This window comes from Mustela lutreola, chromosome 10, assembly GCF_030435805.1.
Source record: "Mustela lutreola isolate mMusLut2 chromosome 10, mMusLut2.pri, whole genome shotgun sequence".
Classification (NCBI taxonomy): domain Eukaryota; kingdom Metazoa; phylum Chordata; class Mammalia; order Carnivora; family Mustelidae; genus Mustela; species Mustela lutreola.
The window spans coordinates 13,133,274-13,274,569 of NC_081299.1; the positions used below are offsets into that span (position 1 = coordinate 13,133,274).

A 141,296-nucleotide genomic window follows, 5' to 3' on the forward strand; every position below is an offset into this window, starting at 1 on the left:
GAGGATGAAGCTTGCAGACATCTGGGAAAGCGATTGTAAAAAACTCAGCTTCCTTTCCTCCATGAAGCATTTGCTCAATGAAATAATAGAGCCAAGCAGATTCACGAGGAAAGTAGAAATACAATTCTTAGTAGCAAATATATTGTAAAGCCGGGAACCCCTTGAGGACATGCCCTTCCCTGGGGCCCTCCCTAGGTGACGGCCGGCTGGGGAGGAGCTGGGCCCTGCCTCAGCCCCACATGAAGCCCCCACGCTTCTAGGCTTCCTTGTAAAAGGGGGTCACAAACTCCCAGTCCAACCTGGTAGAGGGTCTGGCCAGCCTCAACCAGACAGCCCTAGAAAGCCTTCACACCGTTCTGCTCCAGCCAAGCAGTCACCATTCACCAAGCAGCATTGCTGAGTGCCTACTGGATGCATTCCACGGTGCTCTCGATGGAGTTAGAACCTGGGGACCCCTTCACGTCCCAGGTCTCCGTGGTGCCCAGCCCTCGGCCAGCAGCCAGGGCCAGCCCAGGCTCGGCCCCTCGGCCGGCCCACGTCCCCAGGCAGGAAAGGGCATGCGTCCCCTTTAAGGCCCCAGCTGGGTCGCCTGGATATTGGAGCACGAGGAGATTAGGTGGTGGGAGGCTGGGGGCCCAGGCCAGATGCGCCTGAGCGGGGCCTTGTTATGTATTCATGAGCTGTGAGGGAAAGAAATAAAAGGATTCATTATCGCCCAAACTGTTACTAATGACATGTACCTGGAGCCCGAGCACCTCTGGAAATCTAATGCGACACACTCCGAGAGAAAATGCATTCCCGGGCTCTGCTGCGCGGCCGATGGAAAATGTCCCCTCCCTGCCCTTCCTCATTGCCATTCACTCAGGGCGACATTTACAATTCTTCTGCCATTATGTCCGACCAGGGCCTCTGAGCCTCTGTCACGACCTGCACATTAGCTGAAAATTGGAAATTCCACAGCGTGGCCGTGGCCATGGCCGTGGCCGTGGTGGGCTGGGACGCAGCAGGGTGCGGGAAGCAGAGGCACACGGGAGCGGGTGAGAGGGGTGCCCAGGGGCACGGGCGTAGGGACAGGAGAAGGGACAGTGCTGCTGGCCTTTAGGGACTTGCCCTCCCTAAACTGTCCCCAAGCTGGTCACCCAGTCACCCACCACACCAAGCGCAACCCTGGGGTGCCAGTCCCCTTGGCTGGCCAGGCTGATGACCAGCCCCTCTCACACCTTCACCTTGGCTCTCCCTCCGGTCCCCCTTCCCACCTCCTGTTCCCTTCAAAGTCTCCATAAAAACAGTGAGGACAACTCTGTAAGAGACCTGACTCCGAAGACATGATTTGCAAGATAAACACGGGCCAGGAGCACCACCGGAGCCCATGTCTGTCGGCCCGTCTTCACCACCACTCTGTGAAGTGGGTTCTATCTGGATCCCCATTTCACAGATAAGAAACCACAGGTTTGGAGAGGTGAGGGGATTTGCCCAGGATACCCCAGCTAGGAAGGAGCAGACTTGGGGTTTGAACGAGGGTTAGGGTGATTCCCAGACTTGGGCCCTGCTCTGGCGCAGGAGGGAAACTCCAAGTTCAAGGCTCAGCTCCTCTAAGAAGCCTTCTGAGGCGGGTGTTGGCACACTGTGACCGGACCCCAGGAATGGGCACCTCTAGGCTGTCCTAGGGCCAGCTGTCCCACGGGGCCAACCATGAGCAACTGTTTAATACACCTTCAGGGCCAAGAGGCAGCTGTCTGTCCCAACGGCCGTGCCCCAGGGAAGCAAGCACCCTGTCCCCTGCCTCCTTCTGCAACGATGAGCGCCAGCCCCCCCCACCAGCACACAGTGAAGTCTGGTGGCCCACTGTCCCGCGGTGGCTTTGGAGTAGCGGGAGGAAGCAGTAGGAAGACTAACCTAAGCCCCACCCAAGGAAGTTTGGAATGGGAATGACGGATAAAATACAGTATTTCAAATAAGCCATAAATAACTTTTTAGTAAAAACGTGCCCTAAATATTGTTTACCCGAAATTCTTTTTTTTTTAAAGGTTTTATTTATTTATTTGACAGAGAGAGAGATCACAAGTAGGCAGAGAGGCAGGCAGAGAGAGGAGGAAGTAGGCTCCCTGCTGAGCAGAAAGCCCAATGTGGGGCTCAATCCCTGGGATTATGACCTGAGTTGAAGGCAGAGGCTTTAACCCACCGAGCCACCCAGGTGCCCCTACCCGAAATTCTAATTGACAGGAGGCCCTGTATCTCCATTTGTTGAATCTGGCAGTCCTAGCTCTGAGGTACCCCAAGCTACCCAACAAGGGCTTGGCTCAGCTGGGGGCTGTCAAGTCATTGCCTCAAATCACTAGTTCCCAAGCTCTTAAAAAACTTCTGCTACAGGGGAGCTTCGGTGGCTCAGTCAGTTAAGCATCTGACTCTTGCTTTCGGCTCAGGTCATGATCTCAGGGTTGTGAGATCGAGCCCTGCCTTGGGCTCCAAGCTCACAGAGTCTGCTTAAGATTCTCTCTCGCTCTCCCTCTGCCCCTCCTCGCTGCTCTTGCTCGCTCTCTCTCTCTCTCTCTCTCAAAACAAAATAAAAACAAAAAGCAAACTTCAGCTAGAGATTCTATTTCCAGAACTTCTTGTGACTAGGTGTGGTCACATAAGTTCTGGTCAGTGAGATCTAAGTAAAAGTGATATTGGACCCTTTGAGGCCATGCCTTAAAGGCAAAGGACAGGGAGCGTAGTGGTTCAGTCAGTTAAGTGTCCGCCTTTGGTTCAAGTCATGATCCCAGGGTCCTGGGGTCGAGTCCTACAGGGAGCTTGCTTCTCCCTCTGCCTCTGCTCCGCTCTCTGTCTCTCATGAATAAATAAATAAAATCTTAAGAAAAAAAAAAGAAAAGGACAGAAAATTCTCTTACCCTTTCCCACTCCCTGCTTGCTGGGTTACAGATGAGATGGCAGGAGGTGCTGCAGTCATTTTGAACCCAGAAGTAGAAGCCACATTGAAAATGGCAGAGTTGCCCTAGGAGGGCTGACCCACTTTCTTCTGGAATGTTACAAGGTAAACAAACAAACAAACTCTTTAATTTGTTTAAGACACTGTATTGTTGGGTTTACTTATTCTTTATTTATTCATTCATTTATTTTTGAGAGTGAGAGAGCAGGGGGAGGGGCAGAGAGAGAAAGAGAATCTCAAGAAGACTCCAGGGACACCTGGTGGTGGCCCCTGGGTGGCTCAGTCATTAAGCGTCTGCTTTCACCTCAGGTCATGATCTCAGGGTCCTGGGATCGAGCCCCACGTCAGGCTCTCTGCTCAGCGGGAAGCCTGCTTCTCCCTCTCCATCTCCCCCTGCTTGTGTTCCCTACTTGCTGTCTCTCTCTGTCAAATAAATAAGTAAAAATCTTTAAAGAAAAAAAAAAGAAAGAAGGAAGAAGACTTTCATGGTATGTGTGAAGCCTGATGTGGGGCTCAATCTTACAAGCCCGAAGTCATGAACGGAGCCAAAAGTGAGAGTCGTGTGCTTAACGGACGGAGCCACCCAGGTACCCCTTGTGTTTACTTACGCTAGTCGCTTAGCCTGGGCCCCAACCAATACACTCTTCCATCAAAATGCCAGCCCCTGGGAAGAAGGGATGTGGTCTCATTCGCTATTAGAGCCCCAGTGTGTGTCACCACATAGATTCTGAATAAATATCTGTAAAATAAATGAATGGCTGATTTAGATTAATTCTAAGGACATAGTAGCAGTTCATTAATCACTTAATTATGATCATTAGCATTTCATTAAAGCTTACTAAAGTGCTTTATGTATGTTAACTCCTTTGATCCCCCACTCACACCCCCATTGCACAAAAGAAAAAACGAAGGCTGCTCGTCCTGGTTCAGAGCACAGCTAGGTGGGGGAACCAGGATGCAGGGTGGCTTTGGAACTGTCCCTCTGCTTCCATCCTGACCCTTATTACAGAGACATGAAGGGAAGGGAAATGCCATAGCTTTACCCACACGATTATTCATCAAATCTGCTGCAACTACGTGCCAGGCTCTGTTCTAGAAGCTAGGAATTCAGCAGCGAGCAAGACAAACAGAAACCTATGCCCACAGTGCTTATATTCTAGTCGAGGAGACAGATTATAAAGATAAAGGAGTGAAATATACAGTGTTACGGTAGGATTCCATTCATATGAAGCCCAAGAACTCACCTAGCATATGAAGATAGAACTCAGAACAGTGGCTGCCTTTGGAGAGGGTTTGCTGGAAGAGGCATGAGGGAGGCTTTCTTGGGGGTAATGGAAATGCATTTTTTAAAGATTTTACTTATTTGTTTGACACAGAGAGAGAGAGAGAGGGCACAAGCAGGGGGAGCAGTAAAAGAAGCGGGAGAAGCAGATTCCCCACCGAATAGGCACCCCAACACGGGGCTCAGTCCCAGGACCCCAGGATCATGACCTGAGCCAAAGGCAGACGCTTAACATGCTGAGCCACCCAGGTGTCCCCCCAAATGCACATCTTAACTGGGGAGGTGGTAACATGGGTATATACATCTGTCAAAACTCATCAAACTCTACATGTAAGGTCTGTACATTGTATTGTATATGAACTAAGACCTGGAAAAAAATAAATAAAATTTATATGTATGAAAGGGATATATAGTATCCGAATGTTCTCAGTGCTGAGGATAAAGTGAAGAGGGAAATCAGGGATGGGAGACTGGGATTTGAATAGTATGTCCACGGAAGGATGGAAGGGAGGAAGAAAGGAAAGAAGAAAGGAAGGGGAAGTAAGTGAACGAGTAGTAAGATCCATATTTTGTCCAGAAAGGGGCATTCACAGTACAGATTTATTCACCCAGAGCTTCAGAGTCTCAGGCAATCAGGCTTCCCCAGCGTGGGAGGGGCAGCGGCAGTTTCTACTTGAGAACAACCCCTTGCACGGGCTTCTGACAAGGACTACTTTGAAGACAAACCCTACATCCCAGGGTTTAGAGACAAATCATGCCCCAGAAAGACCAAGGTGATGGCTCTGCTCACTGGGGAGGAGAAGCTCCCCCCACCCCCCTCCTCCTGCTCCCCCAACCCTTATGTCTCTGCAAACACATCACCCCCCCCCCAACACACACACCCCATCCTCCCCAGCTAGAATGAACGGTACTGGGACAACTGGAAATCCATATGGGCAAAAATGGATCTTAAGCCCTTCCTCACACCATACCCAGTCAATTCCAGATGAACTGCAGGTCTAAACGTGGAAGGTAAAATAATAAAATTTTCACAAGAAAAGGAGAATTATCTTTGGGACCCTGAGGTAGGCTAAAATCTCGTCAAGTCACAGACCACTGAGAGGATGAAAATGCAGCCCTCAGAGAGAGAGAGACATTTGCATAGAGCTGACAAAGGACTCATATCCAGAACATCACAAAGTCTTTTTTCTTACAAATAAATGAGAAATAGAGAAAGTCGTGGCAAAATGATCAAGGGACTTGAACAGGTATATCACAAAAGAAAATACCCAAATGGCCAATAAACATGAAAAGGGGCTTGAGTTCATTCCTCATTGGGGAAACCTAAATCAGAACTACATTCCGGAATGAGCATGGGGGGAGACATTATGGTTCTTTAGGATGTAGCCCCACTGAGATCCTCACACTCTGCTGTTAGGGGTGTAAACTGGTGTAACCCCTTTGGGAAAGAGGCCACATCTAGAAAGCTGATCATGCACCTGTGCCAGGATCCCACAATCCCACTCCTACTCACGTGTCCAAGAGCGCTGACATCCACCGAGAGCCATTTACTGGCACGCCCATGACCGTGCTCTTCACAGTAGCCTGAAACTGGAAACTATCCTGATGTCCACGGACAATAGAACAAGTAAATAAATTGAGATACATTCTTGCAACAATAGAATGCCACATGGCCATGAGAAGGGAAGAATGAGGTTCAACTACACACAATCCAGTCCACACACTAAGTGCTGGAAGGCTTTGCTAATAGGAAGGTGGTTATCTTTGGAGGAGGGGGTGTAAGGGGGCTCCCCAGGAACTGGCTGGCCATGCTCTGCTTCTTCTGCTGCTTCTTCTTCTCCTTCTCCTTTTTCTTCTTTTTTAAAGATTTTATTTATTTGAGAGAGAGAAATAAAGCACGAGCACTGGGGGGAGAGAGGGAGAAACAGACCCCCCTCTGAGCAAGGACCCCACGTGAGGCATGATCTCAGGACCCCAAGATCACGACCTGAGCTGCAGGCAGAGGCTTAACCAACCGAGCCACCCAGGGCGCCCCCCCATGTTCTTTTTCTTGACTGGGGTACCAGCTACACAGGTGTGCTTACCCAGTGGAAAGTTTTCCAGCTCTATGCTTGCAATTTGTGCTCTCTTTTGTATTTATGTTACACTTCAATTTAAAAAAATTGGAGGGGCGCCTGGGTGGCTCAATGGGTTAAGCTTCTGCCTTCAGCTCAGGTCATGATCTCTGGGTCCTGGGATCGAGTCACGCATCAGGCTCTCTGTTCAGGGGAGAACCTGCTTCTCCCTCTCTCCCTGCCTGCCTCTCTGCCTACTTGTGATCTCTGCCTGTCAAATAAATAAATAAATAGAATCTTTAAAAAAAATCATTTTTTAACTTTAAGGTCAGAATCTGCCCACCTACAGCTGGGGTTCAGCTCGTGAGCTTGTTGGCATCTTGAAGTGATTTCTACTTATTCAAACATGTGGTAGCTAAGCTTCTAGTGAGAAGTGGCTTTCTTTGCTGGTAAGGGTAAGTTTTTGCAAGAGCGCCTCTCTTTTCTTCTGGCATTTGTGAGAGGGATGGGTTGAGAGGGAGAGATGGAGGGCTCCGTCAGAAATAACTTGTGAAACTAAGCAATAACTTTTGTAATAGCCCCAAAAGTCCAGGAGGCTATGGACGCTTCTGGCCAAGGAGGGGTAAGAGGGGTTCTCAGTACCCTGCTCTTTGGGAGCCACTGATCTGATGAAGTTTTCCACCCAGTGTGGCTCACCCTCCATCCTTAAAACCCATCTCAGTACCCAGCATGTAGAGATGTTCAGTAGGTGAATGAGTGCATTTTTTTTTTTTAAAGGTGAATGACTGGGGCGCTGGGTGGCTCAGTGGGTTAAGCCGCTGCCTTCGGCTCAGGTCATGATCTCAGGGTCCTGGGATCCAGCCCCGCATCGGGCTCTCTGCTCAGCAGGGAGCCTGCTTCCCCCTCTCTCTCTCTCTGCCTGCCTCTCTGCCTACTTGTGACCTCTCTCTGTCAAATAAATAAATAAAATCTTTAAAAAAAAAAAAAAAAACAGGTGAATGACTAAAACAAAAGCACCACACACAGCAGCTCTAATGCTGGTTACACACCCCCAGTGACCAGGAACTCATCCCTTCTGCAGGGACCCCCACCCTGGAGAGCTCCAGCTGTCAGAAGGTTGCCCGCGCACGGAGCGCCCCAACCTCCTCCTCCTCCTCTATCCTCAACCCCTTTCCAGAAAAAACCAGCCATGGGCTGGGGTCCCGGCCACTCCCCCCGCCCACACACAAACACACCAGCTGTCAGAACCAGGAAAGAGGAGGCTTGCTCAGGCCTGTGGGTGGGAGAAGGAGAGCAGAAGCTGTTCTAGCACGGCACCGGCCCCTCGTGCACTCACTCGTGCACTCCTTCATTCAGCAAACTTCCTCGGGGCTCCCACTCCTGTGCAGACTCTGAGCGATGCATTAAGAACGGAGATGAATACGCAACTGCTTTTGCCCCCTGTTCAGTAGGGATGAGGCTGGCGGGTCGGGACTGCCTGTTGTACTGACTGGGCGGCCCTGGGAGCCAGCGGCGGCTGAAGGGGTGGGGGTGGGACCTGCCCGTGACCGTCTAAAGGGGAAAGAGATTCGTAAACAAAACGATCCCCATCAGCTCTGATGCTCACTGGGGTGCTGGTAATAATAATGCTAATAAGGCTAAGAAGCAGCCAGTTGGAAGCCCTCTGGGTCAGCTCCTCTTCGCGATAGTACTATCATTACCTTCCGTTTTCTACATGAGGACACTGAGAGATGAAATCGTTTTGCTCAGAGGATACGCTGCTAAGGAGTGGGAAAAACGGGATTCAAACCCCGAAGAGTCTGAACTAAGAGCCACAAGACCTCCATGAGAGTGGAGGAATAGGGGAGCATGGAAGAAGGATGCTGTGCTGATCTTGGCGCAATCTAGGAAGGCTTCCTGGAGGAAGTGGCCCTGGCTCTTGTTCTTAAAGGATGTTGAGAGGCTGACCACACCCATGGACCTTATGTACAAGTTGACCAACCAGAATGTTGACCAAGTTAGAACGTTGGCAGCAACCTGCCCAGGAAATCAATCCCGTATCTGCAAACCAGCCAGCCAGTCTGCCTGCTACCAGTCAGACGTGCTGGAAGCCAGGATGCCGTCCCTAGTGATGCACTAGGAAGCTAAACGATGACTTTGTAAGATCCAGCCTCAGATGGCTGGGACCTGATTCACAACTGACAGCTTTCCTTACTTGTTGTCCCCACTGCCAACTTAGGACCCACCAGAGAGAGCTAGCTCTGTACCCTAACCAGTCACATAGGATGCTCTGCCTCCGGTTAGCCCTGCACGTCTGTATGCCAGCAGCCTCCCATTAGGGCACCCCCGAAGCACTCCCTTTCTCCCCACTCCAGAGCTTTCCCACTCCTCTGTCTGCCTTTGAGTCTCTGCCCGAACACAGGGGATGGTGGCTGATTCCTGTGCTACGGGTGAGCGCAGAATGAAAAGCCTTTGCTTCTCTCATTTGGCGGCTCTTGCATATTTCCACAGTGGGTCGGAGTTTACCAGGTGCCACAGCAGGGGAAGAGGAAGGTGGAGAGAACAGTATGTAAGAAGGCATGGAGGGCGCCAGTCCGTTAAGCATCTGTCTTCAGCTCAGGTCATGATCCCAGGGTCCTGGGATGGAGCCCCTCACCCCTCCCACATCAGGCTCCCCGCTGGACAGGGAGTCTGCTTCTCTTTCTCCCTCTGCCTGCCACTCTCCCTGCTTGTGTGCTCTCACTGTCTCCTTCTTCCAAATAAATAAATAAAATCTTAAAAAGGGGGAGGGGGCATGGAGGTCTAAGTTAGCCACCATGGGGAGAGGGGAGATAAGGAGAGGTGAGGGCCATGGGCAGGGGGGAGCCTAGATAACTCCTCTTCTGCTTACGATACCCAGTTCAGGAGGCGTCCTCGGCACCCACGCAGTACTGACTATTTCTGGGGTCTGCAGAGACCAAGCGAATCTGCTCAGCCAGCACCCAGCTGGGAGCCCCGGGAGCAGCTTGCATCACCAGGAGAGGAGGGCTGGGGTGAGCAGCACCACTGTCCAGATGGGGAACCCAAGACCAAAGAGGCCCCTCCGCTCCTGCCCTCTCTGGGCTGCTCAGACCCCTCTGCCTGGACCCTGGCTTCCCTTTCCCCCAGCGTGTCAGCCGCATCTCCGCCACTTGAGCCGCCCTCCTTGGCTGTCCTGACAGGCACGGACCGGCAGAACGCTTTGATTTAATCAGGGCTGCAGACGGGGTCCCCCCGCTGCCACGGCGTGTACTGCCCGAGGGCCAGGATGCTCAGATTAATTCGCAGGATGTCATAGACGCTGTTCTGCCATGTTTGTCATCTTCCCCAGCCAGGTGTGAGGTTTCCCATGGCCCTAGACACGAGGCCTCGCCGTCCGCACTCAGAGTGTCCACCCCCACCTCCCCACGGCCTTCACACAAATTGCCCCCAGGTCAGAAGAGGGGCCTGGGGTCAGACCCTACTTCAAATATCTGGATTTGCAATGGGAGAGAGAAAAGTGAGAGAGAGAGAGAGGCTGGCCTGGGGGGCAGAAGATTGAGATCAGAGGTAGAGTCTCCAGAGTCTGGGCTCCAGCCCAGGGGAACATTAAATTGCCCTAAGTCTCAGCCACATCCCCAGTCTTTTCCCTCCTCTTTCTACCTTCAGTTCGCAAAGTGGTCTCTGATCGCCTACTGTATGCCAAGGCCTAGGGACACGCAGGGAGTGAGGTGCGGTCCTACGTTCAGGCAAGGTTCTCTGGGACTCAGTCTCCTCATCTGCAGAATGGGGCACCCGTGTCTCCCTGGATGGCTTCACAGGGCAGTTCTGAGGGTGCTGGGATGTTGTTAATGTGGCCATAATGGGGAATCAGTGGAAAGAAGACCCAAAACAGAGTCAGGGGGTCTGGATTCAAGTCCCAGGCAGGCACCGCCCCTCCCAGAGCCTGTCTGCCCCGCTGAAAGATGGGGAAAGTATAGAGACTCCAATGATGTGCTCTTGTCAAGTTCAGCTACAAGCCAGGCAGGTACTGTGCTAAGCACTCTGCTTTACAGATATGGATTAAGTTAAGTTGCGTCCCATCACCTCCCGTTTCCCAGACGAAAGAAGCGAAAACACTAAAGGTCAAATATCATGTTCAAGGTCACCCAGTGAGGGTCCTGGAGCCAGGTATGAAGCCAGGTCGTCTAACTCTCTTAAGCCTTCATGTCCCACTGCCTCTCACCACGGCTCAAACCCAGCCCAAAGGAGCACCTGCCGCATTCGTGGAAAACAAACATCTCCAGTGCTCCCTTGGAGTCCTCCGCAACCAGGTCTGATTTCTTCCATAAATTTCTTGGTATGTGTTTTTATGTTTGTTGGTTTAAAATCAGACCGAGAACTGTCCCAGGGTAAATGCCTTACTTGCCTGGTCACGGTCCGCTATGTCTCTCTTGTCAGACAAGGGAGTTCCCCAAAGACAGGGTGTGTCTCTCCGCATCATTCTTGGAGTTCCTGGGGTGAGGACAGGAGGGGAGAACTGATTTCCCCCTCAGGTTTGTACCTGCCTGTCCTTTGAGGACCAACTGTTCCTAGAGACATCTGGTCTACCTCCTGAGGGGCCCCCACCCACTCATTGACCTTCTCCATCGCCCTGGGAGAAATGAAATGCCCTTTCCTAAATTGCTGCCAGGGTTGGCTGAATGTGAGAAACCTAGAGCTGGGGACCTGGGTTGCTAAAGTGCTAAGAGTTAATTCAATTAGTCAGGACGTGTGAAACCCAGACATCAGGCTTACCTGTAGCCAGAGCCCAGCAGGCTTCCGGCTGGACTTCCCACACCTTGGCCCAGGCTGCCCAGCACCTGGCTACCCCTCCTACCACCCCACTTTGTGGCCTTCACAGTTTTCACTTACACGAAGGTAAGTCTCGGAAGATAAGTCCAACCCCATCAGGATGGCGACGGCCTTATCCAAAGCCACTCAGCAAATCGCGCAGAGTCTGGCTTCAAACCCAGGATTTCCGACTCCAGCTCCAAGTTCTGCTTTTGCACGGGCCCTTGCCTCTGCCTGGAATGCTCTTCCCTTAGCTCTTTGCTTGGTTCCCTCTTTTCGATCCTTAAAGTCTCAGCTCAGGTCCTCAAGTCATCTTTCCTCAAGCCTAGTCCCAGCCTCTCTCCAGAAATTTCCACCTGCTTCCCTGCTTCACTGGCCAGGGGCACTTCTCACCAGTGGACATTGCCTTGGCTACCAGTTACCATCCGACTCTGCTTCTGGACTCTCGGCCCCGTGAAGGCAGGACATGGCTATTGGCTGCCCCATGTCCTCACCCAACGTGCAGCTGCCCCTGTGTATCTTTGTGGAATGAGTAAATGAAGGTCTGTGAAGACCCTAGTACCCTGCTACCTGGGACTCAGACCCTCCTCTGCGGCGGTGGCAGGAGAGATACCGGGGGGACCGGCTGCAGACTGCTGCCTTCCCACAGCCCAGCTGTGGCTTCAGCCACCTCCGATTAGGCCCCAATTAATAGGGAGGCCTTTCAGCCATCAGCTTCCATTAGTCGCTCAGCGTTCAGCTGTGAAGTCTGGCTAATGGCCAGTAGAGAAGGAAATCTGGGAGGTCTCAGCGGTGTGACTGAGCTCTGGCAGAAAGGCTGGGGGTGACGTGGGGAAGGGGTAGAGGAACAAAAGTCTAGATGGGGTCAACAACCTGGAGTGTTGTTTCAGTCTTCTCTCCCAGGGCTGGAAGCTCACTCAGGAAGGTTCTTTAATTTAGGAGTACATAGGAGGCAAGTGGGGCTCAGAGAGGTTAAGGAACTTACCCAAGGTCACACAGCAAGTGGATGGCAGAGGCAGGATTTAACCTCCAAAAGCCTGGCCCCAGGGTATGATCTTTTGAGAATGTTCTGTGCTCCCCTGTGCTCTAAAGCAGTCGTCGCAAGAGGTTATGGGGAAGTTGTCCTCCCACAGGAACGTTAGGTGGTGTGTTGCAAAGCCTAGAAAATGATCTGTATTCTTTTATCCAATCTTTGGATCTTTGATTCATTCTCTGATTCTCCTTCAGGAAATCTGCTCTAGGGGAGTGACGTGGTATGTGGACCATGATTTATGCACAGTGATGCTCATCACAGAATTATTTACAATAGGGAGAATAAGAGAATGGTGGAATTAAATCTGAGGAACTGTTACGCAGTCACCACGAATGATGTTTTGGAGAGTTTGCAAGAAGACAGGCAGCAAAAGCTAACGTTGGGTAAAATACCAGGATTTGGGATGGCAAGTATGCCCACGAAGGGCTGTTCAACATCCCCAGTCCCTGGGGAAATGCAAGCAAAGACCATGATGCGTTATCACTCCGTGCCTATTAAAACTGCTAAAATAAACAACAGGGACAATACCAAATGCTGGTGAAGATGATGAGAAACTGGATCTCTTGTACACAGCTGCTGGGAATGTAAAGTGGTACAGCCACTCCAGAAAATAGTTTGGCCGTCTCTTTAAAAACTAAATATACGCTTACCATACAACCCAGCAATTACCGTCCTGGGCATGTATCCCAGAGACATGAAAATTGACGCCCACACAAAAACCTGCACACAAACGTTCATAGCAGCTTTATTTGCAAATAGCCAAAGGTTTAAAACAGCCAAACCATCTTTCTGTAGGTGAATGGTTAAACAAAGAAGAGTACATCATGCTCCCCGGGGATAGAAAGGAATGAAGTATTGATAGAGGCAGCAACATGGGTGAATCTCTAGAGAACTATACTGAGTTTAAAAAAAAAAAAAAAAAGTCAAGCTCAAAAGGCCACATACTGCTTGATTCCATTTATATAACATTTTCAAAATAACCCCAAATTATAGAGATGGAGAACAGAGGAGTGTTCGCGAGGGGGTTAGGGCTAGTGGGTGCGAGAGAGGTGGGTGTAACACAAGGGAAATCTTTGTGTTCTGTACCTTGATTGCTGCGGTGGTTACGAGAACCGTACAATGGCTGAGAATCGTACAGCACAGTGCGCCCATGTCCGTTTCCTGGATTCGCTCTTCCGCCAGAGTTTACAGGTATAAGATATAACCAGTGCGGGGTATGGGGCAAAGGGTACACAGAACCTCTCTGTCCTATCTTTGCAATTTCCTATGGATCTATAATTATTTCCAGATAAATTTATTTTTTAATTTTTCAGAATAATCCCTACACCCAGGGTGGGGCTCAGACTTACAACCCCTCAGTCTAGAGTCACACGCTCTACCAACTGAGCCAGCCAGGTGCTCTAAGTTTTTTTCAAAGCAAGATTCAAAAGCACATACGGCATGATCTTCGTGTTGGAATGGTGGTTGTGGAGAACAGGGAGCCCCCCTTCTATAGTGACACCCCAGGAAACTTGGAGCTCGGACCACGCATCCTGTGGAAAGTGCTTTTCTTTCTTTTTTAATTTTTTTAATTTTTTAAAAAGATTTTATTTATTTATTTGACAGACAGCGATCACAAGTAGGCAAAGAGAGAGGAAGAGAAGCAGGCTCCCCACCGAGCAGAGCCCATACGGGGCTCGATCCCACGACCCTGAGATCATGACCTGAGCTGAAAGCAGAGGCTTTAACCCACTGAGCCATCCAGGTGCCCTCTTTCTTTCTTTCAAATCTTTTTTAAAAAGATTTTATTTATTTATTTGACAGAGAGAGAGCAAGGTCACAAGGAGGCAGAGGGGCAGGCAGAGAAAGACGGAGAACCAGGCTCCCTGCTGAGCAGAGAGCCCGATGCGGGGCTTGATCCCAGGACCCTGGGACCATGACCTGAGCTGAAGGCAGACGCTTAACCCACTGAGCCACCCCGGTGCCCCATGAAAAGTGCTTTTCAATCATCACCTCTTCTCCACAATCTTCCCATGATATTGAAAGGAATTATTATGGCCATCTCACAGAAGAGGAAACTGAGTCACAGAGAATTTGCTTGCCTGTCCCAGGGGCAGAACAAAGACATGGACTCAGAATATCTATCTCTCAACAGCTTCCCACTGCCTTCCCTTTGGCCCGTATGTGCCATTGGGTGGTGGTGTTTGTTTTCCTCTTTGTATGTCTCTATATTTTCTCTAATAAGCATGGCTTACTGTAATAATCAGAAGAAAAAATAAGCAAACACTAGAAAGTGTTCCTTGGTGGGTTGCCTGTTTGTTCTGGAGCCCGTGGCCCACGTCTACAGTTTCGGTCTCAAAGACACTGTATCCTGGCTGCTGGCACGATGAGACCCCCACGTCCCCCTTGTAGACAGTGGGCTCTGCAGTGAGAGATCCAGGTCTGCTCCACACCATCTCGGAGCCCTCGGGCAAGAGCTCGGTTTCCTCACCTACAAAATAGGAATTAGTAACACTTGCCACTTTTCAGGGCTGTTATAAAGACGGAGTACGACGCTGTATCCTACCAAAGCTTATCGCAGACCTACTACGTGAAGACACTCCATCATTCGCAAACTGAACCCAAATTTCAGGAGCCGGCTCATGTCCCTCCTGGAACACAGCGGGGCAGAAGTAGCTAAGCAAACAACATCGCGATTGCTACTGTGTTGTTGTCTCTGGCTGCCTGGCTGCAGCCGAGTCCATGCAGACGGGCGCGGTGCCTTGGGAACTGGGCGGCCCTGGGCGGCGGGGTGGGGGGTGTGTGTGTGGAAATGGAGCTTCCCTGGGAATGGCAGCCCCAAAGGACGGAGGGGAACGCGCTACAGCCGCAAGCCCCAAGGAGCCCAAAAGACCCCACTTCACCCGTCGGTTTGCCACACTAAGAATCGATTTTGAAGGGTGTTTCCCAGCAGCGGTCTGGCCTCCTGGTGTCCTTATTCATCTTACCCTGGCCGCCAGCCGCCTCCCGGCCAAACCCTCTCCACCCTCACCGCCTCCTGCATCTGGGAGCTCCATCAGGACTGAGATGGGAGGGCAGCTGGGCCAGGAAGCCGGTTCCCGTAAGCACCCCGACCCCCTCCACATCCCAGCATGGGTCTGGATGCCAGCACCCCACCCAGCCTCCACCAGCTGAGCCCCTTGGCAAGGCTGGGTCAGGAATGTCGCACCGAGGCCAGGGGACTCTTTCCCAGGCTGAGGCTTAGATGAGAGGGGTCCAGGCCAAGTGGCCAGAACTGGGGCTTCAGGGGGAGGAGAACTTCCTGCCCCCAAGGGGGAGACGAGACCACTGCCAGCTTCCCATGGCCGTCTCAGCTTTCACATGTTCTGAGGGAGTGTTCGGGAAGTGCAGGGATTAAGGCAGGGAATAGGGAGCTATGCCCAGGGAAGATGGGAGAGGTCCCAGGGGACAGGGGGAAGGGTATGGGACTGAGGACACAGGCCACCTCTATCACTGACATGCTGTGCAACAGGCCATGTCCCTCTCAGGGCCTCACTCTTCTGTCCACATCCCAAGAGGGCTGGCCGAGCTGGTGTTACCCCACAGTGTTCACCGAGCACCCTCCTCCACCCGGGAGCTAAGGGTCTGTGGGGAGGGCAGGCATCAAAGAATTCCAGTAAGAGCAGTGGGACCAGGAAGGGAACAGACCTGAGGGGAAGGTCCAGGTACCGTGGCTGGGAATGGCAGGGGGCAAGGGCCCCCCTGGGGAACCGGGGTAGGCTTCCCTGAATGAGCTGGGACTGGCCTGGTGGCCCAAAGGAGGGAGCGGTGCTGTGGGACAGAGCATGACTCCTTCGAGGACGCTGTGAGGGAGGGACAGCTGCTCTGTGGTGAGGATCAAAGGCTCCTGGGGCTGCCATGGGGCTGGTCCATCCCTGTAGGCGGTAACAGGGATTTTGATCGTTATCTTTAAACCAACCAGCAGCCATTGATGGTAAAGACAGGATAAGGTCTGCATTTTTGAAAAGTTCCCACCCAGAACCCACATGGATAAAGCAGACAAAAGAGGTGCTGCTGTGCCCGAGCCTGGTACCCCTCTCCTTCCCAGAAATGCCACTTGGGGTTCCCAGAGAACCCCAAGGCTCTGAGGAACCCAGTTTGGGAACAACCAGGCTGGACAACCTCTTGGTGCCCTTTCAGCACTACCATTCTAGGCTCTGTGAGGATTTTAAGACACCCCTAAGCAGCAACCTGCCCACAGGCAAGGCTTTGGCCAAACCCCCACCCCACCCCACTCTCCCAGGAAGGCAGCTCACCAGCCCTCCAGCCAATGACCTCTAGCAACAGTCTCAGGAAGAGGTGGGAGAAGTGAGGGCGGGCGGTACCAAGTCAGGGTTGCGCCTTCAACTATGGGGTGGTCCTTTACCAGTGCTCCCGTTAGCGATGTTTCCACCAACACCAACACCAGGGACAATGTTAGGACCAACACCAGTACTCCCATTAGCAATGTCTTCACCAACACCACCACCGGCAGTCCTTGTATCAGCCATTCTATTGTCCAGACCAACAGCACCAAAGCCAGTAACAATGTTAACATCACCATCATCAACATCCACACCAACACCCCAAGTACCAATGTTAATACCAACACTGATACCAGTAATCATGTTAACACCATCAGCATCAACACCATCAGTAACAATGTTAATACGAACACCAACACAGATACAAAGTCCAACACTATCACCAGTAATCACGTTAGCACCACCATCTTCAACCTCAATACCACCACCACCCGTAACCATGTTAACACTAACACCGACATAATGGCAACACCACCACCACTACCAGTAATCACGTTAGCACTGCCGTCATCAACCTCAATACCAACACGATCAGGAACAACGTTAACGCCAACACCGACAACAATATTGGTAATCGTTTTAGCACCAGTGTCAACACCAGCCTCACCAGCAACAATGTTCACACCACCAATAACACCAATACCACTAACAATATTGTCATCATCGACACCACTAACTCCACCAGCAATAATGTTAGCATCGCCGCTCACAACACCACCACCACCAGAAGTAATATTAGCACCAACAACACCAACATTAACGTCATGACCCCTGGTAATGACCCAAAGCACAATCTCATCACCAGCACCAGTCACTTTCACACCACCAATACTAACAATACGATCCCTAACAACAACACTAATCACAGTGTTAACAGCAACACCATCCCGTCTACACCATCAGTATCAACACCACCCATTCCGACACCAGTAACAAGAGCCTCGTCACTATCGACACTGCCCCTGTCACACCAGTAACACCATCTCCAACGCCCTATCACCATCACCAACAACAGCAAAAACTACTCCAACTACAGCCACTCCGACTACATCTGCCCACCACCACTATCTTCTACGCTAATAGAAAACCCAACAGTACCATTAACATCGACAGCACAAACCCCCACCAACACTCCCCAACCAGCGGCACTCCAGCTTTGTGCCAGATACGGTGCCAGGCGCTCTGCTCCCATGATTTCAGTGAAGGCTCATCCCAGCTCCATACAGAACCCATAGTAACACCTCTGCTTTAACAAAGAAGACGGAGGCTCCAAAAGCTTATCCTCAGTGTGTTAGAGCAAGGATGCCAGCTCCCAACTCCCAGTCCAGTGCTCTCCCCACTGTATCCTTGTCCATCTCCTTGACCCTGAGCCTGCTCTTGGCTCTGTGAGGTTGGCTGGAAATCTCTCCTCCCTGGCACTTATTGGCTGCAAGGACTTAGGTGAGTTTCTATGTATCTCAGGGACTTTCCTTCCTCACCTGTCAAAAGGGGACAGGAAATCACTATGTTTCAGATTGGTAGACAGACTCCCAAGATAGAGCAAGCCATCAGGCAGGGCACCCAGCACTCAGAAGTCACGGCAGGGGTAGCAGCTGTTACTGTTATTAGGGTTGGCAAGGAAAAAACGGATGTTCTCATTCTGTAGATCGGGGCCCAAAGTTGTCCTGTGCTGTTGGTAGCAACAATTGTAATAATAACCCCTGGTGCTCAGCGCATTGCCAGGCTATGTCCTAAGTGTGGCGCATCAGGAAATCAGGGTTCAGGAATGTTCGTGAATTAACGAGGAGGAAGTGGCAGAGGTGGGATTTGAACCCAGGCCGTCAGTCTGGGATCTGTGCTCCTGATCACTATCTATATCCCCTCCAGAAATGTAAGGACCAGCTAAAGTACCTACTGTGTGCTGGTGCTTCCCACAGCATCCCCGATCTTCACAACCCTGCAGAGCAGATAATACTGACCCTGAGATGAACTTGAACTTGGGCTCCCCACTTTGGCTGAAACCAAAGTGAGGCTCTTGTGGAGCCTCAGGCTCCCTGCCTCCCTGTCTCCCAGGCTGTGATACCCCAGCTAACCAGGAAGGGGTGGCAGATTCCAAGCCTGCCCTCTCGGCTTCCAGGGCTCCAAGAGGCCCCCCCCCATAAGACTGATGGCCCCCCGGGAACCCGGGAGGGGGCCAGGCCTGTTGGGTTCTTGGCATCCCCACGAGCAGCTGCCCGGGCAGAAAGGTTTCATCTTTCCAGACTGAATGGGGGACTCCTGCCCCCCTCCCAAGTTCTCGTTCCCAGCGAAAGACCTTGGCAAGACCCCTGATCCTCTCTCCTTCCCTGGGACGGATGGCTTCCAGCTGCCTGCCGCCCTGGCCTGGGAAAATTCCTAGGAGCTCTGCAGGTCCCAGGACCTCTGAAACCTGAGTGGTCCCTGCAGAACCCCAGGCCTCCCACACACCCCCCCCAGGGCTCCCTCAGGCACCAGTGTCCTTCAGTGCCCACCCCACCCCCCGGTTTTCCCACCAAGTCCCCAGGGAGAGCAATCACAAAAAGGGGGACCTTACAACCTGGGAGGGGCGTAAGCAGAGGAAAATTTCCATCATTGATCACCCGGTGAACGCCAGCTAGTGTGGGTCCTCTTACACGTGGGGAGTCACGGCCCCCGCACACCCTTGGAAGCTGGCATCTTACAAACAGGGAAGCAGGCCTGGGGGCATCAGATGCTCGTTCCCAACGCTGATGAACAGCACAGCTGTGGAGTCGCCTGGGTCGCTCTGAGGTCCTCTCTGCCTTGCCTGTCCATCGACCTCACTGCAACGGTGGGGAAACTGAGGCCAGAGCAGAGGCGGCTTGCTAGAGGGACACTGCCCGGAACAGCAAGGTTGGGCGTGCACCCAGGTGTATCTGCCCCTGGAGATGGCTCTCAGTCCGCTCCCCCTCCCTGCCTTCAAGTCAGGATGCATTTCTGGCTTCACCTATGCTGCCGAAGGCTCTGGCCCACTGGTCAACCTCAACTCCTCCCCCACGCGGATGGCAGAGAGGTCCCTGGTGGAATGCAGGTCTGGTTCAGGACCCGCAGTGACTCCCATCGCCTTCAAGACTAGTCTGAGTGCACGGCCCTGCCTCTGTGATCGCAGCCGCATCCCCGTCCCCTGCGAGATGCTCCCTCCCAACATCACACCCTGAGCTACGTTCCCCAGACATGACCCCCCGCTGTGCTTTGGGACACCGCTCCTTCAGCCTGGCTCGCTCTTGCCCTCACTGCCTGGGCTCAACACAGCACTGTGACCGCCACCCCCCCGCCTTGCCTGCCTCCCCTACCAGGCCCAGGCTGGCTCTGTCCCTCTCTGGGGACACTCTGTGGGACCTGCCACCTCTCCTGCGAGCAAGGCACAGCAGCCAGAAAGCCTGGGCCTCAGATAGACCCTCACTCTTATCGTAGCCTCGTCACCCCCCGGGCGGCATTGGTGGTTCTCCAGGTCTGCAGTGATGCCAGGGGTCCCCCCAGCTCCTTCCCCCATCACCGCCTCCACGAGGAACTAGAACGACCAGCTTAGGAAGAGTGAGAGCAACAGGTGCTGGACACCCCCCCTCGGCGGGGGCCTTTCCCACACACGGCCGCCAGCTGGGGAAGATGGATGGGGCCCTCCCCGGCCAGGGCCTAGGAACAGAGGGCTCATGTCACGGGAGGCTTCACGTCCTCGGCTGGAAAGGGCCATAAAACGTTCCAGAGCCAGACATGGGATTCAAGCCATTTTTCCAAGTCATGGGAGATGGGTTGGTTGTTGGAGATTTTTTTCTTTTCTTTTGAAGGAAAAGAAGAAAAAGAGAATAGGAGGGAAGATTTTCCGTAGCACTGTCCTCAACTCCAGCTGCCTGTCGCAGGCATGGCCAGGAGACACGAGCCAGCTCCGCGGTGGCTTCCCGCTCTGGCTTCGTCGGCAACCTGCCCTCCGTGTCCCCCCGGCCCGTCGAGCTCAGGCCGGGCTGCGGCTCTCCCCGTCCTCGCTCTGCCAGGTGGATGGATGGGCCGCAGACCTTTCAGAGAGGCCCCTCCAGCTCTCCTTCCTGCCAGCCCGGGGTTCTCACAAGCAGAGGCGGGGGTCCCCCGGGGTTTCTGAGCACCCTGGTCAAGAGCAGAGAAATGGGACAGAGTGGGCTTCTTCCCTGACACCCCCCTCCCCACCCCTGTGTGTGACTTAATGGGACACTCAATTCAATATTAAGTAAAGGCAGGACCTCTCTCTGGGACTCTGGGACTCCTCTGGGACTCACTGTTCCCTGCTGAGACATGGGTATGAATGTTCTTTCCATCGCGGAGACAAGGACTGCCGTGTGCTGACTACATGGCAGACACAAGCTCCCCCCGGAGCTGACTTTCCAGTGGGAGGGACCAGCACAGATAGAGTCACCAGAGATCACGGCACTGAGGGCCAGGAAGGCTGGCAGCTGGCCGTGACGAGGGAGTCAGGAAACTCGGGCGCTGCGGTGGTTGGAGGGGAGGGGCCTCTCTCTCGTGTTTAAACTGAGACCCAAAGCGTGAGGAGGAGCCAGCCCGGGAAATGAGGGAGATGTAGCCCAATTTCCTCTGCTTACAGATCAGGAAACTGAGGCCCAGAGAGCTCACCCAGCCAATTAGCAGCCGAGTTGGGACAAGGCACCAGATGGCTTGACGCCTGTCGAGGGCTTGGGCGCTCGTCCTGCCCAGGAGTCCAGGACAGAGACAGAGGCGGTGTCTCCAAGCTGGAGGCACAGCCTGGGGAAGGGGCAGGGGAGGTGACGGGGATCTGGAACTGCAGAGGGGTGGGGGCTGGGCTCCACCTGCTGGGCACAGAGCCCCTCCCCGAGCCAGCCCGAGCCTCCCCAAGGCCCGCCTGCCCGCCCCACTGACTGGGCTTCAGAAAATTGATTTTCTAACAGCCATCCATCAACCCAGCACACCCAGCTGTTGCTGTGACACCCGCGTCCCCAGAGCCTCGGCCACCTGAGGAAACCATTCCTGGAGCTGCCGTCTCCTCAGAATGACCTCTCTGATTCCAAGAGCTGGTAACTGGACACCAGAAAACGCCTCCCTTGCCACCCTTCCCCCACCCCCCCCCCCAGCACCCCTGAGAGGGACCTTTAGGGTCGTCTAGCTTCCCCTTTCCCAAGATGCTTCTCTCATCTGACAACCATGGGTCTGCTTGAATGCCCCTGAGCAACAGGGTGCTCAGCCCCTCCTGGGGTGGCCCTGGTGATGACCCGGGCTCCATGAGACAATGAGGCAAGTTCATATCATCCTTCTTGTTCCAGAAATGACAGTATTGGGCTCCGAGGTGACCTGGCCAAGTTTCCGCTCAAGGACCGTCTTGCCCCAAAGCTGGGGGTGTCAGTCCTGCTGCACCAGACCCTCCTTGTGGTGTCAACAAGCTCCTTCACCCACCAAAGTTTCTCCCACTAGCTGTGGCCATCCCGACCACACCTAGCAGCTTCCCCCTGAACTTGAGTCTGTTCTCTTTGGCACTGACAGCAATCCAGCCCCCAGGACGGCCCATTTCCAACAAGAGGAGAAAGGGAGAGGGGAAGAGAGGTCAGTCCAAGGGTCTGCAGCAAAGAACTAGAGCTCCAACTTGATTCGACAGCCATTTGCTGAGTGACTGGGGTCATGGAAACATCTGTCTGGGCTTCAGTTTCCCTGTCTGTAAAATGCAAACACCAATTCCTAGGAGAGGTAAGTCTCTTATTGTGGATCAACTATTTCCAGCGGAGAGGACCCAGTGACAAAGACAGAGGGACCCAAGGCCAGGAATCACATTTCACCCATGTTGAAGGCTCTAGGATGACCCCTAGGAAGATAAGCAGGGTGCTGTTAGGATTCCAGGGTTGGAGCAGAGGAGTCAAGCCCAGAGAGGGGAGGCAACCTACCTGAGGTCACACAGCCACAATGGGTAGACCTTGAGCCAAAGCCTACGTTTCCCAAGTGTTAGGCCAGAAGCATACTCTGAACCCTCCTGCAGGTCCCTGCGAGCAGAGAAGACCCCAGAACACAGGGCCTTGTGGGACAGATGAGCTGGGCCCACAGCTGGTAGGAACAGGGTCACAAGGAGTTAAGGCCCTGCCGGGTCTGCCTTGATCCTCCTAAGCAGGCAGGAGGAATGGGGGCTTGGGTTTCATGCCACCCCCCACCCCTGCCTGGCTATAAAATACGATCGTGTCTCACTGCTGATTGATGGTCTGGGGAGAACTTTGGGGAGGTGCGCTGGGGTGAGATCAGATTTTCAAGGGCTCAGCCACTGATATTCTATCCGAGGCCTCTGGATCCCACCACGGGCCCGTCTCCATGGACCCTGTGAGCCCCGGAGGAGGCTGGGTGGTGGAAAGGCAAGACAGATTGCCTCAAAGCACAGGGTTCCTGGGCCTGGCACCTGCCCTGAGAACGGCCCTCAGAGTCCCCTCCAGTACTCCCGGGAGCCCTGGCCTGGGCGGCCGCTCGCCCATTCATTCATTCATCTCCTGACTATCTACTAGATGCCGCAGAAGTGAACAGAATGAGACACAGTCCCCGGCCCCATGGATCTTTCAATCCAGCAGACCCACGAAAGAACAAGTCTAGAATTTCGTTCCCACCCATGGTGTCCAGGACTCAAAACCAGGTCGAGGGTTAAGTGCTGCCTGGGGCTGGGGCTGTCCCTCCAGGCTGACCTGGGCTTGAACCCCAGCTCTGCCACATATGACCCACCCTTCCGTGCCTCATCTGTCCAGCAGCCTGAGAACAGTGTTTCCCGTGTGGAGGTCCAGTGTGGAAGAACAGAGGTCGTGAACATAGAGCTCTCAGCATGGGGCATGGCATTGAGGAAGCCTGTTATGATCTCAGATCCTGGAAGAAGGCCTGGCATTCTGTGTGAGTGAGGGAAGCAGGTGTGCTACCCTCCCTTTTCCACGGGATAGTTCATCCAACTCCCACCGTGGTGCTGTGATGTGAGGAAACTGAGGCTCAGGCAGCAGCATTCCTGCCCTCCGGCGAGCCTCCCCTGGAGACTTACCACTTTTATCATCACTGACCTCCCAGCCTGACAAAGAGGGTCGGCGAGGGTCGGCAGCCACAGGACCTTTGCTGGAGGTGCAGCTCAGGGAGAAACAGTCTTCACAGACCAGTGCGGTTCCTCTTTTCACCCCCCGCCCCCCGCCGTCAGCCACAGACGTGCGGAATCCCGCCTGGGAACACCTGGGAGCTGGCCCCGCTCAGCAGAGAGGCCGGGTCAGGTCAGCCTCCAAGGAACCGAGCTGGGAGAGAGCTCTTTAGACACAAACCAGACTCCACCGAAGGCCCTTCAGGGCCCACCACTGCTCTCCAAAGCTCCCAAGGGCCCCAATGGGTGCCAGCTCCCATGGGAAGACACCCTGCCAGGCCCTTCTGACCAGAGCCCAGGCCATGCCCCCTTCGGTGTCCATCACTCTCAGGTTCTGCCCCCAATAAAGGTCATGTGACTGCACAGGTGTTAAAAATGTAGGCTTGAGTGCCAGGCTACCCAGATTCAAATCCCACCATCCTCTAACAGCCACATGTCCCTTCTCTAAGGCTCAGTTTCCCCCTCTGTTAAGTGGGGATGACAGTGTTGAGAGAGTGCAGACTATTGATTTCCCGTCTATCTTGGCACATAGTAGGTGCTCAGTTAACATCTGAGCAGTGCTGACTTCCAAGGCCCCATCTGATCCCACAAACAGACTCTGAATGGACAAGAACCCCCAGCTGGCAGCTGGCCCTCAACCCTGCCCCAATCTCCCCGCTTCTCATCACCCCCAAACCCCTGGCCCAGGGAACCCTAATGCACCCAGCAGCAAGTGCCCCAACCCAGCGCCCGCCTGGCACAAGGGGCTGGGGATCCTGTGGGCCGGGAGAAACCCATGCCCCGAGGCCCAGAGGAATGTCAACAGCAGATTAGACCTCATGCTATTCCCAGGACCAGAGCTCTCCCTCACCTTCTGCTCCAGGCCCCACCTCCAAAGCCAGGAAAGCCAGAACTGTTGATAGAGACCATTCCGTCCTGTCCTAGAGGCTCAGAGAGAGCAAGGGGCTGGCCCAGGGTCACACAGCAGCCCAGGCCAGATCCCTGGCTGTCATCTCCCAGGCCTCGCTGCTTCCGGAAACTTGTGCTGCCTGTGAGCTTGACCAGGTCAACAAAGCTGTTGTCCCTCCTTCACTTGTCGGTTAACACTCACCGCCTCCGACACCCAGGACTGACCCATCCCCCAACCCTCCCCACTCCACTCCCCGAAGCTCCCAACCCAACTCCCAGCAGGTCCTCCCAAATCACTTCAGCCTGAGGCTCTACAGAGGGTTTGCAAACTGGTGGGCTTGGACCTACGGCGATTTTATTCGGAGAGGAGGGGGCTGTTCACCCCATCGCTGTGGAAGATTTCACGTTAAAACCCGTATTTCTAGGGGCGCCTGGGTGGCTCAGTGGCTTAAGCCTTTGCCTTCGGTTCAGGTCATGATCTCAGGGTCCTGGATAGAGTCCCACATCAGGCTCTCTGCTCAGCAGGGAGCGCACTCCCCACCCCCTGCCTGCCTCTCTGCCTACTTGTGACCCCTTTCTGTCAAATAAATAAATAAAATCTTAAAAAAAAAAAAAAAAAAAAACACGTATTTTTAGGCTCTGTTGAGAACAGTGTTGCAGCAGTCTCCTTCCCCACGGCCCCCTAACAGGCTCAGTCCAGCCTCCCTGGGCAATTCAGTTTGCAAACCCTGAAGGTGGGGTTTCCCCTAGGGTGGGGAAGGGTTTGGCGGGACGAGTGTTTACTGAGTGTTCCCGCTGTGCTGACGGGCCCCGTTCTGGGTGCATCACAGACATGAACACTCCGGTCCGCTCCACGACGGGAGCTCCCGCGAGCCTGCCCGGGGAAGAATCCACACTCAGCCGGACGTCAGGCTTACGGAAGGTCGCAGTCCCGATCATGGACTTGGACCTCAAGCCCAGGTCCGGCAACCCCCCAAAACCCGGAGCTCCTGCCACTTTGCCTTCAAAGCAGACGGGCCCCGGCTTCCTGGACTTGCGAGCTCGAGTCTCAAAATGCAAAACCCTCCAACTCACACCATTTTCATATTGGATTCTCCTGTCCTCCCTAGTCCCTCCAAGCCGCTCAGGGAGACTCCCTCCCCACCCCGGGCATCCGGTCCTCTGGACCCATGGGCTGGAAAGTTTCTGAGGTTCGACTTCAACCCCCCACTTCCCTTTGTCGCCCCACACTGCCGTCATGATGCTAAAATAAATAACGAAGGGCTGGTCCAGGCCACTCTCCTTCCTCATCTCTCTCCCTCCTTCCCACTGCCCTGCGTGCCCCAGGAAAAACAAGCCACTTTTTTTTTTTAAGAATTTTTATTTATTCATCAGACATAGAGAGAGAGCACAAGCGGGGTGGGGGGTGGCAGGGAGAGGCAGAGGGACAAGCAGGCTCCCCGCTGAGCAAGGATCCCGACGTGGGGCTCCATCCCGGGACCCTGGGATCATGACCTGAGCCAAAAGCAGATGCTTAGCCAACTGAGCCACCCAGGCGCCCCCAACCCACTCTCTGATCCCATGACCAGCCCTCCTCCCTGCCTCCCGGCCTGAGCTCCCTGGACCCCCACCAAGAAGTCCCCATCCCCAGGGCCACATCTGAACTGACGTTTAGACTCAGCTCCATTGTGGCCCCCCAACACCAGGCACACTTGACCTCTGCGCTCTCACCGGCAAAGCATTCAGAGTCAGGCAGACCTGGGTTGGAACCCAGCTCTACTGCTCACCTGCAGGGCACAGTTGGGAGAGTCATTCTCCTCTGCACACTTTACCTTCCCCATCTATAGCACAGAAGCCAAGAGCCCCGCCTTGCTGGGACTGGGGGAGGTTTTATCTCACCCTCCACCTAACAGCTATTGATTCCCTGAGGATTCCAGATACAAACGTCTGCAGAGCACCCACCACACAGTAGGAGGTCAACGACGCTGCCTCGCCTGCATTTTTCTACCTCTCTTATCAGGCTCTACATTTCCAGCACCTGGATCTTACTTTTGCTCAATTTTTTTTTTTCCACTTCTGGGCCCAGAGGGTCACCTGCAACATCACAGGGAGTCCACGATTTGAATATTAAGTGAAGAAGCTTGAGTCCCAACGTGCTAGGGTTTGGGCCCGAGTCTCCTTTGCCCTCTGGCTGCAGCAGTGACACGGGGAGAGGGGTCCCAGTTTGGGAGCCAGTGTCAGACAGCAGGTGCACTGATTGGGAGGAAACATACTCCGTCTGAACTCACAACAGCCTGAGTCATGGCACGTAGTAGGTTGGCGCTTACATAGTGAGCACCTACTATGCGCTGGGTTTGTCCTAGGAAGTGGGGTCACAGCAGTAAACAAAACAGATGAAGTCCCCGCTCTCAGAACATCTCCATTTTAGCACGGAGAGACAGATCTCAAAGTCAGGAACAAAAGAAATTAGCGAGATGATTTCAGATGCTGGAAAGTGCTAGGGAGAAGGTCAAGCCCGGTGATGCCACCGCCAACCAGCTTTAGCCAGAGCAGTGAGCAAGTCAGTGAAACGGGCAAGAAGACAGCCATGCGTAGATGTGGGGGGAAGTGCACCAAGCAGAAGCGGGAGGCGCATGTGCAAAGGCCCTGCGGTGGGAAAAGGCTAGTGGGTTCAAGCAAGAGGAAAGATGATTGTGAGCAAAGTAGAGGGAGAGCCCTGGGAGATGAGATCAGGGCAGGGCCACAGTGGGGCCTTTGACCTTTCTGGGAAACCGGGAGCTTCTTCTAGGAAGGAGTGCTTCAGCTCCTTCACTGCTCTGGGCATGACTAATTAAGTCTCTTCAGCTCTCTGAGCCTCAGTGTCCACATCTGTGGAATGGGAGCCCACACACCTTACGTGCAGTACGGTGAGGACCTGATGACATAAAGGATACAGATGGCTCCGGAGGTGGAATAAATGATAAAATCAAAAGCTACAATGTACTGCCAGTGCCATCACCCCTGTACTTAGGGGCGTGGGCACGGGGCCCCGTGCGGGGACACCCACTGCCCAGTAGAACTTCTGCCGTGAGTCAGGATGGAGGGATGGATGGGGCACAACCCAGGCTGTCCACTCCTGGCTCAGCCACTGACTTCTGTGTGAGCACAAGCTGATGGCCACCCCCTCCGGGCCTCAGTTTCCCCTTCTGTAAAGCAAGGGGACTGAGCTTCCTGACCTTTGAGGACCCTTCCAGCTATGACCCTGTTAAAGACCTGTTCTTCCTCCTTTGTGAGGCTCGGGAGTGGAGGCTCTCGAGCCTCCCTGGGCGGGCCAGCTGGCCACACCTGGGGAAGGGCTCCCTGGAGCAGGCTCCCCCGCAGGCCAGTTTCACCCCCAGCCTTCCTCTCCCACCTCCTGGCTCTGGCCCTGCCAGGGTTAATCAGCCAGCAGCATCTCCCTCCACCCCCCTTGCAGGAGAAACAGAGAAGGGGGGTCCAGGTTCCCGGGGCCTCCTTCTACCCTGCCCCCAGCACACCCTGCACAGCTGTCTCCCCGCCCCAGGATTCCCAGGCCCCCCGGGGGCCCAGGAGGAAGTGGATTGCATTCTTGAGGGCGTGTGTCAGGCTCTCGGCTTCCCACTCCCTGCCCAGAGCCCCCACCCCGGCCAGTTCGCCAGACCCCCTCCTGCGTGTCCCCCTGCCAAGGCGACTTGGTGGGCATGGGGCCAGCCAGGGCTGGGCACAACCCCTGAGCCTCAGTTTCCCCCCCTGCAACAAGGACAATCCCTCCCTCAAGAAGGACATTCAAGAGGCAAGTCCGCAGACAGGAAGTGCGGGGTACCTGGGATTAGCCACCGATACCCCTGGCAGCCTTATCCCCGGGGTGAGGTACAAACCGACTTAATCCTCACAAGAACCCTGAGGGAGGGTTTCCTCCATTGTAGAGACAAGAAAACCAAAGCACAGAGAGCGTGAGTGGATTGCCTGAGGTCACACAGCTAGCACATGGGATTCAAAGCTGGGTTTCAAACCCAGGCCTTTCTGGCCCCAAAGTCCATAGGCTTAATTATCCCTAAAGCGTCTGCTAGGTAAGGGTCAGCTCGTTTGTCCCTCATGCTCTAGCCTTCACCTGCTGTCCACCTTTGCAGTCTCTTCAGTGTGAGGAGCCCTGAGTAAGGTGGGAGTCACAGCTCGGCTCGCCCCTGCACTCCTGGGGCTGCCACTCTGCCTCGCCTTGCTGTGCGTTGCTGGGCAAGGCACTGCCCTCTCTGGTCATGACTCACATCTTGGACCCTAACACCAGAAGGGGGTGCTGGGATGGAGAGGCAGGCAGATGGGCTTTTCTGAGCTCCCGTGCATGCGGGGGTCCCAGAGACATGGACAGAGCAAGGAAGGAAGCCGCTCCCCCAAGACACACCCGCAGGCACGTTTTAGACCCACAGGTAGAACAAAGCAGGAGGATGGAGTCCAGAGAAATTCTTCCTCACAAACTGACCCAACCCTGCGGGGGCACATACCAGCCTGACACCCCCTAGGCTGCCTTCTCCAAGGTCGCCCCTGCTCTGTCAAGTGAGAGTCCAAACCTACTCCGTGTGCCCATTGCACAGCTGGAGCTAAGTCAAGACCCTCGGAGTCACGGGGAACCCGGGGCCTATTTCGAGGGAAAGCGCGACCCCCAAGGTCACCCAGGGGAGCTGGGCTATGTGGCAGAGCTGGGACCAGAGCCAGGACCCCAGACTGGAGGTCAGAGTTCCTCATGGGGCACCGGGGACCTCATAGGGACACAGGGCACTATCACCCTTCACACCTGCCATGGCTCCTGTCTCTCTTGATGCTCTGCCTCTTCCTCTCCAGCACCTCTGCTCCCTGCCTCTCCGCTCCCCAGGCCCTTGGAGCATATCTGTGCTCACACCTTTCCTGGAATGCCCAGCCCCGAACCACCTCCCCTGACGTCCGGTCACCTACCATCTTGTTTTCTACCGTGTGTGTGTGTGTGTGTGTGTGGTGTGAAATTGCTCTTTTACCGGTGATTCCCGAAGATGAAAAACTGTATTTATTTTTGCACAAAACTTTGCTGACACAAAACCCATGCTGGTTGTTTAACGGACAGGTTCGCTCTCCCCCGCCACCCCTGCCCCTGCTTCACCACCGCCAGTCAGCCGCCGGCGGCAGGAAAGGCACCGGCCCCGCCCCTCCATCACCTTCACCAGAGATGCTTACCCATCATCATCCCAAGCCCTGAGGCCTTCCTCTGGTCCTCCTTCCAGACCTGTCTCCTCAGCACCTCAGCCGGACCGGACACTGTGCCGGGAGCTTTCCACACACCCTCTCATCATTTACCCCTCCTAGAGAGACAGCCTGCCCTGTGGAGGGAGCGTGCTTACCTGCTGTCCCCATTCGACAGATAAAGAAACTGAGACACTGAAGGGTTTCTTTCTTTACTTTTTTTTTTTTTGCTTTTTGTTTGTTTATTCATTTGCTTTGTTTTTTGTTTTTTGTTTTTTTTTAGAGTTCACATAGGAGTGAAACCAGACTTGTCTTTCTCAGGCTGACTGGCCTCACTTGGCACCCTGCCCGCTCCGTCCCTCTGTGTTGTCCCTAACGGCAGGCTCTCCTCCTTTGCACGGCTGCATTGTATTCCACCGTCCACGTATATGTACGGATATGTGTACATATACGTATACACAGCCCTTCTTCTTACCCACCCGTCTGCTGAGGGACACCCAGCATGCTTCCCTGATGGGTTTCTTGAATTCCTAAAGTGATGGAGTCAGGAGAGGAACCCAGGCCTGTCTGACTCACTTTCTGAAATGCTTTACATCATCTCCCCAAAACCCAGCAAAACGGTCATCACTCTGCATCATCATTCTTCAAAGCCGTCCCAGAGATGTTAGCCCCAGACGGAGGAGCGGGCCTGGGCGCTGGCCTCGGGCTCCCAGCCCCGCCTGCCACCACGGCCCCTCCTTCCTCTCCCCAAAGGCTGCCCAGGAAGGAAATCTTCCACCCCAAAGGTCAGGCCTCCGTGTGAGTGACTGCCTTCAATAAGCATTCATTCAATTCAATCTGCATTTATTGAGCACCACTGGCTGAGCCAAAGGGACACAGAAGGAAACAAAAGGGGAACAGAGGCTACTCAAATGGAATGTGGGGGACAGACTTCAAATCAATCATTCCAGGAGGGACAGAGCAACAAAGAGAGGGGCTGGTTGTAAAAGGAGAGTGGAACGGAACAACCTAACCTAGCTTGGGAAATCCAAGGGAACTTCCTGGAGGAAGACCCAAATGGCAAGTGGGAGTGAGCTTAGGCAAAAAGGAGAGTGAGTATGTTGGGGCTACCAGGCAGGAGTTCTGTTGGAGGACACAGGATCTGCAAAGGCCCTGAGGTAGGAAAGACACCTCCTCTTCGAGGAACCAAAGGGAACATCAGGTGATGGTGCAAGTGGACATGGGAAGGTGGGAACAACCAGGAAATTGAGGAAGTCCTACCAGCTTCATGGAGAGCGGAGGACAGGTGGTGGTGGGGACAGGGGGCAGCTCTCTCTGGCGCTGGGAAAGGGAGTGCCCAGTCCAAGAAGATAGGGTCCAGGCAAGACAGCGTGAGGCCCAGAGCAAGCAGCCGGAAGGGCCGATAGGGCGGAGGATGGCGCTTGGCGATTATGGATGGCGCTTGGCGATTATGCAGGGTGAATCAATTGCACAGGCTGTTGCCTGCCTGGCACAGGGACACGAACACCGAAATGTCAGGCCTGTGATCTGAGAGCATCGCCCAGCAGCCGGCGAGGGAGTGCACGGCCCCACGGGTGCAGGCAAAGATGGGGAAATGAAAAGAAACCCCAACACCCCCTCATAGAAACGGGGCATCCCAGATGGCGCTGGCGTGGAAGGGCCAGGAGCGTGTGCTTTCCCGAGCTCTTGGGCACGCACTTAGCTCTGTTCCTGGAGACGCAGGCAGGGAGAGAGGGAGGCTGGGCTGGGGACGCAGCATGAGTCTGCAAATACATTTTAAACAGGCAAATCAGGAGCAGGGAAGAGAGCGGAAAAACTGCCAGTCGTCGACTCCCTGGGGGCACACTGCAGGGAGAGGGAGGCCGCTGGAGGGAGGGCCCGACGGGCCTGCCGCACCCCTGTCTCTGCTGCGCTGACCCGGTGCCTGCCTCCTCTCCCTTCCTGACACGGGTGTGATGTGCAGGGGGAGACGCTGCAGTTGCGAGAGGGAAGCAGCCCACGCAGGCCATCTGGGTGTCGCAGGAATCACCACCATAGCCCACGGCGAGGGCTTCAGAGCCCCGACGCCAGGCCTGGCACCATCAGGAGCCCTCTCCGGGAGCCAGCACATCTCATCCTCACACCGTCTGGCGCTCCGAGAGGCATCAACATCCCCACTGCACAGACAGGGAAACAGGTTTGCAGGGAAGCAACGTGGCAGAGCCGAGGGTGCAAGTCTATGCCCCCGGATCCACAGCGGCCAAGGAAAGACACCAGGCCTAGGAGAACCGGCTCCAGAAAAGAGCTGGAAGCCCCGGACACACAGTCCTGAGAGGAAGAAATAGGCCAAGGGGAAGGCTTGTCCAGGATCCAGATTTCCGAGCCCAGCGGCCCTCGTCTCCTATATCCAAGACCCAGCAGGTTTTCAGGGAGCTCCTGCCTTCAGGGAGACTCTCCTTTTAGGTTTTCTGTCAGGGCTCTGCCTGCTTAGACCTTCCTGTGGGTTTCCCTGTGACCTGGGGATAAAATCCCCAGAGCTCGGTGTGGCCTGGGAGGCCCTGCCCCTCGGCCCTCCTGGGGCACTGGCTGCTCCCACTGCCCCGTTCCCAGCCCCTGGCTGCCCCCTGAGACCCCATCCTGACCCCGCCACTGTCATAATCCCAGTGCTCACCTCTGCCTGACGTGTCTCGTTCAGCTTTCTCTCTTCTCTTTGCTGTCTCTCCTGCATCCTGGAATGTCGGTTCCCGCATGCAGGGAACACGTGTGTCCTGCTCCCTTCTATGTCTCCAGCATCCAGAATCGTGCCTGGCGCATAGTAGGTGCTCAATAAACACCTGTTGAAGAACGGAGGTGGGCCGGGCCCAACCAAGTTTCCCGCGTGAGGTCAGGGCTCAGCACACAGGGAAACTGAGGCTCCCAGAGGCTGCCCCACGGTGGAGGACAGGGGCTTGGGGCAGGCTTGCCACAGAGCTGGGATCCTTCCATGCCCCACATGCCTCCTTTCCACGCCACGTGTCACAGCCTCCTCTCCCTCATCCCCTCATCTCGACCTGCCCTCCTCACCCACCCCTGCCTCGGCTGGGACACTCCAGAGCATCACGGCCTGCCGGCCACGCTTGCTTGGGGCGGAGGATCTCGTGACGAGGTTCAGTGCCGGACCTTTGTTCCAGACCCAGCTGCACCCCTTCCTTGCCGTCTGCTTCCAGGAAGTGCCTCGGCCGCCCTGAGCCTCCATGTCCTCCCCTGGAAGAGGCGGGCTCTGGGAGGTGGGCAGGTGAGAGCAGGAGTCCAGGGCCCAGCTCGGACAGAGCGCACTTCCCCTCGACTCAGAAGGACAATATGCCAGCTCTGCCCCTGTATCCCGGCTCTACATGACTCTTCCATCCCGCCAGGTCTGGGCCAGGGTCTCGGGGCTCTGGGTCTGCCTGCCTCAGCCCCTCTCTCCCAAGAGTCTCATTTGTCCTTCCAGCCTGCCCGTCCATACCCTCAGTGTGGCTCAGACCCCGGGTCATTCCTTCCGGGCTCCTTGTCCCTCAGCCCAGCCTGGGGCTTGTGGCCCCCACACTCGCACACGTGCACTCAAGTGCATGCATGGGCAGCCGCGGACACACACGTGCACACACACAGCTGCAGAGCTGTGCCCGGGGAGACGCAACGCTGGAGTGCTCACACACACACAACACCCACTCACACGTGTGCACACGCAGACACACCCGTGTGCCCACGCCCGCACACCACACCTCTCACAGGTGCACGCACACATGGACCACAGGCTTGAACGTCCACACACGCAAGCTCATCCACAGGAATGCACACACTGGGGCCCTCCTCTGAGGCCTCCTCTCCCCCACACACCACCAGCCCAGCAGACCCTCGTGCACGTCAGTTACAGGGAAGCACACGCGTGATTCGTGAACGCATTCGGCACCCCGCAGGTAGAGGTGAGCAGACGTGTGCCTTCCACGTACCCCTGCGGACGCGTGCCCAGGTGTGCGTCTGCACAACCATGTTCCCCACTCAGCTGTGTGTCCCACAAGGGCCTTCCCCAGCGTGGTGATGGGCCACAGAGGGTGTGCCCAGAGTCTGGGCTGGACTCTGACGAGAGGAAACCCCAAACCCTGCCAGGCCAGACAGCCAGACTGCCTGGAGCCAGGAGCCCCAGAGACCAGCAGCTGCTGTGAGGCCTTCCTTTGCCCAGGACTGGGGTCAACAGCACCATCTGCTGTCGGTTTCCGGAACTGTCCTTCAGGGGGCCTCAGGCTGACCGGCCCTCAGCTGGCTTTCCGGAAGGACCTGGGTCAGGGTCACGATCCTGAGAACAAGCTGGGGTTGAGGGGACATCCTGATACCAAGGTCTAGAATAAGGCTCATCATCAGAACCTTCCGGGAAGGTTCGTACCCAAGCTGGGCACCCCTCCACTTTTATGAATGAGGAAACTGGGGCCCTAAGTCAGGGAGTCACGAGATCACTGGTTATCCTGGGAAGAAAGGCACGGCACTGTCTTTCTTTTCTTTTTTTTTATTTTACAGAGAGAGAGAGAGAGGGAACACAAGAGGTAGAGGGAGAAGCAGGCTTCCTGATGAGTAGGGACCCAATGTGGGGCTCGATCCCATGACCCTGGGATCATGACCTGAGCTGAAGGCAGACGTTTAATGCCTGAGCCACCCGGGCGCCCCTAGACAATTTCACCAATGGAGTGCTTTCTCAAATTCCTCATTTTGTCTCCCATCTTAAGACTGGGTTCAACCGACTCCTTTGGGGGAGCCATGTGATGAAGCCAGCAGGCTGCGGTGAGGCAGCGGGGGACACACTGGGCCCTGCCCTCGCCAGGAAGGCCGACGGTGGTCTCACCCAAATGGTGCACACACACTTGACCCCTGTGAAAGGAGCCGCTGAGGTGGGGGGCCTGGGCAGGAAACCGCGGAGGGACGAGAGATGTGAAGAAGACCAGGCCACGGTCCCATGGCCCAGGACCCTGGCCCAGTGCAGGAGGCAATGTGGTCCCCCACTTGGCGGACGGGGAGCCTGAGACTCATACGGTGGAGTCGTTCCCAAGGTCACGGCAACCAATGGCCAGCTGGGAATTGGTCCAGTTCCTCTGACTCCCAGCCTAGAGCTCTTGCTCTCCACATGACTGGTCCCCTCCTTCCTTTGGGCTCAGAATCATCCATTCCAGGGATGGGCAGCTCTTTCCGCATCCCTGGCAGCCATGGCTGCATGAGGCCCTGGGAGGGTCTGGCCAGCCTCACTCCTAGACCAGAGGGCTTTAATGAGCCTCACGGTACAGAGGGCCTAGAGACACGGTGGCCTTGAGTAGGTTTCTAAGCCAAGCCCTAGGCCAACCCATATCCCTGTCCCTGGTGGCCTCCTATGAAGTGGTCAATGTCACGGACTCTCAGGGGCTCAGGGATTCTGAACATCAGTGGTTAGATCACGGTAGCTACTGGTTATCAGGGAGTGTGGGGTCATCTTCCCACATGTGCACCCTTCTATCCCACTTACAGACCAGGAAAGCAAGCCATGGGAGCTGCAGGAGCCCCCCACCTGCACCAGGACTCAGGGCCAGGACCCTCGCCCCAAGTCCAAGCCCCCCTCCCCGGCCCCCTGTGCCAGACCTAGGCCAGGGCCGTGCTTGCTTCTTTGAATCCATTCAGTGGTGTGGATGCCCCACTGCCACATGGGTATGCAAACACAGAGAAGTTCATTAACAAGTAGTTATTAAGCACCTGCTGTATACCCGGCACAGTCCCACATGCTACGGATACAGCAGAGAAGTAAACCAATGAAACTCTCTTCTACTGGGAGAAAGACATGCAAGATGAATCAGTGAAAGACATGCCCCATGGTGATACAGACCGTAGAGCAAAGCAGAGCATGGAGGCAGGATAGGGAGCACGTATATGGGGTATGGCTGTGACCTACACAGGAGGAGGCTCAGGGTGGTCCAACTGAGAAGGGACTGTTGGAGCAGGGACCCAAGGGAGGTGAAGGAACCAGCCAAGCAGACGTGACTTCCAGGCTGAGGGCCTAGCATGTGCAAAGGCCCTGAGGTGGGGGAGCATGTGTGGTTAATGTGCTCAAGAAACATCAAGGGGGCCAATGTGGCCAGAGCAGAGTGAACAGAGGGGAGAACAGGATGGAGTGAGAGCACGGGGAGCAGGTAGAGTCTTGTGGGCCCTCATCAGGACTCTGGCTTCCACCCTGAGGGGATGGGGAGCCATTCTGAGCAGGGCAAGGGCAAGATCTAACTTGGGTTTCAAAGGGCACTTTGATATTGTGTGCTTAACAGACTGTAGAGGGAACACAGGTAGAAACACAGGTAGAAGGAGACCAGTGAGGGGCCACCCAGAAATCCAGGGGAGAGACAAGATCATATTCTGAAGGTAGACACACACACACACAAACACACACACACACACACTCACACTCATAGGGGAAGGCATGAATGAAATCACCCTCAGCCCTAAAGGAACCAGCTATACCAAACCAGTCACTCTATCTCACATGGTCCTCATGTGATCAAACTGCACCAGGACAGAGACCCAGCCAGGCAAGCTGATGGCGAGGCCAGACGGGGTTACCAAGGGACCCCAATGTGGACTTCCTGGATCACTGTTGCCCCAGAGGCAACAGAAACAACTTAAACCTTCAGCTCTTGTCCCATCCCCTCATTACCTAAGTGGGGAAATAGGCACAGAACGGCAAAGGGATCTGCCAGTCATTCAGGGAATCAGAACCAGGACACAGTCTCCTGGCTCCTCGTCCAGTGCTCGCTCTCTCTCTCTCTGTGCTGTGAGCCCAAGGTCTGCCCCAAGGACTATGGTGACAGAGGTCAGGGTCTTGTTCAGGCCTGCCCATCCTTTTTCACAGAAGAAGATTGAGGTGAGGAGTGAAAAGGAACATAGCTTTGTCCACCAGAGTTCACCCCCATTCTATACCATCCATGGTTTTCGGCCCAGCCAGAATCTGGATGGATCTTCTAATGACCTAGATCTGACAAAGAGCGAAGTCTACTCCCTGCTGGTATAAGCAAAAACAAAGAAGTGACCTTGGACTTTGGCCCCTAAATCAAAGGCTTAATGAAGGCATTCAGCCAGAAAGAAAAGGATCAGCATTAACATAGTCTTCACTGTCACCACCACCACCACCACTGCCACCATCACCAACATCACCAGGTTAATCACTGACATCACCAATTCAACTAACCCATCACCACCACCATCACCAACATCACCAACACACCCAGCTGATCACCGTCACCAAGACCAACACAACCACCACCACCATCACCAATACAACCAGCCCATCATCATCATCACCAATACCAATAAAATCACCACCACTACTGTCACCGATATCAACATCACCAACAACCATCACCATCATCACCAACACCAATACAATCACCACCACCATTACCAACATCACCAAAACAACTAACCCATCACCATTACCATCACCACCACCAACATCAATACAACCAATACCAACACCACCAATACAACCAACCCATCACCATCCCCCAACACCAACCCCAATTACAACCACCACCACAACCACCACCACAACCGTCACCAATATCACCAGAACAATCACTGACGTCACCAATACAGCTAACCATCACCACCACTACCATCATCATCACCATCACCAATACAACCACGACCACCATCACCAACACAACCAGCTCCTCACCATCACCACACCAATACAACCACCACCACCACCAACATCACCAATACAACTAACCCATCACCATCACCACCACCATCACCAACATCACCAACACAACCAGCCCATTACCATCACTACCAATAGCACGACCACCAGCATAAACACTGTCAACACAGCCATCACTGCTACCACCACCTTCACCCCCAGCATAAACACCATCATGATAGTCATCTTCATCCTCATCACTATCCATACCTTCCCACCATCATTATTGAGTAGACCCGAGTTGGGTTGCACCATGGAGCTGAGGGAGCCCCCTGCAGGTGACATTGAACCCAGAAATCTAGCTGGAGAAGTGAGAGGGCTGAGATCCTGCCCCCGACCCCCAACCAGGGAGGGCCAGGTGGCCTGATTAGTGGGAAAGAAAATGGAGCTGGGAAAACTGGAAAAGCTTAGTGCTGGAACTGAAGAGTAGAAGAAGACAGAACCTCTCCAGTGCAGGTGTCAGGCTGACCACAAGGAGGAAGAACTAGGAGTCTGAGGTACTAGAAAGCAGGTGACAGTGGTTCAGATGGAGAGAGGAGACCAGCCCCCCTCCCCAGAGCCTGCTCACGAGGCAGGGACTCAGAGTGAATGGCTACTCAGTTAGGGTTCAGTGGGCAGGTAAGCCTATGCCAGGGGAGCAAATACCAACCTTGAATGATCGTGGCTTTTTACTCCTATCATGGCCATAACCAGCACCATCACAATAAGTGGCCTTGTGACAGCACGGCATATCTCATTACCCTGCTGTGAAGCCCTAAGCTGGTTGCTACTGCCTATCTGTGGCCGTTCTCCCTTCTTCCCTTAATGTACTGGAGGGATGCCTTTCCAGATTCTTCTCCCCAGAAGCAGAGCCTGAGATGCACATAAAAGGGCAGGTTTATTGGGCAAAGGAGTGGGGCTGTGCCCAAGGAGAGACCAGGCTACAATGCTGGCTCAACAAAGGTCTTGGCAGACCCCCACGAGGACCTCTTCACAGCAGTCCTGCATTGTACCTAGGAGACTTGGCCTTGATGTTCCTTGGTATTCCCACAGCATCTAGTCCCAGCATGCAAGCTGCTCTGTGGGGAGGCAGCTCTCCAGCCCGGAACCATTCTGGAGAGGGCTGACTATCGGCCAGCAGCCCTCGCAGCAGCTGCAGAAAGAAGTTCTTCAGTCCTTAAGGGGAATCTGGATGACGCATTATAATGTCCACCACAGATGCCCACTAAATATTACATTCCCACCTTCCCTCGCAGCTGGGTGTACTTAGATGAATAAACTCTAGTCAATGGCATGTGAGAGAAAATTCTGTGTGTCCCTTCTAGGTTGTGCTTGAAAGGGAATTGTCATGTACTGCCCTTCCTCCTCTCCTGCTCCCTGGCTGGGATGCAACTGTGAGGGTGAGAGCTAGAGCAGCCACTTTGGGCCCAGACAGTTGCTACATGTAGAGGGTGGCAGAGTCACCCATCAGTTCTCCACTGCACACCTCCACATTGTTACCTATAAGAGAAATAACTTCTGTTGTGTTTAAGCATTTGGGGGGGGGTGTCTCTTTGTTGTAGTCTGTTATAGTAGCCTCCCTTACCCTGTTTAAGCAGCCACCAGGTACATCATGATAGTATGACGTGTGTTACAATGTGGCCATAAGGATGAAACAAAATCGTAAACAGATGACAGGATCAGAAAGTGTTGCCCTCCCTCATTCCTCCCCACCCTGGGGTCCGCTGTCTCCTCTGTGGTAGCTGTTGCTGTGGGGACTTTATCACGTTGCGTGTTGCCACTGCATCACTAGGAGGGCCACTCCATGGGTATCCCCACCCTGGTAACTAGAAGGATCACTGCTTCTTTCATGTAGTCACACCTAGATCCATCACCCCACAGGGACCCAGGACATCCCTGAGCCTCAGTCGTCTCATCCGCAAAGGGGGGATAAGAACCCCCCAGTGGGAGGCTATGAGATTAAACGGGATGGTGTGGGCGAGATGCTAGATGCAGCCCTGGCTCTCGGGACACACTCATTAATGGCACCCACCACTATTGTCATGGCTCCTTCCCGCCCCAGAACACTTGCGTCGATCAACATGGGAAAGCCGTCCCTCAGCATCTCGCTGGGCCTTGGAAATGTGCCTGGGGAGGCGGAGCGGGGGCCCGAAGTCCCACAGCTGGAGCCCATGCCTTTGTGTCGTATGACACCCCCCCCGGGGGTCCCCCAGGGAGTGAGAACGGAGGTCCCCCCTCCACCACACCGAGAATCTTTCTGACTCTTGGATGTCCCAGCCACGGCCACGGCCACCAGGAAGCCGCCCGCCCGAGCACTCCTCCTTCCTTCCAAGTCAGAGCTCGTGTGGGGAGCGCCAGGCCCCCCTCGTTGGTGCAGGGGGCAGAGGCAGAGCCGCATCTGCCGGAGCTTCAAAGGTCTTTGACACTTGTTAATGTCTTCCCGCTTCCGTGCAAGAGGGTCTGGTTCGCATTAGCACCCCGGGCCCCGCGGTGGTCGGACGCAGGGCTTGGGCTCCGTCCAGAGAGTGTCAGACTCTGCGGGGGCTCCTCTGACTACTTATCTAACACGGAACATCGAATGGTTTGATCTGCCAATTAGGCTCACCCAGAGCTGCTAACTAGAAGCAGATGGGTCTATAAGTTACTGTATGGAAGCATCGCATCTCCCTCTCCCCTGCAGTAGCCCTTCTCCGCCCGCCCACCCTGCACACACCCCCGGACAGCAGCAGGTCTGAGGGCCTCCTGGGAGGGGGGGTGGTTTCTGGGGTGGGACATCTGACCAGGGAGGGTCGGCCTCGTCAGCTGGTCCCAGAGCTGGAGGATGCTGTGGTTGCTGGACGGGGAGTGAGCCGGGATGAGAACCCACCCACATGGCCCCCAATTCCCAGAAAGGCTACAAGCAGCTGCCGGTTCCCTCCTCCTAGGGCTTTAGGGAGCAGATCAGCCCTGACCACGGGGTTGGGCACTGACTGCAAAGAGGCAGCGGTGTTATGAATGAAGGGGACCCCCCCGTGGTCCAAACCCACCCCACAGACCACTTCTCCGGCTGCTCCTACCCACTCCAGGATCCCTCGAGGGCCCGCCTGTCACCAAGGAGCACTGACATCCCAAGTCCATGGCACCATGGGTCCAGGCCACCATCCTTGCTCAGCTGGACCTGGTGGCTGAGCCCCAAAGGGCCTCCTGCCTCCTGTCTCAGACCCATGCTCTTCAGTCGTTTCTCGTAGGATAAAGTCCAAGTTCCTGACAATGATTGGAGCTAACACGTGACGCTCGCTCTGGGCCAGGCATCTTGTGTTTCCGTGGGTCGCTTGTGTGCGACTTGGGGGGTGGGCACTGTGAGCATCACCCCATTCCACAGAGGAGAAAACTACAACCCAGGGCGGGGAGGGGTGTCCAGTGAACTCCAGAGTCATGCAGCCGGACGCCCCTCCCTCCCCCTTCTGTCTCTGTCTCTCTCTGCCCCCTCTGTCTCCTTCCCTCCCCCCCTCTCTCTTTTTCTCTTTCCCCCTCATATCCCTCCACCTCTTCCAATCTCTCCCTTCATCTCCCTCCTTTTGGTGTCCCAAGTCCTCCACTGGACACAGGGACCATCCTCTTGGGCGACACTGTATGCTCCACGCTGCAGGGGCCTAGTAGGGCTCATGACCCTAGTAGGGCTCATGAACCACTAGCTGAGTGAATGAACTAATGAGTGAGGGAATGAATGCACGAGGGAATGCCCCTTCCAGCACGCTTCCCTTGCTTGCGGACCTGGGCCACTCACCTTGACTGTGACCTCCCTGCCTTCCCGACCTATGCCTGGTTCTCCTGGCTTCTGTCCACACAATCTGTTAACAGTTCTGGCCCATTTGTTGATTCCTGTACTCAACCAGCATTTGCAGAGAGCCTTCTCGGTGCCGGGCACTTTTCTAGGTGCTCGGACTGCATCGGTGAACAAAACAGACAAAATTCCTCACCCTCAAGATGCTTATGGTCTACTAGGCAAGGAAAACAACACATAAGCCAAAGAAGTAAAATGTATAGCGTATTAGTGGTGAGAGTTAAGGGAAAAGGCTAAGCAGGAGGAACCAGCCCCGTGACAATCTGAGGAAGAGCATTTCAAGAAGAGGGAACAGCCAGTACAAAGGTCCTGGGGCATATACGTGGCACATTTGGGGATGGTGAGGAAGCCACCATGGCTGCAGAGGTGTGTGTGTGGGTGTGTCCATAGCAAAGTGGGAGAGGTGGCAGGGAGCCCCGTGGGTCTGATGCCAGCACAAGGACCACAGATCTTCATCTGAGACAGATGGGGAGCCTGGGCACTGGGCAAAGGAGGGATAAGAAGTGACTTAGGTTGTCAAAGGAACAGCCTGCATATTGTGGGGGCCAGGACAGAAGGGAGAGCAGCTAGGAGGCTGTTGCTGGAAGGCAGGCTTACCCTGGGATAGGGGTCTCCTCTGAAGGAAGTGCCAGCCATGTTGCTGACAGGCAGGACACAGGATGAGCGAGAGGAGTCAGGTGTGACTGAAGTTTCTGGTCGGAGCAGTGGAGAGGCTATCAAGTCTGTTACAAACCTGTCTTTGCCTGGAAGGCCCAGCTCCAGCTTTCTGCCTTCCCTTGGTCACCCTCTCCATTCCCCCAGCCACCAGGGAAAGCACATGTAGCCTGGCCCGGGAGCTGGGCCCCAGACCGTAGCCAGCTGCCATCAGCTCCTACCAGCTCCCACCAGCTCCCTCCAGCTTGGTGCCTGCAAACGGCCAGGCCACCAAGTACCCAGCACCTCAAGCAGCAAATACATTGGAGGGAACATGACTGGTGAAACAAAGGCCACACAGAGCACAGCCTGCCCCTGACTCAGGTGGCCCCAGACCAGAAAGGCACATCAGCAGGACGAACGGGAGTTAAATTCAAGCAGTTCCTGGAGTACCAAGGATTTCCTCTGCCCCAAGACAGGCAACCCTTCCTCGGGGAGGAAGCACTGAAACTGGGCGTTGAGGGACCCGAGTGAGGCCAGCAGAGAGAAGCGAGAAGGGACAGCTTGAGCACAGGGGTGAAGCCAGGCAGGAGCCACCGGGAGGAAGAGTCAGGCGCCCACCTGAGCCCCGGGCAGTGAGGCTGGAGAGGCCAGCATGAGCCGGGTTTCGAACCACCTAAGCGGCATGCAAAGTAGGCCCCGGGGTGTTGTGGCAATGGGAAGCCACGGAACGAGTCAGAGCTGGGAGAGCCTGTGGCTGGGCGGGGTTCAGGGGACATTGCTCTGCTGGCCTGGTGTGGGGAGAGGGTCAGGGGCCCAGGAGGGGGAAGCTCGAGAGAGGTTTACAGGTCAGAGTGTGCCTGTCACAGGACTAGGACGGCACCCCAAATCGGGTTCTAAGAGCAAGTGATGACCTTCAGACCGAAAAGAGATGATCTGAGAACACAAAACCATACCCCCCCCCCCCATTCTCCAATTCCCAGCTCCTGACTTACAAGCTGGGTGACCCTGAGCAAGGGCATCAGCCTCTCTGAGCTTCCGTTTCCTCCTCAGCGGGGTAAAGATGTGTTGGGCTGCCAGGGACAGAAGACCCAACTCCAACTACCAGAAGCAGTCACACACGGGAAGGGACCCAGGAAGACTTCAACGGGGTTGCTGGCTTCAGGCAGGATCCGTCAGCTCCAGAACTTCCAAGGACCCAGCTTCTCCACCGTCCCACTTTACCTTCTGCAGAGTCCAGCTCCCCTCCACGGCTGACTTGCCCTGTGGCCCCACAGGAGCTGCTGTGTCTCAGCCTCACTAGTTCCTACAGAAAGATTCCCCGTCCCAGAAGTCCTGAGACTCCCTCTGCTTAAAGCCAACCCCTGCCTGGGTCGTCTGCTGTACCCCCAGGAGCCAGGACAGAGTCAGCTTCCCCAGAACAATGTAGATCTCTTTTGGGAGGACAGGGGAGGTCACGTAGGATGGGAGAGAGGAGGGTGCATCAGCATTTGGCCACAGATGGGCCCAGGTACCCATCGGGCAGGGGCATCTCAGGGAATAGAGCTCGCGGTGCGAGGCACCTGTCACAGGGTCGGCAACCCTGGAGAGGCAATCATTCTTGTTGCCACTACGTACAAAAGACCATCATGGGAAAGAGGAATGAGATTGAATTTGTGGTCCCCAAAGATGAAACTAAGGTCCATAAATAGAAATCCCAAAGAGACGGGTTTGATTCCATCTAACAAAAATGTCAAGCAGCTGTCATTGTCCTCTGTGAGCCTCCCGTCACTGGAGGGGAACAAGGCGGATGAGGAGCTCAGCTCAGGGCAGCGGTAGAACGAGGCGTGGAGCCGTTCTCTGAGGTCGGCAGGATTCCGGGATTCTCGCTCTAAGGGCGGTCCGCAAGGCAGAACCAGGAAAAGGAGGTCATTATCTCTTAAAAAAAAAAAAAAAATTGTAACCAAGGCCTCAGAAGCATGTAAGAAAAGAGAATTAAGAGCTTAAAAGTCCCTGAGCCTGACAATCTGGTCCCGAGGGCGAGGGGGACGAGACACAGACACATCCAGGAGCAGACGGCAGAGCGGCTCGCTGCAAGCTTGGGGCTGGGTGAGGTCTCCTCCTGGGCCCCAGGAGCAGGGGACGGAGGAGGGATGGGCACACACCGCGGCCCATCCTAGGGGGCTTCCCCTGCAGTCTCTAGCCGGGAAGCCAGGCCAGAGCTCAGGACTGTAGGAAGAGGACAGAGGTGAGGGACAGCCAGGAACAGCCTCTCGGGGGACCCAGGACATCGTCCTGTGTGCACAGACGCTGGCGGTGGGCACCAGGAAGACAAGGTCAGATACCCATTCAGGGTCCCCAACATCTAGCCACAGTTAGCTTTCCAAGCCTGGTTCTCACACCGGCCACCCTCAGCCCCCAGGTCCTGGCACCCCTCCTTTGCCTCGCTGACTCCACGAGCTTTCCCCACACTCCGACTCCCTGCCTTCCGGCCACTTCTCTGCCCTTCATTGCTTTTTCCAGATGCCAGCTTCCCCCAGGGTCTTCCCCGGGCACCGCATCCACCAGCCGTCTCCCTAAAATCGGAGGCTCCCCAGCACACCATAACGCCTGGTGGAGAGACTGCGTCCCCCCCAAATGTGATTACGGCCCCCCGCCCCTGCACCCAACTCCCCAAGCGGGGTGTCTGGGTCATACTCCACAGCAGGTCATGGCTCCGGGAATGGGCTGGGAAGGGCTGGGGAAGTTACGTGACCTCCTGGAGGGCCCTTCTCTCCCCATCTACAAAACAAGGACTCTAACGGTACAGGATGGATGGAGTTTGGTGAGGAAAGAGAATGATGTAGCAAAGCCCGCAGGGAGGGTGATTCACGCTCACTGCTGTCCTCAGTGATGAGCACGAGTGTTTGTTCTGCATTTCTCAGAGCCACTCCGGCACCCAAGGCCGCGAGAGATGCATGGAATTTACGATGCCGTGGCTGGGGGGAGCGGTGGAGGAGAAGGGCAGGGAGACGAGTGATTTAGCTGCTCCGTCAATACTCACGGAGCCCCTGCTACGGGCCAGCTCTGGCGAGAGAAGCGGGGACTGTCCCCACCGTGATGGAGAAGCAGCCCCATAACGTGAAGGCGGTTCCCCCAAACTCCAAGGAGTTCAAACCAGGATCACACCACCCACCTCCTTGAAGCATGAGAGAGGTAAATTCAGGACAAGAAGAAGATAGTCCTGCCCTCCCGGCTGCAAATGAGCTTCCAGAAGTTGCTCCTGCCAGGGATGGTGTAGGGTCAGTCCAGAAACTGCACCCGGGGGAGTTCTGAGACAGTCTCAAGGTCACCCCAGTCACCGAGTCTTCAGGAAGCCTGAGGCTCTGACACTCCGGCTCCCACCTTCTGGCTGGCCGCCCCTGAGCCGGTCACTCAGCCTCTCTGGGCAGCAGCTTAGAAGCCTCAGCCCTGACATTCTGGCTCCCTGGGGAGCCTGGGAGGCAGAAAATTTGGGGCTCCTCCTGCCGTTGCGGGTGATGGGCATAGGCACAGCCACACCCAGAACGGCACCTTCTCCAAGCTTCGGCAGTGCCGAGATGCCACTGCCATGGCCCACCCTGGCTCCGGAGCACACGTGAGACCCAAGCACCCGCTAAACACCCAGAATTCGCTGGGGGCCAAGCTAGTTTCCAACAGAGGCTGGTACCATAGACTAGAGTGTATTCCATGGACATCTGTGTGTAAAAAGGAAACACAGCCTTCTTTTGACCCTGATTGTTCAAGGGACATGTGGATTTGCAGTGGTTGGCATTTATTGAGTACCTACTGTATGCACCCCACACCCATTCTCTCTGTTCCTGCAATGCCTCCACGAAGCCGCTATTGTCCCTATGATAGAGACGGGGAAGTGGAGGAAAGAATAAATAATGGGCCCAAAGGACACAGCTCAGAAGTGGCAATGCTGGGATAGAAACTGAAGGAAATCTTCTTTCTTGGAGGACCTCTGGAAACGAAAGGGAAACTCATTCACTTCACCCAAGTGCGTTTTATTCCCACACATTTATGAAGCAGCCCCAGTGTCCAGCCGTTACTCAGAGAAGCTGGGTCCCGAGCTCTGAGGGAGTCTGGGCGGTGAGGTACAGACCTGTGGGCAGCTAGTGACTGCCCTCCCCCTCATATCGGGGAAGACATCCCTCCACACCAGCCTCAGCCCAGCCCTCTCCAGGGCGTCCTTCCCTCACTATGCAAACAGGACTGAAGGGGAAGGAGCCTGAACCCGCAGATACCAACTGTGACCACCAGATGGCGACTGTCAGCTGCCTAAATCCATCTCTGCCTTGGAGACCAACAGGTCACCGGGGGTGGTTTTCCTAGAATGGGGAAGAGCTATAGGGAAAGCGGGTAAACGTGGCCAGGATGCAGAGAACCTGGGGGGAGGAGGTCAAATCAAAGCAGGGTGAAGAGGTGACTGTTAGAGACGGTGTCCCTGTGCCCAGCTGGGGTTGAATAAGCAAGCCCCCAAACCACAGGCTCCATCACCCGAAGCTAAAGCCTCCGGCCTCCTGGGCAGCTCCACAGTTGGAGCTAGTCCTTCCCCATGGTGTAGCCCTGAATCATGTTGCTGAAATAGACTTGTGTGTTGCGCTCCGGGTAGAAGAGGACCATGTAGCATTTGGGACCAAAGTAGCCCAAGCTGATGCCCAGAAGGTTGAGCACGGTGAACAAGAGGTCCAGGATGGTGACCAAGACCCCCTCGTAGACAGACATGAAGGTGCACAGGGAGATGGAGGAGGTGAAGTAGAAGGTCATGCAGAAAGTGATGAACTTGGCCTCGTTGTAGTTAGTGGGCAGCTCCTTGCCCATGTAGGCAAAGCTGAAGCCAGCCACGGACAGGAGCAGGTCCAGGCTGGTGTTGAACAGCAGCGCCTTGCGGTAGTTGCAGGACAGAACCATGATCTTGGGGTCATCGGGGTCGGGGCGGGCGGTAGGGTTGGCGCTCATGACCAACACGTTGCCCACCGTGATGACCACCTTGAGCGCCGTGAAGGACGCCACGAAGACATAGGGCCCGTGATAGCGCACCCAGGAGCTGTAGGCACGCGGGAGGCGCCGGGCCATCTTGAAAATGCAGACAATCTGGAATGAGCGCACGGTGATGCAGGAGATGCAGATGGTGAAGCAGAGGGTGAAGAAGGTCTGGCGGCAGAGACACGTGAAGAACGTGGGCCGCCCTACGTACGTGGGGACCATGGCGTAGGCCAGCAGCAGCGGCACCAACATCAGGAAGCACATGGGACCCCCGGCGGAGCGAACCATGGGTGTGTGCAGGTGTCTCCAGAAGACCACCATGATGGCCAGCGTGCTGAGGAAGCCCAGGAAGGACAGCATGGCCACAATGATGGTGGAGGCCTCATGCCATTCAAGGAAGGCCAGCCGCCGCTTGAAGCAGGACGTGTCATTCCTATGGGACCACTCGTGACTTGGGCAGGACTGGCAGTCATATTCATCTGCAAAAGCCCAGGGAAGCTTCCTTCAGCCACACCCACCTTGCTGACAGCCATGTCCTCTGCACCTGCACCAGGTCAGGCCTCAGGGATGGGGGCTCGGGGGTGGGCAAGCAAAAGGCAATGCCTACAGTCCTAGCCACCCCTCCCTGCGCCCCTTACATCCACTAGCCCATCCACTCCTCACTGCAAACCCATTCCACAGATGAGGAACCTGAGGCTCATCCAGGCAGCCACAAAAGCTGTAAGTTATAGCCGGTAAGTTACAGAGGCAAGATTTGAACTGAGGTTCCCTTGACTCCGATCATAACAAATGCAATTCCTTCCTTCCAGGACCGTACCCTATGGTGGGATAGACATTTGCACTTGGGCAAAGAATTCATTCAACCAATGCTTTCCCGAGCACGCTCCACGGTGATGAGCGCCTGAGGTAGGAGGCCACAGACGTGGGTAAAACCTAGCCTCCTGTCTTCAGGCTACTGGTCAACCAGGAGAGGAAAAGCCTGTGAAATCATCCAGCAAACTTTGGTTGAGCACCTACTCTGTGCCCTGGGTTCACTAGGTACATGATAAATCCTCTGGTCGATGTCTATATCCACTCAATTTACTAATCAGGGAAGTCATGAACAAAGTAATTGGAGCCCCAACTGTGAACCGTGCTCAACACTAATACGGACAGAGAGAAGACATTGTCCCCACCTTCCTGGACTTTATGGTCTATAGGGGGAACTATTAATTTGTCTAATCAAGGATGTAACTTAATAAATATTCACTGAGCCCACATTATATTCTCTGAACTATGCTAGGCACAGGGAGGTCAGAGAGATAAATCAGATCCTATCCCCACCTGCCGGAAACATTTCTTCTATGGACAGAGACATTCATTCATTCACTCATTCATCCATCCAGTGGACATTCTCTGGTCTGGCTCCCCTGGGTCCTTGGTTGGCTACATGTGTGTGGAGTGGGGATCAGTGGAAGCCTTGCCTGATTGAGGGCTGTTCCTTCTCCCACACTCCCTAACAGTGTGCACTGAGGGTTTTTCTCTACCCCAGCACGTAAGGAGATACCCTGGAATCAGACACGGTCCCTGGGTGAGACTCCAGAAACCCTGCCAAAGATGAAAGGCCCTGAGAGCCCAGGAGAGGGCGGGATGGGGTGGGGCCGGGGTGCAGGTCTGCAAGTCCTACCTGCAGTTCGGTTGAGGAAGGTGCCAGGAAGGCAGTCAAGACACTCGAAGCAGCAGGGATGGATGCCTATGGGCTTCTTCCTTTGCCCAGGATGGCAGTCTTTGGAGCACATGGACACTGGGATCTAGAGGGAGGAGGAAAGAGATCCTGAGCCCAACTAGTGGGATGCTCAGGGGAGGGAAGCCTGGCCCCTGTCTGGGATGCGGAAGGAGGAGGAACTGCCATTAGAACTGGACTTTGCAGGGACCCTCTTAGTTTGGCCTGCCTGACACCTAAGCTACCTTCTAACAGCAAGCACCCCACTGTTGAGATGGAGACTTCCTGAGGTTGCCAGGCATATAGGATGTGACTCTGGGGTTGCTGACAGTCGCCTGTCTCCACGGAGGGGGAGCACTCCAAAGGAAGGAAATGAGATCTGGAGAGAGACCCTGAATCCAGTCATGCCATGCCTGAAGTCCACACGGTCTACCCCTGGAGTTTTCAATGATGGGACGCAACGGCTTCACTCCCTGCTTCCATCAGCTTCTGCCATGTGTGTCCAAGAGTAGCGTGAACATGGCCTTTGTGGAGGGGCAGGGTTTTCAGATGAACAGAGAACAGAAATGTTCCCTACTTCTAGAGAACAGAGGAGCCCCCACTGATGGTTTGTGGAACACAGGAATGAATTACAAGCAGACGGGACAGTACGGGCAGGGGAATAGAAGGGAGTCAGAAGGTCCCAGGAGAAGGGTGGAGGGTGGGAGAGCCACATCTTGAAGTCTCGTGTGGGACACACTAAGAATGAAGGGGAGGTGGGAAGCAACAGTGGCTCCTGGAGGGGGGCAGCCTGTTTAGATCCAGGTGGGACAAAAATCATTCTGATGCACAAATAAGAGGGTGTTACAAGAATACGTGTGTGAAGGGCCAAGACCCAGACAAGGGGGGCTACAATAGGACCACTTGGCCTCCCTTCTTGCCTCTGACAGGTCACCTGCCTTCCTGCTCCTCCCTTGATGTCCCTCCTGCTCATGGCCATCAGATGACACCTCCAGACGTCTTGTTCTCCTGCCTGAAGCGCCTTCCTGGAAGAACCTCAGGGGCTCTCCATCAGCCAAAAATGAAACATCTGATTCCCTGCCAGCCTCTCCAGGTGGTCGGCAGTCTTCTCTGCCACCCACGGGACCACACACGTGCACCCCAACACACATGCGTGCCTTATCCAGAACTACGGCTTACCACCCCCTCACCATTATTGGTCCCCACCACCACCTTCCAAACCCATCTCTTCACTATTCCCTAAGTGAAGAGTCCACTTGTGGACTCTCAACCTGCCATTCACTCATTCCTTCATTCATTCATTCAAAAAGGTACCGAGCTCATACCAATGCCAGGTGTTGGGAATACAGCAGTGAACCCGGTGAGGCCAAGTCTCTGTTCTTAAGGAATGAATACTTTCATGCAGAAAAGACACTATATACATAGAAATGCTTAACTTGACAGGTGGTGATCAATACCGGGCGGGCAAGTAGAGCCATGCAGTGGGGATGGAAAGTGATAGAGGGGCTGAGTGCACATTTGAAGGGTGAGGGCAGGGCTGGCCTCTCTGAGAAGCTGACCCTGGAGCAGAAACCCAAAGGCTGTGAGGAACCAACCCACGAAGAGGTCTGTGCAGGCTGAGGGAACAGCATATGCAAAGGCCCTGTGGCAGGGGGCACGTGGCATGGTCGCTGAGCAGGAAGCCCCACAGAAGTTGAGTACAATGAACACGAAGGACAGGACAGATCGATTCAAAGAGGTGGCATCCATACTCAGGCTTTTACTCCAAATGAAGTGAGAAACTATGATAGGATTCCACGCAGAGGAGCGGCAGGACCCGACTTCCTTTCCACAGGACTGTCCTGGATTTCTTGTTGACCTTAAACTATGAGGGATGAGAGTGGAAGTGAGAGCGCAGGTAGGATACCGTCCCAATAGCCTGGGAGAGAAACGTTGGTGGTTCTAGATAAACAGGCAGCCACAGAACAGAGAAGGGGACAAAACACTTGCGAAAGAGATGAAGACCTGAGTCAATGGGAAGACATTCCACGTTCATGCCTTGGAAGACTTAACACATGTCAATACATGTCAGTACCACCCAAAGCAACCTGCAGATTGAGTGCACTCCCTATCAGAACCCCAGTGACTTTATGTATGTATGTATGTATGTATGTATTTATCTATTTATTTTTGCAGGAATAGAAAAGCCCATCCTGAAATTCAGATGGAATCTCAAGGGACCCTGAAGACCCAAAACACTTCCTGAGAAAGAACAAAGCTAGAGGACTCACATTTCCTGATTTCAACACCTACTATGATACTATAGTAAAATAATAAATATAAATAAATAAAAATATAGTATCAAAGCACTGGGGGGTATGGACATAAGGACAAACATACAGACCGATAAAATAGAACAGAGTCCTGACACGAACCCTCACCCATACGGTCAAGCGATTTCTGACAGGAGTTCTAAGACCATTCGTGGGGGAAAGATCATTTTTCCAATGAACGGTGCTGGGAAAACTGGATATCCACGTACAAAAGAATAAAGTTGGACTGAACGCTGTATACGATTACCTCAAAATGGATCCGTGACTTCAGTGGTAGACGTAAAACCACAGAAACAGTGAGAAGAAAACATAGGGAACAAGTTTCATGAAGCTAGATCTGGCAATGATGTCCTGGATAGGATTTTGTGAAAATTTAAAAACTTCTGTCCATCAAATGACACTACCGAGAGAGTAAAAAGGCAACCCACAGAATGGGAGACAACACTTGTAAATCATATGCTTGACAAGGGATTAATATCCAGAATATAAAGACAACTCCTAGAATGTAGTAACGCAATTCAAAATGGACAAAGCACTTGAATAGGAATCCCGCCAAAGAAGAGATAGAAATGACGAATGAGCACTTGAAAAGATGCTCAGTCATTAACCAGTAGAGAAATGCAAATCAAAACCACAGCGAGAGATGCCTCCCACCCATTAGGATGGCTACTTTGGAAAAAGCAAAAACCCAAAAGAAAACAAAACAAAACAAACAAACAAACAAACAAAAAACAGAACACAAGAGGTCTTGGCAAGGACGTGGAGGAACCAGAACCTCTTGTCCACAGCTGGGAATGTGAAATGGTGCAGCCATTATGGAAAGCAATATGGCGGCCCCTCAAAAATTAAGAAGAGAATTAACACATGATCCACTTTCCACTTCCGGGTCATGCTCAAAAGAATTGAAAGCAGGGTCTCAAAGAGATATTTGCACACCCAGGCTGACAGCGGCATTATTCACAATAGCTTAAAGGTAGGCGCGCCCCAAGTGTGCCCATTGATGGATGAACAGAGAAGCAAAATGTGGTATTTTTTATTGGATTATGATTATTCATAATCATATAATCATAATCCATTGATTGAATGGATTATTTGGTCTAAAAAGGAAGGGAATTCTGACACACACTACAAAATGGATGAACCTCGAGGACATGATACTGAGGGACATAAGCAGGTCACAAAAAGACAAATACCATGTGATTCCATTTACAGGAGGTTCTTAGTCACATTCACAGAAACACAAAGAAGACAGGTGGTTTCCAGGGCTGGGGAGAGGCGGGAATGGGGGCTTGGTGTTTAACAGGTATAAAGTGTCCATTCTGTAAATGACGAGGTCTGGATGTAAAGGCTGGTGGTCCTAGCACAACAATGTGAATGTACTCAAGACCACCGAACTGTGCCCTTCAAGATGGTGAAGATGTAAACTATTTATGTATATCTTGCTGCAATAAAAAAAAATTTTTAAAAACTTTGGAAAAAACTGGACAAGAAGGTGAATGTTATGTTATAGGTTTTTTTTTTTTTAACCATAATTTAAATTCGTTTAAATTAATATATACCAAAGCGAAGGGGCGCCGGGGTGGCTCAGTGGGTTCAAGCCTCTGCTTCGGCTCAGGTCATGATCCTAGGGTCCTGGGATTGAGCCCCACATGGGGCTCTCTGCTCAGCAGAGAGCCTGCTTCCCCGCTCCCCCGCATCGCCTGCCTCTCTCCCTACTTGTGATCTCTGTCTGTCAAATAAATAAAATCTTTAAAATATATATACACCAAAGTTTAAAGAACGCAGTGAACATAGCACTTAGAGGGATAGATAGAGCTCTAAATGCCTACTGAAAGCAGAAGAAAAGTCTCAGATCAGAGGGAGACACGAGAAGTAGGGGCTCCACCTGGGACCCCGCTGCAGCAAGCAGGGGCTGTGGGGGGTCCGCTCAGTTCCCACTGGAGGGACTGGGCTGGCTGCTGCCCTTCCACTGGGCTGGGGGAAGGACAGCTTCACGGTGAGCACAGCAAGGTGCAGATATCCCTGTGGGCTCCCTCACGTCTTCTCAAACCTCCTTTTAGTCCTGCCACAGCAACAGCGACAGCATCGTGTGGGAGCTGCCTATCGGCATCTCACCTAAGCAGCACTCAGTCTCTTTCGCTCTCTGCCCTGGGGCCAGGGTATGAGATGCTCGTGGGAAACTGCTGGGCACTCATGCATGTGTGACTCGGAAGCACAAGGGAGTTAATGCTCCATGGGGTGACCCTTGACCACAGCAGATGGGGGTGGGGTGGTACAGACCCATGGATCCATCCCATCCTCTTCCCTCTCTTGGGGACAATTCTAAAGTGGCAGTTCAGAAGGTTCTGGTAAGACTCAGCTCACAGCACAGCCAGAGAACTGTGTTCTCTTCTACTGATGTTCCCTGTGTCCCTAATGAACTCCCCCCCATCACCTACTCCTGGTCCCTCATATCTTGGAACAAAATGTCTGTGCATAAACCCTTGCCTCAGGCTCTGCTTTCCAGAAGAAACCCAGGCGAAGACACTGTTATTTGTTGAATTGCCTCCCCTCAAAATTCAAATGTGACCTTATTTGGAAATAAGATCATTGCAGATATAATTAGTCAGGATGAGGTCCTAGCAGAGTCAGGTGGGCCCCTACTCCAAAGCGACCAAAGTCTTTATAAAAAGGGACATTGGGAGACAGACACACCCACAAGGAGAAGGCCATATGGAGGTGATGGCAGAGGTCGGGGGAGTCAACCCCAGCCAAGGAAAGCTGGCAATGGCCAACCAACCACTAGGAGGTGGGAGAGAGAGGCCCAGAACATTCTTCCTCACGCCCTAGAAAACCAACTCTCCTGACATCTTGAGCTGAACTGCCAGCCCCCAGAACTGGGAGAGAGTACATCTTCATTGTTTCAGCCCTGCCCCCCGCCCCCCAACTGTGGTCTCTTGGGACCACAGACTCATAAATTAAGGGAGACACCAACCCAACTGACGGCATCAAAATCCACACGAAGTGCAGGAACCAGCAGCACCCAGCATCGCAGAAACAGGGTGGAGAGTGTGGCGGGGGGTAGGGAGGATGCCGATGAAGGCCCCTCAAGCTTTTATATCCCCACCCCCTCCACACCAGACTGGGTCTCCGACCCTCCCCACACCCCCGCCATCGCCATCCTGACAGCTTGTCTAAGAGGGTAAAACAAAGGAGCTTTCAAATCACAGATGGCAGGCACAGCGGAGGGTCCGGGGACCGCACCAAAAGCGTGAGCATTGGTTGATACGAGAAATGACATCCTTAGCACACGCGTGGCCAGCAAACGTTCACTTGGCACAGCTCCTGAGCCCCTGGGTCCAGAGAAGCCAGAAAGCCCTAGATGTCCCCAGCGCTTGGTCACTGGGAGGGGCGAGGCCCAGACACTCCCCATACATATAGAGCCCCCACTGGCTATTGATAAGAGATCTCCTGTCCAAAGGGCCCCGGCCACCCCAGCCCGAGCTGGCGCCCAGCCCCAGGCCTCGGCGCCCCCGCAGCCATCGGAGAGCTGACCGTGTTGTTGGCGGTGTGCCAGGAGACGTTGTGGCCCATCTTCAGCTGCCGCAGCGCGGGGTAGTAGGAGGCAATGCTCAGGAACGGGTTCTGGCTCAGGTCCCATTGCCATTGGATGACCTCCAGGCTCATGAGCAGGTCCCCTTGCTTGTCAAAAAAGATTTTGTGGCCCAGGAGGGTGAAGTTGACCTTCCAGATTTCCTGAAGTAGCTAAAGGGGCCAAAGGGACACAAAGGGAGCATGGCATCAGAGCCCGGGCCAGACCTGGGGTAAGTTCTCCCACCCCTCTAGCCTTGATTTCCACAGCTGCACATAGGACTGTGCAGGCGGCCTTCGAGGGCAGTGGCTGAGAGTGCCGGCTCTGGTCTCAGATACCTCTGGGTTTAGACACCAGCGTTGCCACCTGCTTGAGGCCTTGGACCTGCCGCTTGACCTTCATGAGCCCCAGTTTCCTCTTCAGCACAGTAGGACAACACAAACCATGTCTCCTGGGCTCTGAAGCCATCAGTGAGTTAACCTGTGTTGGGAACTTAGCACAGTGCCTGAAAACTAGTAAGTTCTAGTGGCTCAGTGGGTTAAGCCTCTGCCTTCAGCTCAGGTCATGGTCTCAGGGTCCTGGGATTGAGCCCCGCATCAGGCTCTCTGCTCAGCAGGGAGCCTACTTCCCCCTTTCTCTCTGCCTGCCTCTCTGCCTACTTGTGATCTCTGTCTATCAAATAAATAAATAAAATCTTAAAAACAAACAAACAAAAAAACTAGTGAGTACTCACCTCCCGCCCAGGTGTTGATAATATCCCTTCTCCCTGGAAGTCACCTCGGCCAACCCTCGGGGACCCAATATCTGGATCCCAGAGCCTGCTGCTTCTCTTACGCACAAGGGTCAGCAGCACCTGTCCCTGTCCCCTGGGTGCTTCCTGCCTCCCCACCATTTGAGGCCACTCTCCAATCTCTCTCTATACCGTCCCCCATCACGCTAAGTAGGCAAAAGCTGGTACAAACTGAAACATGCTTTGATTTGGGCATCCTGGGGCCTGAATTCCAATCTGAGCTCTTTCCTCAATTTGCTGTGTGACTTTGGGCAAGTCACTGAACCTCTCTGGGCTGACCCCAAAAGAACTTCCAGCTTAGATACTCCATCAGTCTGGCTCCTAGATTTTCCCTCCATAAATTAGAAAGTCTATTGAGCTATATCTCAGGAGTCCGGACCTCCCCTCCCCTCTAGGACCGACAGACAGATAGCCAAAGACTTCGGGGCCCTAGCCTTCTCCCCACCCTGCGCAGGGAGTGAGGTCCTGGCTCTGGAAGCTTCTCTGGAATTTGCTCATGTTGCTAGGACTGAGGGCAATGGTTTTGGGAGTTGAGAGGAGGGAGACTCCTCCCAAGTGGTCCTGCCTCTTTGGACCGGAGTCAGAATGATGGAGGCCCAAGGTTCTGGTGTCCAGGTCCTATCCCCACACGGCCCTGGCCAGGCTGGGCTGAGCAACCTGGGATTCCAGGGCTCCAAGGTAAGGGGTCGCAAAGGATCATCGCTGGGATGTCTGGGTGGCTCAGTTGGTTAAGCATCTGCCTTGGGCTCAGCTCATGACCCCAGGGTCCTGGGACGGAGTCTTGAATCAGGCTCCTGATGCTTCTCCTTTTGCCTGCCTCTCCCCCTGCTTCTGCTCTCTCTCTCCCCAACAAATAAATAAGTAAATCTTTTAAAAAGGAAGGAAGGGGGCGCCTGGGTGGCTCAGTGGTTAAGCCGCTGCCTTCGGCTCAGGTCATGATCTCAGGGTCCTGGGATTGAGTCCCGCATCGGGCTCTCTGCTCAGCGGGGAGCCTGCTTCCTCCTCTCTCTCTCTCTGCCTGCCTCTCTGCCTACTTGTGATTTCTCTCTGTCAAATAAATAAATAAATAAATATTTTAAAAAAAAAAAAAAGGAAGAAAGGCAGGCAGACGGGCTTTTTATAAAACAAAATGATTAGACCTGAAGAGTCTGAGAAGTACGTGCAAGTCCTACCTCTGTGATTCCATAAACGTCTCTGTGATTCCATAAACGTTGGAACGTTTTCCCTGGGACTGCCAAAGCCCCCCCCCCTCCCATTCACCAGCCAGGATTTCCCCAGCCTGCCCTGAGCACACCCCCACTCCCCAACGCCACCGGCAGTGCGTCCCCCCAGCTCCCTCCCCAAGTCTCCCCATCATCCAAGGCCTCTCCCTCTGCCTCATCCCCCCCACCTCAGGGCTGCCCTTCCCTCCAGCCCCCTGTCCCCACCCCTGTGCATTGCCACCCCACCCCCCCACCCCCACCCCATCGCTCCCTAGCGAGGTGATCATCACTTCTTTGAACCTATCTGTGGGAGAGCCATCAACGACTCACTGTGTCTACTCACAGCATGTCTGGGGATCCAAGGCAACTGACATAAAGGGGTTAGTTAGCACACAGTAAGTGCTCATTCACTCGTTCCTCAGTAAATATTCACCGAGAGTCAGCTCGGAGCCAGACCCAGTTCCAGCAGCTGCCGAGACCGCACTGAGCAGGACTGAAAGGTCCCTGCTCTCTCGGGACTACATGTGAGGGGAGGAAGGAGGCAGGGTAGGGAGTAGCCAATAAACACGAAAACAAGTAAATAAACTATTACAATAGAAACAATGTAGGGTACGTGTTAAGACAAAAATCAATCGGGTGGCTCTCCCAGCCATAGTGGAGGGTCTGGCACAAGAGGGTCCATTAAGGCAAAGCGGAGGGAAAGCTGGAGCCCAGCTCACACTCTTACCGAGCCACACCCCCTGTATGGCATCCAGGTCTAACGTGTCCGCACAAAGCGCATCATTTCCTAATTCCCACAGTGACACTGTCCATGCCCGTGAAAGGCCTGGGTGACATTCACACGGGCTGCGCTGGGCTCCCTGCTCCACCGGTAGGGGAGGAAAGACGTCGGCTGGTTCTTCATCACGGCTCTTGGCACTCACGGCTGGGAGAGCTGAAGAGTGCGGTGGGCAAACCATGGGGGGCGGAGGCCAAAGGGCCGATCAGCGTTCAAAGCCGTGGTCTGCCCCTTACCACTAAAACCATCCCTCATGGGTCACCTTGACTCCCTGCCTCAGCCTTCCTTTCTGTAGATTACCAACCTCCTGGGACGGCCACGAGTTAGGGCGATGTATACCAGGCGCTCGGCGCCTACTGAGGCTCAAAAAACGGTAAAGCACAAGACACGTGATAATTACGTATATTATTAACATAGCAGCACATATAATAAAATATAGTATTTCTCTGGCTGGCACTAGAATTTCTTTTTTTTTTTTAAGATTTTATTTATTCATTTGACAGAGAGAGACACAGCAAAAGAGGGAACCTAAGCATGGGGAGTGGGAGAGGGAGAAGCAGGTTCCCGCTGAGCAGAGAGCCCGATGCGGGGCTCAATCCCAGGATACTGAGGTCACGACCTGAGCTGAAGGCAGACACCTAACCGACTGAGCCATCCAGGCGCCCCTAGAACTCCTTTTAAAGAATACTTGCATTTTTTCAAAAAAATCAAGCACTTGGGGTTGCAAGGTTGGGCTCTGAGATTATGGGGTAGAAGGATACAAATAAAGACGTTAAGAGAAGGGAGAATATTTACAGAATTAACTAAGTTGCTCTGTGAAGGAAGTGAACAGATATTTGGGATCGGGGGATCCAGGAAAAGGGAGGAAGGGGAGAATACAGACAGAATATACGCAAAGTTTGGGGGAGCCTGAACGCCAAACTATGAAAAAGCCAAGGTACCATTCAAGCAGAGAGATGCTGGAGAGCAAGGTACGAAGTGAGTATCTCTGATGTAAAGCCCCTCCACTCCGACAGAGCCTCAAGAAAACCTTCTAGCCCCACGAAGACCTCCTGGTTTAGAGTGTGTGTGTGTGTGTGTGTGTGTGTGTGTGTGTATGTATGTGTGCGCGTGCACACACACACGCGCGCACATCAGAAAAACACAAATTGAAACTGCAAGTCTGAATCCAGACAACACGAACCTAGAACAAGAGAAGATACATAACCCTGATGGAGAGAATACACCAGTCGACCCCCAGGGTCTCCAGCCCGGCGGGAGAGAGAGAGACGCCGGCAAGGGACCTGGGACGCCTGTGGCCTCCCAGACTTCCTTCCAGGGAATCTCACCCAACTCTCCTCCCAGCACAAGCCGTCTTGGATGGCAATGATTACATAAATTGAAAAAAGGAGTTTTGTTACCATCAAGGACTTCTGTCCGGTTCTGTGCATCTGGACGCAGGGCGTGGTCCTATGGCCTCTCCCACCAATTTGCCCAGAACGCAGCAAGAGACGAGAAGGCTAGCGCAGAGCATGGGCACCAGCGGTTTCCATGGCAACCACTCCATACCTGCCCCAGGGTGGGGGGCCCTGACTACCCACGGGCGGGGCCTCACCTCCCAGGGGTATAGACCACCCTCTTGGAGCAGGTGGTCCGGGTGCAGCGGAGGAGACTGTGTAGAGCATGGGCCACGGCGTAGACAGCCGAGTACACGCTGTAGGCCACACGCTCGCCGGAGAGCGTGAGGATGGTGCTGAAGGACGCGGTGGTGTCCTGGCAGCTGTCGCACTCCTGGTTGCAGGTGGCCCCCAGGCTGGTCCGGGTGGGTGCAGGTGGCCCAGCCTGGGGGGGGCGCATGCGGAACTCGCTGAAGCCCGGGATGGGCACGCTCTGGGCGGTGACGCCCAGGAAGGTGCCCGTGTTGCGCAGCTCGGTCAGGTTGTGCAGGACCGGGTCGATGGCCCAGGACTCGGAAGCGATCCACACGGCGCCCGTGAAGTTCTGGCGGAGCACCTCGCGGAAGAAGTTGTGCAGGGCCAGGTCGGGCGAGAACAGGACCACGATGCGCGCCGAGCTCTGCTGTATCTTGTCCACGATGGCCTCCAGGCGCTGGCGCTCCCACGGCGTCACCTCCTGGTTGGGCTGCGGCATGGGCAGCGTCTCCTGGAAGGCGATGCAGATGTCGCGGGTGGCCAGGCGCGTGTTGAGCAGCTGGCCGTTGTAGCGGCCGTAGTCATCGCTGCTCACCAGCAGGATGATCCAGTTCCAGCGGAAGTAAAGCATGAGCTGCACCATGGCCTCGACCTGGTGGTCCGCGCCCGGCACCGTGCGCAGCAAGGAGGGGAAGCGGTTCTTGTCGCGCAGCTCGTCACTGATGGCGCTGTAGGTGATCTGCCCGACGGGACGGCCACCAGTGTGAGCGAGGGGCTCCCCAGGCCACTGTCGCCCCACCTGGGTCCCCACAGCATCGCCTCATCCTTCCCGCCGCGGTCTCTGATGACCGTGGCAGCCAGGGGACCCAGTGCACAGGGTCAGTCCCCTCACCTCTACGCTCAAAACCCTTCAACAGCTCCAAAAGTCACTCAGGGACAGCCAGAGTCCTCACGGGCCCCCAAGGGGCTCCATCACGGACCCCAGCCCTCACCTCTCTGACCTCATCTCCTCCTACTCTCCCTGGGGTCCCAGTTCTGCTCACGGGTTCTGTGAATGCACCAGGCACCAAACGGCCTCTCCATTCTCTGTCTCCTCGTCCCGGAGGGCTCTTCCTGACACCCACATAGCTCGCTCCCCCCTTCACCTCCCTTGGGTCTTTGTCCAACGGTCACTGAGACCCGCCTGACCACCCTGCTGGAAACTGCAGTGCCCCCTACCCTTTCTACCTGCTCACGGACCTGTCCAGCCTTCCTCACCTGCTTGCCTTTTGCTTCTGTGCACTGCCCTCCCCACTTCCCAGCAGCCTTATCATGTGGTTACTGACATGGCCTGTCTCCCCCAGGAGACGGGCTCTTATGTTTCATTCCTTGCTGTATCCCCAGCCCCACAACAGTACCTAACACAGGAGGTGCTCAGGAAATATTGGTCAAATGAATGAAAGAATGAGTTACATCCTGAACTAGATGCCTCACGTAAGTATACTAACATTTACTAAGCACCCACCATGGGTCAGACCCTTGGAGTTTACATAATAAAAATGACAGCAAAAATGATAGTATTTGTATCTATCTACCTTCTGTGAGCTATCTTCTTATGCTAGCTGTTCCTTAATGCATGAAAATCTCAGGCCAATGCTGGTCGCAGCATTTTCAATCATGAGGACAAAGACACCGTAACAATACCAATACGAATGGCCTTTTTTTGAGGACCTACTGTGTGGCAGACCCTATGCTAGGCAACCATATGGGATAATAGAACTTTCTGAGTCTTCGTTTTTGCGCAAGGTACTTTACATAATGACCATTGCATCATCGACAAGCCACTGTACCCCACAGACTCCAGAGAGGTTAGACACTTTAACCTTCAGATAATCCTGGGATGGAACTCTTAACTCTTATCATCCTATTGTACAATTGGGGAAGCTGAGACTCAGAAGGGTTAAGAGATTTGCTCAAGGCCTCACAATAGCCAAGACTCAGAGCCAAGGTGCACAACCCGAGCTCTTAACCAATCAGCCAGGCTGCATTCCCAGGGCTGGGGCTGACATCCCAACCCTGCTTCCTGCCTCCTCCTACCCCCATTACTATGGGGGGAAGTGAGCCCTCTGGACAACCACTCTTCCGCACCCTCCCCACCTCCTTCCCCCAGGAGCCAGGGGCCTCACCTGCGGAAGGAGGAAGAGGGATAGGAAGTGGGCCACGATTGTGGTGGACTCGGAGTTGTCGGGGCCAATGACGGCCACCACGCGGGGCACATAGTGGCTGTAGTCCTCCTGGATGGGCAGGGAATAGTCTTCCCGAGCCAAAAAGTAGAGTACGGGCTGGATGTTGTTGGAGATGTAGCAGACGTCCACCATCTCATAGCCCAGCAGCACACCCGGCAGCAGGCTGCTCTGATTGTTGATCTCCTCCACCGCAAAGCGCATGGCCTGCAGTAGGTTGTAGCCCAGCACCTTCATTTCATACCTGGGGGGGAGGGGCCACATGGGGTGGGGTGGGAAGCACGTGCAGAGTGAGAAGGGAAAGGGACGCGAGAGCCAGCTTGTTCCCTCTGCCTCCCATAGGAAAACCCAGGAGCTGTCCCAGAAGGAGCCGCTCCAGAAGATTCTGGCATTTTTATCACATCATGGTCCCCATACCATACCAAATCTCTAGAATCACCGTCATCCCTATGACCACCTCTGACACTGTGATCTTTGTGGCTACCATCAGTCACTACCATTGTCACCACTATGGCCTTCCCCATGATCTCTACCACCACTCAACCAATACCCACCAATGTGATCACCATTACCCACTACAATCTCTGTCATCACTAGAGTCGCCGTCATACCTACTATTCCTAGGAAAATATCATCACCTCTGCCATCACTAAAACCACGTGTCTGTGACCACCACTACGAATGCCACCATCACTGCCAGACCATCATCTTCATCATATCATCGCCATCATCATCTTCACCAACATCATTGTCATCAAGGGTATCACCGCCATCACCACCACCATCATTGTTATCATCTTCATCACCATCCCCCCCACTGTTACCACCATCATCATCTTCATCACCATCATTACCACCATCTTCCCCACCATCACCACCACCACCATACTCACCACCATCACTGTCACCACCATCACCACCACCACCATCATCACCATACTCTTCACCATTTGCATCATCACCAATATTACTGCTACCAACATCATCAACATCACCACTCTCACCACCGTCACTTCATTGGACTCCCCACCATTATCACAGGCATCAGAACGTTCAAGAATGTGCTCAGTACCATCCCTGGCACCATCACGCTCCCATTCTCAAACCAGCACATCACCTCCCCCACCATCACGTACAGGGTGCATTTCTTAGAGTCAGCCCTTTATCATCTCCTTTGCACACTCTTTCCTTCATCCCTCTCTCTCAGATTATTTTCGCCTTCTCTGCACCAGGTCACTAATTCAAATCTCATGCTTGCATGAAGGCGGCTCACCTAATCTGGAGCGGTGCCGCCACCCCCATGGGGCTCACAGGGGAAGGGCGAGCAAGGGAAATCCCTTGCAGTCCTGGAAACACCCCCCACCCACCACCACCACTGCCTAACCGCAGTCCTAGGGAAATGCAAACCTTCCCCTCCAGCCTGAGAACCTGCTACAGAAAAACCACATTCCTGCCTTCCAAAGGCATACCTGTTGGTTTCTAGACTGAACCTTGACACAGACTCCCTTGCCAAAGTGGGTGGGGGTGGTTTGGATTGTCTCTACAACCCCCCGCCCCCAGGCTCAAGTATCCTATAAGTCTTTACTAAGAGATGTGACACGGGACACCCAGGCCTCCGTGTTTCAGGACTCAATTGCCGAAGATCTTGGTAACGTGAACTGTGTGGGTTCCCCCTGCAGGCCAGTAGGGGTGATCCAGGACGAGGGATTGGCAATGAATGAGGAGGAGCATTTTGAGCCCTGGGTCACAGCCTGGTCCCCCAAGGACCATGGAACCAGCTCAGGCTTCCCACCCCATCCCCATCACCACGTCCAGCCTCACATGGGAGACTCACTCCTTGCACTGGGGCACTTGCAGGAAGTTGAGGTGGACGATGCCCTTCATGTTGGCATGGAGGGAGAAGAGACCACCCAGGAGGTAATCCCCAGCCAGGTAGAAGTCTGAGTTCTCAGCCGGCGCAGCCAGGACCCACAGCAGGATGAACAGGGAGCAGACCGCCCTGGCCTGGGGTCCCATGGCTGGGAAGTGGGGGTCCCCGGAGGTGGCCCTGCCTCATCAGAGAGCTGGCAGCTTGACACCAGGGGATTTGCACAGACATTTACATAGTGACCGCCCTGCCTTGGCCCTTGGGGCGGGGAAAGCACCTGGGACAAGTAGAGAGGTCTAAGAACTCAGGCAGGAAAAGGAGGAGGCTGGAACTAGGAGGACCGCCTCCCAGGACATGGTGGGACCTGGGTGGTCTGGGAGAACCCCATCTGGAAGTAGAGAAAGCACGTCCTGCTAACTTGGACACTCCCTAGCCTGCCACTTGTTGAAGACCGGTCTCGTGCCCCTAACGTTTCCAACATTTGGGAGTCAGGGACACAAATACTCACCCAGGAGACAGAGCAGGCTGACAAAAGGATCCCAAGCTTCAGACCCTGATCAAGTGGAGGCTGGCATGTGGTAATTCACATATGGCGTCTGACCCACAGCAGGTGTTCCGGAAGTAACAGCCGTTGTCAATAAGAACCAGGCGTCGCGCTGCGTGGTTGCCGTTCACCGTCTCGTTCAATGCTCATGATAACCAGGACCATTACCGGTCCCATTTCACAGATGAGGAAACTGAGGCACAGAGATGTTAAGAAACCCACCCTGGGTGGCACAGCCAGCAAAGCCGGGATTCAAATCCCACAGTCAGATTCTAGGGCCTGGCTCTTCATCTCCATCTTCACACCGTGAAGTTACTTCCTTTGAGAAAAAAACAGCAGCAGCAGCAAAGAGAATGGGGGGTGGGCAGCTTCCCTCTGCCAGCCCAACAATCAGTCAGTCAGCTCTGCTGAGTGAGCCCCCTCGGGGCACCCCCTTTGCACCCAGCTCCAAGAGGCAGGGTACGGTCCAAAAGGAAAGCTGAACATTTCCAAAGTCCAAGGTGACTACCCCAGTGGGATGGAAGGGGGAGGGTCCCAGCAAACCAGGCACCCGTTTGAATCAGAGACCCTGGCCATGTAATGCCGTGTTGGTCCTGGCCAGCCCAGACGATGCGTGGCCCGGCAGGAGCCTGGGGGCACCCGGAGGCTCAAAGCAGACAGGTCCCATCAGAGCCCCTGGGGTCCAGGGCTATGAGGAGAGGAGGCTTCAAGACACCAAAAGCTGACCCCAAACCCCACCGTCCTGCCCTGTCCCACTCCAGCCAAGCCCGGCTCCTCCTTCAAGGGCTTCATCATGGGGCAGGGGTCCCAGTCGTCACGGGCACGGCTCACAGCCTTACGTGGCTGACAGGTTCCCACCGACGGCTATGTCCTCATCGAGGCAGCTGGAGACGACATGACCCCGGCCAGCCTGGACTGAACTTCAGCTGTTTGCTGTGCGCTCCCAGGTGGTACTAGCATCTCTGAGCCTCTGTTCTCTCCCCTCCTGAAATGAGGATAATAATTCCAGCCTCGTGGGATGGGTGTGGGGGTTACGTAAAATGGCGCGTGGGAACCGCGCGTGCAGAGCAGACCCTAGAGAAAGGTAAATCGACCAAAGAGCAACATTTTCCTTTCCCGGAAAGGAAGAAACTGCCATGGGGTTGGCGCAGGGGCGGGCGCCACAGACGCAGTACCTTGCGGGAAGAGCCCAAAGCTTCACGAAGCTTCCCCGTAAGGTGCTCGGTATCTTTGGCAACTTCGGGGGGGCACCCCTCCCCACCCTGGCCCCTCCTGGGGTGGAGTCACCCCACAGACATTTAGAATGGCCGGAAAAGCCTCCTGGTGCTGTGGAAACGTGCAGATTTGCTGTGTGATCTTGGGCCTGTCCCTGCCCCTCTCTGGGCCGATGTCAACCAGCGCTCGGGAGGGGAGACCCAGCCCATAACACGAAAGGAAGAGCCGTGCCTGGCTCTCTGGAGGGGTGGGTTCTGGGCCTGGCTCCCAACTCTCCGGGCCTCAGTTTCCTCGTCTGTACAAGGGGAAGCCCTCTTTGGATTGTCCTTATCCTCCATACCCCGCCCCAAACCCCGCCGTCAGCAAGTCAAAAGCCCCAGCCTGATTTCATCCTCGGTGCCCCCCGACCCACGGGGTTCTCTCCAGACCCCTCCCCCTCTTGCCACACCCAAGTTCAGACCCACCTCACCTCCTTTCTAGACCTCTGTCACCCGACCCTGACAGTTCGGAACACAGTTCTACCCCAACTCACTCTACCACCTCCTGGATTCCCCATTGCCTGCACGATCACAGCTGGGCTCCTAGCCTTGGCATTGGAGGCCTCCCCAGCCTGGCCCCAGCCCAGCCATCCTCTGTGACCCTGTGTGTGCAGCCTGCCCCAAACCACAGCGGCCTCCTAGGAATGGGGTCCCCAGAGGCTGTTCCCAGAATGGCCTGCCGGAGCCTCCGAGACCAGTCACCTGCCGGCCGGACACTTGGGCAGTGGGGAGGGTAACAAAAGAGCACATTTCCAGGGTGTGGTATAGGCCAGGCATCGTGTCAAGCACTTTATGTACATTATATCATTTAATTCTCTCAAATACTCTGTGAAGCAAGCATTATTTTTTTTTAAAGATTTTATTTATTTATTTGACAGACAAAGATCGCAAGTAGGCAGAGAGGCAGGCAGACAGAGAGAGGAAGGGAAGCAGGCTCCCTGCTGAGCAGAAAGCCCGAGGCGGGGCTCGATCCCAGGACCCTGATCATGAACCGAGCTGAAGGCAGCAGCTTAACCCACCGAGCTACCCAGGCACCCCAAAGCAGCCATTATTAAATCCCACTTTAAAAACAAGGAAACTGGGGCACCTGGGTGGCTCAGTTGGTTAAGTGACTGCCTTCAGCTCGGGTCATGATCCTAGGGTCCTGGGATCGGGTCCCGCATCGGGCTCCCTGCTTCCCCGGCTGACCTCTCTCCTCTCATGCTCTCTCTCTCTTTCTCTCTCTCTCTCAAACAAATAAATAAAATCTTTAAAAAATAAAAAATAAAATAAAATAAACATAAAAACAAGGAAACTGAGGGGCACTTGGATGGCTCAGTGGGTTCTGCCTCTGCCTTTGGCTCAGGTCACAATCCCAGGGTCCCGGGCTGGAGCCTCACATCAGGTTCCCTGCTCAGTGGGGGAGTCGGCTTCTCTCTCTCCCTCTGCCCCTCTCCCTGTGCATGCTCTCTTTCTCTCTCAAATAAATAAATAAATAAAATCTTAAAACAAACAAACAAGGAAACTGAGGCTGAAAGGTTAACCAACTTGCCAAGAGTCACACAGCTAGTAGGATTTAGAGCCAGGCTGGCGCTGGAGAAGGATCAGTCAGTCAGTCATTCCAGGGCACAATGACGACACACGGCAGTTCTGAGGAGGGACAACCAAGATGCCGGTTGCTGAAAGACTCTGGAACATTCTGGAGACTTCCAGCAAAATCAGCCAGGCTGGGGGTAGGTTGGTGGGTGGGTAAGGAGATGGTAGAGAAAGAAAGCATCCCTGGGTGCAGGCCATTCACCCGGCCGGCACTGGCGAGCCCGCCATGTGGCAGGGCTGGGTGGGACCCAAGGGACGCAACAGGCACACACAGGGATATGGCTTCTGCAGGGGAGGCAGGGTCTGTACCACATGGCCTGGGAGGACAGTGGTGGCATGCGCACGGTCACCTCCTTTACTAACATGTTCTGCGGTCTCAAGGCATGCCGAGCACTGAGTGGAGCCCTCCCCATCTCCGTCATGCTTCCGATGTGCTACTGTTATGTCTCCACTTGGCAGATAAGGAGGATGAGGTTCAGAGAGGGACAGTAACTTATCCAAAGCCACACAGCGAATATGTGGCCTGGAGAAATCCGAGATCCTGGTGGGGGCTGCAGGGGGTGGTGGCACCTGAGGGGCTCCAATGAGAAAGGAATAAGGGGCCCCCTTGACAGGGATGATCTCTCTGAAGGCCGAAGTCTGAGGAAGGAGCACTGGACTGAGAGTCAGGAGTCTTGGCTTCCGGGCCCGCTCTGCCCAACTACCCCTAGGCAAGTCACCGCCACTCTTTGGGCTGCAGTCTCCCTCCCCGTAAAACGGATTCAGGGCTTCTTAGCATTGCAGGGGCGAGAATCCCTCTGAGATTCTGATGAAAGCCCCGGACACGGATGCATACAGAGGGGCAAGTGGGTGAGGCTGGGGTGCTGGCCGCCCTGAGGACAGGTGCCCGGGGACCCTGCACCACTGGCACTCTCATTCGGGGTGCACACACTCCGAGGTGGCCAGGGCCCAGCACGACTGAAGCCCTGATGGCCCAGTCCAGGTCCAGGTCCCCACGTTCACACCTGCGTGGCCATCGGTGGCCAGGGTGGCAGAGACCATGACCGGTTTATGCAAAGGATGTGGAGGAGAGGGGACAAAGACACAGGCGTCAGGAAAAGCTGCCCATTTGCTTTGCATCTGCTTCCCCCAGGGCTCGCAGAAAGAAACTGGCCCTATTTGCTTTGGGTTGGAAAGAGCTCCCTGAACCTCCCTCCTCCCCCCACCGTGGTGTCTGGAGGGGGGCTGGGGCACAGGGGCCTCCCCGAAGAGAGGCCTGACCCCCGTGACTGGGGCGCTGCCTCAGCTCCTCCCCTCCACCTGACCCTCCAACCTCTCTACAGATTTGCACGCGGTTCCCCTTGCTGCTCTGCACCCAACCCCCTCCCACCCCCTCTCCCAGCATTTTCCTTCTCTTTCTTTCCTGCCTATGCCGCCTCCTCCAGGACAAAATTGGGCAGCTGGAAACCTAGCTCAGCAGGGGACACGGGCGGCAGGACCTCTGCCCCTGGGAAGGTCTGGCGGACGTGCGGCCCCAGCCAGCCTGGTTCAGAGACAACCCGGGAGAGGGTCCCTGGGCAGGGGAGCTTTGGAGCCAGTTCCCAGGGACCCCAGCCTTAATCAGTCACGCCTCTGAGAGGCAAAAGTAGAGCGAGCAGATGGTGTGGCCCCTGGAGAGGCCCCTGGGTGGAGGAAGAAGCAGAAACCGCGTCCCGTCCCGTGGGAGCAGATGAAGGAATAAGGACGTTGAGACGTTGAGCCCAGGGAGGAAGCCTCAGGGAGCTCTGGCCAGGAGTGGGAAGGGCCGGATGGGGAAGGGGGCGGTCCTGTTCCTGCACCTGTAAGCCTAGCCCTGGGGGCCAGGGGTCAGGCGGCGCGACAAGCTCTGCCTCCTCTCTGCTTCCCTGCCTCTGAAGCGGCCACAGCCACCCTTGGTGAGGGCGAGTAAATAAGATGAACATGTCAGAAATCTGCCTGGTGCACGAGAGCAAACACCAGAACCACAGTGTCAGTGGCGTTCTTGATTTTAACCCGGATAGAAGGTTGGGCTCTAGGACTCTGTACGACCCTCCTAGGGCTCGGATCTGCCCAGCCTGGCTGCCGACCCTGGCTCTGCCTCTTACTGGCTGTGTGAACATCCCAGGCACGTCCCTCTCTGAGCCCCACTCTGTTCCTGATGCCTGCCTCGATGCGCACCATGGAGCGGGCACCCGACAGGTCCTCAGCTCCCTCGCCCTGCCCCGGCCCCTTGTGCCGAGTGCTCCGGGGATTGGAGTGTGACTGCCTGGGCACATGGGGCCTGGAGGGAGGACACGCCAGAGCCCTTGGGCAGAATTCCGATGTATGCTGGACACCTAGGAGTCATGTGGCTCCTGTTCCACCATCCAGGGAGGCTGCCGACACCCCGAGAGTGGAGGTGGGCCGCCTGAGCCTCATCCGTCCCTGCCCTGGATGGTTCCCACCTGGAAGCTGCTGGGTTCCTGCAAGGGACCAGGCCAAAGGGACCACGGGGTGCTGGTATGGTCACCAGGAAGAGTTCTGTCCCTGCCCCGAGCGGGTCTCCCTCCCCGGGGCAGTTTCCTCATCTGGGAAATGGCTAGAAGAACACTGCCTCCCTCATAGGCCCGTCTGGCTCCAGGTAACCGGTGGGAGCTGCTGACCGGGTGACAGGTGCTCGGTGGCGCCAGGGCACAGGAAACCAGGACAGAGGTGGGAGGCAGGAGTGGATAACGGGTACTTATTCACCCAGCGCCTCAGTCTGTAGGGAACGGGTCACGTGATCCTCAGCTCCCCGAGAAGTGCCAAGCCTCAGAGTGGGCGTGGGAGCCGAGGCTCGGGGAAGGGGCACTAAGACCTGACCCCAGGGCTGTGTGTGCTCCCAGGCGCCGCTGCGGCACTTAAGAGCAAAGCCCTGGCAGGCGGACACAGGGACCATGTCCTGCTGGTGTGTAGTTACTTCACCCACCCATGCCTCGGTCTCTCCGTCTGCAAAAGGGGAGTAGCACATAGACCTTCGGGGGCTGCAGTGAGGCTCTTTAGACGTGGCACAAGGCCCGGTGCACGGGCTGCAGCCACGTGACGTGGCTCTGGCTCTTTCCCGAGCCGGCTTGATAGACCACGTGCAAGGACCACGCCTGCGGCGGCTCCATGGAAACCAAGACACCAGCTGGTGAAGACGGTGGGTCTCCATCCTGCCTCTTCCTAGAGTGCCCCCACCGCCAGCCCAGGAGCTCGGGGTCAGCCTGGCAGCTGAGAGCCAGCACAGGTGGCTCATTTCCCTAGAGCACACGGCCGGCTGGCAGCCCTCGTGACAGCGGTGGCAGGGATATCCGGCCTCAGTCAAATGGTTCACGCTCCGAGCCCGCACTGGTGGCGGCCCCCTACCACCGCAGGGAAATGAAGAGGCTCCTCGGGTCACTGCGGACACGGGCACTGGCTGGGGTGGCCATGCCAGGAGGGTGGGCACCAGGTGTCAGGCCCCCGTCCCCATTAAAAGGAGGCAAAGGCACCCGGTAGGGGGGTGGGCAGTGGAAGAGGGGCCTGTGGGCACCCACCCACGGGCTCAAACCCCAGTCCCCTACGAACCAGACATGTGACCCCTACTAGTCCTTCCACAGAAGGCAGGTAACGGCCAGTAAGGTCAATGTCAGGCTAGATGAGACAGGCAGAGAATGCCAACTCGGCCGTGTCCGTGTGACCTTGAGCAAGTCAGTTCATTTGCTAGAAAACATTAACAGCTCTACCCTTCGTCTATAGATGCAGCTGCCTCCTCTGTCACCCAGGAGCCCCAGCCAGGGCCCTCTTGGGGCCACCCTATATCCCTGAGTGAAGCAGCCCCCTCTGGCACAAAGCCCCTGGGGAAGCCAGGTGGGGGCGCTGCCAAGGGCAGAGTCTCCATCCCTCCGCACAGCTCTGGGATCCTGCCCCCAACAGCCCCGATCAGTGGGTCCCGAGACAGGGTGGGGTCACGTGGCCAGGAGCTCTTCCTCTGTCCTTTGCAGGCAGCCCAGGACAGTTTCCCCTCCAAGTCAGCCGGCCCATGTGGACTTAGACCCACAGATTCTGGGCACAAGCTAGCTGGCCGTGGTTCCTTGCCGCTCCCCGCCCCACCCCAATTAGTCAGCTGAGGTCTTCCCAAGGCAGGTCAGTGCCATGTATGGACATCTGGGGGGAGGACAGGGAATGGGTTTGGGAATCAGAGTCCCCACGACAGGCCACAGCCTTGGCAAGTCCCTTTACCCCCCTGCACCCATTTCCTCTTCTGTGAAATGGGGGCACAGCAGCGTGCACTCCACCCAGCTGCTGTGAAAAAACAAAGTCCCCCAGAGAAAACGGAACAGAATATAGACTTATTGTAAGGAAACTGCTAACACAATCTTGGAGGCTTGGTAAGTACAAAATCGGCAGAGCTTCTGTGGGCTGAAGGCCCAGGGAAGAGTCACAGCTGAGTTCAAAGGCTGTCGGTTGGCAGAATTCCTTTTTGCTTGGAGGTCAGTCTTTGTTCTATGGAGGTCTTCAACTGATTATACGAGGCCCACCCACAGTACGGAAGACAATGGGCTTTAACCTGGGAGTCCATTGATTTAAATGTCAATCTCATCCAAAAACCACTTTCATAGAAATATTCAGAATAATGTTTAACTAAATACCTGGGCACCGTAGCCCAGCTCAGTTTTCACGTAAACTTAAACCATCAATCACAACATGGTAACGGTGGCTGTTACAATGTATACATGGCTGAATCATTCATTCTGTATTTAGCATTGTTCTAAACAATTACATGAATTAACTCACTCAGTCGTTGTGACAATCTGCGTGCATGTGTGCCCGTGTGTATGTGTATTATTACCCAGCTCACAGAGAAAGAGACAGATCAGAGGTCGAACAACAACAACTTTCTGGAGGCAGAGAGCAGGATTTGAACCCACCTGACTCCAGAGTTCTCATACCTCCAGCCCACATTCCCAAACCTCAGTGCCCGCCCTTCCCTCCACCACACCGAGGCCCCCACACTCCTGACACCAAGGACACAGAAGCAATATACACCCCACACATCAGCCTTTGTCTGAAGAAGCTGGCCTCCCAGCCCCCACCAGAAAGACCAGCAATCTAAGTAACAAGCATTCACGAGGGTGTCTGCAGAGAGAAGCCCACCGCCACCTCGCAATTTCACATCCGTGGAACCAGGACCACCTCCAGCACCTCCCCCCAGGTGATGGCCCTGGCCTCTCCCAGCAGCCATGAGGAACTTGGAAGGAAGCAGAACTACGCCCTGTCCCAGCAGCATGCCCACCAGACTGCAGGCCACAGTGTACAACCACGGTGCTTGGGGGACAGCCCTACAGGGGACCCATGCCAGCTGTCCTTGGCAAAGGACCCTTAAAAACTGTCCTCTGAAGTCACCCCTTATCGGTCCCCAGCCCCCTGCGATCCAATTCAAAGTCCCCCAATTCAATCCAATTCTGAGTGTCCCCCAGCTGGCTCTGTCGAAGATCGGGCCGCCTGGGGGCTAGTCCACACAGAGCTACTTCTGTGCCAGGGAGGGAAGGTTCTACGGGGCAATCCTCAGCCCGGGCTGGACGGGAACCCAAGGCTAGTTCTTGGGGCTGGGAGAAGGTGGGAGCAGTCTCCCCAGGCCTGTTCTACCATAGCTGGTGGGGACCGAGCTCCTGCTGGAAGTCCTGGGCCCACACAGGTGGGGAGCCATGAGCCAACGGCAAGCTGAGTTGGCATGAAGGCCCCCCTCCCCAGGGGTTTTACAAAACCACAGCCCAAACGGGAAGGCCCACCCAATCCTGTACCTCGACAGAGAGCCTCTGCTAGCCCCACAAGCCCACACAGAGAGACCACCAGGAGTCACATGGGCCTCTGGAGAACATGGGTGCCCTGGACAAAGGCACAGGGGTGTCTAAGGCACCAGACCAGGCCCAGGTACCCACTGGCCCAGGTGGGCATGGGTCAACTGCTGGGGAGGAAGGTGGGTAGCCCAGACCAGGGAGGGTCAGATGAGCTCGTGCGCCCATGCCCTACAGACACCCTGGGTCATTGCTCCTGGAGCCCTGGAGGAGCCAAGGCCAAGGCCAGGAGTCTCTGTGGATGCTCAGGTTCAACCAAGGGGTCCAGAGCTGCCCCCTGGTCCCTAAGGGATCTTGGAAGGCACTTTACTGCCATTCCCCAGGTGCCCGAGCCACTGGGCCACAGGGCACAGAGAAAGAAGACAGGCAGAGAACCTGCCAGACAGAATCTCCAGGACAGCCGTGGGAGAAGGGGTGGCAGCCCCATTCCCCTCCAGCAGGTCTCAAATCAGAGCTGGCACCTGCCCCTGAGGGGTGTGGGACAGGCCAGGATTTTAAAGCCCAGTTGGGGCAAGGGGGCAGCCCCATGGGGAGCAGGTCGAACGGGCCGGAGCGGGGCGAGGGCTCTGAGGTGGGTTGTCCAGACAGACAGGTGGACAGACAGCAGAGGCACCAGGTGAGGCTCACTGCATGTAGGCGTAGCGCCAATCCCCCAGGGGCTCGTGGGTCTCCTTGATGACCTGGGGCGACGTCCACCGCAGCACATAGTGAGGCCCCCCCGGCTTGTCATTGGTTCCTGTGGGAAAGACAGCTCTGCTTGCCTCCGAAAAGATACGGCAGCCCCGGGGCAGCCCCTGGCAACCCAGCCAAAGGAAAAGGGAGTGGGTAGAGCTGACCGACTAACCGGGCACCAGCAATGGCAATAAGCAGCTCAACAGAAACTAAATGTGTCCACGAGGCAGGGCTCCTGAGCGAGGCCAGGGGAGGCAGGACCCACGTTCCCCAGGGCCATTCGCCCTGCCTGCAAGGGGGTGTCCGGGAGCACCGTGAAGTACGCGTTCCACTGGGAGCCAGGAGCCCTGGGTCTGGCCCTGGCTCTGCGCCAAGGCACCTGGGACCTCAATTTACCTCTCTGTCAAATGGGAAGAACTACCTGCCTTCGCTCCGGCCCACAGTGTTGGCTATTACTCTTAACACTCCTGATGTGAGGGCTGAAGAGTCTTCTGACAGAACTTGCCCCCTGCCCTTGCAGAGGAGGAACCCACTCACCAGAGGCTCGGGCCCCCCCAAAGGGCTGCTGGCCCACCACCGAGCCAGTGGACTTGTCGTTGATGTAGAAGTTGCCAGCTGTGTTCCTCAACAACGCTGTGGCCTCCTGAACAACATCCCTGCACAGCAGGGCAGTGGTCAGAGGGGAGCCGGCTCGCCTGCCCCCCCGCCCCAGGTCTGACTGCCACCAACCAGCGCAGCCCGCAGTGGCTCCCAGATGATGGGGACCGGCCTAGCCCATACCAGCTGCCCAGCTGACCGGATCTGGCCACAGGGCTCTAGACCCCTTGGGCAGGGTCGGAAAGCCTCTGAGCCCCCCCATTCTGGGAAGTGGTGAGTACGCCTCCCTCGCAGGGCTGCCGCAGGAGCTGAATGGGTAGGGGAGGGTCCTGCCACGGGCACTCAGGGAGTGGCCCATCCTGGTCCCATTTTCCTGTCCTCTCCTCTGCCCTGGGGAGCTGGAGGAACCCCCCAAGACCCCCACCCCCCGCCCCCAAGTTCCAATCTCATCTCCACGATCTCGAGGCAGACGGGGCAGCAGCTAGTGCACGGAGGAAGGGAAAGCCAAGGGTTTAGCATTATGGCCTCCGGGCTCAAAGGCACCCTCGGCAGGTGCCTTCTGCGACCCCAGAATATGCATCTCAGTGAAGAGCCCAGGTGCCAGTGTCCCCGTGCTTGGGAAGCCTGCCTCCTTGCCGGCTGGGGTTGAAGTGAGGGGAATGGATGGCATTAGGACTAGGATCCTCATCCAGGAGGTTGGTTGCAGGACAGGATGGGGTGTCCTGACACCAGACCAAGAGCAGAAGGGCGGTGGCCACTCACTTATCCTTGGCGAACACTGCCCCCGTGAGGCCGTAGCTGGTGGTGCTGTCGACCAGCCGCAGCGTCTCCTTGTACTCTTCGTCCGGGTAGACATAGACGGTCAGCACGGGCCCGAAGATCTCCTGACACAAAAGCCCAGGGTCACACCCGCCCTGGACCTGAGCCCCAAGGCCTCCCAGTCCCCCTGCTCTGGTCTCCACTTCTCCCCCGTCTCCCCGGCCTCGGGCCACAGCTCAGCACCTGTAAGAAGGGCCAGGTGCCTCCCACTGCTGGGCTCCTTCCGGAGAGCAACACACGGGTTCCTGCCATGCCAACCCCATCCCAACCTGGCAGGAGGTCCCAGGATACTTTCTCCACGCCAGCCAAACCCCCACCCTGGCAGTACGCGGCACAGGAACAGCCCAGCAATATCACTGTCCTCTGGGCCCTGCACTGCCATCCTGGGCAAGTGCTTTCACCCCTGGAGCCTCAGTTTCTCATCCGCAGCGTCAAAGACAGAGCCCTGGATTGGGGGTCAGGAAGCCGGAAAGCCAGGCCTGGTGCTGTTCTCACTGGGAGGGAGGTACCCCCTTTCCGGAACCTCACAGTCCAGCTGTGGGTCTGGGTAGCACCGCAAGCGGGAAGCCACACACAAGGATCCCACGTGCGCTGGGCTCAGCGGAGAGTCTCGTCTGTGCCCCCAACCTGCCCGCCCCACTCACTTCCTTCATGATGGGCTCCTGAGGGTCCTGGCTCTCAACGATGCAGGGCTCCACAAAGTAGCCCACGGAGTCGTCACACTTGCCCCCCGCCAGGATGCTGAGGCTGGGGGAGGAGCGGGCGTGCTCCAGCCATTTCTTGATGCGGCTGAAGGACTGCAGTAGGAGGGGAGGAAGGAAGGTCCCAGACTGGCCGGGAGGCTGTGCCCGGCAGCAGGGCCCCCAACACGCTCACCGCAGCACATCTGTCCCCGAAGGGCCCAAATTCTGGCATGGGGGGATGGGGAGAGGGCCAAGCCAGGGTCCGGCCAAGGCACGGCAGAAACAAGGGCAGACAAGCATGCGTGTCTGTGTCTGTGTGTGTGGACCACAATTACACTTACAGAAACGCAACACACACAGGAATGTACACATGGGCATGTGCATGGCCACGAGCCTTCATGCTGACATACCTGTGTATGGGCACGCCTGTGTTAAACACACATACACGCACACGCACGCACACACACACATGAATGCAGGCGACGTCCATCTATATACATACGGACACATGTGAACACACATGTGCATGTATGTAGTATGTCATGTATGTGGGTGTGTCTGCTCCTGCCGCTGACCCAGGTGACTGCCTACGCACCAAGCCTGTCTGTGTTCATGGGCACACATGCACACAAGTGTGAGGGCGCGGGCTGTGGCCCCGCAGGCCTGTCTGAGCACGTGTGTAGACCCACACTTAGCAGGGGCTGGTCAAGCCTGGCCGCAGGGAGCAAGCTGTCTGCTTACGGATGTTTCTGCAGGTTTCAAAGCTCGGGGTTGGGGCGTCTGTGCGGCCGTCGGACTGCCTTGCCTGAGGCAGTGGGGCTGGGTGACCCCCATCAAGGCCCCCACATCTTCTCCTCCAACTCCCACCCGGGCCAGGGTCTGCCCCGCCCCCAGAACACCTGTTTCTTGCCCGTACCTTGGCATCAATCACGGCTGAGAAGAAGGTCCCAAAATCCTCTGCTGGCTGGAGGAGGGGAGGCCCCGAAAGAGCTCGAGTGAGTCAGAGTGAGTCACCATAGGCCCAAGACAAAGGGAGCCCCCCACCCCACCCACCCCCGCCGTGCACCCCAGCCCCGCCTCCCCACCCCCCCCACCAGCATCCAATCCCATCAACCTCCCACTGGGCTGTGGCAGGAGGACGCCACTCACATCGCCCACTTTGATCCTGCCATGCTCCTCCAGCAGCCGCCCTTTGATCTGCGGCCACAGTGACCTGGGCACGTAGAGGCGGGAGCAGGCGGAGCACTTCTGGCCGCCGTACTCGAAGGCAGAGCGCAGGGTCCCGCTCACCACGCTGTCCACGTCGGCAGAGCGGTGCACGAAGTGGAAGTTCTTCCCGCCACACTCTGCAGGGGAGGGGGGTGTGAGGGGAGCCCACCTGTGCACAGGTGCACGCAGCCCCAACCCCGGGTCACGGCTGGACAGCGCCCCGGAAGCCGGCGAGCCAGAACCATCTCCCACCCCATGGCTGGGGAAACCAAGGCTAGGGCAGGGGCGTGCCCACCATCAAGGCAGAAGGACCAGGATCCGAGCCTCACAGGAGCCAATCCATTCCCAGAAGCACACACCGCTTTCTCGGCCCCTTCCCGACCCCCAGGCGGGTGAGAGGAGAGGGCAGGGCTCCTCCACTCCACGCTGGCTTCCAGGGCTGGTCCCTCTTTCCTACTCATGGGAGCTAACCAACCCCCCCCCCACCCCTGTTTTCTCAGCCCCGGGGCCCTGGTTCCTCCCTCCCTGAAACACAAGTGACCAGCAGCTCCCAGTCACAAAGCACTAATCACCTGCCAAGCTCTGCTCAAAACACTTCCTGCTTTGTCTCAGGAAAGCCTCACACCAACCCTCTTATCCCCATTTTAAAGACAAAAAAATTGAGTGCCTGGCTGGCTCAGTCTGAAGAGTATGCAACTCTTTCTATCTCTGGGTCATGAGGTCGAGCCCCATGTTGGGCGCAGAAATTACTTAAATAAAAACTTAAGAAAAAAAAGAAAACGGCGCCTGGGTGGCTCAGTGGGTTAAGCCTCTGCCTTTGGTCCAGGTCATGATCCCAGCCAGGGTCCTGGATTCAAGGTCCACATCAGGATCTCTGCTCAGCAGGGAGCCTGCTTCCCCCTCTCTCTCTGCCTACCTCTCTGCCTACCTGTGATCTCTCTGTCAAATAAATCAATAAAATCTTAAAAAAAAAAAAAAACTGAGACACAGAGAGATTAAGTCTGGAGGCTGGGAGGTGTCAGAGAAGTGGTAGTCTCCCTTCCTTGGGGCACAGCAGGAAGGGGGAACAGAAACCCAGATCCAGCGCACTGTTCGCACCTTGTGAAGGGTGGATTGGGGTGGAGATGCCGCCCCTTCCTTGAACCCCCATCAGAGCGCCCACCAGCTCAGGATTGGGTCCACTTTCCCCGTGGGCCCCACTTCATCCATTAGAGCAGGAATGCTGAACCACCAGCCCCTGCTCTGTGGCTGCTGTGCTGTGCTGTGGGACCCGGGACAGCCCTCTCTCAGGGGCTCAGCCTTTTCCCCAAAAAAATCCTGATCCATGGGAGCCTCCACAAAAATGGGGTTCTGTGAGCCAGAGAGTCTGGGAAACACATATCACTCCTGACTCCTAAAGAAATGTCATACCTTTAAAAGCATTAAAGGCTCTGAGAAGTCCTGCAGCGAAGGACTCTGTTTTGCTTCTACACAGAAATCTCCTCAACCATGTGGGTGTTTCTTTGTGGGAACATTCATAGTATTGCTATAAGCCCCAGCCATGCTGAGCTCTCAGGCCTCTGTCCTGCTGCCCTCATAGCACCCCTGGTGTCCAGAATGCCTATGTAGTTCCTTAGTGTTTCATCTGCTGAATGACAAATGAATGAACTACACATTCAAGGGCACAGGCCCCAGGACCTAGCAGAGCTGAGGCTCCACCCCTAAGGCCCCTCCCTGCTCAGCTCCTCCAGGGCTGCCCCCCCAACCCCGCCGTGGGGGCATCACCGTCTTCCTCTTTCATGAGTCAGGGAGGGGTGCCCGGGAGCCACAGGGAGGGCACCAGGGAGAAGGGACCCTCACCTCCGGCCAGGCGTGGGAAAGTGCGGAACCGGTCCAGGTTCTGGGCCACCTGCTTCCACAGGTGTTTGAAGGTGCTGAAAGCAGAGGACAGGGCAAGGATTAGGAAGTGAGGCTCAGGCCCCTGGGACAGTGAGGGTCCTGGGGAGTGGGGAGAAGGCTCTACTAGAGGAAGGGGCCCCAAAGCCCAGCAGGTGGGGGCAGGGGTCAGAGCGAGGGTTGGACAAGAGAACGGAGTAGGCAGGGGCAGCTGGCAGAGTACATTCGGGACCCATGGTGGGGAGCAAAGGTAGGCTTGGCCGCAAGATGAGGCCGACAAGGCCAGGGGCCCCGATTCCGACACTCATGGCCACGGGACCTCACACTCATCACTCAACCTCAAATGGCGCTGCTCCTCGGGGACCTGGAGAGAACGTTCCCACCTGGCAGCGCTGCTCTGCAGTGGCTCCAGGGGGAGTCACGCACCTCGGTCAGTGCCAGACACGCTGCAGGTGCCCGGCGGGGAACAGACACGGCCACGGAGAGTAGCGCCCCCAGCCCAGCACCCCGGCTCCAGAGGCCAAACCAAGGAGGGTCCTGGGAGACGGAGCGCAGGCCCCCACCTCCTCCCCAAGCTCCAAGTGTGACCAACCTCAGCACCACAAAACAATAAAAATGCTAATCACCAGGCAGCCTGCGACACAGTAGCTAATACTAATTTATGACTTTCCTACCTTTACGCCCGCCGCTCATCAGAGCATGGCTAATGGGGGCCAGGCCTGCTCCGCCCGCTAACAGGCAGGGACCCGTGGGGCCCACGCTGGCAGAGGGGGCCTTTTTGGAAAACGGTCCTCCTCAGCAAATTTAATGCTGCCATCACGCCCGGCAAAGCCTGGGAAGGGGGGTAGGAGGGCCTGAGGCCGGGCAAGGGAGACAAAGCCACGGCAGGTGTCCCCAGGGTCACCAGGAAGGATCCCCTAGTGCAGACCCTGACATCTCCACTCAGATGACCCTCGGGCACCTCCCCACACTCAAAGTGACCAGCATGGGACTTGTCATGTCTACCCACGCCTTCCAGATGCCCCTCCACCCAGCCCCTGGACTTTCCCATGGACCCCCAGCCATCCACTGATCCAATCCCATGGACACACAATCGCGTCTCCCTGCCACCTGCTCACCTGAACCCAACCCCACCGTCTCTACCCGGGTTTGGTCCTCTGCTGTCCCCTCCTGGACAGGGGTGGCCTCCTCACTCTGGCCATTGGGGACTTATGCACAGAGAAGCCAGAACAATCATCTGGGACAGAGACTATAAAGGCAGGGCCCCAGCGGGGCCAGACTAGGAAAAAAATGACCATGTACGCAGAGGCCCTGGGCTCGCTGAGGCTGGCAGGGATTGGAGAGCACTAAACCCCTACCTCTGGCCAGGGGTGCCCCATGGACACACAGGCCCAGACGGGCAGGTTCTCAAAAGCAGCCTGAAATCTCAAAAAAAATTTCTGCATGAAACCGTCCCAACTGTACAAGGTTGGTCCATCTCAGTTAGGGGTCAGAGTAGACAAGGCCACTTGCCAGGTCCAACTAGAGAGCTACTACCACTGGCAGACTCTGCTTGAAAAGAAGCTGCTTCATGAACACCCTGGGTGAAAACCTTTGGTAGCCCCCAATCACCTTTGGGATAAGGTCTAGACATCTCTGTGGGCTCACAGGGCCTTACAGTCATGGGACTCAACCCTCCAAGAATCAGGACTTGCCCACATGTTCACTGGACCTACATACCTGCTCGTTACTGAATAAACGATTGAACCGTTTCCTGCGCCCACTCTTCCCGCGGCCCCGGCACCCCACACTCCAGCCCCACGGAACCACCACCGGCTCCCCAAGCACGGGAGCTTTAGCCTTGAGGTCTTGCACGTGCTGTTCCCTCTCCCACAGCACTCTCCTTACCCCCTCTTTGCTTGGCTATCACCTCTGCCTACATACCACCTCCTCCAAGAAGCCTTCCTGCTTCCTCCAATCCATTCCAAGCTCCCTTGTGCCTGTGGCATCAAAATCAGCACCACCAAACACCTGTAGGCTGCTTCCAGCCTGTGAAGTCCTTCCTCTTGGATCATTCACTGGAACCTCACAATCACCCTGCGAGGTAGGGACCCTGTTCCTCTTGAACAGGTCAAGAAATGAAGGCTCAGAGAGGTGAAGCGGGCCACCCAAGGCCACACAGCGAGTCCATAGGTATGATCTGTGACTGACCTCTGGCTCCCAGATCGCCATGCCCCCGGCCCACCATGCCCCGGGGACTCACGGCACGCTGCCTGTGAAGTTGATACCGCAGAGGTGCTCCGAGCTGGTGACCGTGTCGCCAAACGTAGGCCCATCAGCTGGCACAAACTGGATGATGTTGGGGGGCAGGCCTGCCTCCCGGAGGATGCGGTAGACGGCATAGCTGGCCAGCATGGCGGTGTCGCTGGGCTTCCACAGGACCACGTTGCCCTGCCCGGGAGGCACAGCAATGACACACAAAGCAGGGGTCACCACCCGACTGTCCCTCCACCCTGAAGCATGGCTATCCCTCAAGTGGAGCCACCAGGCCCTTCGGTAGGCCAGGATGTCCCATGGTTCCAGGTGTCGGGCACGGTGTTCCAAACACCCTCGCCAGTGAAACCACACCCTGCCCCCTCTGTTCCCTCGCTCGGGCTAAGGTCGCCTTCTTCTGGAAGCCTGTACTGACGGGTCCTGCCAGCGCGCATCCGGCAGGTCTGTTCTGGGTGTTTCCACGTCGCTGGGCGCTCATTGGGCATGGCAGGCAAGTGTTCATAGGGCTGTCTCTGCATGTGTCCTGGCTGAGGACACGGGGGCACCTGGGTGTGTGCATCTCTGTGCACAGATGCATGAGGACAGCCCTGGGCAGGAGCAGCCTTGAGACCAGCCAGCTGCCCCATGTGGGGCCCAGGCCCCTGCTACCTGCCAGCCCTCCTCCTTTGCCCCACGAGCCACCCAGACCCTCCAAGAGCATGACTGCATCACCCCCCCCCACTTTGGTGGGGGTTCACGAGGGCGACAGCCACCTTCTCCCTGACAAGGGCAGGGGAGCCAGGGACTTGGAAGCCAAGACCAAATCTTTACTGGGTAGTCACTTCCCAGCCTTGAGAGGTCACTTGTAGGGCACACAGTAAACACTAGAAAGGGATCTGCCAACACCGTCAACCTTCCCTGAAGCCCGTACCAGGCCAGACATGTCCCACGTGCGTGTCCCACACAGGTTCCCCACAACCCTGTACTCTGGACTCTCCTACTAGATTTCTACTTTAAGGAGGAAGAAACCACCTCAGGAAGTTCGGGGCCTTGCCTGGGGATTCCCCAGCATGGGGCAGAGCTGGGATCCAAATCAGTCTTGGACCCCAAAGCCTTTCTAGGGGCCCGCACGGCTTCCACCTTCTGGGTGTGTCCCCACAGCCGGGGCTGGGCCACTGCTGTCTGCGGAGGCAGGGAGGAGAGCCGCCCGCCCGCCCCATCGCACCATCCTGGTCATCGTCTCACCATCAAGGCCGGCGCCCCCGCCAGGTTGCCGCCGATCGCCGTGAAGTTAAAGGGGGAGATGGCCGCCACGAAGCCCTGGGGGAGGGAGAGGGGGTGAGGCCAAGCTCTTGGCTTCCTCCAGCAGGCTTCTGCCCACCCCACCACCTGTGGGTACCTCCAGGCCCCGGTACACGACGCTGTTGGTGCTGGGCGGCACGCTGAGGGGCTGCTGGCCCTCTAGCTCCATGGCAAACTTGGCATTGAACCGGAAGAAGTCAATGAGCTCGGCCGCGGCGTCGATCTCTGCCTGGATCACCGTCTTTCCCTGCGTGCAGGACCACCAGAGGGTCAGTGGTGACCGACGTGCCTCCCATCGGCCCTCTGCCAACACCGACTGTGCGCCCACGGTGCTGGCGGCTCTCTTCTCCCGGGGGGAGCAGGTGCCCTCACTGGGAGCACTTGGAACAAACAGCAGGAGGCCTGAAAGCGGCCAACATTTCCTTCACTGCCCGTTCCTCCCGACAGACAGGAGGGCCCAGGGAGGACCTCTGGGCTGCAAGAATGGGTTTTTTTCTGAATCAGGGCAGCCCCTGCTTGGCACAGGGTCACTGTCAACAGCTACCCTGCTCGGGACCTGCAGCCACAGCAGCTAAGACGCCCTGCCTGGCTCTGTGAGGTCACCACACTTCTGAGAAGCTCCTGAGACTTTAGTTCAATAAAGCACCTTAATCTGGCCGTCGAGTGTGTGTGTCACCGGGGACACTGAGGGGCCCACAACCACCAAAGGGGCTGCTGAGAACCAGGAGACAGACCCTTAGCCGGCAAGGAGCTGTCATACCACCTCCGTGCAGCAGAGGGGGCTCTCAGCACAGGACAGGGGTGGGGAGGGCGGGCGGCGGGGAGTGGGGGGTGTGCCAGGTAGGGTGGGGGGTAGGGTGGGGTGGTGGGGAGCTGGCCAGGACCAGGCGACCCAAGAGCCTAAGGCTTCCTCCTGGGGACAGGGAAATTAACCCTCTCCCCCCCAGGCTCCCTTCCCCACTTGGAGCTGCTGGTGCTCTTGGCTCCCCACGCACGCAGTCCGGAAACATCCCTCAGGACCTATGACTGCCGGAAGACCTGCTGTGAGCCCGGGAAGAGGGAGAACAGCTAACTCCATCTCTTCCCCCAAAAAAGCTTGTAAAGAGGTGATACGCACACAGGAACTCACTGTACTCAACAGGACCTGAGCTATAACAGACAAACGAACAGCATGCTATGGGAGCACAGAAGCGGGACGAATCCTTTCGGACAGAGAAGATTCTGGAAGGATCACAGAGGAGGTGATGTCCGGGCAGGAGCTCGAAGGGAAGAGTTCACAGGACAGAGAAGAGAGAGAGCATGCCAAGCAGGGCCACCAGGGAGAGGCAGGGAGAAGGGATGCCTGGGGTCCAGGATCTTGCTAAATCCAGACTGGTGACCTCACAGGCAGAGCAGCCGGCAAGCTGGGCATGGGCTGGAAACAGAGGGCCCTGAGCACAGGACTTGGACATGATTGTCACGGACAAAGAGACCCCGGCGGTTTGTGAGCCTCTGCTAGAGGTGTCAGAAGGGCCCCTTGGAGGGCTGCGGAGGGCTGTGAAGGGCTGCAGAGGGCTGACTAAGCCTAGAGGCTGGCACGGGGTCTCAGGACATCTCTTGGTCTCCAGCACAGAGCTCGTCTCGGCACCCAGAACAGCCCAGCTCAAGGCTACTGTATTGGGTGGTGCGTGACCACAGCCTTCCACCCCACCCCGACGGTGCCCATGGGCACCTCACCTGTCCCACCATGGTCTTGGCCAGGACCTCCGCCCGGCGCGGCCCGCTGAGCATGTCTGCCGCCTTCAGGAAGATCTGGGCCCGGTCTGCAACGGGCTTCAGGTCCCACTCTTTCCTGGCGGCCAACGCAGCCCCAATGGCTTTGTTGAGTACACCCTAATGAAGAGGAACAGGTTCAGGGCTGTCTCCCACTGCAGGAAGGGCCCCAGGGGAACAGGCAAGGGAGACTGGAGGTCACCCTCCACCCAGGGACCCGTGGCTCCCTTAGCCTCAGTGCTCCCCCCGCCCCCACATACACAGTAGCAAACACAGTGTCCCACCTGGCAGCTCACCCCAGGCTCTGGGCCTTTCCTGTGGCCATCTGGAGGTCTGAGGGACCTGCCAGGAAGGTCTGCATGCCAGGGACTTGGCAGCAAGTCCCCCAGCTGATAAGCTAGCTCTGCTTTCTCTTGTGGTCTCCTTGGGGCCTCACCTTCTTCCCAGGGCCCCCAAGCCCACCAGCCAGAGCCTCCAGCCCTCAAGGTCAGGTGCACAGAACCATAGCCTGAGACTTTCAACCTGACACCAGCATGCCCTCGCTGCCCCATGAGGCCAGCTCCTAGACCCCCTGCCACGGGGGCACCCCAACCCCTCCAACTGCCCCCCACGATGCTGACCCTCTACCTTCCCATCCTTGGTGTTTCCAGTGTCCCTGACTCAGCCTTACAGAATCTACACCCCTTGGAAACCAGGCTGCCTCATGGCCAGAGGCATGTCGGGGGGATGTCAGCCCTGGCCCGTGCAGCTCTCATCTGGCTTGAATGAACCCCCGGGCGGGCCGGGCTGTGAAAGACTCCGCCCACCACAGCCAGAGAGGGAAGCAGACACTGAAGCCCGCCTCCATGCCAGCAGCCAGAAGGCAACAGAGGGCCAGCAGCCCAACCCGAAGTCGCCAGGGCCTTACCTTGTCTGCATAGCAGAACTTGGCCACCTTGTGTCCGTGGTTGAAGGGCTGCCAGATGAGAAGAGAGCGAGATCACCGCCCAGCCGGGAGATGCCAGGACAGGTGGGCACGTGGCCGGCCACAGAGCTCACCTACCAGGCAACAGCCCTCAGCACCCTCGCCCTCTCCCCTCCGATTCCCACATCCGTCTCTCTGACTAAGGGTTACAAAGCACCTGCGGTTCGGTGAGTAAGTCCATCCCTGCTCTGGAAGGTTCACAGTCCCGGAGAAAGGCATGGACCACACAGTCTTTCAGGGCAAGTGTGGACTTTGTGGCCAGACAGACACGGGTTCACTTCCAGCTCTGCCGGCTGGAGGCCGGAGTAAAGTGAGTTCCCCTTTCCACGTTTCCCTCTGTGGGAAATGGGGACACTCCCCACCCCACCCCACCCCCGCCTCACCGCATGGGGAGTAGGGCCAAGTGGGTTCACAGGTGAAAATGCCGCCAGAGCGGGTGTGGCTCGCGGCTGGGGCTCAGGTGTGGGCACGGTCCCCTGCGAGGCCCCACACGATGCGTCGGAGTTGAGACCCGCTCGGGATTTCTGCGGTCCCCCCAGAATGCCTGGGGGACAGGCCAACAGCTTCTCTAGCCCCTGGCCCGGGACCCAGATACACTCATTGAAAAGACTCTCCACAAACATTTACAAACAGAACCCAACAGTGCCAGACGCTCGCGTGAGCAACAAGACAGGGAGAAATTTCCCTTCTTTCCACCATACTTCAACACTTTTGCCACCGAGCAGTCTGCCCATGGGCCGTTTGCGGCTTTCCTTTCTAACACGGCAGCCACAAGGCATGTGCCTGCTGACATTTCAACCCCATTCCTCAGCCACACCTGCCACATTCCACGGGCTGGACGGCCACGCACCGCCCATGGCCGTGGTAGTGGGACAGCATGCAGATACTGGTCACCAGTACTGCAGAAAGTTCTACTGGGTGGTGCTGGTCTAGGGCTCAAGACAAAGTGGCCCTTTGCCCCTCATTCCAACCACCAGCAGAGTCACCTGTATCCTGTCCGCCCCCGAGTCTGGCATGTCTTGTGATGCTCAGGGCCTGAGGTGGCAGCTCGGACCCTGGCCCTTTGACCCAGCACATCCCCATGGACCGCAGCTCCCTGACGCCAGCAGCCACGTGCCAGCCACTGCCTCCCATGCCTCGGCTCCCCCAGTTCCCATGTGGCCAGGTCAGTGAGGCACCACAGGCCATGAGAATGGAAGTGCCCGCCCAGAGGGTTATCGGAATCCTAGCTGGCAGGTGGCACAGCGCTGAGGGGCCGGGTGACCTGTGTGATGTGGGGCTGTGCTCCCAGGGCTCCGGGTGTGGTGCCCTCTGGTTGCTGACCCAGTAGTGGGCGCTCTGGCCTGCACGGAGTGACAGTGTGCAAAAGGCATCCTTTGAGCATGAGCTGAGACTCAGGCAGTTTGTCCTGATGCCCTCGGGAGCAATTTCTCTCCGGGCCCCCTATGGGGAAGGGCTGTACTTCTCCCAAGGTGCAGCTGGAATTTATTTCGAGAACACTCTGACTGGTGTAAGTGACGTGCTGGCTTCCCTGCGGTCACTAGGAGGCCTCAAGGCAAGCCCAGGCTGTCTCCTGCACCCAGGGCTCCACGGTTCTTTCTATGACCAGAGGCCGCAGCGAGATGACCCCACTGCACTTTGAATTACCATGCCCCTTCCAAATCCTCCCCAGAAAATGCACCAGAATCAACACCAACAGGGTGTGGTTCTGGAGAACAAGGATTAATCAGTCCTATTCCAGATCTAACTGTGCCACCCTAGCTGGGTCATTTAGTGTCTCTGAGCCTGACCCTTGATCTCCAAAATGGGCAGCTAACTCCCCTGCTCTTCCTCCCTCAAAGAGAAGTGGCAAGAGAGGAGCCCCTGCAGATGGGCAGACCTCTCAGATGTGTCTGTAGGAGTGTGGCTCCAGCTGGAGGACTTCTAGGAGGAGGGGACACCTGGCCGGACACCGGGCCCACGCCCTGGGGGCTCGTCTCGGAGGAGCTTATCTTCCCCGAGAGCAGCAGTTCCAAAATAGAGGGCAGGGCTTTGGAGACTGTCTGATTCTCTGGAAGGATTATCTTCAATCCTGCCATTCTGCCCTTCCTCTCTACCCTCTAGGTGGCCAATGGGTCCACCTTTCTAAAAAGACAGCAAAGCCGGTGGCCATCACCGTTTTAACTCCCTCTTGACTGGTGTGAAATCAGCATCTTTCATGACAAGACCCCCAAGACTATTTTTGGAGGTTTTATACTGGCGCACAGAATTCAAAATCAGGGAACGGACTATAAACTCTGCAGGCAAAGAGTCCCGTGTGATCTGCTGCCCGAGAGACGGGACCCCAGGTTCGGGGAGAAACTGAGCCCCACCACCCACAGGACTCACCGACACCTGGTACCGCACATCTGACGTCCACACCTCCTCGTCCCCCACCACACATGGAATGGCTTCCGTCCGGCCCTTCAGGTCCTTCAAGGCCTGCAGAGGGGACATCTGGGGGGTTGGGTATTTCCTCCCCGCTCTCTGCCCCACCTAAAAACCCCAGGGGCAGAGCGTGCTAACACAGATCCCCAGGCAGGAACAGAAATACTGAAGGGCCAGGTTCTGAGGCCAGAGAGCATCTGCTCTGCTCAGGGGGGGCAGCAGGACTCAGCCCCCCTCCACCGTCACTTCCTGTCCTGCTGGAGGGGAGGCCAGTGCTGTCAGGGCCTCGAATTATAAACAGAAGAGAAAACCCCGCATCTGAAACGTACATGACATCTCACGATTTTTAAAATGCTGACAATTAACGGGACAACGTTTGTAAGTAGAAAACAAACGTCTGTGGGCTTACCATCCCTAACCTGGAGGGAGCCCCAAAAGTGTCCAGACCCCAAAGTGGCCTGGCTTGCCACCCCCCGCCCCCCATGCTGCCTCCAGCCTCTCCCGTCCTCCAGACACATGGCCATCCCTGATCTGGTCTCCTTCCAAGGCTGGAGGCAGGCACATCAGCAGGTGAGGGCTGTAGGCACAGAGAGGCATCGTGGAGGTGCTGCTGGAGGCTGTCCTCACACCACCCCCTACTCCCACTGGGTGCCCCTGCCCCCACCGGCCATTACCTTTTGTAGCGCATCTCGCTCGGGGCTGCCCCGCGTGAATGCCAAGACCGGCTCGTTGGCCACCTTCGGTGGGGACGACGTGTGCTTCCACCACAGCCTGGGGTCCAAGGGCAGGGAACAGAGGCAGACAGGTCAGTGGTGGCCGCCACCAGACCCGGCCCCTCTATCTCCAGTGGGGAAGGGAGATGTTCTGGGTTGGCCCAGGATTCTGAAATCCAGAGCAAATATAGAACTGGGGGGCAAGAACTAGCCCTGGGGTCCAAAATCCAAGTTCCAGGCCCAGACCTGCCCCTGTGTGTCCTCGGGTGTGTGAGACCTGCCTCCTCTGGGCTGGTTTCTATATCTACTAAGTGAGAACCATCCTACGAACCCACAAGGCCGTTTGAAGCTTAAGTTCAGTCAACACAAAACTACTTCTAAGTGTTTTTTACATGGAGAGACGGTGGACTCTCCTGTTCCTTCCCCACAATGCAGCCCTTATCCCAAAGGGCCCCAAGTGACTGCTTTCTCTGGGCTGAAAAGGCAGCCTGTTCCAGAGCTCAGCCCCTCAGAATGGGACCCGGCTGGGATTCCCTTGGCACCAAGGGCTGAGCTCCCGTGGGCAGGAACATTCAATGTGGGCCAGGAACTTGGAGGAGTGCCCTGAGTTCAGCTCACAGCCCTGGGGAGGTGGCTATCGGGGTTCAGGGTCTGATGCCAGGGTCCTGAGTTTCAAGAGCTCTTCATCCCGGAAACCTTGCTCAGTCTTGAACCTTAGGACCTCACTGACGGATGGGTCCTCCTGGCCTCTGTGTCACTTGGGCAGTGACTGCTGCAGGGCACTTTTTATTCCTTCTCCCTGCGAAGGGGTCTGGAGGCTCACAGACCCAGTCTAGAAGGCCTGGAGGAAGGACAGGAAAGCAGGGGCCATCAGGACTGGCCCTTCATTCATTCTAGAAGGTTTCTGGGTATCTGCTATGCCTGACGCCGCTGAAGACACGGGGGACAGAGCAGTGACCATGATACCAAGGCCTCGGGCCGCATGGGCTGCACAATTTCTTTCCCCTTGGTGCCCCAGGCTTCGAAGAATGAGGAGGTGGACCAGCAGTGGTGGCAGCAAAGCAAGGTTAATGACATGATAGCAGAGATGGCACAAAGCTCCAGAGGAGGGAGGGGACTGAGAGGGTTACCAACAGTTTCTAAGTCCAGCGGTTTTTACCCTGCCTGCCGGTAGGGCGGCTGTTTTAATGTGATTAACACTCTCTGAGCCTATCATCCAATCAGTTTCTTGTCCTCTACCTATCACGGTGCCGAAAGGATGGAGGGCCCCCTCCGGGAGGTGTAAAATCCTTTTAAGGGTAGTTTCCTCCTAGGGTGGGAGGGCCCCTCCCATTCCTACCTGCCTTTCTTCCAACTACCCTGCATCCCAAGCAGCTGACTTCCAGGGCGGACCACGGCGAAGAACACGGTGAGGACAGGGGGTGAGAGAACAAGTAAGGGGAAGGGCAGGGCTGCTCCAGCCAAGGTGATCACGGAGGGCCTCTCAGGGGAGGTGTCCTCTCCGAGCACCATCTGGGATCTGAGAACTGGGAAGAGCATTCCAGGCACAAAGGAGAGCAAGTACAAAGGCCCAGAGCAGGAAACCAGACCGGAAGCACTGAGAGGTCCTGGGCGGTCCCGGAGGGAAGAGGGCAGGGCCAGGGCCGGGTTGCCCAAGATTTTGCCTAACGGCTCTAGGTGAGGTAGGCCTTCTCCCTCCTGCCCCACCCCACCTCCCAGGCAGCACCCACCCCACCCCAGGAGGCCAGTCACATTCCTCAGGCCCCACCCATCCCCTAACCAGGGCTAGAAATGTGGGGCTAGCCCAGCCTCCCACCAGCCCTTCCCTTGGGTTACTCTCAGGAGCCAGGGAGACAATCACACAAAGCTACCCCCATAAATTCAAGTCCACACCGACTACCCCCCCAACCTAGAGCTGGGGAGGAACAGAGCCTCCACACCAGTCAGGGAAGGGGGAGGGGCACGTACCCCCAGGGGCCCTCTGGAAGTTTCCAGCAGCCGCACATCACCTGCAAGCAGTCAATCAGCTATAGCCAGGAGGGGGCCCGCTGAGGAGGGGTGTGGGCTGGGAGCCTGGACCCCACTCGTGGGGCATGCAGAAAGCCCAGCTCCGTTAGCAGACAGTTATGGGACCAAAGCCCCCACGGGCTCCGAGACATCCGTCCACTATGAGAAACTCGGCAGGTCTCAGATTGCCCACCTGAAAAGTGGGGGCAGTCCGTGTGCCCTTCAGGGGTATTGTGAGGTTAAAAGTGCTCGCCTTTCCTCACCCCTCGGGCTTTGTGCTTCTAAGAATACTGTCTTCTTAGATGCGTCTCACAGATGTGTACGTACACACACCCAGAACGTTACCACACCGGGCCAGGTGTTCAAGGGCAAAATGGTTCTCAGACACCCCCCAGGTCACAACAATCGGGCCGGCCTGGGCACTCACTAGACAGTGCTGGAATAAACTTAGCACCGCATTCCACCCAGCCTAAAATGCAGCAGCTGCCAGGGAACCCCGTTCCCTCCCAGGCAGTGCCAGATGCAGAAGTCCTGCATTCTCTCTCTACCTTCCCTACGGCCGAGGCCCACTGTGACCTCAGGATCATCACACTCCCCGCTGGCTTCCCCTCTGCCTGGAAAGTCTCCAAGCCCCAGCCCAGCTGCTCATCAGTCCAAATGTGGGGAACAGAATTCAGAGATGAGCCTGAGTCAAATCTGAAGCCAAAAATAACCCGAGGACACCTGACAAAACCAACCCTCCCCCCCCAACCTTTTGTTTTGGCTCATGGGCCATGTGGGATGCGCACGAGCTCTTCCCTGGGCTCTGGAGAGGCAGAGAAGAATCGCTCACAGAACCTGGAGCCTCTGCGAGGGTCCGCTTGAGGCCCTTCCAGGCGGGACTCATTCCTTTCTCGTGCGCACACTTTCACCGCACATCTCAAGGGCACAGAGACAGCTTGGTTATCACCAGTGACACCTGCCTACTCGGTAGCTTCTCATCTCTTCTCCAACAAAAAAAAACTGGAATCCTTCCTGAGGCCTCCAGGCCTATTTCCCTCACCCCTCCCCAGTACCTACTTTGCCGCGATCCAACCACCCAGGCCTTTCTGGAGTCCCCTCCTCTGGGGACGCCACCCTCTGGCGCATGGAAGGGGCCGTGTATCAGGTCATCTCAGAGCCTACGCTCTGGTCACAGCACCACCAACACTGCTCTGCCTGTCCGTGGCTCCTGCCGGGCTGTCAGCCACCACCCCCCGACCCCGACGGCGCCACTCACCCACGGACACCCCACCTGGCCCTTGGGAGCACTAGAGAAAAACCTTTTAAAACAAAGAACACCCTGATAAACCTTTTATCAGACTCATCAAGAAAAAAAAAAAAGAGGGGGGCAGACAAAGAGAAAAACAAGGAACACCCAAAGTGTTGTTGGAACAACGATAGGCCCCCCCGGGACTGGACTCCCAGGCCAGTGCTCTTCTGCTAACACCTGGGGCTGGATGCAGGTCCCGAGTGCCTGGGGTCAGGGTGAGCAAGCACGAGGAGAGGAGGAGAAAGGAAACTACCCTTGCTTCATTCAGCTTCCAGACTTTCCCAGCTGTTATCTAGGACCTGATAAGGCCAATCCTCCTTATCGTAGAGATAAGGGCGGTGAGCAGAGAGAAAGTGCGGGGCCCAGGCAGATTCAGGCCAAGCTTTATTGCCCCAGAACTTTATTGCCCCAGAAATATCAAGGAATACAGATTAAGTGCTTACAACAGGCCTGGCGAGACACCAAGTGATTATCTCCTGAATCCAGCTCTGATTGCAGGAGAAAGAGGCCTGGATTACTATTACTATTACGGATGAGAAAACCGACTTCCGGGATACTGATGCTCGCGCTGGCTCCAGGGCACAGCTCCCCGCCCCACAGAGCGGCACCTGAACCCAGGGCCTCCTCCCTCACACGGCAGAAGCACCTGCTGCCTGTCAAAGAGACCCAAGCAGCGGGGCGCAGGGCATGGGCTCATCCTCCTCTTCACCCAGCTTGTGTCTCCTCCCTCCCAGCATTTCCCAGCTCACAAGAGAGTGGGGCGGTGGTTTGCTGTTCGTGGGCGCTGTCTACTCCGTGCCAGGAAAGGAAAGGTGGGGGCAGGGTAGGAAACCCCCAAGATGGACCGCTGTCTGCCCCCTCCCCAGGGTGGGTCAGCAGGGTCTACCCCAACAGAAAGAGTTCTGCCTCCGCGTCATTAGTGAGGACAACGGAAAGGCACCGAGGGCACCCGAGCTCCACACCTGCCTCCATCATCCCTGTGCTGGCTGGGACCCTCGTGTCTGAATCTTCCTGGTCCAGGGTGATCACTCGGGATAGCCCAGGACTGGGGAGAGGGATCAAAACTATAGAGTGACATTGTTGGGGCACCTGCATGGCTCTGTCCATTAAGCAACTGCCTTGGGCTCAGGTCATTACCTTAGGGTCCTGGGATAGAACCCCAAGTCGGGCTCTCTGCTCAGCAGGGAGCCTGCTTCTCCCTCTCCCTCTGCTCCCCCTGCTTGTGCTTTCGCCCTCTGTCCAATAAAGGAGTAAAATTAAAGGAAGAAAAAAAAAAAGCAACACTGTCCAGGAACAGATACTCTTCAAAGTGGTTTGTGTGTATGAACTCATCTCCTCTCAAGGCAATCCTAGGAGAGGGCTACTACTGTCTTTACCGCCTGGGAAAATGACGCAGGAGGGAGGCTGAAGAGCCTTCCCAGGACCACAGAGCTGCTAAGAGGTGGGGCCAGAATCCACCCCACGCTGTCCTCTGGGCCGTTCCAACTGCAAGCATCCAGCACCTACTATGTGCCGGGCCAGGGTGGGAGGTACCAGAGGAAGGTGCTCAGGGAGCACCAGGGACAACCGCAGCCCAAGTGGGTATTCCGTCAACCTCTGAAGCCAGTATTAGCATCACTTCGTGCTGCTAGTTACCTAGTGTGCGGCTAGTGACTTAGTGAGCCCCTGTCACACCATCTCGAACCCTTCTGCTCCGCGGCGGATGGGATACTCCCCATTATACAGACAGGACAATGAAGGGCCAAAGGAGAGCCACACCACTAATGCCACAAAGCGCTGGGTGTGGGCTCACCAAGGGGACAGGGGAGAACATTCCAGGCGAGAGGCACTGCCTGGGCTCTGCTAGGAGGACTGAGAGCAGAGATTATGTCCAGGAAGCAACGGGATGGGCCAGCCCCCTGCCCAGCACAGCCTGGGATGGGCCAGCCCCCTGCCCAGCCCAGCCTGTGCCCATTCCAGGGACAGGCAGGCTGGGACATGTGTTGGGGAGATCTGAAATGCTGCAAACTAAGCAGGTAGGTGGGCTGCGAGGAGTGACCCAGGACTCTTGCAGGGGACAGGATGGTAGCCAATTCCAGCCCACCCACCCCTGATGGTGGGAGGACCCCTGGCACCTAGCAGCATCTGGTACAAAAATAATAGAGAAAAATTCACCATTGGTATAAACCTATGATGTGCCTAGGCTACTTTTTTTTTACTTATTAAATCTATACCTAAATATAAATCTATATTTAATATCTATATTAAATCTATACATAAATATAAAATATACATATACATAAATATAAATGTATCTTGGTTCTTTCCAACAAGAATGTGCAGAGACCTAATTGAGGATAACCCCCTGATAAAGTCAACAAAATAGAGAAAAAACCAGGTCAGGGCCCAGGGAGACAGGAGGCAGTCAACTGGGAGCCTGGTGTTTACTAGATTAAAGCCTTAGACAAGCTTTCCTTAATTTTCAAGGGCTTTAGGTGTTTAATCCGCGAAATGGGGAATAGTAATGCCTATAAAACTATCACAGGCTGCTAAGAAGCTCAGTAAAATAATCCACGTCATTAAAAGGTACGAGGTCACGGAGATAGTAAAATGGACAAGTCTATGAAATAAAAATAAACTACAAAAAAGTGTTTGCAGATGAGCCCACCATTATACTGTTGGGATTGTTTTTATTTTAAGTGTATATATTTATGGAAAGTTAAAAGGATATTCATTGAAGGGAGGGCAGTGGTTACTTCCATGTGGTGAGATTCTAGGTCATTTTCATGTTTTTTTGCTTTATCTGCACTTTTTCCAAAGGACACACGTTAATTTAAAAAAAAAAAAAGAGAGAACGCATGAGGGTGCCTGGGTGGCTCCGTCGGTTAAGCACCAAACTCTTGATCTCAGCATTGTGAGATCGAGCCCCACACTGGGCACGGAGCCTGCTTGGGATTCTCTCACTCCCTCCCCACCAATCATGCATGTGCACCTGTATGCTCTCTCTAAATAAATAAATCTTTAAAAAAAAAAAAAAAAAGGCGGGGGGAATGCATGATTAGGAGTATTTTTAGAGGGGGGATGCCTGGGTGGCTCAGTTGGTTAAGCGGCTGCCTTCGGCTCAGGTCGTGATCCCAGAGTCTTGAGATCAAGTCCCACATCGGGTTCCTTGCTTGGCGGGGAGCCTGCTTCTCCCTTGGCCTCTGCCTGCCATTCCACCTGACTGTGCTCACTCTTTCGCTCTGTCGCTCTCTCTCACAAATAAATAAATAAAATCTTTAAAAAAAAAAAAAGAGTATTTTTAGGGGTGCCTGGGTAGCTCCGGCTAGGTGAAGTGTCCAACTCTTGATTTCAGCCTAGGTCATGATCTCAGGGTAATTAAGGTGGAGCCTGCTTAAGGTTCTCACTTCCTGGGACGCCTGGCCGGCTCCAATCGGTTAAGCTTTTTGGCTTAGGTCATGATCTCCGGGCTAATAAATAAAATCTTAAAAAAAAAATTTCTCTCTCCCTCTGTATCTCCCCGACGCCTTTAATAAATAAATAAATAAATAAAGTTTGGGGGCAAAAGTTTTTGTGTGTGTTTTTTTTTTAAAGATTTTATTTGACAGAGGGAGAGAGGGAACACAGGCAGGAGGAGCGGGAGAGGGAGAAAGCAGGCTTCCCACTGAGCAGGGAGCCCCACACGGGGCTCAAGATCAAGACCCCGGGATCATGACCTGGAGGAAGGCAGATGTTTAATGACTGAGTTACTCAGGCACCACCCCCAACAAAAAAAAAAAAAAAAAAAAAAAATGTTTTTTTAAAAATTCAGTTGAGATTCCTGGCACTCCAGGCTAAAAGGGAAACACTATGAACATCATCACCCACACCAGGTTCCTCAAAAGAGGTGATTTTCCTCAGCATTAGTTCTATGAACAGGACACGGAGAGATACTATTAAACATGTTCTAAACGGTTTCTCCATAAATGGCCCAGGAGCATCCTAAATATTAGTTGAATAAACAAAAAAATGGCCCAACATCAGACCTGTTTTTCTAGCACAACGGCTATCTGCTAGGAGCAATTTTGGCCTCAGAGATGTTGGACAGTGTCTGACATTCCTATATGGACGGTGCCAACTGTGGAGTGCTCGTGGTGTCTTGTGGGCAGAGGCCAGGAAAGCTGCCGAACATTCTCCAAGGCCCAGGACAGCCCCTAACACACAGGGTTACCCAGCTCAAAATGTTAACAGTGCCAAGGTTGAGAAACCCTGTCTGGGGCTCTGGGCCAGCTGCTCTATCGAAAGAGGTAACCTGAGCCTTCAGATCTGGTTGCAAAAAATGCTTTAGCTCCACTCGGGAGGCTCTGAAATTAAGAGCAGGAAGCGGGAGCCTGACTGCGATTTTAGCTCTCCATTGTTTTTAACTGGCAGATCAGTTTCCCATCTGTAAAAATAGGGATAATACAGTGCTTACCAGCACACTGCCAGGTCTATGGTTCTTGATCGCTTGATAGAGATTACTGCTATTGTAAGCTTTTTTTTTTTTTTTTTCCCTAGAATATGGATAGCTTTCTACCAGGTATTATAGGTTTTTATGGCTAAGCCTTCTCCCCCGCACCATTAAACTGAAAACTCACCGAAGTCCCCATCCACGTATAAGTCCCCTGGGTACCCCTCTCTTCCAGGGTTTAGCACATGGCACATGGTAGGTGCTCAGTAAATACATGAACTTATGGTCTTCCTCCCCCATGGTCAGGAGTGGGGGTGGGGGCGGAGGTTGGTGTCCGAGTCCAGGGAGAAGCTTGCAAAAGAGATTGCACTTAAGGTATGGCAAGTGACCCCAACCTTGGCTTGGGAGAGAAGTCCTCCCCCATGTGCTCTTCCTGTGACCTTACCTATGAAGCCCCCACCCACAAAGGACACCCAGAAGTGTTGAAACTGACCCATGCCCAGGGTGCGCCCCCCCATCCCTTGGGAAACTGATTAACTCAGAAAAGGCATAGCTCAGCAGGGAGACAGAGTTGGTCACAGTCCTAGGGGTCAGGCAAACAAAACTCAAACTGGGGGCAGGGGCTGCCCAGCCCTGAAAGAGAGGCCCACAGAAGTACCTGCCTGTCAGACTGAGCCTCTCTGGGACAGGGTCTGTGCTCTGCCGACCTCCCTCCACCCTCCACCTAGGGCAGAGGGGGTCTAAGAACATGTCACTGAGAGGCACCTGGTGGCTCAGTGGGTTACGCCTCTGCCTTCGGCTCAGGTCGTGATCTCAGGGTCCTGGGACTGAGGCCCACATCGGGTTCCCTGCTCACTGGGGACCCCGCTTCCCTTTCTCTGTCTGCCTGCCTCTCTGCCCACTTGTGATCTCTCTCTCTGTGTCTGTCAAATAAATAAATAAATAATCTTTTTTAAAAAGAAAAAACATGTCACTGAGTGGGCACGGGTCCAGGAACCCAACTCCACCGCTGGGGCATTTCCAGGGCTGATCTACCCCAAAACTGCACCTTGCTTTCCTCACCTGTAATTCGGAGTATCTCCCGCACAGCTTAAAAGAGAGTGATAAACGACTCTCTGCGTAATAATAACTGGGCCTTAGGTGCCAGGCACTGTTCGATGCACTTTCCGTGCAGTGTCTCTCTCTCAGCAATCACAGTGCGGCATGCATGGAGCCCCTCGCCCAGCGTCTGGCCCATTACAAGCACTCCCAAGTATTACTCTTCCACCTACCGGGAGGAAGGGTCCCTTTTCTGCCCAGGACTTAATTTGGAAAAGGGAGAAGAGGAAAGAGCAGTCCCGGTAGAAAGGGGACAGGAGACTCAGGGACTCCCAGAGGCGAGTCTTTAATGTGAGACCGTGGGAGGGGGGCTGAGAAGCGCTGGGCAAAAAATCGAGATGCACTCTGTCGGTGGGTTCCCTGGGAGGAGGAAGACGCGCGCGAAGAAGGTGACTTTCCGAGCGTGGGAGCCAGGAGGGGTCCACCTCGCGGAGGAGACCGGGGAGTGGGTCGCAGCGGGAGGAAGGCCTGGGTGAGGGGCAGCAGGCCAGAGGAGGCGACCCCCGGCGTCGGGAGCCCTCGCGATCGCCGCGGGCATCTGGCAGGGAGGGGCCCCCAGGCCCGCCGCAGACCCGGGGCGCACTCACCCGGGTTCCCTCCAGGGGCGGGCCAGCAGGGCACGGCGGAGCGCAGGCTGGAGCGACTGCATCTCGAGCTCGCAGCGGAACTGTTCGCACACGGTGAGCCCCGGAGTTGCTCACAGACCTTGAGCCCCGGGCGCGGCCAGAAGGCGGAGCCCCGCCCGGAGCGTACGACCTTGGCGGGAGGGGGGAAAGCGGATCACGGGGCAGTCTTCCGCGTCAGACTCACCCGAAAAGCCTCCGTGCTTCCTCTTAGTAATGCGATCACTCTGATTAGAAGGCACTGGAGTTGCAAGTAGGCGAACTAGGACAAGGCATCCCAAAAGGGAAGCTTTGGTATTTACACGTTTCCCCCTCGTCTTTTATGGTATGGCCCAGCCGCCCTGCGGGGGGCGGGGAGTGGAGGGGCGTGAGCCCCCTTGACCAATCAGAATGACACACCGAAGACTGTGAGCCAATCGGATGGGCGGTCCTCCTGTAGCCCTCTCCGGGCGTGGCGGAAAGAGCCAATGAGAGAACCGGAATGGGACAAGTGTCAGGAGCCGCGGAAGGACCGCGGGTCGGTGAGTCAGGTGTGGTGAGCGTCCCGGACTGACGGTTCGGTCTCCCGTTGGCCGAGTGGCCATCAGACTCTTGGACCCCGTGGGGCCACACCGCGGCCAGCCCCGTGCCTCCACCCGGGGGGCAGCAGCCCCTGGGATGAGCCCACAGACCCTGCCTCTCCAGCCTCCGCCTGGTGGGCACCCACCCACCCTGCACCTCCGGTCCTGGCGCTTAGGTAAATCGGCCTGCTTCCTGGCCAACTAGGATCAGTGAGAGAGAAAACCCAGCCGGTCCATGCTTAGCTTTTCCTTCAAAGCCCCTGACCTCGTGATGAAGAAGAAAGGCAGGTCAGGGCTGATCAGAGTAAAACAGCCGGCCAACCAGCCCATAAAGCCCCTAGATTTAAATGCCAAATTGGCCACCCTATCGGGTCCCCCTCCCCGCCCTTTGGGAGCTTTGTACTCTATCATCCAATAAACTTTACGATCGTTCAATAAACCTTGCTTTGCTGCCCACCACTCTGTGTGGTCTACCTCTTCCTTCTTCCAAGCGGCCTGACCAAGAACCAGGGGCACTGGAGGAAAAGAAATCCTGTAACACTCAGAACTGGTTGTCCCTGCGCTCCATCCCACCACTCCCCACCCCCAACCCGAGTCAGATTTTTGGTTTTCTCTTGGAGAAGTTGTTTGCTTGAACACTTTATTTAAAATTGGGATTCTGGGAATGTCTGGGTGGCTCAGTGGGTTAAGCGACCTACTTGTGATTTCAGATCCTGATCTTACAGTGGTGAGCTCGAGCCCCACATCAGGCTCTGCACTTAGCCGAGAGTCCATTTGAGGCTCTTTCTCTCTGCCCTTCCCCCCCGCCCTACCCCACCCTACCCCACCCACCCACTAGTGCCAGCTCTCGGTCTCTCAAATAAATAAATACTTAAAAAAAAAAAAAAAAACGGATTCCTGATGGCTGACTCTTCAGGATTCATTTCCATTTTTCCTAAATTAGTTGAAGCTTTTAGAGCTCTCTTCCGAATTACCCGTTAATATTTTCTCCAAAGGCAATGGAGAACCTGGTGAGGAGTGAGAGTGCTATTACTGACTGTGGTTCCTCCTTAGGACATTGGCAAAATACCTTATTTCCCTGGGACTCGGTTTCTATAGTTGGGGGGGTTATTGCCCGCATTATTTCATGTTACTCCTCTTTCTCCAAGTCACACCCTTTAAGACACTTTGGGAAATTTAAAGAGTGAGGAGAAAAGGAAGCTCTGTTAAGCGTAAGGTTTTTTTTTGTTTGTTTGTTTGTTTGTTTTAAGATTTTATTCATTTATTCATGAGAGACACAGAAAGAGGGAGGCAGAGGGAGAGGGAGAAGCAGGCTCCCACAGAGAAGGGAGCCCGACACAGGGCTTGATCCCAAAACCCTGGGATCATAACCCAAACCAAAGGCAGATGCTTAACGGACCCAGCAACCAGGTGCCCCTAAGCGCAAGTCTTAAAGATGGTAAAGACTGGAATTGGCGTCTGTCCCTCTGAATCCTTGGAGAAAACCCTAGTGGGGAGCAGGGCAGCTCACAAGAGGCAGGGTCTCCCTAAATTTGGCCATTAATAGGAAGAAACTAGAACACTGGACAAGGTCAAATCTAGAGTCCCAGAAGGTGGCCCTTCGTGGGCACCATAAAAGGAGGTTAAACAAAGGGGTAGGGGTTATGATTAGCAGGACCTCAACTGAAACCAGGCGATGCCAGTTACTCAGCCTGCGATCGCTCTGGCTCGCTCTTCCCCTTCTGTAAAGTGTGTATGGTAATAAAGTCTGCTCTATCACCCTCCAAAGATTTCACCGTGAGGTGCCCATATAACAAGGGATGTGAATTTTCCCTATTTTATCACCAGCTGGCTAATGGCTTTGTTTTGGTGTTTATGCAACCCTCAGGCCTCTTGCCCTTTGCCCATCACTATTTTATCCTCAATTTAAAAAAAAAGAAAAAGAAAAGAAAAGAAAAAGCACCATCAATTCTAAGACATTTCACTTTATTTAAAAGAAGCCAATATACAGGATATAAAGGGCATGATATTTACAACAGTACAGTAAACAGGTTGGTTTCCGGTAGGATCAGTAGTCTTTCAATGAGTATAAACCCCCCCTTTCCCCTTGACACTAGACCCAACTGGCAGACAAAGAGCAACAGTGGGGTGGGATAGGACTGAGGGATACAAAGTTTCCCTGGATGGAGCTAAAAATCAGGTAGATGCTAAAACGTCCACAAAGGGGTCTTGCTGGGGGTGGGGATGATGCCTTGCCTCATTTCTCTAGAGGGCCCGGCGGTGGGAATGGCGAGGGATTTGCCCAAGACTCATACACAGCCCAGGGCCAGTCCCGAACCTGGAAATCCTCCAATCAAAGAAAATTCCCCTTCCGAGAGAATCAGCCTTTACCCATACCCACCCAGCTGCCTCCAGACTCCCCATGTCAGGAGGATTGCTCGGGCTCTCAAGATGGTGGAACCCAGGTCTGAGGAAGTCCCAGCATCCAGGTTCCTGCCCCAGACCCTCGGCCTAGAGTGGGCACCGCTGGGGCTGGGTGGTGGGCAACTCCCAGCCCTTCCATTCCTGCTCCAGTTCCCGGACCACCCGGGACTCACTAGGGTCCAGGCCCCAAGGAAACTGAGCGCCCCCTGAACCAACAGTCCCATAGTCACCCACGGTCCGCTGCTTCTCAACCTCTCCCAAATACAGCTGACCTGGCAATGGACCTTGGCACACCAGACCCATGTCGCCGAACAGAGCCCACCCTCTGAGGCAGAGCTTGTCCCCTACCCGGTGCCCCCTCTCCCCTCCTCCCCACCCACCTCCATTCTGAATTCCCCGCTGCCCACCCACTCCCACAGGTGCCCCCCACCCCGAGACTTTCAAGGACCGAGGAGCTGGAGGGTGTGTCAAGGAACAGGGAAATGGGGGTGAGGTGGGACGTACATAGGCTCTGCTAAAGCTGCTCACAGATGCAGGGGTGGAGGGTGGGGAGGCCCAGGAGACGGGAGGGGCACTGATCAAATTCAGACCAGCAGTGACACGCGTCTTGTTCACGGGAGAACACCGGGCTACCAGAACTGCCTACCCTAGATTTAAAAACCCTTTCCTTTCATAAAAATAGATGAGAATCTCTTACTTTATAAATAGATTACATTTAGCTTAAGTTACACCTTATTACCCCTGCCCCACACCCTCTCCCCTCTTCCAAGCCCAAGTGGTTTGCTTCTCTGAAGGTCAGAGCTAAGTCCACGATGGACTGGCCCTTCAGAGACCTCAAGATATATTGCTACAAGAAAACAAAATGTGTTTACTTGCCAATGTTTTGTGGGTTTTTTCCCCATTTGGAGTCTCAGAGGAGCATGTGTGTGTGTATGTGCGTGCGTGCACGTGTGTCTTCCACAACCAGGGAGCCAAAAGGAAGCTACTCTCCCTGTCCCTCCCCAATCCTCTCTTTTTATAAAACCCCCAAAAATAGGAGAGTGAGAGAGGGCGGCACAGGAGAGCCCATCTGAGAACAACTTTAAGATACCAATGTCAATATGACACTGGGCTTAGAAATAGAAATTTGAGTATTTACAGCTTTACAAAGGACGGAGCAGTTCGTCCCAACCAGACTGGGGGCTGCCCCAGTGTGCGTTGGGGTCTCTCTTGGCAAGCTGTGGGCTCATGGCAGGGGCACGAGCAAGGGCCCGCTGGCAACAAACTCAAAAAAGAACTTGGTGGGGAGAGAGGCAGCCGGGCTGGTCAGCCACATTCTTGCCGCCCCCAACACCCCGCGTCCACCTGCCCCAGATCCGAGCTCCCCAGGGCAGAGCAGCTCTGGAAAACCAGCAGGAAAAAGCTGCCTGGCCAGCGTCCATGTCTGGCTATTGCCATTCCCACACTCCCTGGCACCCTAGTTCCAGAGGCAAACGTCCTATGTACATGAGCATAAATAACACCACTGGATACCGACAGCCACGGTCCCCTTCGGTACCCCCGAATACTTACACTGCTGCCTTGTCTTAACACTACAGACAGCTCTGTCGCCCTCCCCACCACCTTGAGGAGCAACCCAAGCCTGGCCTCTGCTCTGCTTCCCAAACCAGGTCATTCCATGACCCCCCTCAGCCCCAGACAGAGGAGGCCTGGGGATGCGGGGGCGGGGGGGGGGGGGTTCCTCCCGGAAACGGAAAATCTTTCCAGCAGCTGAGGTCCACACCCGACTTTGGTTAAAATAAAACTAAAACTAAAACTACAACACTAAGTACAATAATAATCAGGTATGTTTGAACCCTGTAACCTTTAGAACAAGGGTCAGTGAGGAGGAGGGCCAGGGGCTGTCTCTCCTCTGAAACCACTGTCCCTCTGCGTACCTACCCAGGGGCTGTCTAGATGGGAACGGAAGCCTCTGGGCCAGACTGCCACAGGGGACCAGCAGGTTCCCTCGACAACCACAAAAGAAAAAGAAAAAAAAGAGAGAGAGAGAGAGAGAAACTCACAATAAAGGCCACCAAGTTCTGATAAATAAAAATTACATATGGTCACTAACACACATGCTCTCTCTCTCATACATATATGTATATGTATATATATATAATATGAATATTATGTACAATGGTTTTAAGACCGCAAAACAGGTGGAGAAACGGAAGAGAGAGAAGGCCCTTACAGTCGCTGGTACCCTGAGGAAGAAAGACAGGGGGCTGCCACCCGATTTACAGTCAGAGGCCCTCCTCCGCCTCCATAGGAGAGAGGTAGGTGGGGAGTTCTGGGCCTCCGGCGCATTTTGCTTCTTGGACCTCCAGGGGGAGCTCCTGGGCCAATTAAAAAAATTTTTTTTAATTAAAAAAAAAAACAAAAACACAAAAATCGGCAATCATGCCCCCAGGAGTGGGTACAGAAAGAAATTTAAAAAAAAAAAAAAAAGCAAAACCTGCTCATCTGGCTCTACACTGAGATTTGGCAGGTGGCCTCCACAAGGGGCCTTCTGACCCAAGCATTGGGGAGATACTGGCTCAGGTTAACTCCCCACACTGGTCAGTCAATCAAGTCAGGTATGGAAACAGGCTTGCACATGGCCATGAGCAGAACAAAGGATGGTTCTCACACTCCAGCTCCACTCCTGCCTCCTCCGATTTGCTCGCAGCCCTTGCTGCCTCTCCCCCATCCCTTTCCAGTGCCCGCCAGTGGCCGAACAGCCCGCAACTAGGGGCGGTAGAGAACCAAGCAAGACAGCGGCAGGTGGGGCCAGCCCAGCCCCACGGCGGAGGGCTGGATACCAGGCCTCACCCCCTCCAGGCTTTCTCACAGAGAAATTACAAATCTGTAGCCCCTTATCACTGGCTGGGAAGGGAGAGAGAAACATCAAGTCATCAGGGCAATAAAAGACCCCTCCCACTCCCACAAAGGTCCCAAGAAAGCAAGCAGTCAGGTGGGCCGATGGCCTTGCAGCCCTCCCCGGCCCCCGGCCCCCGGCCCCGACCTCACTACCAACCTTGACAGAACCCCTACTCCCAAGTCAGTGCTCACCCTCAGAGGCTGCGAGACAGATCGCCCTAGCCTCCGCCTCCCTGCCAGCTCCAGCGGAAAACCAGGAGTCTGGGCAACGGCCTACCTTCCACAATGATATAAGGCAAGCTGCTTTTTGTTTTGTTTTGTTTTGTTTTGTTTTTGCATAGTAGTTTAAACACAGTGAGACTCCACTTTCCCGCACAGTGCCTTGTCCCTCCGCTGCGCCACTCGATCCAGAAAGAAAATAAAATTTTGTCTGCTCTCCCTCCTCCTATCTTTTCTCTCTTGTCAGTAAGTAAAAACCCCCACCCAGGCCTGGAAAGGTTGCAGAGGCAAACAGCTCCTTCCTAGGGATGGGGAAGTGGACCACCCCTAGGCCAACTCAGGTCAGGCAGAGGAGGGGGGGGGGCAGAGCTCAGGGCCAATCAGAGAAGCAGGTGGGAGGGGAGAAATCCACATTAGATCAGGCCAGGGGCCCCCCTGTCCCCACCTTAGAGTTTTGTATAAAAACACCTGCTAGGAAGAATTCTTTGGAGCTCAAAGTGGCTCAGCTTAAGGGAAAAGGCACAGTTAACACTGCATCGTCCGGACAGAAGTCTGCATTTGTAATGTGGAGAACAATAGAAATTGACAGCACCATTCCTTGGGTGGGTGGATGGAGGCGGGGCACTGGTTGGTGGTGGGTTGAAGGAAGGAAGCAGCGGTCCCCCGGGGCCTCCAGAGAAGGGAGGGCAGAGGGAGTCTGTGTGGTGAGGACTGGAGCCCCACTCCAAGAAGCCTTCCTGGCCCCATGGGGAGAGGGGCAGAGGCGCCATCACCAAGACCAGCAGGCACAGGGGGCCTCCGTCATCAGCTGACCATGGGTTCCACATCCGCCTCCCGCTCAAACTCATCCTGGATCTCGTCTGTACTTCCTGAGTCACTGCTGGCCACGGAGCTGGGAGATGGTGAATTCCTGGAAGGCACAAGAGAACAGGGGTCATGCAGAGGGCAGCCTGGGGACTCCTGAAGGGATCCAAGGGGCAGGAAGGACTGAGCTGCCCCTTGCATAAAATCTAATCATTGGTGATCCCGCCCTGAGACCCCGCCTTCACTCTGCTCTCCTTAGAATCTTCTAAGCTCACGGAGTTGATTGTGGCCCTCAAGACCTCTCAGGTTCCCCTGCATGGCCTCTAAGTGCTCTGGGCACGGACAGTTCCCTGGGAGCAGGAACCATGGATCGAGCTCTGGTCCTACTCTCTAACCACCTAACACAGGTCCAGGCACACAGTAGGTGCTCAGTAAACCCTAATTAACTCGCAGGAGGCCACATGGGACAGTGGCTAGTAGTACTGGGTCCGGATCCTGGCCCTATCCTGGATGAGCAGGGGGGGCCAGGAGCAAGCTATTTAACCTGTTCCTCCATCAGAACACGGAGGTGACGACCGTGGATTCCAGGGACAACAATGAGCTAAAGGTATGACATCCTGAGCCCAGCCCCTTCCCCCACTGAGCTGCCCCTCCCTCTTTTATAACCTGAACGATGGTCATAATAATAAGAACGAGTACAATGAACACATCTGTGCTTCCTGCCCAGCATCTCTCATGTACCATCTCATATTATTACTGGCGTATCTGTTTCCCCTAAAAGGCTGTGTTCCTTGAAGGCAAGAGCTGTGTCTTTGTTTTGGCATTCCCTGGCAAACACAAGGGGCCTGAGGCATGTCAGTGTCCTGGGGACAGACCCAGTGGCCCTTGGTGGGAGAACAGGAAAGGAAGGGAAATTGCTTCCCACGGACACCAGGAGCCCCATCAGCAGTGATGCTGAGAAGTGCCCTGCGTCCCTCTTCTACCCGGCGACTGGGCAGAAGGTGGGGCATGAGCCCCAAGAGGGCGGGGGCTGCAGCTGTTCTGTTCATCACTGTCCCCGCGGCCTGGCACAGAGCAGGCCTTGGAAATGACAAGCTGCTGAGTCAGTGGGGGCAGGGCTGCTGCGGGAGGTGCGCGGGATCAGATGCCCAAGTCCTCCCTCACACAGCAGGTGGCTAATACTGGATGCGTGAATGGATGGATGGATGGGCTGGGCAGACAAAATGGACCAGGCAATAAGACGCAGCCCCACAAATCCCCGCCAAGGACGCCGCCACTGCACCCGCAGGGAGAAGGGGCCAGGCACCTGTCCGCAGAGCCTTTGATGAGCCGGCGGCAGGTCTCCATCTGCACGTCCAGCCCGCGTTTCATGCTGCACATCTCCATGTACTCGTGCAAGTGCCGGTTCATGTCGCTCTTGGCCGTGGCCAGCTCCAGCTGAAAGGCCGCAAAGCAGGAGAAAGGTGAGGTCAAGTCCCCCACACTCAGGAACCCTCAGCCACTTCTTCCTCACATCCTTGGTGGCTCTGAGGCCACCCTGGGACACCACACCACACCCTGCACTCTCTCCAGGCTGGACCCCAGCCTCAGAACTGCTTGCAGGGAACAGGGAACAGCTGCTTAGTGACTCGAGGGGCAGCCTGCATGGGGTCCCCCAACTCCACCTCGCCCAGCTTCCTGCCCTGCTTTATACAGACTTGCTTAGGACAGTTCTCAGGTCTCCGTTGTGTTTCTGACCCTTTTCCTCTACCAATGACAGAGCCCCCAGGGAAGGCTTGGCCTTCTCCCTCTCCAGCAGTCACTCTCACTGAAAGATGTGGCCAAGCACAGGCTCCACGGTGCAGACAGCCAGCCTGCAGGGTGCTTCCCGACAGGAGACCCTGGGCCAGCCAGGGTCTCAGTCAGTCTCCTCTCCTCTGCTGCTCTAACAGGGTACAGTACCCACTGGGCAGGCCGGAGACACCCAACCACCCCTAGGCACGTACAGGGGCCTGTGAGTACTAGCGAGGCTTCCTGAGGGCCTAGCGTCCCTTGATGTCACTCAAACGTCTTCTCTCGTTGTTTGGGATCACCCTCTCTGTTGCATAACATAAAAAACTCTCTGGGACAGACACGGATCACCACCCCCATGGGTTCTATCTTATACCAGGGAAAACTGAGGCCCTAGGAGGGGTAGGACCCGCAGGGAAACACAGGCCTCCAACTTGTGAACTTGTGCCCACACCACCCTACCAGCCCCGCACCCCCATCCCCCTCCACTGCCATCAAGACCTCACATCCCAGGAACCTCACCAGGGGCTCGAGAGCCCGAGCCCTCACCTCGATCTGGCCAATCGTTTCCTGGTACTCCTTGTCTCTCGTCTTGAAGAAGGATTCTGTCTCGTGGATCAAGTTGCCCAAATTTTCCTCTTGCTGAGGACACAGAACAAAGGGGACCAATGAGTTGGGTGGCGCAGGCTGCCGGAACGAGTGGGGACAGGGCGGGCTGGCCGGCGTCTGAGCAGCCGGGCTGGGGGCTCACCTCGCCTTGCAGGTCGATGCTTGGGTTGCAGTTGGTGAAGTCTTCCCAGAGCAGCAGCGTGTCTTCGTTCTCCTCCCACGTCAGGCTGTCACAGTCATCGTCAAAGTCAAAGGTCTCCCGCCTATGGGATCACAGCAGAGGGCACCGCTGACCAGGAGCCCGGCTGCAGAGGCCAGGACCGGGGAAGAAAGGGCGCCGCCCCGATGGGTACGCTCATGCCGGGGGGCCGTCCCACACAGATAGGGGTGCCAGCCAAAGAGGACACATGCCCTATCCAGCAGGGGTTGGGGTGGGGGGCTGGTCAGCCCTTTTAAAACAAAAAAGCATTGCTATATTACTTATACCATTTAAAATGTCTCTTTGTAAAGATGCCAGTCTTTAATCAGCGAAGACTAAAGATATTTTCCCCCCAAATCCAATCCGGTGACAGTTTCATTCACAGTTTCATTCCAGCTCATTTCTGGAGCCCCTACTTTCTAAGAGGCGATTTCTATAGCCTTCTCCGTAACTCAGGTTGATAATATGCCCATTTTACAGATGAGGAAATTGCAGCTCAGAAGAATAACCCACTTGTCCAATGTCACACTGCTAGCCTGTCACAGAAACTGGGGTGGAAAACCAGACATCTCCTACCGCCTTTTCTCCCCTGAGTAGGACACACCAAGCACCCATTATGTGCTGGGTGTGGGACCGGCCGCCAAGCATATGTTACACTGCGCTTTGTTCCCTCCTCCCAACATGCCTATGAGACAAGCATGATTCTTGGACCCATTTTACAGATGAGGAAACTGAAGGCTGCAGGGATTAGGTGGACTTCTGGACCAATGCATGATGGAAATCGGGCCTGGATTCAAAGCCTGAGTAACTTCGGGGCTTCCCGATTCACTGGAACTGGAAGCAGGGTAACGGACCATACGGGCTTGCCTGGGATGGAGGGTTTTCTGCCCTTCTTCCCCCAGCTGAAGGGAAAACTCGATCGGATGAGATGGGTGATGTCTGCAGGGCTTACTTAAATCATTTGATCGATCGAATCAGCCACAGAGGAGAATGGGGGTCCCAGGGCTCTCAGCCGATGTCTCCCCACCCCAATGCTCCAGGCCACTGCTCCCTTCCTTCCCATGATGGATCAGGCTTGGGGGCCACGGGGCAGGGCCCAAGAAAAATTTCTGGTTAAAAGCTGCCTAGAGGGGCGCCTGGGTGGCTCAGTAGGTTAAGCCTCTGCCTTAGGCTCGAGTCATGATCTCAGGGTCCTGGGATCGAACCCCATACCGGGCTCTCTGCTCAGCGGGGAGCATGCTTCCCCCCTCCCCTGCCTGCCTCTGCCTACTTGTGATCTCTCTCTCTGTATCTTTTAAAAAATAAAATAAAAAAATAATAAAAATAAATAAAAGCTGCCTAGAGCACCTCCTGGAGGCTGGTCCCCCACCGAAAAGCAGTTTCTGCTGGAGCCTGTAGGTGGCTCCGTGAGCCCGGGGACCAGAGCCGGGCCAGGGCTGCTGAGGAAGGCGCTGCTGGCCTGGACTCGTTCCAGATTAGCCCCTGGGGTCCACCGTCTCCGCAACACATACTCGACCGCTGACTTCACTTCCTTTCTAGCGTCTGGGATCTGAAGGAAACCCCAGCTGAGGAATGGGGAGCCAGAAAGGACAGGAAGACAGGCCAGAGAAAGGGGTCGCGAGATGGGGAGGGCGGGGCTGAGGAGCTGGCCGTGGTGCAGGGAGAGTAGTGAATTCCTCCCCTTCTCCTTGGTCTGAAGCCGAAGCAACAGATTTTGATCAAAACAAAACAGCCCTGACACGGGGCACATTATTCAAAGACTTCAGTGGAACTGGCCAGGGGCAGCCTCTGGCTTGGGTCTCAGCCTGGCCAGTAGCCGATGGAGATGCTGGGGGTGGGGCCAGCACCCTGAGGGGGGGTGGCGGCAGGGGTCAGCATGGCCTTGGCCAGCCCTTCAGGGGTGGAGGGGCAATCAGAGGATATATATAGAATGTATATTTATTATTATTATTATTATTATTATATATATAGTTTAACCCAGGCCATGTCACAACCCAATAAATCCCATTGGATACTGAACCCAATTCAGGCCGGTCAACCCCAGGCACCCCGACTTTGCATCAGACCTCCTCTGTACAGCAGTAGCCCAGCTGGTGGAGGCCCCAGACCCAGCTCTTGCGACTGTCCCTTTCAGCCCACCCCATTCCCAGGCAGCCTAACTATCCCTTGGGGATTTTCTGCACATGGGGACCATTTCTTCAGTGAAGCCCTTTAATTCACCCGAATGAACCCAGCCTGGGTGTGTGGGCTGGTCAATTCTGCCTCAGGCTCAGGAATGCCCAATGCCCGCTACCACGTTTAGAAAACCTGGATCCCACCAAGGGCTCCCTTCCAAAGGCCCTGTCATCACCAAAAGATTGAGAATATGACATTTGGACAGGATGTCAGAAGACAGAATCAGGAGTCCGGGAATCTCTTTGTGACACTCTAACAGCAAGCCCGCAAGACACAGCGTCACCTCAGTTCTGTTCCCAGGGAATGACAAGTACCAGGAAGTGTCACACAAACCCACCCCAGCCCTGGTCAGACTCCTGCCTCCCTAAGTCACCTGGCTCAGCGGCAAAGAGACCAGGCCAGGGAGGATGGTTGCCGATAGGGCCGAGGGGGACTCTCTTCCGAGAGCAAAGACAGCTAGCTGGGGACAGAGGACTCCACCGTGGGTCAGGGGCCCAGCTCTATTCCAACTCCTGGCACGCCCCTTTGAACTTGACTTTCCCCATTGGAATGTGAAGGGGCTGGGCTGAGCGGCCTTTGGACTCTGTCATGCTAAGCCAGCCCCATGGCTCTGCAGGAAGCAGGAGGGAGACCCAAGACCTGGCTTCTGAACCAAGCATGAGGTCAGAGGCAACTGCCTTAAAAACAGGAGCTCCTAGGGAGGGGTTCTGTGGGGTTTTGTGACGGCTCCTTAGAGCCCAGGGCTCAATCGTAGCTCTGCTGTTGGAAACCCAGAGTCCTAGGGCAGGGAAAGTGTGAGTTCTCAGGGCCCAGGGGCCCAACCACAAGGGGCTGCAGACAGGGAACAGGTAAGAGCAGTCGGAGGGGCAGGAGGAAATAAATGTAGGCCCCAGAGACCCTGTCCCAGCCCAACCCACCAAGTCCATGCCCTCAGACAAGCCCCTAATGCCCGCAGGTGCACCCTCCTCTTCCCTCCCGCAGCCCAAGTCAGGGGACCTTGTGGATTAGCGTCAAAGGTGGGTCTGGATGGAGAACACAGACTGGACAGACCGAGGACGTTTGGTGCATGTCCAGAGCCGGCCTCAGCCCGCCTGGTGGGCCCTGGTACGGGGGTCGACCCAGCGATCCCACCTCGGGGACAACCAGTGGGAGAGTAAGGCTCGAGCCAACAGGACCCAGCACTACCATTAAGCCTCTTCTGAAAATGTGAAAGTCCCCCAATTATGACCATTGAGGATAAATCCAAATTCTTTCAGAACCCCATGCTGGCCAGTCAAAGCACTGCCAGAGCAAGCCACCAGTGGGCAAGCTGGTGGAGTGGAGTGGAGCCCTGGGGGGCTGGGGCTGCAGAGATACTCACAGCTGGTTGAACATGCGTTTCATCTCATCTGTGATGTTCATGGAGCCGACCTCGTCATCCGAGAACCGGTTCACCTCCCCGTCCTGCTCGGAGATATCGTCATCCGAAGCCACCTTACGCTCTTTCTTTTTGGGGACCACCTGGCAGGGGAAGGAAGAGATGCAGGTTAAGTGGGAGGCTCTGCTGGGAGGGAGGGGAGGCTGGGAAAGGAGTCGGCATCCCACAGGGATGGATGGAGCGTGGCCGGGGCAGCCACTGCTGGCAAAGATGCAGAGCTCCTCTAAGAAGCAGGTGGCATTAGCAGGAAGCGTGAGGCGGGACACATGCAGGAAGGACAGACAGCCTGGACCCTTCCCTCCCCCGGTGGGCGGGCTGGCTCAGCTCGGCCCTTCACCAGAGCGGCAGCCCCACAATCTGGGGAGAGGAGTGGGCCAGACCCGGGGCAGAGTCCCCGGGGATGTCTCAGCGCCAGCCAGAGAGACAGGGAACCCCTCACAGAGGCCCGGAGGGCTCCACGCTTTCAGAGCCCTCCTGCCCACATGCAAAGGCAAAGGGCAGGCAGTCCGAGGGTCCCCAAGCTTCCTCCATTCCAAGCAGACAAGACACAAGCACACCAAACAAAGCCTGGAATGGTCACCCCTGCTTCCCAGCAGAGGGGCGGCAAGAAGGCACGGAGGTGGACGAGCCCAGATTGCTCACGCTACACCCAAAGTCACACACTTAAAGCGACAACACGCTGGTCTGCCCTGGGTTCAAGCAAAAGCCAAACCACAACCCAGAATTCAAGAAGCAGCCTTTGGAGAATGACACGTGCCCTTCGGGCCGCTGGACTAGCCCCTCCCTAGAGGACAGCCCACCAGGACTAACTGCCCCACCGCCCTCTCTCGGGACACAGCCTTGCTCCTTGAGGGCTAGGGGTAAGCCCTGAGGGATTCTTCGGTGGGAACGCAAACCAGAGGCCACCAGATCCTCTTGGGAATTCTGAGACTCATCTGCCCGGTGCTCCCACAGCCCAACCAGGACTCTCAACCTTGGCGACGGCGCCCCGCAGGCCTGTGGACCAAGCCCCAGAAGGTCAGGAGACCTGAGTGCCAGCCCCAGCTGGGCCTGTCCCTTCCTGAGCCCGTCACCTCACGGGCTCCTCAGCCACAGGATGAAGCATTAAGCCTGACGAGCCTACGAGTCGCCACGTCCCTGACTCTGTGTCATCCTGGGAGGCCAGAGCGGGGGCCAACACTAACTCTGGGGGCAGGGGAGTGGACAGAACTGGAGGGGAGGAGGGCCTGGCCATGCAGGGTGGAGGCCGGGCACTCGGGGAGGGGGCGGTGGCAGGGGCGCGGGGGGAGTGGCGGTCGGTGAGCAGGGTGACCCTATTCACCTGGAAGATCTTGGACACGTCTTCCGAGTTCCGCTGCTGTGCGACATCGCACAGCTTGGCCGTGATATCGATCCGGCGACAGATGTCCATGTCCACCTTCATGGCCTTTTCTTGGATCTTTGTGTCCAGGTCTGTCATGGGCTGCAGGGAGGACAGCAGGGGGTTATGTGAGCGAGGGCTGGAGCGAGCATAGGGGAGGGCATGGGGCGGGGGCGTCGCTCCCAGGCTCCTGCTGGCAGAGGGGAGCACAGCTCCAAGTCCAAGGGGGAGCCTGGACAGGGAGGGCGGGGCCAGCGCTGCTCAGGTTGGGGGAGGGGGTGGAGAGGTCACAGGAGCTAAAGGCTTTGACTCCGAGGGGACAAGGTGAGACCATGTTTGCCGGCCTCCCTAAGCGCTGGAAGGCGTTCTCTCAACAGACACAGTGCTAGTGTTTATTTTGTCAGAGCAAGGAGAAAAGAAAGACACCTCCCACTCTTGAAAGACTTCCCTTCTCTCCCACCCTGTGTGCCCTGCCTGTCCCCCCACACAGAGGGGGGCCAAGGTGCCGAGGTGGCGCGCTCTCCCCAGGATTCCTCCCATGGTTGACCGCGGGGCCTCACCGAAGACGAGGGGCTCCCTTAGGAGCCCGGCGAGGGGAAGCCAGGTAGGCTCCCCCTGCAGCAACCCCCCCCTCCCCCTGCCAGAGGTTTCTGCCAGCCACACCCAGCTCCACAGCCCCCAGGACCAGAAGCCACATCAGGCTGAGTCACCCGCCATCGGGCTCCTTCTCCTTTCTGGCTGCCCTCCCTACGTGCTGCCACTGCTTGAAGGTGGCCGGAAACCCGGGTCCCCAGCAGGAAGGAGGCTTTGCCAACAGCCCTCCGCACCTACAGTCACTCAGAGAGGTTCCAGTCTTCAAAAGAATGCTGATGCTGGGGTTCCCCAACTTTACAAAGCAGCCCTACTGCAGACCGCAGGCCGGGGGAGCCCCCACAGCTGACACAGACCAGACCCGGGGGCCTCCACGGTGCCCAGACATCGAGGCCACGGCCACCCCCTGCCCTCAGCGTGGTGAGCCGGGACCAGTTGGAGCAAACACACAGACCGTCAGAGGAGCCCGGGGAAGGGCGGGATGGGTTAAGCAGCAGATTGATTAATGCATCTCTACTCAGACCAAGGGAAGCGGAAGTGGGGGGGGGGGGGCTGGTCTCCGATGCATCCGTCATCCTCACGGGGCAAACGCAGCCAGCCAGGACTCTAACTAGAAGCCGAGCTCTGGAGCCTCGGAGTGAATGAAGCATTTTGCATGATGGGTGTTGGGGGGAGGGGGCGTCATGATGCCAGGGCGGCTGCCGGTGGCACTTACGTCACTCATGAGCCCCTTAAACACCACGAGCTCGGCCTTGAGCCGCTCAATCTTCTCGTTCATCTCCTCCTGGATGGCTTCGGCCTCCTGCGCCGCCTAGGGAGGACAGAGATGGGGAAGGGTGATTTAGGGGACCGGGCACCCTGAGGGCTGGGAAGGGCTGGACACCTGCCGTCCAACCGGGCCAGGCACATGCCTGCCAGCAAAGGGGTGCTGAGGACCTCCCCTCAGCCCGGCTTCCTGCAGAGCCCAGTTCACTGGCAGGGTACCACTCAGCGTGAAACACTTCTCCAAGGACTATTTATCCTATGGAAAAATCCCCAGTAGATATTAAGGGAAAAAAAGAACCAGTTAATATAATAAGTGATTCCAGTAGGTTAAAATGTGAGGTGGGTCCCTGTGAAATTGCCGATATTTGACCATCTCCCACCCCCAAAATGGCAACGCCACACGTGCCCACCTAACCAAACAAAGATACGTGGAATACACGTGTGTTTGTACAGAAAAGACAGGTCACCCGGCAATCTGTCAATTGGGTATGTGGGGGGGGGGGGTAGAACTGGAAGGGAGTTTTATTCTTTTCTCTACGTTTCTGAGTTTTCCAAATATTTGACCGCGAACATGTCATATTTGTAAACAGAAAGACTTCTGTTATAAAACAAACGAAGGGCAGACATTCATCCTTTTCTGTCTGTGTCTTGACATTACTTGATTCTATCTCTTAGAAGATCTGTGCCTTAAATATTGGAAAGCAATGTTTAGAAACGTTTTAAAGAACTTTTCTTCTCTCCTCATGGGGTCGCTATTCAGAGGCGGAGAAGGTGAAGTTTGCCGCCCAGTGCACCCAGCAGGTGGGTGTGAAGCAGAGCCCAGACCCAGAGCTCCCACGCCAGAACCACAAGAGAATATTCGCACCGGGAGCCCCCCCACTCCAAGGCACAAGGCATTCGGCCCCCAGTCAGTTCTTGCAAGCTGGGATTGGGCAGCTCAAGAGACCATCCAGTCCTGAACTCAGGTGGGGAGGTGAGGGTCCGAAAGAGTCACAGGACCATCGCCCAGCAAGCAGGGGTCAGTGCTGGGACTTAGACAGACTTGCCTATTCCCGTCCCTGAGCTTTTCTACAACACTATGCCAGGCCCTTCCTAGGTCCGAAGCAGGGGACAAGGAAGACGCCTCGTGGCTCCACTTAGGAGCGACTGAGAGAGCAGGGGCGGCACAGTGCGGGGGCTCAGCGCGGACTGGCCTCCGACTTCACCTCTCGGAGACTGTGCCCCTGGGCCACACGGTTCCCGCAAGCCTCTCGTGGTCAGGACCTCCAGGGGCACTCACCTCCTGCAGCGTGTCCACCATGGTCTGCAAGTTCATGCGTTTGGCGAGCTCCTCCTCCCACCTGCAAGAGCCAAGAAGGACAGGTGGTCAGACGGTGGCCTCCCCGTGCCAGTCCAGCCCTCAGACACCATGCCAGCAGCCACCATGGGCCTGTCTCCAGGCTGGGCAAGCAAGGTGCTGCCGTGAATCCCTCCCTGCCTGCCCTCCGGGAGCTCCCAGTCACCAGGAAGGGGACAGCCAGGTCAACACATAACCATAATTTCAGGCAGGGGTGACAGCCGCCAGGTTCCCAGCATGAGCACTGCACCCCGGGGAGACGAAGGCGGGAGGGACCACCATCTCCCCTTCACACAAACTATAAAGTGCCCTGCAAATGCCATTGCTCCTGCCCTTGCTAAATGATCCCGTACAGCAGTGGGCGCTCAGGAGCCGGGCTGTAGCCAGCGCCACAAGAAAGAAGCTTCTATTGTACCAATGATCATCACGGTCCGCAGAAGTCTTTCTGTCCAGCAGCAATCCTCACCAGCCAAGAAATCCCCTACCCAGCTACATATCCATGTCTCACCGAGAAGGAAACTGAGGCTCAGAGAGGTTACGTGTCTTACCCAAAGACACTCAGCTGGCTAGCACATGGGGCTGGAATCCAAACCCGGGCCTTTTTTATTACATTAAAACAAAAACAATAAATATAGCTCGCACTTAGTCAGCGCCTCTGCCAGGCCCCGTTCCAGAGCTTTCTGTGTATTGTCTCATTCCAGCACACGCTGGTTAAAGCCGGACAGGAAAGAATAAAGGGCAGGAGGCACCCAGGGGCTCACAGGGTACCCCCAACATGAACTGGAGGTAGAATGAAATGTTAATAATCATAATCACTGGGGGCGGCTGGGTGGCTCAGTCAGTTAAGTGTCCGAGTCTTGATTTCAGCTCAGGTCATGGTCTCAGGGTCATAAGATCGAGGCCCACATGGGGCTCTGTGTTCAGCCAGGAGTCTGCTTGAGGTTCTCTCTCTCCTTCTGTCCCTTTCCCCCATCGCCTCTCTCTCACACAAATAAATAAGGCTTAAAAAAAAAAATCATAATTAGCATCCCAGCACCAGCTCACCCCAACTGAGAGCTTACTTTGTACCAGGAACCATTCCACGTGATATCATTCAATCTTCCTGACAACCCTCCAGCACAGCTGTACAGCTGGCCCATGTCACGGATGCAGAAAGCCGGGCATGGGTCAGGGGCCCAAGGTCAGGGTGAGGACAGGTGGAGTCAGGACTCGAACCCAGGCTCGAGGCTCCAGACTAAGCATAGGCAGCCTCGCCAAGCTCCCCAGAGACCCAGGATCCATCAGAGCCCCCCCCCCCCCGCCCCACCTGCGCCCCACCCCCCCAGCTCCCTTCTTTCCCCACAGGGAGCCTGGGACAGGTTCCTTCCCTCCCCGCATCCTGGGACAGACAGATGAGCTCCACGCTCTGCTCACCCTCTGTCCACCTCCCTACATGGCCTCCAAGCAGGCAAGTCTGGAAGCCTTTTAGGATGCTGTCGGGGCCAGCTAAAAATAGGCCAGAAGGGAGGAAGGGTGCGTTACGTCACTGGCTTTTAGAAACAAGAGAAAATGGACACTGTTTGCACACACAGAGGAAAATTCCTCCTCTCCCCCGCACGCTCCCCTTCCTCCCATTTCCTCTCTAACAGCCCCCCCGGCACTGGCAGCCAAGCCTAGACCTGCCATGGGCTCCGGGGTCCAACACCTGGCAGGCACGAGGCCGGGGCACCTGCCAGGGATGAAGGACACAGAGGAAGCTGAGGAGTGGCAGTGAGAGAGTGTGAGGGTGGAATGCAGGTGAGACCATCTCACGGAGCACCCCCCCTGTACAAACAGGGAAACTGAGATCCAGAGCGTACAGGCAATTTGCCCGAGGTCACCAGGTACGTCCCAGGCCCACCATGGGAGAGAGGGGTCCCAGGTGGGGAGAGAGAGGTTCACAGGTCGCCCTCCACCTGCCCGGCAGCACGGGGCTCCCGGGCCTTCTGTCAAGGGAGGCCAAGGCCCAGAGCACGGGTCCGAGCTGAATCATCTCTCCGGGCCCTGCTGCTCTGAGGGGGGCAGGGGACTCAGCTCCAAGCCGCCGAGATGAGCAGGTGCAGGAAGGGCTGTGACCTGCCTTCCGCAAACAGCAGGAGCCACAGAGGAGGGGGCAGCGAGGGGCAAAGGTGGGGCACCCAGGGGCCCCTCACCCCTGCACACCTGCTTCCCAGACAGGCTCCTGGAGATGCAGCCCGGCCGCTCTCACTTTTCCTTCAATCAGGCTTCTAATGAGGTGCCTCGGGCTCCACAGACCCTTGGTACAGAGAGGGAACATGAGGCCCAGAGAAGGAAAGGGACTTGCCCCCAGTCAGCCCCGAGAGAAAACACGAACCAGGCCTTGGGATCTCCAGACAGCAGCAGGAGTACCCACCCCAGATGGGCCAGGCCGGTCTGTGCCCCGTGCCCTGCGCCCCAAGCTCAGTGCCTCACACACATCGGTTCTCATGAGATGTATTATTAACCTGCTCGGGTAGAGAATTTTCCCCAACTCCATCCTGCAGGTGTCAGAGCTGAGGTTCAGAGAGGCGAGGCAACTAGCCTCGGGTCACACAGCTAGCGAGCAGGGACAGGATGCACGCGCTGCCCGTGCTCTCAAGCAGCAGTGAGTCTCGGGCTGTCTGGGCACAGCAATCCCCTGGGGGTCGGGTCCGGGTTCGGCAGGCCCGGGGTGGGACAGACATGCCGCATTCCTGATGAGCTGCCCCTGACACACGCCCCACATCTCACTGGTGTTTCTAAGCTGCACCCCGACAGATGAGCTTTGCACCAGTGATTTCACGGGCCTTTGTATTTCCAAAGCCGGGCTGGGTGGGCAGCCGGCGGGCCTGCTCCCAGAAGACCTCGTGCAGAGCCCTGCGTGCCCGCGGCAGCTGGCTGGCGGGCCCCGTCCGAGGCCCACAGTGCCGCGCCTCCTGGCCGTGGTGGAGAAAGCTGGCTCTGCCCGCACCAGCGTTGACGGTGCAGAACAGCGGTGCCCTTCAGCTGCTCCGGCTGACTGCGGCGGAAGGACAGCAGTGACAGACTGCTTCAGGGATCCCAGACGCCCCACGCTCGCTGCAGCCCAGCCCCGGAGGGAGCAGGCGGCTTAACCGAAAACTGGTCAACCAAGCTGCGGCCGCTTCGATTTCAACACCTGTCCCAGGGACGGCCCCCTCCCCCGCCCTGGGTCTGCCCCGGGAATGCGGTTTCAGTAAGGACGGGTGTTTGGGGCAGAGGCGCCCACATAAGCGAAGATGGGCAGCACAGAGGCCAGGGAGCAGCCACTGCCACGGAGAAGGGGACACACCCACTGCAGGCCAGGGCTGGGTCGACATCGTGCCCTTTGCGGCTCTCCCAACCGGCCCCTGCTGAGCAAAGGTGCTCACACTGTCGGCTGTGAGGGTACGGGGAACCCCCAGCCCCGTTTTACAGGTGGGAAAATGAAGGCCCAGAGCATGGAGATAACTCCAGCCAGGGCCGAGGTGGCCTGAATCACTCGGAGCCACCCCTGCCCCCCACCCGACCCACTGGCTCATGAAACTTCCAACTTCCCACATCCCAGGCCGCATGGCCATGGGACCTCATCCCACACGCTCTCACCCAAAGAGCCAGCCACGATGAGGGGGACAGGGACAGACGGCCCTCCATCTTTTCCACCTCCAGAAAGTGCTCAGGGCCCCACCCCGGCATGCGTCCGCTGTGCCCCAGCCACACCACGGGGACCTGCTCTCGCCCCCCCCCCCCGCAGCCTCTCCCTTCCCCCCCTGCAGACACCCTCAGACAGCGGTCTCCAAGGCCAGCTCCTCCGACGGCTCTCCGTCCACAGCCATGCACGGCGGCATCTGCAGCTGGCAGGCAGACGACAATGGAGGAGGAGGAGGGGGAGAACGCAAACAGAGCAGTTAACCCGAACCAAGCATGCACCCCTGCCACGCAGCCTTCCTAGGGCAAAGCTCACTTAAACGAAACTCACGATCGCCTCTAGGCCCCATTATTATTTCCATGTTACTCATGAAGAAGCTGCAGACCAAGACCATTACCCCAGATCCCACAGCTAGGAAGGTGGGGTCGTGTCTATGTCATCCCTTTACTCAGAGCATCTCCAAAAGTGAAGGCTGGAAGGGGCCAGAGTTCACCTAGTCAACAACTCTGAGGGTAGAGTTAGGGAAACTGAGGCCCAGGGTCACACAGGGAGTAGATGGCTTTGTGCCCTCCATTCCCTTAGCCCGGGCCATAGCTCACAAGGAGGGAGGAGGAGGGATGTGAGAATGAACACAGACTCAGCCTCTCCGAGCACCTGCCTCCATCTCTCAGAGCCTGGGTCTCTCCACCTGCACATGGGGACAGAATGTGGCCCCAGCACATACCAGGGCCACTCAAGAAAAACCCATCCAGTTCCCACACTCTCTGAAGGTCACGTGACCGGCCCTCAGCTCTGGCTGCACTGGACCTCAGGGCCCATCTCCCAGCCCCAGCCCAGGTTCCTGCCCCCCTGCAGCTCACTGCCCCAATCTCTCCACTGGCCTGTGCTCAAAGCTTCCCACTGCCTTGGAGTGAACAGGAAATCAAGACCCCAGCAAGGAAGGGGCTGATGCATGGCACCCCCGGAGCTCCTGGAGTGCGGCCCAGCGTGACCCACGGCTCAGCGGCCGGACAGAGTAGCGTGCAAGGGCCGCCCTGGTGAGGGTCTCTGCACCAGGGCAGCGGGTAAGCAGGGGTTCAGACCTGGGAGTCCACAAATCGGGAACTTGGACGTGTGTGCAGCAGCAGAGAGAGGCCCTCCAGCTCCCATCACAGAAGTTTTAAGACCCTTGTGCCCTGGCCAGATGGGGCATGAAGGAAACAGGAGTGAGAGGCCTGTTCCGGTGGGCGGAGAGGCTCAGAGGAGGGACGCCATCATACAAATCCTCCGAGGAGTTGGGCCTAAGCCTGGGGGTCCGGCCCTTCTGCCAGGGCCAAGGACTGGCTATAATTACCAGTGCTGCGCCCACTGCCGTACTCCTGCTCCTAAAACCAGCCGGCGCTTGATAAGGAGCCTAACGGTTGTATGGATTTATTGAATGAATGAATGAATCCGAACCACATCACTCCTCAGCCCTCCTGCTCACTTCTGTCTGGAACATGCTCTGCCTACACACCACACGGACCTAGGGGCTCCCAGGAGCTGAGTTCCCAGCACTGGGCTTCCGCTCAGCTCTGTCCACTGCAGGGAGAGGAAGGCCGGGGGAGGGGCCACCAGGGCAGGAAGGGGGCAGGGAGAAGAAGAAAGCTTCCCTCCCCCACTTCCCACCGCCCTAGGGGCTGAAGAGGCAGGGACTTGGGACAAAGAGGGCCAGGAGAGGAAACGACCCTACAAAGTGACTCGGAGACTGAGGTCTGGGACCTCGGCACCTACCTTAGCAGAAGGAGAACACGTGTGAGGCCAGGGGCAGGGACTAGGGTAGCGGCACCCGCCCCGCCCAGATGTGGTCTCCCCGCATTCCAGAGGAGCCAGCAGCAACCATAGGATGGACGAGTAGTCCAGCAGGCCACTGGCGGAGGTGGGGTGAAGTTTCACCACCAGTCTCCCCACCCCCACCTCCCATCCCCCAGCCAGGGTCTCCCCCCACCATCAACCCCGATGACACACAGAGCCTCAGGAAAGGGGCTGACAAAGCCTGGCCTGCTGGGGGGGTGGGGCGGAAAGCCAGGCTGAAGTCACTGGCAGAGGGACTGACTCACAGATTTTTCACTTCCTGTGCCGTCAGAGAATGGAGGTCTGGGGCCCCCGGCTCCAGAGGAAAGTGGGTACAGCCCCAGAAAAACAATGAAGGCTTCAGGGAGAGTCCGGGGTGCTGCTGGGGAGAAAGTCCTGGAGATGCCTAGGCACCAAAGTGCTCAGTTTGAATCCTTCCCCCCTCCACTTCCCAGCGGTGTGATCTCAGGCAAAACAATCACCCTCTCTGGGCCTCAGTTTCCTTATCTCTGGCATAAGAAGCACTCTACCCCTTTGCAGGGTGGTTGTGAGGACTACATAAGGTGGGCAGTGGGGGCGAAAACACCCAGTCCCGCCCCCGGCGAAGAGCAGACTAAATGTCTGGCAGCTCAGTGTGAACAACGATGGAACGCCACAGCTGGCTCCAGCGCCCAGACCTCAGAGAGCAAGGAGGGTGGCCCAGGAATGGTCCACACCTTTCCACGGAAGGTAAGTGGCAGGCACACCCTGGCTGACTCACTCAGGTGAGGCTAGGTTAGAGCCCGCAGTGGAAAACTTCGTTCTGGGCCAAGCAGGAGTCTTGGCCGGTGGAGGACCGGTGGCAGAGAACAATTTCCACCCAGAAGGACGGGGAGCTCACCCCTTTGCAGCACAGCTGGGGGCAGAATGCCGTGACAGCCAGGGGCATGCCCGGGCCATCCTCCTGCCCACCTGTCTCCCTGGGCTCCGCCTCGCTTCTGTGTAAGCCTCACTCAGATGGACCGTGTCCCACCCCTGGCCACACTGCAGAGCCGGGGTCCAGACTAGCATGGGGGACAAGCCCATAGACAGACCAGGGTACCCTTTCTTCAAATCCAGCCTCCCCAAAGCCCACGGGCAGGAGATCAGAGTGGGCCAATGGAGCCCAACTTATAGATGAAGATCCGGAGCCCCCCACCCTCTTAGCTTCCGCTGAGCACCCCCCGGAGAGCTTCAATGTCACACTGAGTCAGCTTCCCATGCCCCAGCACCCCCTTGTCTCATATCACAAACAATTCCCACTTGTGGCAGAAAAGAAACACAGATGAGCAGGAAAGGCAGTGGGGGTGGGCAGGGCTGAGAAGACAGCCCTCCCCCCAGGCCACTAACAGCTCAAATTCCCCTCTCCATCCTGACTTCTTCCTCTCCTGTGGCTCCCTCCAGGAGAAGGAGGGCTGGGTGCTCCCCTCTATGAGCAGAGAGCCCCCCCCACTTCCCCGAGCCCCGGGCTCACAGGTACCTCCTTGGCATGGCTCCCCTGAGGCTCACTGCCCTCCCCCTGCCTGTGCTCAGCCCCGGACCCCAGGGAAGGGACCCTGCACACATGTGCCCATCAGCATCCTGTCTGCCCAGCTGTACTCCGCCACTCGGAAGGAAACACAAATTAAATGCCAACTGATTGTCTCCACGGAGGAGGTATTAAATTAATGTGCGCACTTACCCAGGGCAGCCGATTCCATTACGGACGGGCAGTAATGGCCCGGAGAAGGCCCCCGCGTAGGCTGTGAGCTGCTGGTGGGCCATGGAGCAGCGACCATGCCACGTGTGCACCCCTGCACACACACGCGCACTCATGTACATGTGCACACGTGCACACACAGGGCAGCTTTCAACTGGAAAGGGCGGTCCCGTCCAGGGAGCCCAGCGGACAGGGCTTGCCAAGAGCAGCCTGGGCCTTCCAGAATCAAGGATGACAGGAGTCTCTGTGGACCGCACTAAGAAGGGCAGGTAAATTGAGGACGCCGGCTGCTACTCTGTGATTCCTGGGGGCCTGCTAACCACTACCTAGGAACCTCAGGTGCCCCGTCTATGAAATGGGGGTGGCGGTCCCACCTTGTGGGGTACATGGGCAGACTCAGTAAGCTCAAGGGAAGGGACACAGGCATGCTTGACGGACGATGGCCATTCTTACAACTCTTGTCACCCCTGCCTGCACCTGCCTCGGGGAGGGAAACACAGGGTGGCACGACCCAGGCCGTAGGAGCAGGGGCACTTCCCCCCACCCACCGACTCTGGGGATCTGGAAGCCCTGTAGTTCAGCTGCCCATAGTTCTGCCAGCAAGCTGGTGAAAGCAGACCCTTCCCATGGACTGGGAGGTGAGCTGCATGAACTTGTGCACACTCTCCCTCCCTGTTCCCAGTCCCCAGGGGCACCCTGTGCGGGGCAGCTGGCTGACTTCTGGGGCTCTGCCTGGGAGCCACCAGGCCTTGAGACAGCTGGGAGGGAGAGGCTGGCAAGTCCTTGACTGGACCCCATTCCCCAGGCCCACATGTCCTTGGGCAACACAGCAGTCACCGTTGTGCAGGAAGCTCTGAATCAGATCCTGTCTCTGTCCCTAACCTGCTGAGTGACCCTGGGTGAGTCCCTTCCCTCCTGAAGCATCACTTGCCCACTATTAAAGCAATGGGGTCCAGCTGGATAAATTTGAAGGGCCCAAGCGGCCAGGCCAGGAAACGTTTTCTGTGGTCCCCCAGCAAAAACGCCACGCTGACTACAAAGCGATCTGATAAACCAGGAAGTCTCAAGCCAGCTGGGGTATCAGTCTTTGAGCTCAAACCAATGTATACCAACATATGTAGCAGAGAGAAGGGCAGGGGCTGGGAAGGTCCTGGGATCAAACCCCAGCCGCATGTCCTGGGACAAGCGACCAGCCCTCTCTGGGCGTTGGCAAGACCACCCATGTAGCGTTGGTCTCGTAGGGCTTTTTGCAACTGTTCAGTGGACTCGTGTATGATAAGAACCTAGAACAGTGCCTGGCACACACTGTCCCATGAGCATGCACTCGGTGTCCTCGATCTCCTGACCTCCCAATGACAGACGGTCAGGGAGTTCCAGAGACTGACGGAGTGGTCCTGGACTGCACGGCAGGTGCGACACTGGAACCCAGAACTGGCTGACTCCGGAGTCACTGTGCCGCCATAATAATCAGGATGTTGGTATGATGACGAGCTAGAGGCCACCATCATCTGGCTGGGTGACTGGAGGCACCTGGGGTTAGCGGTGGCAGAAAGAAGAGACCACTGCCAGCAAGAGACCCAGCCAGTGTCCTGCCTCTGCCCTCTGGCTGGGCGACTGGAGGCACCTGGGGGTAGCGGTGGCAGAGGGAAGAGACCACTGCCAGCAAGAGACCCAGCCAGTGTCCTGCCTCTGCCCTCCACGCCCCCAGACCCTCCCCAAGAATGAACGGGCATGTGACCAGCCCTTTGTCCCAACAAAGGCCACCTGATGGCAAGAGAGACCAGGGCAGGAGACGTCTCACCAGCCTGAGCCCAGTTAGTCTCACAACACCACGCTGGCAGGCACAAGGCATACTCGTGGGCTCAGAGAAGCCCCCAGTTGCCCACCCAATGCCAATCTGAGGTTCTGGCCGATTCTACGAGTCCCATGTTCCAGTTACCCGGCGTCCATATTCGCCCAGATTCCTAGCGCCACTCCCACTTTGGTGGCATGTACTGAAACCCCTACAGAGACCAGGCAGTTCTGCGAGCCTGTAACCCTGAGCTGCGTGCCGGACAGCACCCTTCTTCCATCGCCGCTGTCTGGAAACCACACCCGAGGGGGCTCTACTGTGCCCCCCCCCATAAAAACCAGACCACTTCTAAGAAGGAAAGTAACTCAAAAGGCATCTCCTGGAGAGGAGGAATCTGCATCCCAGATTGTAGGCCACTATTTTCTAACCTCTTCCAGGCTCGCTACACCTTCACCACCTCCTCCAGGGAGCCCTTCCTGACTTCCCCGGGTGAGTCACTAAGTCCATCAGGGGGTTCCAGTCCTGGTACATGCCTTCCTCATGGCATCCAGGGAGCCGTAAACGGCGACTTCCCTGCCTCTGCCATCACACTCACTCTGCTAGAAGGGGAAGACTTATACTGACTGGAAAATGCTTATTATGTGCTGGTCTAGTCACTGTTCTCCCACCTGAGCTCCGTGAGCTAAGCGTTTGCGGGCCCACTTCACCGAGGAGCAAACAAAGGTCCAAGGGCAATGCCTGGCTCCAGGTCAAGCCCAGCCCATCTGACTTTCCAGCCTGAGCAACCTCTCAGGGGTTCAGCCCCATGAACCCCTCTCCCCACCATGCCCTCCAGCACACTCCAGGTTACCACCCGGGGTCTGATGCACAGATGTGGACTCGTGGGGTCTCGGTCACTGACTTGGAAAAGAGTTGCTTACCTGAGGCACCTGCTTTGCCAGTTTACTCACTTCCAAGACCCCAGAACCCAGGCGGAGAAAAGCCTGAGCATTCCACTACCAGTGGCCAAGTCTAATCTGCGGGCAGCCCCACCACCCAGCCACCCTGACCACTGGCACGTGACTAGCCAAAGAGCTGCTGGATTTGGAGTCAGATTGAAACAGGTTCAAATCCCAAAATGACCAGCCACAGGCTTCCAGGCAAATGATTTCTTGCCCCCGAGCCTCCTTACTTAAACATTGCGACACAGGGATCATGGAGGACCCTGCTCGGGGCTGCTCCAGTCTAGGAAAGAGGTGATAGATGTAGGCGCTGCTTCCCTGTCCTGTCCTGCTGCCACAAGCCAGCTCTGAGCTCTCCCTGGGTCTCAGTCTCTTCATCTGTAAAATGGTCTGTTTCCCGTGACTCTGGGGCTCTACAGAAACCGTTGGTTTGTCATCAGGTCCCCAGATGCTTTGCTTCACCAGCCTGGGATGCTGGGAAGGGCAGGTGTGTGTGTGCTGCTGTATCAAGTCATGAAGCACTTAGTACAGAGCCCAGCTCCCAGTAAACGCTCAACTGATGGAAGCTATGATTAGCCATGGGATGGGGTCTTCCCGCCACGGAGAAAGGGTGGGTGGCAGTCCACTAAGTGAACTGGCCACGGTCCCGGGGCACCAGACAGGGTACATGGAGGTCCAACTGAACCCCTGCTATCAATGCCTGGTAACACACAGAGCCATTGACCAAAGGCACAGGAGGACTCATCATCGCTCTGGCTTCCAACCCAGTACCACATCCCAGCAGCGACAGAAGACCTGGCCGGTACCAGGATGCCGCAGAGGATGAATGTTGGGTGTCTCAGGGTGCCAGAGCCCAACCGCCTCACAGCGTCCACTGCTACCCAGCTGCGTCTGGCTGTTGGCTTGCAGACCATCTTCCTTCCCCCATGACAGTTTCAACAAACATTTCCCAAGTGCCTGCTCAGGGAGCCAAGTGCTGGTGTTGGGGGGCGGGGGACACAAAGAAGTGAATTCAGGGTATCTCCTCCCACTGAAGCAGAGAGGTCAGCTCCAGAGCTCTCTCTAGCTGGCATCTCTGACTCCCTTACCCTCAGGTCCTCAATCCCTCGGGCCCCAGGGCAGGAAGGTCTGCGCACCAGCTGCCTTGTGACCCGGAAACGGGGAAAGAATGGGCCGTGGCTCCCGGGCTGTCAGGGCCAGGCAGCATCTTTGCTCTGCCCACAAGTGGAGGGGACCTGCCGCTGCCCATCAAACCCAGGATCTACCCTCACACTGGAGACAGAGGGAACCACGTGGCTGGGGGAGAGGGCTGGAAGGGAGACTGATTACTCTGTCCCTTGCTGTATTGTTTTTTTCTAAGTCATGGTGAAATGCAAATATAAAATTGGCCATCATAACCATTTGTAAGAGCCCAGTTCGGTGGCATTCAGTATACCGACTGTCCACCTCTGGAAGCTCTACACCTGTTAAACACTAACTCCCCATACCCCCAGGCACCCAGCTTTCTACTTTCTCTCTATGAAACGGACTACTCCTAGGGACCTCCCGGAAGTGGAACCATCCAGTATTGGTCCTTTTGTGATTGGCTTAATGCACTTAGCGTAAGGTCCGTGGGATTTACCCATGCTGGAGTGTGTATGAGAATTTCCTCTCCTGTGTCTTTTCCAATTTCAGTGATGCAATGTGTCCATTGGTCAAAAAAATCAAAGGCATTTAAACTTTAAAAACACAAGAACACCTGCTCTCTCTCTCTGTTTGCTTTAGGTTGCATGTGTATTTCACAACAATTACACAGAAATAAAAAGAAATCAGATAAATGAAACAAAACAATTAAAACCACACCCAGTCCCCTCTTCCCCGAGAGAATCACCTTCACATAGGTGGCATGTCCTTCCCTGTGCCTTCTTATGAAAGCTTATCTTTCACAAGTGAAACCAGGATCAGACTGACGTGGCATTCAAGCATGGCTTTTCCACTTAATATACACCAAGCATCCTTCTGAGCAGGTCACATGGCAGGAGGCCATGACCCTACTGATCTAACGGGTCCTGCACTGTCATTCCCAAGTCCTAACAATCTGAGCAACGCCGAGAAGAACACCTTGGTGTACACGTATCTGTATATCTGTCCAGTTATCTGGGCGGAGTGAGTGGCTGGATCAAGGGGGGACTGAGAAAAGGCTTGTGTTCCCCTCTAAAGCGCCGTGTGTGACAAGGCTGAACTCATGAGGGGCTTGGCAATTACTGGAGCCTGGATAGCTGATTGGGGAGCCAAGGAAGAGGAGGGTCCCTGGGTCCCCATCCTAGTCCCTGCAGCAGTACAGTTTTATGCCTCAGTTTCCCAATTAATCAAAAGGCTGGTGGGGGGAGACCCCGCCATAAACATTGCCCTTCCTTACCCTCATTGGGGTGGCATTCTGCAACCCCCCAGGAGCAACACACTGGGCGATCAGGTTCATCTGAGAAATGGACTCGACCCCTCTCTTCCAAAAGGGTAGAGGTTTTCCGCCCAGTGTGTGATAAGCCCCGGAGCAAGCGTCCTTAGGCCAACATGGGGCAAGATAAAACAGCAACCCCCGCGGCACCCCAGTGTGCCCCCAGGGTGCCAACCCGCCTCACACTAGCAACGCCTTTGCACATGCTGTACTCGCTGCCTGGAAGGCTCTGTTCTACATGCCGCCTTTGTCATCTCTCTCCTCCTCATCTTATACCAATGTCAGGACCTAGCTTATATACCTCCTACTCCAGGAAGCCTTCCCTGACTCTGGTCAAGGTCAAGTACCCTACCTCTGTACTCCAAAGCCCCAGTCACTTGCTACTCAAGTAGTCTCCCTATTTGACTCTCACAAGATCAGGCCAGTCTCTGGCTCCCAGCAGCAACTCTAGAGCCCAGCAGAGCCTGGAACCGTAGGCACCAAAAAATGTTTTCTGGATAAAGGGTGCATTGAAGGCCAACTCCAGGGCCTTTCTTGGGACCCCCAGTCTGGAGTCAGCGCAGCACTGATTCACTGTGTGGCCTTGGGCATGACCTCCCTGCCTTCCCCTCCCCATCAGCCTCAGTTTCCCCAACCTCCACAGTCCCGGCCAGCTCTGCTCCTGTCCTCCAAGGATGCTCTTCTCCCACCTGGTCACCTGGGCCTACCTCCTGTGAGGCAGATGACAGGAAGGTGAGCTCACAGCTCTCCAGCCCCAGGACCTTGCCTTTCTGCTCGGGCCTGGCCGAGCCCCTAGAAATGCCCCCCCAACCCCCACATCCCTCCCCAGCATCAGGTACTCAGAGCAGCTCTCTGATGCTGGGGCTCTAGCTGTTGCTAGAGTCCTGAAGCCAGCAGGGGTTCCAGGCACCCAGGCCGAAAAGCAGGAGGCCCAGGGGCTCTGAGCCCAGGAGGCCGGGGAGGCCCCACCCAGAGCTATGTTTACAGCTTGGAAGAAAAACAGCAACCCCTGATGCTATTTTGGAACCCTAATGTGCACTCTGGGTCTCCCGTTGTTTATTCCAAGTGACTGTGCCGCCCCGCAGGTAAGCGCGAGGCACTGTGGGTCTGCCACTCCGTGTAATCGCCCCATCAAAGCCACATCACTCACTGGGAGGGTTTGTGCGCCTGGAGCAGCCCTGGGCCCGCGGCCTCGGAGAACAAGTCATCCTTAACATCTGCGACCTACACAAATAAAAGGCTGAAGCCAAGGAGGGCCCACTGGACAGGAGCTGGCATGCACCCCACCTTGAATTTAAACCAAGCCTCTGCAGCCTTAAGCAAGTCCCCTCCTCAGGCCTCGGTCTACTCATCCATGAAATGGGGGAGAACGACCACCATCTGGGTTATAAGAGGGCAGACAAGCATGTGTACAAAAACAACAACAACAACCATAAAAACCTCCAAACGTGGGACCCCAGGATGTCAGAAGGGGATGCTCTGAAGTCTAGCCATTAGTCCACGGGAAGTCTGAAGCTCAGGGGGTGAAATGACAAGCCCAAGGTCACACACCCCGGCGGCAGCAGAGCAGGAACCAGAACCCAGAGCCCGGAGGCTTCCTGCCTCACTGCAGTAAGGGGTGGAAGACACTCCTGAGCAGTCGCCGGGGAGGAAGGAGGGAAGAGTGACACCAACCCAGGAAGCTAATTACACGCAGGGCTTGTGAAACTGAGGATGGGCAGGGACAGACACTGCCTGTGCACACAGCATCCTAATTGTCACAGCTGGCCGGGGAGGCTGCAAGCATGGCCGGACAGGTGATTAGTGTGCCCTCGTCTGCACCCAGAGAGGGATTAGTGACTAAACACAGCTCGAGGGGACACACTCATTGCTTAATACCAGCCTCCTGTCGTCAGGCGGGCCCAGCCAGTGGGGAGGACACTGGGACACTGCACACGCATGCACACACACACACACGCACAGTGTCCCTCTTGCCCATGCAGGGGGCAAGGGCACCCCTCTCAGAGGACAGAGAGGTCAGCTCCCCCAAGGATAGAGGGGAAAGAAATGGAGCAGACACCCAGAGAACCCCCATGACAGTAAAGCCTCTGACAGAGAACTTACTAGAGCCTCTAGTGTCTGCTGATAGGGAAACTGAGGCTCACAGAGAAGAGGTGGGTTGTCCAAGGCCACATAATCAAAACAGCCCACGGCATGAAGGGGTAGTTCACGATGGACACTAGGAACTCCTTCAGTCCTGGCGACGGGCTTAGGATGTGGGTGCTCATTCCTCTGCCCGTTTTATAGATAAGGAAACCGAGGCCCAGGGAGGGGAAGCGACTTGTGCAAATTCACAGAGTTCGAACCCAGGCAGTCTGGCTCCAGCCCCCAAGCTCATGAAACCAGGTTCACCTGCTTCTGCTGACCTGATGGCGTGGCAAATGCTGGGGGACAACACGGTTTCTCCCGTCCCAAAGCCTGGGCTCCTCCCTCTGCACCAGCTGGCCTCATAACAGAAGGGAGATGGTCAGAAAGTATGTATCTCGGTCTCCCAGGGGTCAGAATGGACCCGGAGTTGCATCACCTGCAAACCCCAAGGGCAAAGTGCTGAGGCTTCCATGCTGACCTGCCAGGCCGGGCCCAGCCTGGCCCTGACCATGTAGCCCCAGAAGTTCCCACAGGACTGGCTCAGCCTCCAGAGCCCGTCGATGGACAGGAAGTCCTTTAGAGACCAGAGATCCTCCAAAGGGGGTAAAAGGGGTCCCCCAAGCATTGCTCAGATCCCGCCAAGGAGGAAGCAGAGGGTCACCAGCCCCAGTCCGGCCAGGGAACCAGCCCGGCTTCTCTTCTCAGCTCAAAGCCAACTGGGGCCTCTCTGCTCCCTGGACTTGGCCCCTCCCTCCCAGCCACATAACCCCTGGCCCAGACTGAGCAAGAAGCCAAAAAGGAAATGGTCCAAGACAGAGGGACAAGAAGGAGCAGGCTGGGGGAGGGGACGAGGCCCTTATCTCAAAACTCCTGGACATCAGACAGACTAGACTCAGCCACGTCTAAGCTGGCGACCTAGTAAAGGGAGCTCTACCTCTCTGAGCCTCGGTTTCCTCATCTGAGAAATGGAGCCAGCAACAATTCCTCCCTCCCGGCTTGTGGGACTGGTACAAGCCGGTGAACACCAACCGTCATCTTAGTGAGCGGGCCCCACTTCCGGCAGCTGGGAGGGTGGCTCCAGGCCCAGGGTCCGAGGCTTGGCTGGGACGTGCTATCCTTCCCCGCAGACAGTTCATCCTCTGGGTTCCCCACCCTCACCCTGGGATGGGGGCGCTGTCCGGTATCCAGACGCTCTAAGTGCCCGGCAGACAGTAGGTACTCAACTGGTATTTACTGGATGAATCTGCTTGGGAGCTGGAGGCATGGGGTAGAGCAGCGAGAGGGCCCGGGTGCGAGTCCTGCCTCTCATCCTGCACTGACACCCCATGTGACCCTGGCCCAGCACCTCTCTGGACCTAGCTGCACAAGGAAGCCCTGACCGCCCGGGGAGCTCGGGTTTTCCCTCCTCTTGCCTCTGGGAAACCCGTGGGCCAGCCACCCCTGGGGCAGCCTGCCCAGAGGTGGGCCCTTTCCCAGCAGGCCTGGCTTCTTAGAGACAGACTGCCACGTGCATGCCCACCCCTGCCAGCCCACAAAGGCAGCAGGCGGCTTCCTCCGGGTGACTTTGCCTGGGGACAGATGGAACACCGTGTGGCGTCTGTCAAGCCAGATGGCCTGGTCGGCCTGAGGGGCCAGGACACCAGCTGGGTGTCCAGCCCCAGCAGGCAGAGCTGCTTAACCCCTTCTAGTCCCAGCCGTAGGAGTCAGTGTCCCCTTGGCAACTTAGTCACTGTTGTACACCCGGGCCTCCCGCCCTCCAGCCCTGGAGCTGAGCAGCCTCCCTGGGGCCAAACGGGAGTCAGGGAGGCAGTGGGGTGAGAGGGAGCTATGAGACAGGTGGGAGTGGGGGAGGAGCCGCCTCGGCGCCCCGAAGGCAGTCCCGGACCGCCAGGAATGTGCCAACCCAAAGGGCAAGCAGGGGAGGGCACTGATTTCCTGGCCAGGGCGCCAAAGGGAGTTGTGCGAAGCCAGCCGCCCTGCTTCCAGGACACCCATGTGGGGCAGGGACTGCCAGGCCAGAAGGCCACCAGCCACCTTTACTGGGCCAGGAAAGCCACTCCCCAGCCCAGACCCCAGAATCAGGACTGCCTTGGCAAAGAGGAGACCCACCAGGCTGGCTGAATGGTCCTAGGTGTCGCTCAGCCTCTTTGGGCCTCCGTTTCCCCATCAAGAAAGGGCCACTTCCAGCTCCAAGGGTTCCATGACTCCAGGAGAAGGCATGTGCCACCCTCCTGGGAACTGATGGGATCTCAAAGGGACCAGATCATTCCTACCCCAAGAGCGTGCCCTAAGAAGTGTGCATGAGTCAGGAGGGATTTTAGGAGGGAAAAGCATAAGCTTAGGGGTTCAGAGGGGAGTGGTGCTGTCTTCCCCAGGCAGTGGATGCCCACCTATTCCCCCACTCTGTGAAAGGCCAAACAGGGGGATGCCTCAAATGGGATTATGGCCAGAGACAAGGAAGCATTTTCCAATGGAGAGAGCCACAAGGCACGTCCAGGGAAAGACTCTGGAATGCCCTCCCCAAGCAGTAAGATCTCTAGGCAGGATTTGCAAAGGTCCCAACCTCAAGGAGAAGGAGGAACAGGTGCCTTCTGGAGATCCCTGGGCATAGCAAGCTGGTGTCCACAAAGAGAAGTAAAGCAGGGCGTCAGAGGCTCTGCACTCGGGGACCCAGCCAATCTGGTGTTCCAGACAGGCTGTCATCTCGGGGCGCAGCACAGCCACACTCAGCTCCAGCCGGCGACCAGCACACTGACCCAGCAGGCATCTTTGGGTGTCTTTCAGGACACAGGCAGCAAGGGACTCCAGCAAAGCCCAAGAACACATCAAAATAGGCGGGTAGGCAGGGCTGGGCAAGAGAGCTGCTGGCCAGGAGTGGAACCTCAGCCGGGCAGGGAGATGAGAACACGGGGTCGGGGGGACACCAGCCTGGCCGTGAGACCTAGCTTTTCCACCAAGTTGCTGTGCAACCTTGGGCAAGTCACTGCCCGTCTCTGAAATGTGTGCTGGGGGAGAAACAAAACATCTGTTAGGACTCTTGCAGCTCTGACTTCACAGTCATTTGGCAAACTGGGTAGGAACGAGAGTCTGCCTTCCTGGTCCATGTAGCATCATGACGGGGGTCCAAGCACAGGGCCTGAGCACAGGGGCCCCGCAAACGGATGGATGGATGGGTAGATGGATGGATGGCCAAGTGGGGTAATTCCCAAAAAAGGAAGAGCAGAAGGTCCTAGGCGTCCCCTAGAATGATTCCTTACACTTGCCCACAAGGCCTCCTTGGATCGTTTTCCCACAACGACCCATCCTCCAGCCACCAATCCCCTTCTCTGTCTTACACGAACACACGCTCCAAGCACAGTGGCCCAGCTCTGAGTCCCGAGGACAGAAGCTCTAGACCCCTAAAGCCATGAGACTCATCTGCTCCAGCCAACCCCCAGGGCATCTTGGCTCTCTGAAGTGCACTCTCAGAGCTGGGTTTGAAATAAGATGCAATAGCGTTGGACCCCAGGGGTGATCCTTGAAACCCAAGAGAGGCCCAAGTTCCCACGCCCGCTCTGCCGCTTTCTAGCTATTACAAGCAGCAGGCCACTCCAGCTGCCAAGACTTGGCGCCCTCATCTGTACAATGGGCACGACCACAGCCACCCTTCAAGAGTGCTGTGATCTCAAGAGAACGCATCCGTGAAGTTTGGAACCATACTGGGCACAAGAGATGCTCCTGGGAAACCAGGCGAGGAGCGCTCTGGGATAATGAGATCCCGGCTTCGTTCTTGGAGGCACCGAGGATGAGCCACGCCTCCCAGCGCTTCTCTGTCTGGGCCCCGCAATCCCTTCCGTCTCCTTTCCCACCTTGGGGGGTGATGTGCCTGGGCTCAAACCAGGCAGAAGCTACAAAGCAGCCTTTGTCTCAGACGAAACTCTATACCAGTGGCCCTGACGTCACCCCTGGAACAACAATGCTAACACGGCCTTCGACGTCACCTCTCTGCCAAGGTCTGAGAGCGCAGGCTTCACCCACAAGGCCCCACAGAGGCCATCTGTGGGCTGGATCAGAACCCAGAAGCCATCCTCCCGTGGCATTACAGAGTTCCAGAAGCAAGAACAGCTGCCCCCTCCCCCACTGCTGAGTGGCCAGGGAGGCCTCAAGTCCCTGTCTCCCAGCTCCTCCATCTCAGCCCAGGGGCCCGGGGCTTGGGGGGGGTGGGGGGGGGGACGTGCAGCCCATTGCCCAGCCTGGAAGACTGAGCCTGTGAGAGTGCCGGGAAATAGTCCAGAAGAACCTGCCAGACTCAGGTTCAAATTCCAGCTCCGCCCTTGCTTCATGGCGAGACCTCAGGCCAGGGATGTGACCTCCTGAGGCTGCCTCCACATCCACACAAGGAGTCTGGGACGGAGAGGGCCCCTCCTCTGGGTGGCAGGAAGAGCGACACACTCTCCCACCCAACGGGGCCCCTGGAAGCCACAGGCTCCAGGCAACACACTCTGCTGGGCGGCTTTGAATGCTAGGTCCTGCCCTACCGGTGACCCTGTGCTGACAGTGTGCTGGGGAAAAGAGGGGATGTGACCTCCTTCTTGCTGGTCAGCTTTGCTGGGGAAAGGAAGCGCCCTGAACACAAAGGGCCAGGCTGTAGCCAGAAGCGGGAGGGAGGGGGCAGTTCTTACTTACGGGGTCCGGGACAGAAGGGACAGAGCAATTACAGCCAGGAGGTCAAAACCTGGCATGCACTATTTTGCTGAACCTTCATTACGACCTTGTGAGTTCAGGATATTATCCCCATTTTACAGATGAGAGATCCGAGGCTCAGGGTGGTCTCAGATCAGAGTCGGGGCTCCCACCCAGGTGAAAGCCTGTGGATTTATTATGCCTTAAGGCACAGAAAGGAACAGCCTAGGAGTTGGGGGTCCCCTGAACTTGCCACCAGGCAAATCCTGGCTCAATCCAGGCTGAACTAGGGCCTGAGTTTCCCCAGCTTGGATAAGCCGTGGTGGTTTGAGTGTCAGTATTTTCTTTGAAGACAAGTGTAAAACCAGTGGCAACAGAATATTAAGACTCTCCGTACAGATCGGCGCAAACACAAAAAGTACTACTTACTGACCACATCCCCAGAGCGCAGAGCTCCATGGGGTTGTGGGACCCGGCTTTCCGGTTCACACAACTCCAGCTCGGAAGGCAAAGTTCTCCCACTTTTCCACGTCAGGGCCCACCCCGGAGGAAGGAGGATGGGAATGACCCTCCTGGGGCGAGGCTTACTGACAGCCCTTGGGGGCAGGGGGGTCTCGTCATCCCATTTATACAAGAGGAAACTGAGGCACAGAGAAATGACACAGTGGAGCACATGGTGGCAGACAGGGCCAGTCAGGCAGTCAGTCAACTCCCCAAGACCACCGGGCTGAGGCCAGGGAAGTGCCTTTTGTTCTAAGGAGACAAGCCCAGGCTGCTCTCTGATGTCTCCTCCACATGCTCACCTGCCCTGGGACCTGCATGCTGGCTCAGGGGCGGGGCTCAGCCTCCACGGACACCGCCTCACAGGCTCTGAGGCTTCTTCACCCGGAGAGCCTCAGCCTCCAAGTTTTCAAAAGCCCTCCTCAAATGCCCTTCAGACCCGGGAAGGATCCCTTAGCTCAGGGTTTCAAAGGAAACCCGACTCTGCTGTGTGACCTCAAGAGAGCCGCTTTCCTTCTCTGGGCCTCAGTTTTCTCATCTGAAAGTGGTCACAGGTACGTGCGTGGGAGTGGAGAGAAAACTAGAAAACACTGAGGGACGGACTCTCAGAAGGTCTTTTTCCAAAGACAAAGGCACATCTACTCATCGGCCTGGAGGCAGGGGGACAGACGGACAGACTGACCTCAGAGAACAGCTCACACCGTCTGGGCCCACTGGGGGGTAAGATGAAGTCACAGGCCTGAGGGAGCCGGGACACGCAGGGTGGGCAGGCCTGGGAGGCACAGCGAGCAGCCTAGTCCCCCGGCCCCCATGTCTCTGCCTGTGTCCAATCCCAGGCTCATCTTTGAAGGGGGCTGGGAGCTGGAGGCTGAGGTCTCCCATGACCAGTGTTGACTTCCAAGAGGCAACAGCTATCCCTTTCAGCAGAGAGCCTCTCCTGCCCCCCTACTATGATATACGAGGGTTAGTACAAAAGGACTGGGGTGGCCGAAGGCAGGGTCCTGACCCCAAGGGCTCCAAGTCTGCAGGGTGCAGGCCGAGGCTCCCGGACACGCGCCTGCGCACACACAGGCTCACAAAGCCCCAGCATCAGACAAAGAGCCCCCCACAGAGGCCTGGCATCGGGTGGCCCAGGGACAGGAACAGGACGCCCCTCACAGCCCTCCCCTGCCTCACACAGGGGATGGGGAGGTGAGAACCAGCCACAGTAAATGAAGGCCAAAGCAAGAAAGAAGGGAAAGGGGGAGAGGAGAGAGGAGGAGAGGCAGCAAAATGGAGCAAAGAGCACCAGGAAGGGCGGGCGGAGGAAGGGAAGACAAGAAGGGGAAGAAGAATGGGCGGGCAGGCGAGGTCCTGCCTGAGCAGCAGGGTCTGGACTGCGCACTGGCATGGCGACCTCACTTCCAGGCCTTCGCACAAGCTGTTCTCTCCACCTGGAGCCCCCTTCCCTTCTCTTCCACTCTTGCTAGACCTCCAAAACCCAACTCAGGTGACAGCTCCTCCAGGAAGGCTTCCTTGACTGGCCGAAAGCTGGCTCAGGCACTTTTCACAATCCCTGGGTTTCAAGCACTGCAGGGTCCCACCCAGAGCTTCAGGGCTGTGGTCTGACTTTGCCACCAGCTTTCCCCAAAGCTATTCCCGTCAGTCGTCAGTCTCCCCCATCGCCGCCCAGCATGGCCTTCTGCCCATTACCGCAGCAGGCCAGGGGCGCAAAGGAGGCGCGGCCGGGCCCTGGGAAGATGTGCCGACCCTGCCCTGAGAGGAGCCTGTCTGCCGGGGAATTTCACAAGGTCCACTTAGACCAGCGGCTCTTCCCCTCCCCCAAGACGGCAAACAGGCGGCAGCAAGCCAAGTCCCGTCTTAAATAACCCAAGTAATAAAAATGGCCAGTTAAGAGGGCGGAAGGCAGTGTCTCCACTGCGGGGGCGTCTCCTCATCGAGCAGCAGATGAGCGGGGGGCTGTGTGAACGGACACATCCCCAAGTCAGAGCAGGCAGGCCGGAGTGCGCTGAGCCAGCAATCTCAGAGAGAACTCAGAGACAGCCCTCCCCCAGTGCAGCCGTGGGGTGGGGGAGGCGGGCTCCTGCCCAAGCCGGGGTCCAAAGGCCATTCAACCCGACCCCGCACCCTTGCTCCTCTCCCCAGAACCCCTAGTCTCGTTTAATAACCACAATGGCAGCTGCCAGCACCGCCGTCCCATTCACTCTTCCTGCTGCCCACGCCCCTTTCTCCAAGAAGTAAATGACTCTCTAAGTTCACGCAGCTGAGAAGCAGCAGAAACACTCTTCAACTTCCTCCCTTCCGCGCTTCCAACTTGCACACGAATGCTCTGCTCTAAGCCGGCGAGTTCTGCAGGTTTCTTTTTTTTTTTTTTCTTTTTTTTTTTTTTTTTAAGATTTTATTTAGTTATTTGACAGACAGAGATCACAAGCAGGCAGAGAAACAGGCAGAGGGAGAGGAGGAAGCAGGCCCCCTGCTGAGCAGAGAACCCAATGCGGGGCTCCATCCCAGGACCCTGGGATCATGACCTGAGCCGAAGGCAGAGGCTTTAACCCACTGAGCCACCCAGGCGCCCCAGTTCTGCAGGTTTCTGTCCAACATCCCAGCACACAGCTAGTCCCGGGACCCAGGGGCCACAGGAAGGTAAAGGCAAGAGGAGGACGGGAAAGGCTTCAAGGAGCCCCAGGCTGCAAGGGAAGCTGGGGAGGAGGCAGCCGCGTGCGTAGGCAGGACCCAGGCTTTTAATCCTTTCGACCCCAAGGGCAACCACTTGATAGTTTATAAAGTGCTTCCACAGACATCGCTTCATTTAATCTTGCAAATAGCTCCGTGAGGTCAGAGGTACTAACCCCACTTCACAGAAGTGAAAACTGAGGCTCAGAGTGCAGCCGCTGTGTGCAGTGGGTGTGCCCCTTGCTGGGATACAGCATAAAAAGCTCAATCCGGGGCCTGACTTCCTAAATGAAACCTCCGCTTCCCACCTGCTAGCTGCCTCTGGGATCAGTTCTGTCCATGTCTCTCTGGCTCCGTTTCATTCTCTAAAACGGGCTAAGGACAGCACCCAACCCACAGGTTATTAGGAGATTAAGTGAATCAAACGTCCCTAAACGGCTTTCAATGCGGCCTGACAAAGAGTAAATGCTAATTAAATATTTGTTTAATTAATTAATTAATATTTATTGTGGCCTTATTGTGCACAGGAACCATCTGGGCTGGTACCTGTCACATCTGCCTGTGTCCCCAGACTCGGGGCTCCTCAGGGCAGGGCCTATGTCTGCTCTACCCCGCTGCCCAGCACGGGACCTGGCTCGCAGCGCCTGCCCAGCCACTGCTGGGAGAACAGAGCCTCCGCTTCTCAGCCGTCCATACCCAGCAGGCTCAGCTTCCCCAACAAGAGGCACAGAATGACTGTAACAAGTTCACAAGTTGCCTGTGCTGAGACAAGCTTCCGGAACCAATCAAAAGCACAGGTTTGCGAGACCCAACCCCAAGGCAGAGGCCAGTTACCTTCCAGTCACCAGAAGGGTCATTGCTCTCTCTCCTGCTTATAGCAGCTCATGAGAACCCCTGGCTGCTGCCTTGGACAGGATTAGGTGCCGGGCATGATCAAAGGAGCCTTAACTTAGAATCTGAGACCTTCATCCAGTCCTGGCTTTGCTGTGTGACTCAGAGCAAGTTACTTTCCTGCTCTGAGCCTCGGTTTTCATCTGCACAGTTGGCACAACTGCTAGACAGGTGATAATCCATGCTCCCCAGCCTCCCTTCCCCCATCCCTCCCCCCTGCCAGGCCCACCAGCTACATTGTGCCGGCCTCTCTGGCTGATCAGGAGCTCCCCGCAACCCACAGTCCAGTTCCCACCAGGATCACCTCCAGGGAGGGGGGGGGGCGGTGCTGGACCGCCCTCTCTGGTGGCCCAGGAGGCTCACCTGCCTGCCGTTGCCAGTGACTCACTGGTTTCTCAAGAAATAATTACTGTCAAGTGACAGCAGGAAGTCTTCCCAGTGGAGCAGCCGCCCCCTGTTCTGCCACCTGCGGTGGCAATATTGTGACAGACGCCGGGGACACCCCATGCCTCAGCCTGCCTCCTCACCCCGGACCAACCTGCAGCAGCCCTTGGGTGACATGGAACCTGGCCAGCCTGTCCCCGCTAGGAAGAACACTGAACTTGGGGTCGAGAGACCCACCATGCACTTGCCACCAAGATCCGGGGCAGAGGTCTTCTGCCTCTCAGAACCTCTCCCCTTGGCTCAGTTGAGCTTCCAACTCTTGGTTTCCGCTCCGGTCATGATCTCAGGATCTCATCAGAGATCGAGCCCCATGTCAGGCCCTATGCTGAGCGTGGAGTCTGCTTGTCCCTCTCCCTCTGCTCCTCTTCCTCCTCTCTCTAATGAACAAAAGATCTTTAAAAAGGAGAAAAAAGAACCTCTCACCTATAAAATGGGCATAATTCCCACCCCTTGGGGTTGTCTGTTAATTAAATCTCACTTAAAGAAGTCATCACAGAGCCCAGAGCATAGTAGTTACTCAATCAGTGGCGGCTATTAAGTCATTATGATTTATTTTTAAACCTTTTTCAAAAGGCTTTCACACCATTACTTCAGGTGATTTTTATAGCAACCCTGGGAAGCAGAACTCATAAGGAAACGCAGCCCCATTTTACAGAATGACAAACTGAGGTACAAAAGATTGTATGGTGCATGGATTCCAGACCACTCCGATGAAGTTATAGAGAGAACAGGAGTCCCAGGGCACAGGCCGATCTTCCCACCACGCCCATTCCCAGGGGGGCAACCAGAAGCTCAGATCCTACCTAGGACCAAGGCCTAGACTCCACAGGGCTCTAGCTGCCCCGTGCCACTAGCCAGAGGCACTTGCCAGGTTTACTGCTGGGTGACAACGACCATCTCTTGTACCAGGAACCAGGGTAAGTAACCACATCTTGCCCAGCAAGCTGAAGGTCCCGACCCCACTGGAGGCGGGAAGGTATTGCTCTGGCGGTCAGGCAGCAGCGTCAGAAATCTTCACCAGCCGCTCCTCCTCTGGCCCCGAATCCTCTAAGCACCTCACAGCCAGCAATGCCCAGAGGCGACATGACACCCCGATGCCACTGGCAAAGGCACAGCCCACCCTCCCTCCTGCTTCCAGCCTGGTTCCTGACTTCTGCCCACTTCACAAAGCCAGTCCCCCTGACCCCTTAGGGTACCTGCATCACAGCGCATCTGCCCTATAAATCTCTTTTAGAACTTCCCCATTTATGAGCTGCACGACCCCATTTACCCTGCCTGTGACTCTGGGATACCAATGAGGAAACGCAGACCCAGAGAGGCAAAGTGGCTAACGCAGTCTGGCTCAGCTTTTAATGCCCATGCCAGGACCCCAGATAATGGGTGTTATTCAAATTTGTTAAAACTGATGTGTGTGGTGGGGGGACCAAAGCTCGGGTCTCCTGACTCCAAATGTCCATCACCTGCGTCGTGTGGTTCCCAGCCGCCCTGGGGACGTAGCGGCACGCGCAGTTGCCAGACACAGCGCCCTCCCTCACTGCGAAATGCTAGCTCAGCATGGACCCTGGCCAGGCCTGGGCTGGGCTCTGCCAGTACGGCGACCCGGAGCCGGCCCCCACAAGCTTACAGTCGGTGGGGGAGCAGACATCCCAGGCCCCTGAGATTCACAGTGTGCGCTGCCGTGACGGGAGAGGCAGTGGGTGCTCAGGGACGCCTGATGCTGGGTGGATCCTGGTGCTGGGCAGAGGGGATGATGGCATCTCTTCCCTGCCCCAGGCCTTCAGGCCTCCGTGACATGAGAAATCAACAGAACACCAGCCTGGCTTCACCTCCCCGATGTGATCAAAAGCCAGGACTCCCAATGCAAAGTCCACAGCCCGCGGTATCACTGACACACAGAGCAGTTTAAATCAATTCCCCTGGAAGTCGTCGCATCTCCTTGCAGCAAAGAGCATGTTCAGATTCTGGATCTACCCTTCTGTGTCCTTCAAATACCGACACGTGTGGGGAGACGGGCCACGGGCCTAGAGGGGCTGAGACCCTGTGAGCCCGGGTGTGCATGAGCACGTGTGTGCGCACGCCCGCGTGCAATGGCTGGGGGGGGGGGGGGGGACACAGGCCCCGCATCCGGTGGCCAAGGCCAAAGCCCCGCCTCACATTCCTCAGGGAAGGAATCTTCAGCGTCAGCTGTCTCCCAGCTTCCTGCTTCTCTTTCTTTTCTGGGACCTCATTCCCCAGCCTCTGACTTGAGGCTCGGAAAATCCCTCCCAAATATGTCCCCAAAGAGAGTGCCAGCACAGCCAAGAGACTCTGGGACACTGAGGAGCTGGATGGAGGGGGTTTGTGTGTTTCTTTCAACGGAGGTTGGTAGAAAGGGCGGGGGGCGGGGGTGGCCAGAGATTTCCGGAGGCACAAATCAACCGCTAAGAGTAGGAAGAACACCCTCCTTAGACGCCGGACAAAGAAGTAGCCCTTTTTCCCTCCGCCCCCAACACCATGTCTGGCGCCTTCCACGGCACAGAGAGAGCAGCAACGTGTCCTGAAATGGATGTGTGGGGTAGTCCAGCGCAGTGCCAGGAAATCCCTATAAAATGAAGGCAACAAACATTGTGGGGGGCCAGAGAGGGGACCCACTGGAGCCTACCAAGCCCCAGGTGCCTTAGCACAGGACCTCCTTCATTCCTCCCCGACTCCTAGGGGAACAATGCTATTCCCCCTCTGTTACAGAAAGTGGTGGCTCCGGCGGCTCAGAGAGGTTAAGCAATTGCCCGCAGTCACACAGAGTAGCAGAGCCGGGATGTGAACCCTTTCCCCCCATCCCAGGCTGCCTCCCTGAAAAATCAGAAACAAAGAATCCATATTGGTGACAGCTTCAGAGATAACAGAAGTGGCAGGGAATGAAGCCTTGCGACCAGCTTTCCGGGGCAATCTTCTGGCTCTGGGGCACTCAGGGGCCAGCACACACCTGCTCAAGGGCCTCCCAGGGCGTGATGAGGAAAGGCAGGGGACACTCCAGCTGGCTTACCCACCAGCCCATTTTGGAGCCTTTCATTCAGGCTGCCAGCCCAGCCCCTTCCGGCTCATGATCAGAAATAGCTGGGACAGAAGTCCCTCCCATCCCTGAAAGTTGCTTTTTAAAAAATGCTTAAAGGCAGACACACAAAAAGGTAGAGGAAACTCTACCAAACCCCAGCAGAGGCCGGATGACGTGAGCATCCCCTCAGAGTCGTGGAGAAAGATTCCAACAGCAGGCAAGGTCTTCCCAACTTGGCTTTGTGGGTCAGCTCCCTCCGGGCCTCAGTTTCCCCATCTTAAAAATGAAAGTAACTCAGCTGAATCAGCATTTTCTCTCTCTCTCTTTTATTTTCTTCTAAGCTGTAGAACTCTGTTTTCCAATGGAAGCTTCCCCAGAAAACCAATCTGGCAGGCATGGAAATAGAGCTGCTATGGTTGATGGGGGCCAGATCCCAGGTGCTCAGCACCCCCCACTCACTGTCCCCAGAATTGCCCCCAACGCACCCAGCTCTGGATCCCGTGGCTCTAAAGGGCCTGTCTGGGAACCATCAGGCTAAATGATCACTGTGGTCTCTCCTGGCTCTCAAGCAAAGCTCCGATCACCCAACCACCCCAACCACGGGGGAGAAACAAAGCAATCCCTTCATGCTAACTTGAGTCAGGGGCACAGACACTTGGCAACCTGCAGAGGGAGGGAGAGAAACCCAGACAGTTCCAAACCACGCTGGGCCTGGGGGAGGAGAGGGGAAGAACTGCCAGTCTGTGAGACAGGAAGAACAGCCCTGGCCCGGACCCCTTTGAGTCACAGACCAAAGTATAGGGCAAGTTGGGAGGGGTCACCAAAAGGAACCCCCTCCCGTAAAGGTGGAGGACCTACGGCTCAGAGAGGGTAGCAGCTGGCCTGAGGTCACACAGCACCTAGTAGCAA

The 141,296-nt window shown here is 56.0% G+C and overlaps 3 protein-coding genes across 4 annotated transcripts in view; all 3 read right to left on the reverse strand.

The window, feature by feature from the left end:
- Window positions 1-46,255: 46,255 nt before the first annotated feature.
- TAS1R2 (taste 1 receptor member 2) lies at window positions 46,256-62,923 on the reverse strand. The gene is given in 7 exon segments (XM_059137911.1): window positions 46,256-47,178; window positions 48,366-48,489; window positions 54,248-54,457; window positions 58,649-58,660; window positions 58,663-59,424; window positions 60,851-61,151; window positions 62,742-62,923. Coding segments are annotated over 7 exon segments (2,514 nt in total).
- A 7,535-nt stretch (window positions 62,924-70,458) lies between these two features.
- On the reverse strand, window positions 70,459-96,753 carry ALDH4A1 (aldehyde dehydrogenase 4 family member A1). The gene is made up of 15 exons (XM_059136617.1): window positions 96,596-96,753; window positions 87,166-87,262; window positions 86,453-86,545; window positions 84,029-84,076; window positions 83,086-83,241; window positions 81,467-81,616; window positions 81,313-81,387; window positions 80,078-80,265; window positions 77,800-77,873; window positions 75,901-76,097; window positions 75,668-75,715; window positions 74,713-74,865; window positions 74,012-74,133; window positions 73,190-73,308; window positions 70,459-72,716 (listed from the first exon to the last, which is right to left on the reverse strand). Exons 1-15 carry the CDS (start codon window positions 96,655-96,657, stop codon window positions 72,604-72,606), a joined length of 1,695 nt encoding a protein of 564 aa, XP_058992600.1. The 5' UTR covers window positions 96,658-96,753; the 3' UTR covers window positions 70,459-72,603.
- Window positions 96,754-99,139: 2,386 nt separating this feature from the next.
- IFFO2 (intermediate filament family orphan 2) overlaps window positions 99,140-141,296 on the reverse strand; it is a 47,332-nt gene continuing 5,175 nt past the window's right edge. The window contains exons 2-9 of one of the 2 annotated variants that reach the window (XM_059136381.1): window positions 113,663-113,723; window positions 112,334-112,429; window positions 110,989-111,129; window positions 109,611-109,750; window positions 106,019-106,139; window positions 105,817-105,909; window positions 104,804-104,934; window positions 99,140-103,603 (exon numbers count right to left, since the gene is read on the reverse strand). In XM_059136381.1, the coding sequence (XP_058992364.1) occupies window positions 103,498-103,603; window positions 104,804-104,934; window positions 105,817-105,909; window positions 106,019-106,139; window positions 109,611-109,750; window positions 110,989-111,129; window positions 112,334-112,429; window positions 113,663-113,723 (889 nt within the window). In that variant the 3' untranslated portion in view covers window positions 99,140-103,497. The remainder of the gene's footprint in view (window positions 103,604-104,803; window positions 104,935-105,816; window positions 105,910-106,018; window positions 106,140-109,610; window positions 109,751-110,988; window positions 111,130-112,333; window positions 112,430-113,662; window positions 113,724-141,296) is intronic. The other variant, XM_059136382.1, reaches the window with a different exon arrangement.

Bases quoted from the DNA above. Each gene is read 5' to 3' on its own strand.
- ALDH4A1 (XM_059136617.1), bottom strand. From the start codon at position 96,657: ATGCAGTCGCTCCAGCCTGCGCTCCGCCGTGCCCTGCTGGCCCGCCCC. The intron at 81,388-81,466 runs GTACCCACAGGT...TCCCTCCCCCAG, and splicing joins TCGTGTACCGGGGCCTGGAG to GGCTTCGTGGCGGCCATCTC. The intron at 75,716-75,900 runs GTGAGTGGCGTC...CCCCTCCTCCAG, and splicing joins GCAGGATCAAAGTGGGCGAT to CCAGCAGAGGATTTTGGGAC.